Source organism: Natrix helvetica (assembly GCF_964273705.1).
Source record: "Natrix helvetica genome assembly, chromosome: 2".
NCBI lineage: Eukaryota > Metazoa > Chordata > Lepidosauria > Squamata > Natricidae > Natrix > Natrix helvetica.
Window position 1 is genome coordinate 215,825,817 of NC_138552.1, and position 144,179 is coordinate 215,969,995.

The 144,179-nt window shown below is 43.0% G+C and overlaps 2 protein-coding genes across 5 annotated transcripts in view; one reads left to right on the plus strand and one right to left on the minus strand.

Moving 5' to 3' along the window:
* Nucleotides 1-41,412: 41,412 nt before the first annotated feature.
* On the minus strand, nucleotides 41,413-106,466 carry FRMD1 (FERM domain containing 1). 4 transcript variants are annotated; one of them, XM_081945251.1, is made up of 14 exons: nucleotides 106,188-106,466; nucleotides 86,218-86,417; nucleotides 77,951-78,041; nucleotides 74,404-74,483; nucleotides 71,775-71,851; nucleotides 65,293-65,479; nucleotides 60,961-61,116; nucleotides 57,997-58,062; nucleotides 54,668-54,736; nucleotides 49,046-49,220; nucleotides 47,329-47,664; nucleotides 47,079-47,195; nucleotides 44,693-44,772; nucleotides 41,413-42,173 (listed from the first exon to the last, which is right to left on the minus strand). In XM_081945251.1, the coding sequence occupies exons 2-14, from the start codon at nucleotides 86,311-86,313 to the stop codon at nucleotides 41,886-41,888; spliced, it is 1,818 nt and encodes a 605-aa protein (XP_081801377.1). In that variant the 5' UTR covers nucleotides 86,314-86,417; nucleotides 106,188-106,466; the 3' UTR covers nucleotides 41,413-41,885. The 4 variants fall into 4 exon arrangements, with proteins under 4 accessions (XP_081801377.1, XP_081801378.1, XP_081801379.1 ...); XM_081945252.1 differs by lacking the exon at nucleotides 106,188-106,466 and adding an exon at nucleotides 105,817-106,120; XM_081945253.1 differs by lacking the exon at nucleotides 106,188-106,466 and adding an exon at nucleotides 103,140-103,268.
* A 7,199-nt stretch (nucleotides 106,467-113,665) lies between these two features.
* Nucleotides 113,666-144,179, plus strand: part of LOC309386004 (sulfotransferase 6B1-like) — a 294,923-nt gene continuing 264,409 nt past the window's right edge. The window contains exon 1 of the mRNA XM_081940902.1: nucleotides 113,666-113,669. The gene's annotated coding sequence lies outside the window, so the exon portion shown is untranslated. The remainder of the gene's footprint in view (nucleotides 113,670-144,179) is intronic.

Here is a 144,179-nt window from a genome sequence, read left to right on the forward strand (position 1 = left end):
ATAAAATGATCACAATTTTAAAAAACCCATTCAAATATAAAAGAAATGAATTCCATAGCTAACATATCAGACAATATACAGCTGGGGTCCATCAAAGTTACACTTCAACTGTCAGAAGATGAGCTTCTCTATCTTGCTGGCCCAATGCCTGGAGGGAAAACCATTTTTAAGCTTCCAGAATGCTAGATATTTGCATACTGCCCTTCCAGTAACTGTCTTCCCCACCACCACACACATGGCTCAGAAAATCAAGACTCAGACATAACAATATGAAGGAAGAAAACTGATAATTAAAAACTAGTAATAATAGTTTAGAACTTTTAAGTTGCAACATTCAAATAATGTGCTAAGAATAACAAGATTTTTGCTTGATGACAAAAAAAATGCATTAAGTACTGGACAAGCAGTTTGAGTAGCCTAAGAACTGGACAGAACATGGAGGCACAAGCATGCCTTTGAGAACAAAATAATTAGAAACACAGGTAGCTAAATATGTAATTTTATTTATTTGACTCATACCTTCTTTTGAAAACACGAGTAAAATAAGAAAATTTGTCAGATAATCAGAAGCCATGGGGTATTTTTTTCTTTTTGGCTCAAAGAAACAATATTTTCCATGAGAAAAACTAGGATAACTCAAGTTTAGAATGAGAAGGAAGAATCATTCTTCACAAATTTCTGATCATCAGAGTTTAACTTTATTTTTCTTTACCTTCCTAAAATTACCTTATTCTTTGTTTCAATCAATTTACATAATATAGTTTAAGCATTTTATAATACCTTGGGTTTAAGGAAATTAAATGCAAGTTGCCTCTAGGGACAAATTAGGACAAGTTAAATACATAGTCACTGACCAGCTAATGAGAAGGAAAGACTCACCGGAGAAGAGCCTAATGCTGGGAAAGATTGAGAGCAAAAGAAGAAGGTGATGACAGAATGAGCTGACTGGATGGAGTCACTGAAGCAGTAGCAATGAGCTTAAATGGACTCCAGAGGATGGTAGAGGAGAGGAAGGCCTGGAGGAACGTTGTCCATGGGATCGTGATGGGTTGGACACAACTTCGCAACAAACAACAACAATAACAAAATACATAGTGACTTGCCATGGAATATGATACTGTTCAATATATGTGATCATTGGTTTGTAGGTTGAATTGGTCAATATGATACTCAGGAAACATAGGAACAATTACCAAATTACTCTATAGGTTTGCTTCCCCCCCTCAAAGCAAATATTTATTCATCTGAATAGGACTGGTGATAACTCTTAAACTAGCAAGAAATTTCTTGCTATGCTTTGCAATGGGGAAATTTAGAAAAATAATGATGGGATGCTCAAATCCCGTCATGCTGTTGTTAATATCTACAGTAAATAATATCTCAGCAATACATGATTTCATTGCAGAGTGCCCATGATTGATAAAGACGGAACACATGAACTTGGCTTCCCAATTTGTTCCATTTCTACAACTCCTTTTAAGCAAATTAAACTTCAGACCCTCATTTTAGAGCTTTGCCATTCTGTAAAAAGGAACTGAAAACAAAACTTGCTGCAATTGATATGAAAAAAAATAATATACACTTTCTTAAAGAATTTCTTCCATCTTTCAAAATTGTGGCAGGTGGGCAGAGTGATGGCAGGAAAGAGGATTCAACAATCTCTTAAAGATCAAGAACGATCCAGTGGCATATGATTAAGCTTTAAAAAAATCTCCTTCGTTTGAAGTATTACTCTAATATCTTACATTGGCCCATGATTCACTCTAATTGTCTCTTCTGAACACAACTGTCTCCAGACTTGAAAATGGAGGTCACTGGCAGGTCGCAGTGAGGAGACTTCAGTGGCAGCTTGCCCATTAAAAAGATCAGAACTCCTAATACCCCAAGCTTTTTAACCTTCCTGAGCATAAATATTTACTCAGAAATGTTATAGCATGTTTCGATTGGAATTTCACCCTTGAACATGTACCAGCTGCTGCATTATGCAGGGAGCAGTATGTGGTTTGGCTTTTGACCTTCTGGAATGTTTGAATTGCAGTGACTCAACTTGCAAGCCACAATCATTTAGAAATGACTGCATATATCCCTTTTTTATTTTTCCTAAGGCCACAAACACTCCCCCCATCCTACCTGAAATACTGGAAAACACAAATTTCCATCCATTTGTCATCTAAAGGTATGGAGGAGTATTGAATTGTGTGCGAAAATAATGGCTCTTCATGTAGAATAGATTTGTGATTGAAGTCAACTGCTCTGTCAATTTTCTGAGCAGGTATTTATTTTATTTATTTATTTGGTTTGTCAAACATGCACAAGATAGCAGGTATAAGTATGAACATGGACATGAACGAAGGAAATGAATACAAATAAATGGGGAAAGTAGGACAGGAATGGTAGGCACGCTGGTGCACTAATGCACACCTCCTTTAAGGACCTCTTAGGAATGGCGTGAAGTCCACAGTAGACAGTTTAAGATTGAAGCTCTGAGGGTTTGGGAAAGTAACAACAGAGTCAGGTAGAACATTCCAGGCGTTGACCATTCTGTTGCTGAAGTCGCATTTTCTGCAATCAAGTTTAGAGTGGTTTACCTTGAGTTTGTATCAATCGGTTGCCCGTGTATTATTGAGGTTGAAGCTGAAGAAGTCGTTGACAGGTAAGACATTGTAACAGACAATTTGTGTACCATGCTTAGATCAGACCGCAGGCAGCGCAGTTCCAGATTATCCAAGGCCAAAATCCAAGCCACTTATCGTAATTGAGACCAGCAACTCTGTCATTAATCAGTATGGTCATACAGTGAAATGTCACATGACTGTGCTGACTAACAATGACTTCTGGCTGTCATGTGATCACAACTTGCAACTTCCTGTGAGCTTCCCCATTGACTCTGTTTGTGGGAAGCCGTCTGTGAAGGTAACTAATAGCTATCTCATGAGCAAGGCACACTGCAACCTTTGTAAATACGCACCAATTGCCAAGCCCCAAATTGTGATTATGTGATCACGGGGATGCTGTAACAGCAGCAACTTTGAGGATCAGACATATGTCTCAATTTTTAGTGTTGCCATAGCTTTGAATGATCACTGAATGAGTGGTTGGTAAGTCAGGACTACTTGCATTGTTGGGAGTTCATCTGTATTTACAATAATAGAATCATAGATTAGGAACAGATGGACCATTTAAGGTACCAGTTCATTCCTGTTAGGTGCAGTAATCCAATTATGTATAGCATCCCAAACAGGCAGCTATCTAGTCCCTGTCTGAACACTTGCACAAACGGTTTACTCATTAGGAGAAATTTCATTCTCTTATGTTAGAAGTATTTCATACTTAATATTTAATCAGAATCAATCTCTCTCTCTCTCTCTCTCTCTCTCTCTCTCTCTCTCTCTCTCTCTCTCTCTCTCTCTCTCTCTCTCTCTCTCTCTCTCTCTCTCTCTCTCTTTCTCTCTCTGCAATTTAAATCTATATTTCCTGCATTCTGGAATGAGCAAGAACAGGCTTTGATCTTCTATGTGACATTATTTCCTATTTTTCAAAAATGTTATATTTCCTCTCAGTCTTCATAGGACTTAATTTCTAGTCTCCTAATTGTCTTTCTCTGAAATAGTTAATTTTTTTTTCTGAAATCATCTTACAGTGTGGTCCTAGAATTGGATACAATATACAAAGCAAAATAAAATGTAATATACACTTCCCATGATTTTAAAAAGATATGTTGATCCAGTCTAAAACTGTCTCATTTTTGCAGATGCATCACCTCTAATACAGTAAATCAACTATTATTCCAAAATCATTTCCAACTTTGTGTCATTTGCAAATCAGATAAGTGTTCTCTCACTTTTTCATCCAAGTCACTAGTGAAAATACAGTAAAACCTTGATTTCTGGCAGTCTTGGTTGAGTGGGTGGTTATATAAATAGACTAAACAAACAGTGGCCTGAAGTCTATCTATAAAATCTGAAAGAGGAAAATTAGGAGAAATATAAGATGAGAGAAGGAGAAGAAAAGAAACAAAATAGTTATTATTTTCTTTCTTTTTTGAGGCATGCTTCAAAGGGGAAAGGCCTCACACTGATTGGAGAACATAATTGATGGAGCTACACACTGGATAAGAATTGTCTGAAGAATGGGGTAGGAAAGGAAGCAGACAAAGGCAATGGAGAAAGCAATGGAAGTGTCATTTGTGGGTCTGAGTAGTGATAGGGAAGTAATGAGAATCACCTTTGGAAAGTGTCATAGAGAAGATGAACAATAATACACCTCGAAAAGATAGACTGCCTTCCAGAAGAGGAAGTGTGAGCAATGATAAAGAGATTGGATTATTTTTCTCCCTTTCTCCCTTCTTCCTTCTTCTAGTGAGCAAATATGCCAGGTGTGCTAATGAACACACAAAAGGGGGAAAATGGTAGTGCTTGTGGAGAAGTAGTTATCAGTGCAAACTTCATCAACAATAGATTTCCTAAAACAGACTTTAGGGTGATGTCCAAATGCATTTTTTTCTATAGTAACCAAAAACCTTTACATGGGTTCCATTAAATTGAAGTTTCACTCTTTTGAAGAATAGTACTGATCTTTATGGCACAACACTTGTTACCTCTCTCCAACTTGATGAGGAACCATTGATAAATGGTCTCTGTGTATGATTTTTGAGCCAACAATATGTTTATTTAATTGTTATGGACTGTCATAATCCATTCTCTCTTAACAAGCTTCCTAATCAGCATGTCACTAGGTAAAAAGTCTGTCTAATGCTTAGCAAAAGTCAGTTAAAGAATTTATCTGAGTCAGGCAAGAGTTGTTGTCAAATCCAGATTGACTCATGGCAATTAGAAAATAGTAATATTTAATGGAGGTGATTTGCACTTTAAAAAGAGGATTTCCTGTTATGGTCTAAGCTGAATGCATTCCTAGAATCCTCACCAATGTATTGACGCAGTTGTTTTCCCCCCCCTCTGTTTTCCAAAACAATTTTTCCCCTCAGGAAAAATAAGGTATGTTGCCTGCTTGTATCCTGGATGTTAGCTCGGGTAAAGGAAAGGCACACTCAGGCTTAGGCAGCAACAGCTCTTTATTAACTCTGAAACAACTATGTACAATCCAGCGAAGGTTCAGTCTGACAGCAACCCTTTTACAGGGAGCTGTCAGACCCTTTGACCAATCAGGTTGAATCTCTGTTCCCGCCAGAACAGAGGACCTTGGTGTAAACCATTGTAACTGATTCTGGTATCTTAACACTGGAGGTTTTGCTACAATCACTATCAGGATTCCCAATTCACTTGCTGGACTGTGAAGTGTTTGCAATGTTACAAAATGTCTTTGTGTGCTACAGAGCTGTCTTGATAAGCATTTGATGCTGTGGTGTGAACATTAGAGCTGGGTGTGAATGGGTGAATGCTTTCTCAATTGCACCAACCTGCCCTTTTAGCAATGCTGATGGAATGCCTATTTTAGTCCCAGGATAAATAGCTTAATCTTTCTTCCACTAGACTAGATCATCACCTCCAGCATCTGTTCTGCCTTTACTGGCTTCTTAGTATAAAGAGTCTTTGATAGTATTATCATCTACAAGCACACTACCATGTGTTGTAACTGAGGTTTTCTGTGGAGTGACAGAAAATGCTCACATTTTCTTCTGCCCTTACCTAGTCATTTGATTTCATTGGAACTACTGATTGCATGATTACAAAGGGGAAACCCGGCTGTTATAGAGATTAGAAATCAAAGGAAAAGTAATCACTTTCAAGGTGGGATGCAGTAGTTCAGTGGCTAAGACGCTGAGCTTGTCGATCAGAAGGTTGGCACTTGGCAGTTCAAAACCCTAGCACCACATAAATGGAGTGAGCTACCGTTAGTTGTCCCAGCTTCTGCCAATCTAGCAGTTTGAAAGCATGTAAAAAATGCAAGTAGAAAAATAGGGACCATTTTGGTGGGCTCCGTGTGTCTTTGGCAAAGAGTCATGCTGGCTACATGACCACAGAGACATCTTCAGACAGTGCTGGCTTTTCAGCTTAGAAACGGAGATGAGCACCATCTTGTAGAGTCGGGAACGACTAGCACGCATATGCAGAGGAACCTTTACCTAATCACTTTCAGAGTATGAAGTGTCAGTCCTGTGGATCATTTAGAACAAAAGAAAACTAAGACCTAAACGAAAAGAGAGCAAAATCTTGGTTCTTTTTAAGGATGGTCAAACCCAGATTTCTTGATGTCCTGTGGAAATGCTAGGGACAAAGCACCATAATAATCAGGGACATTGGAAACTGGTACTGCTGTACAGGATTTAGAAACCCAAATACATGCAATTATACATATAATATATGCTGTCTTGCTTGGCTATAAATACAAATTTGGACCTGAGCATGTAAAGCAGAGAACCTCAAACAAAGAAAGTTACATATTCATCCCTCAAAATGAGTCCCTTCTCTATTTTGGCTCAATAATACATTAAATAATTTCATTCTGAGGATAGCATAGAAACAGTTTTGGTTGTGGTGATGGATAATGAATGGGGAGAGAATGGGAGTACTTTAAACCTAGCTTAGTAATATTAATACAACTCTTAAAGCAGCTGCATTTTTTTCAGGATAAAGGTAAAGGTTCCCCCCACAGACATATGTGCTAGTTGTTCCCGACTCTAGGGGGCAGTGCTCATCCCTATTTCAAAGCCGAAGAGCCAGCGCTGTCCGAAGATGTCTCCGTGGTCATGTGGCTGGCATGACTAAATGCCAAAGGTGCACAGAACACTGTTATCTTCCCACCAGAGGTGGTTCCTATTTTTCTACTTTCATTTTTACATGCTTTCAAACTGCTAGGTTGGCCGAAGCTGGGACAAGTAATGGGAGCTCACTCTGTTACGCGGCACTAGGGATTCGAACCCCTAAACTGCTGACCTTTCTGATCGACAAGCTGAGCATCTTAGCCACTGAGCCACTGCATCCCTTTTTTCAGGACAAACAAAACCTTTAAAAAGTAGGCTGCTTTAATGAGTAACAGAGGTGTTATATTTGCAGGAGGCTTGAAGTACTTCTCAACCAAGTTTGAAGTGTGCATTGCCATCCATACATTAATGTCTTTTTCTTCAGCTCAAGGAATGGAAACTAGAATGTGCAATAGACAGATATACTAATGCAATAAAGACAGGAGTATCAGGCATACCTTCTGCTTAAACCAAGAAGGTGACTCCAGGAGGGACTTCGAAGATCAACTAAGGCACTAATCTTATGACCTTAGAAATGAACCTCAATTAATCTCACAAAGAGTTATTTCTGATTAGACATGTATAGTACTGTGCTGCGTATATGGTGATCAGTAAAAGAAACTATACTAGGAACAAAGGGAATTATGACTCAGCAGTTAATTTGGCCCATGGTGGATTTAGGGTGGCTCGGCAAAGAACATTTTGCCACAACTATACAATCTGTTATGGAATTCACTATCGTAAAACTTTGGGATAACCATAAGCATAGATCACTTAAAATGAAAGTCAGCCAAATTTCAAGTTTCTTTTTCTCAAAGCCTAACCTCTTTGATGTTTCTTAAAGTTCAACTTACCCACAGCATTTTTCTTATACAGCTATTCTCTTATTTAGCTATTTTTTTTCCATTTCATTTCTTTTTTTTAATAACAACTTTCAGAGCAAGGCAAAATTTCCAAAAGCAGCGAGGCTGATCACATCATTATGTTCCTCTCTCCCCATGTCTGTCCTTTCTTGCCCTTTCCTATTGAATGGTTCTCTTGGATACAAAAGATAGCTGGCACGTTCATATTCTAGGAATGAATGGTAACCACCTTATGTATCAAAATAAAGATCACGGCATCTTAAGAACAACAGTGTAATGAGTCACATTTTCAGAAAAGAAGGATATGGCATGGCAAAAATATGCAATCCAATGTGAAAATAGCAGTGTTATCTATATACTATTAAAACTCTCATTGTTATGACTTTTAACTGAATGAAATGGTGCATCATTAGGTAACAATTTTTGAACCAAGGTACCTCAAATGGGCTAACTTACAGAATGTGTCTAAAATCTGAGACCCAGGACTCAGGGAATGAAATTTGGGGAAGCCGTGACTGCTTCAGTGCTACTGGCTGCTCCTGCAGTTATGTGACCTTCCTTTTTAACATTCTGTGACCATTTGTATCCTCCACCAGCCATCACTAACCACTTTCCTGCTTGCTAGAAAGGGGAGGGCAGAGAAAGGAAAGAAGGCTTCCAATGCTTCCTGCCAGATTCCTTAAGGAAACTTAATGGGGAAGCCAGAAGGAAGTTGGAAGTCACTCCTGCTATCACTGCTTTTTTTTTGCCTGCCCTTGGTTATTTTGTTTCTCCATTCAGGTAAGGAAATAACTCTGAAATGATGATCCAACAAGGCATGGTAGTAACATTGTCAAGTCTCCTTTAACTTGAGTACTACTCCTGATGATCTGATGCCCACATCTATGTATGGTGTTTTGGGGTTTTTGGCTCACACTGACGTGGGAGATGCTATGCTATTCCCTTATTCAAAGGGTGGGGTTTGTTTTTTTTCGTATGTCTAGCCTGTAGCTCTGCCATTCTTGGAGGCTTCCCATCACAGACCTAACCAGGCATGACCCTGCTTAGCATTTCAACTCAGAGAAGATCAGCTAGCTGGTAGCAGCTGTTAAGGATGTTAAAAATAACCACCATTCAATGAAACTGTAGATACCACCAATCAAATTTTCAGTGAATGACTTGAAGAATTATGCTTTATAACACCATGTAGCTTATGTCCAGTTGTGCCAACTGTTCAGTTATATCCAAATTGCATAACACCATCATAATAGTCTAATACAGCGATGGCAAACCTTTTTTGACTCGTGTGCCACAAGTGGGGGGAGCGCAGGGGGGGGTCGTGTGCAGGCGTGCCGCACTCATAATGCAACGCGCGACCCCCCCACAGTGCGCATGCGCGCACAACACGCGACCCCTCCCATTTTTACATGCTTTTGTTGCCCTCCCCAGGCTCCAGAGGCTTTATAGGAGCCTGGGGAGGGCGAAAAGAGCCTCTCCCACCCACCCCGGAGGCCCTCCGGAGGCTTCAGGGACCGTCCGGAGGCTTCCCTGAAGCCTTCGGAACGCTTAAAACCACCCTCCGAGCAAACCGGAAGTGACTTCCGGGTTGCTCGGAGCGTCGTTTTAAGCGTTCCGAAGGCTTCAGGGACTGTCCGGAGGCTTCCCTGATGCCTTCGGAGCGCTTAAAACCACCCTCCGAGCAAACCGGAAGTGACTTCCGGGTTGCTCGGAGGGTCATTTTAAGCGCTCCGAAGTCATCAGGGAAGCCTCCGGACGGTCCCTGAAGCCTCCGGGGGGGGGGCAGGGGGCTCTTTTCACCCTCCCCAGGCTCCTATAAAGCCTCTGGACTCGCGTGCCCTGACAAATGGCTCCGCGTGCCACTTGTGGCACGCGTGCCATAGGTTCGTCATCACTGGTCTAATACATACATAAAGACAAAACACTGAACTTGTTCTAGGACTGTTTGCAGTTGTAGGTGCCTCTGTGCATTAAGACATAAGCTTTGACCAACCTCATTGCTTGGGATACAATAGCTGGCCTAGAAATTTGTGCATAGAACTACATTTGTGATTTTTATTTTTATTTTGAGAAAAAGCTGCCCTTCAGAAATTTTTTGGGGGGAAATACTCTCTGCATCATCATTTTTTTCCAATCTCAGCAATTTTAAGATAAATGGGCTTTAATTCCCAGAATTCTCCAACCAGCATGACAGGCTGAGGAATTCTGGGAATTGAAGTCCATATACCTTAAAGTTGCTGGGATTGAGAAATGATGGTTTACATCAGGTGACATGATGATGTGTCAAACGCACGTCATCATGGCAGTGTCAAGTGACACATGGGAGAATTTTTCCCCTTTGCTAAACTGGGTGTGGGCATGGCCAGCAAGTGACACATCCGACCTGTGGCCTGGGAGTTTGATAGTCCTGGTTTATATGAAGAGGGTTAGTATCAGAGGTGGTCTTCAGCAGGTTCTGACCAGTTCTGGAGAACTGGTAGAGAACATTTTGAGTAGTTTGGAGAACCGGTAAATACCACCTCTGACTGGCCCGGCCCCCCATCTATTCTCTGCCTCCCAAATCCCAGTTGATCGGGAGGGAATGGGGATTTTGCAGTATCCTTCCCCTGGAGTGTGGAGGGAGTGGAGATTTTACAGTATCCTTCCCTTGCCTCACCCACCAAGCCACGCCACACCCACAGAACCAGTAGTAAAAAAAAATTGAATCCCACCACTGGTTAGTACGTAGATACATATGAAGGCTCTGATTCAATGCATCCTTTGTCAAAGCATCCATTATTCAAATATTTTTGACATGTATACAGAATGCAATTAATTGGGATGCTAATTAGAGGAATCGCCAATTATCAACATATTAGTATTGGTGTTTTTTTTTTTTTAAAAAACCTGATCTCATTTCTATGCCTTCCAGAGGAACTGTACTGATATTTTATTCTGGAGCCTCAAGGGGAGGGAGTGGGTTACAATTCTAGCTGTCGCCTGTTAAGTTCAAACAGCAGCCTTGTTTGGCCACCTCGATTGAAAGGATCACAGTCCCATTAGGAGGGCTTCAATTAAGATCAAGACCCGGAAAACAGAGTGATTAGTGTCTAATAAACATGCAGCTCTTTTCTTCATGGGCCAATAATAATACTTTATTTTTCAGCACTAATTTAGCTTGGGCTGTGGAAATGGTTTGCTTTGAAGTAAATTAGAAAGAGCTGTTTTATGTACTGGGATTATTTGTAGTACAAATACTCTAGGATGGTACAATTAGATCCAGCTGCTGAAGCCACAGTAGATTCTGCTGTTAATCATTGATGGAGACAGATCTGACTCAACCTGAGGCCATTGCTGCAAACAGACTCATATACAGATTTCCAGAAGCTTTAAATGCTATTATTTCAGGGGAAGAAAAAACAGATAATAAGTTTAACACCCAAAAGTTCCAGAGAGTTACCTATTTCTTCCACCTGCAGAGGTAGGACTGGTAAACTTTTCCTTCAACAACTTCCTCCATATCAGGGAAGATTTCATCTGCATATTTTTGCATAGGAAGATACTTCTAATGGCACAAGAGTCAATAATCAGCAATCATCAGAACCACAGTTGGTTTGATTTGATTTAATATGCTGGGGGAGCCAGCCCTTCTGGTTTGTAAGTTGTATTTTCTGGTTATGCTATGTGATTCAGCCAAACTTGATTTATTCAAAAATCATGACTCATCAGGATGAACAAACTAGTTAAACTTCCATTCACATTTTTGTTTCATAGAATTATCCTTAGAGTTATGTCTGGTAACTGTATTATTGTTGTATGTAATTGTACAAATCAGTTTAATTGTATGAATCAAGATATTAATTGATTTGGGGGGAAATGAAAAAGTTTGCCTTTTAACTACATTAAAATAATTCTGAACTTCAACAAGAAAAACAGAATTCTGAACTTCAACAAGACAAAAAAGAAGCATCTACTGATGCAATAATTAAACTCTGCAATGTTGTAATGTTAACCTGGATTCCTCTCCCTTTTCTTCTTATATAATACAATAATACAATACAATACAATACAATACAATACAATACAATACAATACAATACAATACAATACAATACAATAATACAATAGCAGAGTTGGAAGGGACCTTGGAGGTCTTCTAGTCCAACCCCCTGCCTAGGCAGGAAACCCTATACCGTTTCAGACAAATGGCTATCCAACATCTTCTTAAAGACTTCCAGTGTTGGGGCATTCACAACTTCTGGAGGCAAGCTGTTCCACTGATTAATTGTTCTAACTGTCAGGAAATTTCTCCTCAGTTCTAAGTTGCTTCTCTCCTTGATTAGTTTCCACCCATTGCTTCTTGTTCTACCCTCAGGTGCCTTGGAGAATAGTTTGACTCCCTCTTCTTTGTGGCAACCCCTGAGATATTGGAACACTTCTATCATGTCTCCCCTAGTCCTTCTTTCTAGTCCTTCTCGGGACCGCCCCAAGTCCTTTTCGGGAGAGGGGGCGGTCTAGAAATTCGAAGAATAAATAAATTCGAAGAAATAAACTAGACATACCCAGTTCCTGCAACCGTTCTTCATATGTTTTAGTCTCCAGTCTCCTAATCATCTTTGTTGCTCTTCTCTGCACACTTTCTAGAGTCTCCACATCTTTTTTACATCGTGGTGACCAATACTGAATGGAGAACTTCAGCAAATACAGCTTCTCCATCAGACTCTAAAACAAAAATTGACACACTGAGGTTCTTTTAAGCATTTCCTTTTATTGTTCTTCATCAATTGACAGAAATCTTGCCAAACTAAAGGAAGCTACTTGTACCATTAAAGATAGATTCCAATGGAGGAGCTATTTCAGTAATGGCTAAACTTTTTGTCCTCGAATGCTGAAAGCACACATGCCTACATCCATAATGAATGTGTGCGTGACACTCCCTGTGTTCCCTGCCCCCTGCGCATGTGTGTGTGACTTCCTACACGCTTCCCTGTCCCCCTCCAAATGCACACGTGACACCACCACCCCGGTGACCTGTTTTTGGCCTAACAGGCCACCCTGAAGCCTCCTGGGACCAAACATGGGGTGCGACCATACCCCCCTGCGCTCCCCCTACACATGCGTGCGCATCTCCCACATGTTCCCATGCATGTGCAGCAGAGACCCGAAAATCAGCTGGCCAGCAGGATATTGCATGCATGTGTGGTAGAGCTGAGCTGGGCTGATGGCTTGCATGCCTGCAGAGAGGGCTTCGCATGCCACAGGTTTGTTATCACAGAGCTATCCTAACTATCTGAACTTTACTGTCTTTTGCTCATCTGCAATGAACTTACTCCCTCCTGGGAATCTGGACTACATTCCACCACCTACTCGTAATAAAACTCCATAGATTGCTTTAATTTTGAAGGGGAAAAAAGGTTCTTTATGACCATTATTGAAAAATCATCACAGGATTTGGTACAGTTACACTCCAATTTCAAAAGAAGCAATGCCTTCTTAGGTGTTGATATATAGCTTTCTAGATTCCATGTCATTTCCATCAGACTTACTCTATCCCTGTTTATAATTACCTTTTATGACCCAGGTTTGGGAAAGTTGTGACTAGCTTAAATCAGAAAAATATTTAGAACACTATAAAAGAGAAGTTTTCAAGTACAAAGAGAGGAAAACAGATGTGAATTCTAACTGCAAAGTCAGGAAAAGTATTACAACTCTGCATTTTCTCACATTATAAATCAAAGCTGCTTGAAAAAATCAGCCAGCTTTTTTGTGAACTTGCTCAATTGTTGCAGGTAGACAGACTTTCAGATTGCATTTCCAAAAATGGCTCATATGTAATGAATGTGCATGTATGCTTGTCCATTTGTCCTGATATACGTAAGAAAGAAGGAATCAGTAACTGATCTGCACCCATTCATCTAATTTCTTGACAATCAAAAACAACAAACCCGTTGAAGAGCTGCCTGCTAAAATTGTCTGTGGTGTGTTGTCCCAGTCATGGACACATGTAGACTGTAATTTTACAATTACAGTTTAAATTGGAATCATCTTCACTCGAAGAACTAGATTCCAGCCATTATCCACATCTGCATGAAGCTGCTGGGGAAGGTCATTTGTTGGCATAGGACAAAGTACCATCCATATGCTGATATTGCTCAGTTGATTATCTCTTAGCTGACCAAGAGTATTGCAAAAATATATTTTTCCAATGTCAGGAGGCTATAAGTCCGTGATGACGAACCTACAGCATGCTTGTCACAGGTGGCACGCGGAGCCATTTCTGAGGGCACACAAGGCGTTCTGAGGGCACTGGCAAACTGATTTTTGGGCTTGATTTTCAGCCATTTTTCAGAGGGAGAAAAACAGCCCAACGGGCAACTCGGAAGTCCATTCCCGAATTTCTGATTTGTGTGTTGGGGCATTTTTCACCCTCCCCAGGCTTTAGGGGGCTTTCCTGAAGCCTGTGGAGGGCAAAAAAACAGCCCAATGTGCCTCCGGGAAGTCCAGAGGCTTCAGTGAGGCCTACGTTCATGCACGGGGGGTTGTGCACAAATGCACGGGGGAGGGCATTGCATTATGGGTGTGCACAACCACCCCCCCCGCTCCTCCTGCTTTTGGCACGCCTTGACAAAAAGATTAGCCATCACTGCCAGGGGCAGATTTAGATGAAAAGAGGCCCTAGGCCAGGGGTGTCCAAACTTGGCAACTTTAAGACTTGTGGACTTCAACTCCCAGAATTCCCCAGCTGGCTGGCTGGGGAATTCTGGGAGTTGAAGTCCACAAGTCTTAAAGTTGCCAAGTTTGGACACCCCTGCCCTAGGCTATTCCACTTATGGGGCCCTTTCACCTCCCATTTTTAAGTTTGCAAATTACATGAGAGATAATAAAATACATCATTACTGTGATATATATCAATATATCAAATGAAACATGTTGTAATTGGTACTAACCTTTATAAAAAATGTGGCACGGATAATAAATAAAAATAAAAGGCCCCTCTTGATCTTGAGGCGCTAGGCTGAAGCCTAGTTAGCCTATAGGAAAATCCGGCCCTGATCACTGCTATAAGTGCTTAGATGGGGTTGAACTGACTTAACCTAGGCAAGGCCACTGTCCATGAGTCTTGGATCCAGATCAAGGGATTTCCCATCTTTGCTGTAAGTGGGCTTGCAAATTTGGAGGCCCTCCTGGACTCACAACTCCTCCTTGAGAAAGTGACAGTTGGCATCCTAAAACCCTTTGCATAAAACTCTTTGTGTTGAGTACCAATTGCATCCATTTTTATTAAGCAGACCCGGCTTAATAATATTATTATTAAATTTATATACAGCCCGGTGTTGGCTTTATACTTGTTAAAACATTTGCAAAACAAAGGAGAATGCTAAAAACGATACTAGACAAAGGGACAACGATAGCAGAAGGAAACGGAAAGAAAAAAGAAGTGTCAGTTTTTCTCTCAGGGTGAAGGTCGGGGTGAAGGTTCTGGAGAACCGGTAGCAGAAATTTTGGGTAGTTTAGAGAACCAGCAAATGCCACCTCTGGCTGACCCCAGAGTGTGGTGGGAATGGAGATTTTGCAGTATCCTTCCCCTGCCAGGCCACCAAGCCCTACCCACAGAACCAGTAGTAAAAAAAAATGAATTTCACCACTGCTTTAAGGCCCTTTGAAATCCCAGGAAGATGAGAGTTATTTGAATTGTGGGGACAACCTCATTCCAGAGGGGGTGTGTGCTAATATAAAGAATGTGCACTTCCAGGCTCCTGAACCATGGCATTGTTTAATTGATGGAAACTAGAGTAGGCCAACCCTACCTGATCAAACAAATCAGGCATCATATATATGGGAGATGGGTGGTTCCTTGAGTAGCCAAGTCCTATGCTATGCCTTAATTACTTTTGGGTTAGACCTCTGAAGCGGGATGGGTTGCTGCCTGTGTTTCTGCCAGTTCGCTGGTGAGCATGCCTGACACATGCTCTGCATGCTTGCGCAATTGCCTGTAAATAGGTCTGCGCATGCACAGAACATTAAAAAATGATAAAAAAACCATGCCATGGTGGCAATCAGGGAACCGGTTCGGAGGTGTGGCAAGCCTGGGTCGCTGCTGGTAGCAACTGACCTCTGCTCTGCAGCACACTGAATATGGGGCTGGCTGCCCTTAAAGATGAGCCAGAAACTACAATTGGCTTAGAATGCAGCAGTATGGTTAGTAATGAGTATGTTTGCTCTGTGAATTGCAGTGACTTTTGATTGGGCTTTCAACTGGAATTCAAGGTGCTGTTAACCAGCTATAAAGCCCTGCATGGCACAGAGCCAGTTTATTTATAGGATCATCTGTTTCTGGTTATTTCATTCTGTTCCACTAAGTCACACAGAATGGACAAGTTTGAGGTCTCTTTCTTGAGGCAGTGGTATCTTATGGGACCTAAAAATGTGCCTCCTCTATTGCTGTGCTTGCTTGCAGATTTGGAACAACAAAATCAAACAAACAAAAAATGTATTTTTGAATGCCAGATCACAGGTCTGGATTCGGTGAATAAATAATGTCCTGCGTGCGTTTCCTTCCCCAGAGATCCTCTGTTTCTTACAACCTTATATAAAAAAAGAAATAATGTAGAAGACAGGAGAGAAGGAAAAATAAAGCCAGAGGAAGGGAAGTCGCCAACACTAAAAAATCACAATGAGTCACATTCTCTTGGAAAATAGTCTTTTTTTGTTCAAAATATGGAGAGATAATAGAATACTTTGGCTCTGGAAACAAAAAGGAATTCAGAAACTTGCCTTAGTAAACTAATTTATTCAACATGCATCTTCTTTTCACAAATTCCACTCAGTTCACTTAATCATTACAAGAGATGAAGAAAACTCACAGAAATGGTGTGTACATACTGATTGCTGATCTCTCCAATGCAATCATTTCTAAAAAGTAAGCCACAAGTAAGTTAGGGCTGAAGTACAAAGTGCTGAAATATTGCTTTTAAGTTAATTGAGTTTTGTGAATGAAAGTGAATGTACATGTCCCAGGATAATGTTGCAGGGTCCAATCTGGGTCGGTCATTGGGACCAGAGGTTTTGTCTTGTAAGCTTTTGGACTCATACTGGAGCCCATCCTCAGGGGACTTCTCTGTATGTTCTGGGTTGTTCTGTTTGTGGTATTTATATTGTGGCTGGTTCTATGTGTGTTATTTTATATGGTGGTCCCAATTTACATCTAAAAATCTATGCAGAATAGCCACCATATAAATATCACACACAGAACAGCCCAGAACACACAAAGAAGTTCCCTGAGGATGGGCTCCAGGACGAGTCCGAAAGCTCAGAAGACAAAACCTCTGGTCCCGGTGACCTACCTAGGTTGGATCCAGAGTCATGTTTCTTTAGTTTCTGTTTCAGGTATGCTGGTAATTTGCTTTAAGTCCAAACACAGTTTATTAACAAAGGTGTAAAGCAGGGTTGAAATGCTACCGTTTCAGGACCGTTCACTTGAATCAGTAGTAAAAAATAATGCTACCAATTTGGGCAAACCTGTAGTTCCGACAATCAGCTGTGCAACAATCAGCTGTGCCATGCGATTTACATTCGCTAGAAAGCAGGAAATCCTGCTTTCTAGAGAATCTAAGTCAGTGGTCGGCAAGCCGCGGCTCGCGAGCCACATGTGGCTCTTTACACACTTTAATCCAGCTCTTCTGTGTGCTGGGCGCCCGCTCCCCTCCCTCCTCTCGGGCACTTCAAAACAAGCGCCTCTTTCCCTTTTTTCTTTTCAACCCACAATGATTAGGGAGGATCCTGAAGTCGGGCGGGGACGAGAAGCGAGGAGGCAGAAAAAGAAACGGAGGCTAAGGTTCCCTCCCGCCTCCTCTCAGCAAAAATCTAACCGGGGAGCCGGGCGGGCAGTAGCAAATTAGCCGATCACGCCGTGTGATCAGCTAATTTGCTACTGCCCGCCGGCTCCCTGATAAGATTTTTGCGGTGGGGGGGGGAGAAGGTCCTTAGCCTCCGTCTCTTTTTCTCCCTCCTCGCTTCCTGGGGCTCCACCAATGGGGGAGCAAGGCCCGCCCAGCGCCAGGCTTTGGGCTAACACAGAGGTCTGCAAAGTTGGCTGTTTTAAGACTGGTGGACTTCAATTCTCAGAATTCTGGGAGTTGAAGTCCACCAGTCTTAAGAGCCAATTTTGCAGATCCCTGCCTGGGCTAATATGATTGATGCCCTTGGTGGACTTCAACTCTCAGAATTCTGGGAGTTGAAGTCCACCAGTCTTAAGAGCCAATTTTGCAGATCCCTGGGCTAATATGATTGATGCCCTTGGTGGACTTCAATTCTCAGAATTCTGGGAGTTGAAGTCCACGAGTCTTCAAGCTGTCAGGTTTGAAGACCCTGGGTTTTTTTTCCTAAAGGGTTAGGGGTGCAAGGGTCTTGCAACTTGACAGCTTTAAGACTTGCATGCTTCAATGCCAGAGTTCCTGAGCCAACATGACTGGAGGAGGAATTCTGGGAGTTGAAGTCCACAAGTCTTCAAGCTGTCAGGTTTGAAGACCCTGGGTTTTTTTTCTAAAGGGTTGGGGGTGCGAGGGTCTTGCAACTTGACAGCTTTAAGACTTGCGTGCTTCAAATGCCAGAGTTTATTGAAACTAAAAACAGTGTACCATCCTATGTATTTTCGGTTTTAAAAATGTGGCTCTCAAAATAAATTTCAATCGTGGTTTTGGCGAGATTTGGCTCAGTTGAAAAAAAAGGTTGCCCACCACTGATCTAAGTCACATGGCATAGCTGTTTCCCCTCCCCCCCGGCTGTTCTACTTATCTTTGCAGACTCAGAAAAGGCTTCTTAATCCTCCTTTTTCTCTGCTGCACGGTAGCACCTGAGGTGCGCATGTGCTTGAAGCAAACCAGTAGCGAACCAGTAGCAGTCTTCAGAGCATTTCACCCCTGGTGTAAGGTTTATCTGAGCTAGAGTTGTCATATTTTCAGAAGTCACTGCTCTTTGAATTACTCTATAAAGACTTACAAACTCTGAGTCTAAGGCACAACTTCAACTTTTCTTCTCGTCTACTCCATTTCTATCTTACATTTCCCACAAGCAGTAAATAAGATGGAGATTGCAAAGCTCCACTCACACACAGGGCAAGGATTCTGACCACTGTCTCAGGTGGACTTAAGAAGTATGAAAGGCAGGTAACCTCTGACACCATATAGTGCAGAATTGTCAACTTAAACGTCAAATGGCTTCATTCGCAATTTTGGATGTCTTACAAACTGTAATCTATGGCAAGTGAAGGGATTTCTATTTACCAAAAAACATACTTCTCCACCTTAACTTCTGGTACCACTGAGAAATATTTCATTTTTAATGTCATAGATTTGGAGTCAGTGTGCAAATAGTGAGCTAGATGAATCAATAGTTTAATTCAGTATTACCTAGCACTCCCTCTACCAGAGTTCCTAAAAGAAAAATAAATGTATATCAAACACCCCCCGCCCCGCTTTTAATGCATTTTAATCCTAAACCCTTTCAGTCTTGTTGGGGTACAGGTTACACTTCATAGACTCAGAGATGAATCCCACTGAAATGAGTTTAAATTATTCACAAGCAAACACAAATGTAAAGCCATTAATTTCTATTTGTTTCACTGGGGCTACTTATAATCGGCTTCCAACATGCTGGACAAAGTCTTGATGTTGGGGGACAGCTCTAGGCAGAGCTTTCCAGAGCTTCTGTGACAATGTTGTGAAATTTCACAAGGCAAAGGAGAAAACCCCCTTCCTCAGTGGGATCAGGTGGAAGGTAATATGTTTATGCTACTTCCCAGGGTCAGCAATTAAAAGGTTAGGCCACCACAGCTACCAATAAAGCACAGTCGTTTTCAGAAGCTTTTAGAGGTAAGCAATCGGGTGCTAAAATCCTTAGAAGTTACAAGAGAAAGTTATTGGCAAGGGAAGCAAACAGCATTAAACAGTTTAAAGACATTCTTGGTTCTCTGTGTTCCCTAATGAGGATTGATAACGAATGCCAGAAAGCCAGCTGTCTCTTCATCTCAAGAGAGGGCAAATACTGAAATAAAGCCCAAGTCACAACCTTAAAATTATAAGGAGGCTGGAGTTACCATCCAGAACATATCTGAAGATAAAGATGAAAAGAGAGGGGAGTCTCCTTAATGTTAGACAAATTACATTTCCATACTGTCATATAATTTTGTTTTAAATATATATATATTCTTCCCCCCTCCCCATTATATTCTCCAGCAGTTCTGTTTTTCTTTTCTCTTCCTACTAAACTTTCACATTAAGTATGGACAGCAATGGGATCTGAACAGTCTTGTATCCTTTTTTTCTATCTAAATACATTTTCACAATGTCCTTGCTTTTGGTGGACCATAAATCCAACCGATAAATCATAGGTTGAATCCCTTAATGAGCTGTAGTGAATACCTAGAGCAGTGATGGCGAACCTTTTTTGGCTCACGTGCCACAAGTGGGGGGAGCGCAGGGGGGTCGAGTGCGGGTGTGCCACACCCATAATGCAACGAGCGACCCCCCCCAGTGCGCATGCGTGCACAATGCGCCCCCCCCATTTTTACATTTTTTTGCCCTCCCCAGGCTCCAGGGGCTTTATAGGAACCTGGGGAGGATGAAAAGAGCCTCCCCCGACCCCCCGGAGGCCTTCCGGAGGCTTCAGGGACTGTCCAGAGGCTTCCCTGAAGCCTTTGGAGCGCTTAAAACCACCCTCCGAGCAAACCGGAAGTGACTTCCGGGTTGCTCGGAGGGTTGTTTTAAGCGCTCCGAAGGCATCAGGGAAACCTCGGACGGTCCCTGAAGCCTTCGGAACGCTTAAAACGACCCTCTGAGCAACCCGGAAGTCACTCCAGGGGGCGGGGGAGGCTCTTTTCGCCCTCCCCAGGCTCCTATAAAGCCTTTGGAGCCTGGGGAAGGCGAAAAATAGCTTTTAAAAAGGTGAACTCAGCTGGCCAGCGCGCGCATGTGCGCTGGCCAGCTGACAGGGTAGCGCCTTGCGTGCCCTGACAAATGGCTCCGCGTGCCACTTGTGGCACGCGTGCCATAGGTTCGCCATCACGGACCTAGAGGCTGAACTTTCCCTTCAGGGTTCCCACCAGTGATGGTATTCAGCCAGTTCTCTCCAGTTCGGACGAACTGGTAGCAGGGGTTGCAGGAGGCTCCACCCCCCCTCCCCGATGTATTGCATGAGCACTGCACATGCGCAGATGGTGGTGTGCATGCGCGCACACCAGAAGTAGATTGCAGGCGGTACGCCCCAGTACAGACGTACCGGAGGCTGACCGGAGCACCGGGTACCGTTCTAGTACGATGCTCTGGAGGGCCCACCTGCCCATCTGAGCTCCTTCCCTGTCCTTTAAAGCCTTTGGTGCTTCTGCGCACGTGCATGGCACATACAAGCAGCTGGAGCATCGCGGAGGCTTGCGGAAGTGTCACTGGCAGGTATGATGCATGAGGGTGCCACGCACGTGTGTGTGCACTGCGCACGTCCATATGGATGACGCAGGGCCTGTTCCAAACGTACCGGTTGGAATGGGATCTGGAACCCACCACTGGCACATGCTCACATTTGCGAACCGGTAGGGAAAGTAAGTGAATCCCACTGTTCTAGGATGGGCACATTAAAGATAAAAAACAAAATATGCCTTTCTTCCAATTCAGTTCCTTAAGATTACGGCAACTCATCTGCTGTAAGTCCACATTTTTACAGTTTGGTAACTGAAGTAATTTTATCAGAAAGCATACTGATAAGGTTCAAGTTGCATATTTTGGAAAAAGGTATGCCTTGGGACATGATGCCTGTTGTATGTTAGAAAACCGTCACATATTTAAGTGAAATCATGCAGCTGCTCTTATTTTTTTCCGCCTTGCTGTTTTGGGTGACTTTATTCCATTCCTAAGAGTATGGTCTCGATCCCATGCAAAAGAGAGTTAAGGGCTTACATCTGACTTTCTCGGATGGCCCCTAACTTATTGGTGTCATTACATGATATTAATGATCAGCCAGGTATCCAGAAGTGAATTATGTGTCCCATTTCAATGCAACTCCCGAATAATTTATGATGAGAAGCAATGACCGAAGAAGAACGGTACATAAATAAAATACCAACATTAACAATATTGGGGGAAAGGACTTGACCTGCTTCATGGGGGTCTTTGTTTTGGCCTGGGGTTAAATGACTGCTGGGTCAAGTTGGAGTCGACTTAACATTTGGCAGCAGTTGAAAGCCTGGATAGAGGGAAACGAAAGCTGCACAAGCTTTGCATATCAACATTGGGGTGTGTTGGAGCCACAAAACAGACAAGTCCAAAGTAAGCTATCAAAGAGCACTCATGAGTGTTTGCTACAGCTTAGTCTGCTCTGTGATCTTGGAACCTTTCCAAAGTTGGTGGTTTGCTGGCTTGTCTGTCTCTGGGTGGCTGTCACTAAGCTCTTATTCTTGCCTGTAGAGACATCAAAGGCCATTTGACAAGCCTGGCTGTTCTTGACATGAATCATTTTTCTCTACATTCAACTAATCAGAAAACCCAGGAAAGAACTTTTGCCTTTATTTCAATGGCAGAGAGACTGATTTACATGTTTGGCTCACATTTCACCTCAGCCACATCAGATTCTATACCTTTCTGCCCAGTATACAGTGTACATGAAGACAGTATGCACCACTTCCCCACATGCATGGTAGACTCCCCCCCCCCCACATCCTAGCATGGACAGAACATCTGAATCCTACCTATAAACATTTTGTTTCATGTGCAAAACTAGAATAAGGAAAAGAGGTACCCAAAGGGATGACATATTATCTCACCTTCATTTTTCAGTGAACTGAAGCAAGTTTATTCTTTACAAAGGATTTTTCACTACTGGAATGCTCAGCTCAGTAATTGTACACTAGGAAGTATTTACGGTGAGGAAATTGCAAAGACAAAAAAAATATTTTTATACATTAGATTTAGAGACAACCCATCTCACTTGCAGAGTGACTCTGAATATCAGACAAGCTTGTGTCTAGAAGTATGTCAGAATATTCATGAACTGGAATAGGACATAGCAACAAGTCAGCCATTGGGGACTGGCTGGAGTAGGACATGGAAATAAGGTCAGGCAATGTATAAGCATGGCAACCGGATCAGCCAATGGGAACTATTTGGTGACTGAGAGCCATGTCAGATGGCTCAGAGCCTGGGCATGGCTTACCTATGTAGCTCTTGAGTCTGTGCAAGTGAACTAATCTAGTCTGCTATCTAAATTGAAACTGGAAACCAATCTTTCCTCTGCCTGTGTTTTGCCAGTAACTACTACCATGTTGGAGAATACACTATTGGTATTGTACATTTGCTGATGTGTTATTATGTCTATAAAGAGGTTAATGAATCCTGCTGAATCAGTTATCTGTGTGTGCTTTCTGGATGTGATTGCAGCAACAAACTCTGACAAAGTACATATATTATGTGTTAAGCAAAAAAAAAAAGGATATGAAATTTTAAAATATGAATGTGATCGTTAGAAATGTAAATTACAGATCTGTTCAGAAACTTTAATTTAATTTAATTTAATTTAATTTAATTAGCACTTCTAGACCGCCCCCTCTCCCAAAAGGGACTCGGGGCGGTGTACAGTCCATATCAAAAACATCATACATAATAACAATTAAAAATTATTAAATGGATAAATACATAAATAAGAGGAGGATAAAATAGACAGAACTGTAATTGCTAAATAAATAATTTAAAATATACAAAGTTTAAAACCCCAGTGTCTTATAAAATTAAGTCCCCTAAAAAACCAGTAGGAAATATATATGCCAGGAGGTAGACGTTAAGAATTATGCCAGACCAGCCAGTCGGAACAGGTGAGTCTTCAGTTTCTGCCGGAAGGAGCGGAAGTCAGTGGTGGTTCTAATGTCGGGGGGGAGGTCATTCCAGAGGGTTGGGCCCATCACAGAGAAGGCCCTACTCCTTGGTGTCGCCCGTTGGCATTGCCTAGTGGACGGCACCAGGAGAAGCCCCTCCCTGTGAGAGCGAATTGGCCGCAGGGATGTATGTGGGAGGATGCGATCCTGCAGGTAACTAGGCCCTATGCCATGGAGCGCTTTAAAGATGGTGGTCAAAACCTTGAAACGCACCCGAAAGACCACAGGTAGCCAGTGCAGCTCGCGCAGGAGCGGTGTTATGTGGGAGTACCTAGTACTCCCCATGACTGCCCGCGCGGCTGCGTTCTGGACTAGCTGCAGTCTTCGTGCGCGTCCCAAGGGAAGCCCCATGTAGAGAGCATTACAGTAGTCCAGGCGAGACATCACCAGTGCATGAGTGACCGTGCGTAGGGCATCCCGGTCCAGAAGGGGGCGCAATTGGCGCACCAGGCGAACCTGGTGGAACGCCCCCCTAGCCACGGCTGCCACATGGTCGTCTATTGACAGCCGGGCATCAAGGAGGATGCCCAAATTGCGCGCCTGTTCCACAGGGGGCAGTTGTTCGCCCCCTATGGCCAGCGTTGGAGTCAGCTGACTGAACCGAGGTGCCGGTAGCCACAGCCACTCAGTCTTGGAGGGGTTGAGTTTGAGTCTGTTGTCCCCCATCCAGACCCCGACGGCTTCCAAACACCGGGACATCACTTCGACAGCCTCGCTGGGGTGATTTGGGGTTGAAACGTACAGCTGAGTATCATCAGCGTACAGATGGTATTCAACCCCAAAACCACGGATGATCTCTCCCAGCGGCTTCACATATGTGTTGAACAGGAGGGGCGAGAGGACCGACCCCTGTGGCACCCCACAAGTGAGTGACCTCAGGGTCGACCTCTGCCCCCCCGTCAACACACATTGCGACTGGTCGGAGAGGTAGGAGCCGAACCACTGTAAAACGGTGCCTCCGACTCCCATCCCCTCCAGCCGGCGCAATAGGATACCATGGTCGATGGTATCAAAAGCCGCTGAGAGGTCTAATAGGACCAGGATAGAGGAACAACCTCTATCTCTGGCCCTCCAGAGATCATCAACCAGCGCGACCAAGGCTGTCTCTGTGCTGTGCCCGGGTCGGAAGCCGGACTGGCGTGGGTCTAGATATTCGAATTCGTGAAGGTGTCGTGGAAATTGCTGTGCCACCACATTCTCAACAACCTTCGCTAAAAAGGGAAGGTTGGAGACTGGACGATAATTAGCCAGCTCCATTGGGTCCAGTGAAGGCCTCTTGAGCAAGGGCCTCACCACCGCCTCTTTCAAGGCAGTTGGTAGGAAGCCCTCACCCAATGAGGCGTTCACCAGGCCCAGAAGCCAGCCTCGTGTCACCTCCCAGGATGCCAGTACCAGCCAGGAGGGACACGGGTCCATTGAACATGTGGTGGGTCGCAGCCGTCCACGCAACCTGTCCAAATCCTCGGGGGCAACAGAGTCAAACTCCTCCCAGAATGGTCTCACAAGACTCACTGTTGACGGCTCGTCCGGCCCACTGGAGGGGGCCCATCCGCTCCGGATCTGAGCGACTTTGTCCTGCAGATATTCCCCAAACTCCTCTGCTCTACCCTGCAAGGGTGCCCCCCGCGTCCCCTGTGACAGGAGAGAGCGGGTCACCCTAAACAGGGCAGCAGGGCGGTTATCCGCGGACGCAATAAGAGCAGCACAATGTCTACGTTTGGCCGCTCTCAATGCCACAAGGTAGGTCCGTAAATAGGCTCTTACCTGTGTTCAATCAGACTCGGAGCGTGAGGATCTCCACCTGCTCTCTAGACGTCTCCTATGGCGCTTCATCACCCTTAGCTCCTCAGTATACCAAGGAGCTCGGGTGGATCGCTGCCGCAGGAGAGGTCGCAAAGGCGCAACCCGGTCCAAGGCCCCAGCCACCGCCGTATTCCAGGCGGCCACTAGGTCCTCCGACCGAGCGCGTGTCAGGGCTACAGGTAGTGGCCCAAGTTCCATCTGGAACCTATCCGGTTCCATCAGGTGCTTGGGGCGGTACCAGCTTGGAGAGGCTGGCTCCGCCTCCTCGCGGTGGGGGGTAGCGGAAGGGAAGTCGAGCCGGAGACATGAGTGATCTGACCATGACAGGGGAGTAATGACTAAGTCCCCTATTCCCAGATCACTCGTCCACTGTTCAGATACAAAAATAAGGTCCAGTGTGTGACCGCCCTCGTGTGTGGGGCCCTGAATTAATTGGGTCAGGCCCATGGCTGTGATGGAAGCCATGAACTCCCGAGCCACCTCAGATGCTGCTCCCGTCGACGGCAGGTTGATGTCCCCCATGACCAAAAGCCTGGGGATCTCAACCGCCGTCTCTGAGATCAGCTCGAGGAGCTCGGGCAGGGCCGCTGATGTATAGCGAGGAGCCAAGTATACAATCAGCAGGCCCAACTGCCTCCCTGGGCCCCATTTCACACCTAGGGATTCACAACCGGGTATCTGAGGAACAGTGAACTCTCTCGGTTCCAGACCATCCCGTATAACTACCGCCACCCCACCACCCTTACCCAGGGCCCGAGGCTGATGGAATGCACGGAAACCCGGTGGGCACATTTCCACGAGGGGTAAACCACCCTCGTGGCCCAACCAGGTCTCCGTTATCCCTGCAAGGTCCAGCTCCCCCTCCGAGATCAACTCGCTAATGAGGGGGGCCTTGTTGGTTACGGACCTTGCATTGCAAAGCATCAGCCGCAGGCCCTGGCTCTGTAGTTCCTGACCACCTAGGCTGCGGGGTTTGGTACAAACGACCGGGCGTAGCCAACAGCCACGGTCTCCCAACCGACCTTGTGATCTTCTCTTGTCCTCGCATCCCCCCCTCCCCGCGACCGATGTAATAAAACAACCCTCTACCGGAATAATTTGTTCCCTCTCCCCCCCCACCCCGCTCACTTCCCTCCTGGACTCACCTGTTCGACTGGCGCTGGCTTCCCTCCCGGCCTGGTTAACCCACCCCCCCTCCCTGGAACCCCCTAAAAACAATGTAAAACATTTGACTAAAAATCCCCTCAGCTTCCGTTTCTTCCACCTCTCGGGGTTCACAAACCCATCATCAAGGCAGCCCCTTGTAAGAGCCAAGGGCCATACCTGCGAGAGAGGGGCCTCCCGCAGGTGGAGCAGGTCTAACCTTGAATAAATTGATAGAATATTAAAGCCCAATTGGGTAAGGGTGCAGGTAGTAAAAGTCAATAGCCGGAGGGCTAAGGTCTTAATGGGATACTAAAGCTGGAGGCTTTAGTATCCAGATAGTACTTGGAAAGAGGGCGGGGGGGAAATGTTCAAATATTCCCAAAGTGGAGCAAGGCAGAGATGTCATAAAAATGGGAAACAGTCTAAGGTGGTTGAGGATAGATATAATTACAGATGTGGGATCCTTAGTGGGTGGGGGGGGGCATTCTGAGCCCAGCTGTTTTTAATCTAGGCAATCAGTCAGGCCCATCCATAGCCCTGAAACGGGCCTCCAGTGGCCTCTGAAGTTCTAGGCCATCCCCAGCCGTTATTTTAGTTCCTCTCCTCACTTCTGAAACTGAAAGAAATAAACTGATGTTACCTAATTCAAGAGTCCCCAGGATGAATGAGTGGTAGGCGAGCATGGTTGTAGCTCCACTTGCATGAGTAGTGGGCACTTGTACTCATGCACAAAGTTCCATTTGTGTGATTGGTATGCATGTTTGTGTCACACAAGCAAATGGAGCTGAATACAGACGTGCTACCGCTCACACAGAACTATCCCCTCTCCCGCCACCCCCCTCCCCTTGGCCAGGCTGCCAAGCTGGAAGGGTTGGGTACCGCTGACATAATTCACTCATGTCTTCTTGTCAATATTCCACCCTTGTAGCAAGATGTTTTGCACTGAATTGGGTCTGTGAAATGCTTTGAAGTGAATGGGAGCACCAAGTTAGCAACGCTCCGCAGCACTTTAAAATAACCTCATCGATTCCCTGGATCACATGGAAGCTGCACAGAACAGCTATGCAGTCCTGGACAAAGATGTGGTTGCTTTGAGCTGAGTCTGTGTCTCATTCACTTCAAAGCAACTTTTTTGGATGTGAACCTAAAGCATTGCAGAGCTGTTTTGAATATGGCATAATGGGAAAGTCTGTAAGTTGCTAGTTAAGGTTATTACAATCAGAAATCTTTGGATACAGGTTAGAAGAATGCTCAGTACCAATATATGTCATGGTCTTGATTTTCTTTTCTTTACTTGTTGCATCCACAGAAATGATAGCTTGGATATTCTTGGTGCCTTGTTTGAAATATTACTTTAAAAAAAACTGGACTACATGAAATTAGTCGATGTCCATGTGTACACAATGTATGTTTTTATTACAAATGGAGTGAATCCATGTGTCACCGATCCACTTTCATAGTTACCTTTTAGTCTTGGTACAGGTATCTGAATTGCTTGTGCCATGGTCTCTTGATTTAGACCCTATCTTACTCTATATAACTTATCAATCCACACTCTGTCTGGAATGATAGCCATGAAAAGGAAAGGAAAAGGGAAGAAGAGGAGAAGAGAGGAGAGGAGAGAGAAAAAGAAAAAGAAAGAAAGAAAGAGCCAGAGACTCTTGGAGAATTTATTTTCGCTAGTTTAAACTAGCAAACTGACTGAACTAAACACAGATAAGTAGATACACAACATACACACTGTGCCAGATTTAATATTGTTGCAAACTGATGAATGTGCTCTAATATTCTAGTCATGCCCTCTTGTGTTACAAAAGGATAATACAAGCACATTTAAGCAGTGGAAGGCAAATTAATTTGGAAATTAAAAAAAAAAAACACTTTTTGTAAGCCAATAAGCCATCTCAGGCACGGAGTCAATGTTTGAAAGCTGTAATTGTTTTCTGAATCAAAGGACATAGGAGAAAATGCTTCACCACTATCTCTTTTTTTGTGCAAATCACTCAAAGAATCACTCAAACCAGATTCCTAAATAGATAGAAACTACAGGTTTAGTAATCAAAGCTATAATGACTCAATCTAGCTATTCTAGAGGATTTCTCTTAAGAGTAATTCTAACAAATAATATATGTAAACAAAAACATTCCAACTAGTCCTTGAACATTATTGCAATGAATTATACTCACAACTACAGAAGTGTGAGGATATTCACTTCAAAGATTTGGATGCTAAAATATGCTATTATATACCGTACCACACACAAACATACACACATTATTTAACATCTCTCTCTCTCTCTCTCTCTCTCTCTCTCTGTGTATGTGTGTGTGTGTGTGTGTGTGTGTGTGTGTGTGTGTGGTATATAATGCTAGAGTATAATCCAGTGATGGCGAACCTATGGCACGCGTGCCACAAGTGGCACGCATAGCCATTTGTCAGGGCACGCGAGGCGCTGCCCTGTCAGCTGGACAGCGCGCATGCGTGCGCTGGCCAGCTGACTTCACCTTTTTAAAAGCTATTTTTCGCCTTCCCCAGGCTCCAGAGGCTTTATAGGAGCCTGGGGAGGGCGAAAAGAGTCTCCCCGCCCCCCCCGGAGGCTCCAGGGACCGTCCGGAGGCTTCCCTGAAGCCTTCGGAACGCTTAAAACAACCCTCCGAGCAAACTGGAAGTGACTTCCGGGTTTCTCAGAGGGCCGTTTTAAGCGTTCCGAAGGCTTCAGGGACCGTCCGGAGGCTTCCCTGACACCTTCGGAGCACTTAAAATGACCCTCCGAGCAAACTGGAAGTGACTTCTGGGTTGCTCGGAGGGTCGTTTTAAGTTATCCGTAGGCTTCAGGGACCGTCCGGAGGCTTCCCTGACGCCTTCCGAGCACTTAAAACGACCCTCCGAGCAAACCGGAAGTGACTTCTGGGTTGCTCGGAGGGTCATTTTAAGCATTCTGAAGGCTTCAGGAACCGTCCAGAGGCTTCCATGACGCCTTCGGAGCGCTTAAAACGACCCTCCGAGCAACCCGGAAGTCACTTCCGATTTGCTCGGAGGGTGGTTTTAAGCGTTCCGAAGGCTTCAGGGAAGCCTCCGGAACGTCCTTGAAGCCTCCAGGGGGGGCGGGGGAGGCTCTTTCCACCCTCCCCAGGCTCCTATAAAGCCTCTGGACCCTGGGGAGGGCGAAAAAAGCATGTAAAAATGGGGGGGGTCGCGCATTGTGTGCACATGCACACTGGGGGGTCATGCGTTGCATTATGGGTGCGGCACGCCCGCACACGACCCCCCTGCGCTCCCACTTGTGGCACGCGAGCCAAAAAAGGTTCGCCATCGCTGGTATAATCTCTTTCAACTCAGCTTTTGATTCCTGTCAACTGCTTGGACTAGTCCCTATAGTTTTCTTGGCAAAGGATTTAGGAAGTTTGCCATTGTCTCCTTCTTAGGGCTGAGAGCAAGTGATTGGCCCAAGTTCATCAAGCTGGCTTTATGCCTAAGGTGGAATTGGAAATCACAGCCTCTCAGTTTCTAGCTTGACAGTTTAACCACTACACCAAACTGGCTTATTATAATATGCTACTTGCTAAAATTATTTATGACAATGCAAATTCTTTGAGCAGTAAGAACAAATACAGTTTCTTTGATAAATGGATGTGTCAGGCTCATGCACATTCATATTTAATTACGCATACACCTAGGTGACCTGATCTTAATAAGCTAAATAGGGTGGGGTCTGGTTAATACTTAAATGTGAGACCACCAGGCCTATAGGCTTAGATTGTATGTAAAGATGCATGCATGTCTCTCTTTCTTTGTGCTCTCAGGGCTATAGGTAGGTGTCTATAATTAATCATGCCAGCTATTTAGCAGTCATTCATCCAATTAAAGATATAAAGAGAAGGAAAATAAACAAAGCATTTCCCAGACTTTATAGTCCAATATCTTGGGTCATTTTAAAAAATCTGCTCTTCTCTAAATATACTAAAGCTACAACACTTTCTTGGCTGGAAGCACACTTCTGAATTATATTTTGGGGGGCCATAATGATTATGATTATATTATAGATAGTTATATTACAAGTGGTTATATTACAGGTGAGCTACAGGTTGCCTAATGGGCAATCTGTAGGTCAACTGTAGCTTCCAAAGCTCCCCAGAATGTGTGAGATTGAAGTTCATGGATGCTTGGTGGCTTGCACAATTTCAAGCCATTCGCTGTACCCCTCAAACTCAGCCTGAATTTTCCAAGTTTTGTAAAGTGATAAAAGGCCTCACCGATTATCCCTCCCTATACCCAGACTCAAAAAAAGAAAATATAATCTTAAAATGTTGGTCCTGCCCATTCTAGTGGCAATGCAAACCCCTTTAGGCAGAACCAAAGACATTTCAATTTCAATTTCAATTTATCTGTGCTTCTAGACCGCCCCCTCTCCCAGAAGGGACTCGGGGCGGTGTACAGTCCATAGAGAATATCACAAAAATACAATAAAAAATTAAATATGTACAGTTTGGAGGAGGTTAAAATGCAATTAAAAGAACTGTACAAAGCTAAATAAATATAATTTTTTTTAAAATCCCTAAAACAGACACACAAGATTAAAAAACCCTAAAATAACCAGATAATAATACATTTGCCAGGAGGGACAGTTGTAATTATGCCAAGCCTGCTAATCGGAACAGGTGAGTCTTCAATTTTTGCTGGAAGGAGCGGAGGTCAGAAGTGGTTCTAATGTCGGGGGGGAGGTCATTCCAGAGGGTTGGGCCCATCACAGAGAAGGCCCTACTCCTTGGTGTCGCCCGTTGGCATTGCCTAGTGGACGGCACCAGGAGAAGTCCCTCCCTGTGTGAGCGAATTGGCCGCAGGGATGTATGTGGGAGGATGCGATCCCGCAAGTAACTAGGTCCCGTGACATGGAGCGCTTTAAAGATGGTAATCAGCACCTTGAAACGCACCCGAAAAACCACAGGTAGCCAGTGCAGCTCGCGCAGGAGAGGTGTTACGTGGGAGTACCTCGTACTCCCCATCACAGCCCGCGCGGCTGCGTTCTGAACCAACTGCAGTCTCCGGGCGCGTCCCAAGGGCAGCCCCATGTAGAGAGCGTTGCAGTAATCCAGGCGGGACGTCACCAGCGCATGAGTGACCGTGCGTAGGGCATCCCGGTCCAGTAGGGGGCGCAATTGGCGCACCAGGCGAACCTGGTGGAACGCCCCCCTAGCCACGGCTGCCACATGGTCATCCATTGACAGCCGGGCATCAAGGAGGACGCCCAAATTGCGCGCCCGTTCCACAGGGGGCAATTGTTTGCCCCCTATGGCCAGCGATGGAATCAGCTGGCTGAACCGAGGTGCCGGTAGCCACAGCCACTCGGTCTTGGAGGGGTTGAGTTTAAGTCTGTTGTCCCCCATCCAGACCTCGACGGCTTCCAAGCACCGGGACATCACTTCAACAGCCTCGTTGGGGTGGTTTGGGGTTGAAATATACAGCTGAGTATCATCAGCGTAGAGGTGATACTCAACCCCAAAACCACGGATGATCTCACCCAGCGGCTTCACATATGTGTTGAACAGGAGAGGCGAGAGGACCGACCCCTGTGGCACTCCACAAGTGAGTGGCCTCGGGGTCGACCTCTGTCCCCCTGTCAACACACATTGCCTCCGGTCGGAGAGGTAGGAGCCGAACCACCGCAAAACGGTACCTCCGACTCCTATCCCCTCCAACCGGCGCAATAGGATACCATGGTCGATGGTATCAAAAGCCGCCGAGAGGTCTAATAGGACCAGGATAGAGGAACAACCTCTATCTCTGGCCCTCCAGAGATCATCGACCAACGCGACCAAGGCTGTCTCTGTGCTGTGCCCGGGTCGGAAGCCAGACTGGCGTGAGTCTAGATACTCGGATTCGTCAAGGTGTTGTGGGAACTGCTGCGCCACCACATTCTCGACAACCTTCGCTAAAAACGGAAGGTTGGAGACTGGACGATAGTTAGCTAGCTCCATTGGGTCGAGTGCAGGCCTCTTAAGTAAGGGTCTCACCACCGCCTCCTTCAAGGCGGCTGGTAAGGATCCCTCACCCAATGAGGCATTCACCAGGCCCAGAAGCCAGCCTCGGGTCACCTCCCAAGATGCCAGTACCAACCAGGAGGGACACGGGTCCATTAAACATGTGGTGGGTCGCAGCCGTCCACGCAACCTATCCAAATCCTCGGGGGCAACAGAATCAAACTCCTCCCAGGATGGTCTCACAAGACTCGCTGTTGGCGGCCCGTCCGGTCCACTGAGGGGGGCCCATCCGCTCCGGATCTGAGCGACTTTATCCTGCAGATATTCCCCAAACTCCTCTGCTCTGCCCTGCAAGGGTGCCCCTTGCGTCCTCTGTGACAAGAGGGAGCGGGTCACCCTAAACAGGGCGGCAGGGCGGTTATCCACGGACGCAATAAGAGCAGCGCAATATCTACGTTTGGCCGCCCTTAATGCCACAAGGTAGGTCCGTAAATAGGCTCTTACCTGTGTTCGATCAGATTCGGAGCGTGAGGACCTCCACCTGCTCTCTAGACGTCTCCTATGGCGCTTCATCACCCTCAGCTCCTCGGTATACCAAGGAGCCCGGGTGGGTCGCTGCCGCAGGAGAGGTCGCAAAGGCGCAACCCGGTCCAAGGCCCCAGCCGCCGCCCTATTCCAGGCGGCCGCTAGGTCCTCCGACCGAGCGCGGGTCAGGGCTACAGGTAACGGCCCAAGCTCCATCTGGAACCTATCCGGCTCCATCAGGTGCTTGGGGAGGTACCAGCTTGGACCATCTGGTCCCGCCTCCTCGCGGTGGGGGGTAGCGCCAGGGAAGTCCAGCCGGAGACATGAGTGATCCGACCATGACAGGGGTGTAACAACAAAGTCCCCTATACCCAGATCACTCGTCCACTGCTCAGATACAAAAACAAGGTCCAATGTGTGGCCACCTTCGTGTGTGGGGCCCTGAATTAACTGGGTGAGGCCCATGGCTGTCATGGAAGCCATGAACTCCCGAGCCACCTCAGACGCTGCTCCCGTCGACGGCAGGTTGAAATCCCCCATAACCACAAGCCTGGGGATCTCAACCGCCGTCTCCGAGATCAGCTCGAGGAGCTCGGGCAGGGCCGCTGATGTATAGCGAGGAGCCAAGTATACAATCAGCAAACCCAACTGCCTCCCTGGGCCCCATTTCACACCAAGGGACTCACACCCGGATATCTGAGGAACAGTGAACTCCCTCGGCTCTAGACCTTCCCGTATAACTACCGCCACCCCACCACCCTTACCCAGGGCCCGAGGCTGATGGAATGCGCGGAAACCTGGTGGGCACATTTCCACGAGGGGTAAACCACCCTCGTGGCCCAACCAGGTCTCTGTTATCCCTGCAAGGTCCAGCTCCCCCTCAGAGATCAGCTCATTAATGAGGGGGGCCTTGTTGGTTACGGACCTTGCATTGCAAAGCATCAGCCGTAGGCCCGGGCTCTGTAGTTCCTGGCCACCTAGGTTGCGGGGGTTGGTACAAACGACCGGGCGTAGCCAACAGCCACGGTCTCCCAACCGACCTTGTAATCTTCTTTTGTCCTCGCATCCCCCCCTCCCCGCGACCGTTGTAATCAAACAACCCTCTATTGGAATAACTTGTTCCCTCTCCCCCCCCACTCCGCTCACTTCCCTCCTGGACTCACCTGTTCGTCTGGCACTGGCTTCCCTCCTGGCCTGGTTATCCCCCCCTCCCTTCCCAGAACCCCCTAAAAACAATATAAAACATTTAGCTAAAAAGCCCCTCAGCTTCCTCTTCTTCCACCTCTCGGGGTTCACAAACCCGTCATCAAGGCTGGCCCCTGAGAGAGCCAAGGGCCATACCTGCGAAAGAGGGGCCTCCCGCAGGCGGAGCAGATCAGACCTCGAATAAATTAAAACGTTGTAATAGTCCCAGTAGGGTAGGGGTGCAGATGATGCAAAGTTAGTAATTAATAGAGTCTCGGTGGAATGGAGGGTAGAAAGTTAATAAATAGAAGAGTCTCAATGGAGGGTAGGGGATATTCCAGTGTCCAGGTGGTACTTGGTACTTGGAGGCAGGGGGGGGGGGGAGGGCAAGAAATGATTAAATATCCCAGGTGGTAGGGGGAAGGCAAAGGTAGCAAAAATAGTGGAGGGTAAATGAAAGTTCAGCTTAGCTGTTTCCAGGTGGATACAGCCCCCCCCAATGGATGGGGGGGCCTGGAGGGGTATGGGAGCAGCCAGGAATGATAAAATAACCCAGGAGTCCCTGGCTGCGACTCCCTCCCTTCGTCTGCCGCCGCAGGCATCTCCCTTTGATCCTCCAACTGCCTCTGCCTCTGGCTGCTTCCCAGCCCTTCTCACCTATCAGCTGATTATTCCAATGTCCTGTTGCATCCCGTTGCTCCCCCTTAAGCCCTTTGATGTCTCTGGGTCTCTGGGGGCCTCCGGAGCCTCTCACCCCCTCTTCCTTACTCCTCTTCTGGCATTTCTGGCTTTTCGGCTTCTCCTTTCGGCGTTTTCGGCGCCAGCGCCGTCTGCGCAATCGCACCACGCCATCGCCATTGCTCTCTCCTTGCTGTTTACAGCCCTCCGAGCCTCTTTCCTCTCCGCTCTTCACCGACCACCCTGTCGGGCTAATATCAGCCTGAAACATGCCTGGGTGGTCGGGCTGTCCAACTCCCAGTTTATGTTGTTCACTAATATGGCTCCCAGTTTATGTTGTTCACTATTATGGCCCTGTTGGACATGTTAACAGAAGAGGAAGATAGGGAGAAAATGGAGCCAGGGGCGTCTAAGAAAAATGTCCTTTCACCAGTATCTTAAGGTGGCCACCATCAATCTAGTCAACAGACGTGGCCTGAGCCAAGACCAGGAATTCCAGGACTTGAGCAACAACTCCAAGAGGAGATACAGGACACAAGCTAAAATGGAAGCCAGAATTCTAAGCAAAGCTCAACAAGGTAAACATGACAGAGCTGAGACTTGAAAGGTGATCTCAACACTTTCTTTCCAGAACTAAGGCCAATAAGCCAACCATGATGAGCCTCACTAATAGGTCCAGCTGAATCTCATGGGAGTCTATTCTGACGGCTTGTTTTTAGACAAGCAGTCTGACCCGGAGCCCACTGCTGTTGGATCTTCAAAATATGCCACTCTTAGGGTGGGTAGCTGAACTTCAGAATCTGAGACACTGTCAGGGGGTGCAGGCAAGGACTCCTGCAGGCTTGCTGGATCTGCCTCAAGTCAAAGTGAAATCATTGGCTCCAACATTACTGGATTCACCCACCCCAGGACTATTTTCCTTCCCAAAGATTGTTCTGCCTCAACTCTTGTATCATTGGACATCCAAATTTCTATCTTGTTGTCTGGCAGCCATGAAGTAGGAGAAGGGGTATCAGACATAGAGTTGATTGATTGATGCTATGTAGCTCTTGTTCTTGTTAAAATATAACTTGTAACAATACATAACTTCTTCAATTTTTTCCCTACATCTTACAAAATTGATCATACGTTTCATATTGTGTGTATCACTATGTGTTCTTTGTATACATTTTTATTGCTGCTATCCATGTATTTCATGCCATAGGCTAAATAAATAAAACACTTGTTCTTACTTATGCCATGAGTCTAAACTAGTGTTTCTCCATCTCAGCGATTTTAAGATGTGTGGACTTATGTTGGGTGAGGAATGTTGAAGTCCACACAACTTGAAGTTGAGCTTGAGAAAAGTTGCTGATTGAGAAACACTGCTCTAGCTGAAAGGGTGAAAGCTTCAAATTCTCTTCATTTGGAAGAGAACTTCAAGCTATACTCAGAACATGGAAAAGCTAAAGAGCCCAAGTTAATGGCTACATAGATATTTCTAGCAAGATCAATCAATTGTATAGATCCATGTCAGACAATCATACAATACTGTACTATTAATCCACCTTTTGTAACTCCTAATAAAATTATAGCTACAGAAACAGAAATTTACCAGTGTAGTTAGAAGAGGTGTGGGAAATTATGCCAACTTTATGACCTGGGGACTACAACTTCCAGAATTCTGGGAGTTGGAAGTCCACAGGTTGTAAAGTTGCCATAGTTGTCCATCCCTGAGTTAGGCAATAATTGAGTTCTTTGGGGAAAATAGCAAAATGCAATAAAAGACTACTATAAGGGAACAAAGTAGTTTCACTCTGTGATATTAGGGAAAACAAAGCTGAAGGGGAAAATACCTTGGAGGATAATTGAAAGGAAGGCCGGTTATTATTAAAGAAAGATTTGAAACACGGACTATACTTGCCTGGGGATTAAAGATAATTCTTTGCACAGCCAATCTATAAAGAAAGATCATGCATCTATACAATCTGTTGGTTGCTCAAAAGTTTCAGGAAATGAAGATGCCAAAGAATAGCATGGAGAAGAAGAGCTCCAAGGAGGGGGTCTGAGCAGCTATTATAAAAAGTTTGTGGTGTGCTTTCTGATAAATGAATTATTTATAACAGCTTTCACCATCCACTTCATCAGAAAAAAGCTTTTGCGTGTTTTAGAGCAGGGGTGCCCAACCCCTGGTCTGTGGAGCACCACTGGTCCACAGCATGCCGGAACCAGGCAAACAAGCGAAGCCCCATCCGTGGGATGCAGGCAGCACATGAAACCACCACGTCAAAAAGAGAACCTAACCAGTGGATCAGAACTGCAGATGTGCTTAGAAGATCCCAGATTTGTGTATTTTGTAGGTTGAACAAAGACATACTTTTGCATTTGCAGAAATTCACGTCTGAGTATTTTTATTTGAACTATCCCTGAAATACACTGCTCAGCAACTAATACATTCAGCAGATACTCACAGATGTCTGCTTTGTTTCATTTTATAATTCTGACATCTCCCTATTTTCATTATTTTTAAGCATGTATCTTGTTTCTTCTCGTTTCCCAGACAGTATCTGCTTTCTCCCACAAAACTGAGTTTCCAGAACTTATATCACCTTTTCTCCCCCTCTAGCATTGCATTTCAAATTTGGAGCCATTCGATTTCTGATGAGGTGAGCAAAGCACAGGTATGTTTGACCACAAGTCAGCATTAGGCAGATGTTTGCTTGTGGAAAGAATGTGGACTTCCCCCAAACTGCTTGGATTTGGGGTTTCTATGATTAAATGCTAGGTTTCATAGGGACACTACCTGACCCAGCAATAAGTGTTACATCGCAAGAATGATGATCAAAGAGATTAGCAGGCAAATATTCCCTTGGGGTGCAGTGACTTTATTTTTTTCATTGTTGTTTCACAGTAGCACACATTTGTGTAGTTTTGGCTACCTTTTATTATGTAAAAAGATGATTGGTGTGGGTTTTTTAAAATAGAAAATATTTCCTTTCATAAAAAGGAAAACGTTGGACATAAAAGATGAAGATGTCATAAATTTTATTCAGTTTAGACAGCTGGATTTTCTATCTTCTATAGACTATAAGGCATTTTAAAACATAAATCCCATATATCAGTTAAGCTGTACATGAAGTAGAATCTCAGGACTGAAATTAGAAATACAGGTTGTAACTCTTGGATCAAAAGAAACTTGCGTGATAGAGAGTTTTCATTTAAGACTTTGAATCAGTTGAATCCAATTCTCATTTCCTTTCCAAAGCTTTAAAGATTCTGGGGACACAGTCTAGCCAGAAATAAAACAATGTTATGAGTTTGATAAAAAAAGAATTAAATATTAAACAACGGCACCTGGAAATACTATTAAACTTACTACTGAATCTTATGGTTCTCCACAAGAACTCATCCTCATATTACCTGTGGTTTGGATATTCCTCCTTTGTCCTGTTCATATCCTCATATCACTTGTGGGAAATCAAGCCAAAATCTGGACAGGTTGCACATTTTCCATTTTTACTTATTACAAAAAACAATAGCACTACTTATACTACAGATATATAACAGCCTTTTTGTAACGCGGCAGCATGTAAAGAAAGAGATTGGGGGTGATTTTTTTCATGCACAAATGTGAACGTTGGCATCATTTATAACCACACAGATACAATAAAAGAATTGTTGCAAAAATTAATTCGAGCAATTGGTGCAGCTAAGATACTGCTTTAACTGGGCATCACAGAATCTTTCTCTGTGCAAGAGAATTTTGTAGCAGAAAAGGCTCAGAGTTTGATGCTATTCATCTGTGTACTAAAATTCCTGTCATGCCTTTTAACTGGGAAAAATGGTGCATCCAAGAGCAACAATTTTTGAAACAAGGTGCTTCAAATGGGCTAATGTACAGAATGTGTCCATAATCTGAAACTCGTGATTTCTGAGGGGATGAAATTTGGACAAGTTATGGCTGCTTCGGTGTTACTGACTGCTGCTGGTGCTGCTGTCATGTGACCATTTTCAAAATTGTGATAGTTTCCCAGGCAGTCTGGCAACCACTCACTCCCCCACCCAGCAGCAGCTACTTACCTGACTGCTGGAAAGGAAGGAAAGGGAAGTGGGGGAGACTCACAAGGAAATTCAAGGGGAAAACTGGCAGAAAGTCAGAGGCCGCTCCTACTGCCAATGCTTTTTTATCCATTTTGTTTTTCTGTTTAGCTAAGGAAAGGTCTCTAAAAAAATGGCCAAACAGGGAACAAGTTGTCTAGTATTCTTTTAAATGTGGAATCATGAAAATAAAACAATGTTAACAGCAGCTTTTGAATGAATGAATGAATGAATGAATGAATGGATTTCTTCCTCTGATTGAATGCAGGTAGTCCTTGCCTTATGATCACAATTGAGCCCAAAATTACACAGGGCAGTTAGTTTTGCCACATTTTACAATCTTTCTTGCCACAGTTGTTAAGTGAATTATTTCAGTTTTTAAGTTAGTAACATGATTGTAAAAGTGAATCTAGCTTCCCCATTGACTTTCCTTGTCAGAAAGTCGCAAAAATTGATCACGCGGCCCTGGGACTTTGCAACCGTCATAAATAATGCCAAGCAGCCAAATTTTGATCACCTGGCCATGAGGATGCAGCAACGCTCGTAAGAGTGAAAAATGGTTATAAGTCCCTTTTTTTGAGTGCCATTATAACTTTGAACAGTCACTAAATGAAAGGTTGTAAGTTGAGGACCAGCTGTAATATAGGGCCTACATTGCCAAACTGAACCATCTCAGATTGTCTTTCAAAACACACATTACTTTGAGAGAAGATCATTTCCATTGAAAGAAAGTAGTAAAAGGATAATTATAACACATGCAACGGATACCATGTATACTTCTTCCAGCCTTATGATTCTATGGCTCTTAGTCATCAATTTGTCCATTATTCAGAATAAAAATTCAATTTTTTTGGAATGGCATTCATATAAAAGGCATCACTTGTTTGTTTTTTAAAAATCATGTGGGAAGTGTGGTTTAGACCATGGCTAATGATGCATTTGTATAAATTGTGATGGTATGGTAGCCTTTTGATGACCAATGTGGTAGTCTTCTAAACGGGGTGTGTGTGTGCGCAGGGGGAGACTTCTCTATCTGAGGGATGGGCTTCTCTTATCTAATGTGGTCCATAGAGATTCACCATCAAATATATGTTCCCTCAAAAGTAGTAAAGGAGAATAAAAATTGGGGCAATAGTGATGAAATCTATGATAATTGGCTCAAATCTACAGGCTGAAATGTTCCCTTCAATTCTCTGCTTTATAAAATGGTGAACTTAGAGAAAGTCAACTTATTGCTCTGGGGAGAGAAATTCCACCAATTAGGGAGGAGATTGGAAACATATGGGAATATAGGAAAAATGAGGACAAGAGCATATTTTTCTTTTTCCAGAATAGGTTTACTGCCAAGATACAAGTGGCCCCTTTGCCCTTCCAACCCCATCCTTGGGATGACAATGTTTTATGACACAGCATTAATATAAGAGGCCACTGAGAGAGGAAAGAGCAGCCACCAGCCCTACTTCCCAATTTAGTTTTGAAAAAAAAAAGAGATTCAGAACAGACCTGCTGGCATGATGCTATCAGCTCATCGTAGATAGATGGTACAGTTAATGAGCACTGAACTGTCTCTTAGAAGAAACATATGTTCATGTGTAATAACTCACGAAAGTTATGGCAATGTCATCTTTGTGAAATAAATCAAGCATAAGCAAGCCAACGTTTCGTAAGAATGAGTACTTAAGAGATTCACTAAACATAGTGCCTTTCCTTCCATCTAGAATAATCATCATAGAAAAAGTACACCTAGTCCCAAATCATGGCATCTGGCCCTCGCAATTCCTGGCAAATAGATGGGGAAGAAATGGAGGTAGTGACAGATTTTATTTTCCTGGGTGCCAAGATCACCACAAATGGGGACTGCAGCCAAGAAATGAAAAGACACTTGCTCCTGGGAAGGAAAGCTATGGCAAATCTAGACAGCATACTAAAAAGCAGAGACATCACCCTGCCAACAAAAGTGCATATAGTCAAGGCGATGGTTTTCCCAGTTGCAATGTATGGCTGTGAAAGTTGGACCATAAGAAAGGCTGAGCGCCAAAGAATTGAGGTCTTTGATTGATGGTGCTGGAGAACTCACTCCTGAGAGTCCCTTGGACTGCAAGGTGATCAAATCAGTCAGTTCTAGAGGAGATCAATACTGACTGCTCTTTAGAAGGCCAGATCCTGAAGATGAATGGACTCCAGAGGATGGTAGAGGAGAGGAAGGCCTGGAGGAATGTTGTCCATGGGGTCGCGATGGGTCAGACATGTCTTCGCAACTAACAACAACAAAGTCCCAAATCAATGAGATCTCAATACTGAATTGTATTATGCTTCAAAACAGAAGGATACTTTTAATACAGTTCTGAGTACCCTTTATATCAATAGCTTAGAACTTTCTAGTCAGTGACCTGATGATCATTTCTAAAAAGGGGGCAACATTAGTTTGTATAATTGTTTGTGTTTCTTACATCTTACACAGATCAGGCCCCTACTTATATTACTGCATGTTAGCTGCTTCTAACAAACTTGGACACACCTCCCTACATAGAAGTAAATAAAACAAGGAGAAGCAAAGCCTGAAAACAGTTTTCCCCACATATATTGATTTATTCACATTGAAAATAGGCAAAAAGGTTGTTTATAATTAAAAAAAAAGTTGGAAGGAGAATCATGAATTTAACAACAACAAGAAAAAAGAACAGTTTATAAAAACAATGGATTCTATCTTGATGTAGCCAAGGACGATGGAAGTCACAAGCTTTGGCATAAGATAATTGCTGGCAGTAGACTGCCTTCACAAAAATAGAAATGTTCCCCTAAATTATACATAGTACAACCAGGTGAAGAAAAAGTGTCTGATGCACCATTCTCAGGGGAAAGACTTTTAGATTGGACATTCACTATTTGAGGTCCTTTGCCAGCTATATTCTTAGTGACAAAATGTTCCAATTGTATATAAAATATTAAAGGTATTTATGCATGTACTGTTTTCCAACAGTAGTAATTCAATTGTTTTGCAGAGGTTCTGAAAAGATGGTCAGGAGTCTTCCGACATGTGACTACACCACAAATTCTTCTGGGAACTGATCTTCTCCCAAGAGATCTAAAGACAAGCAGTTCATGGACCTCTTTCCATAGAGGGCTGACTTAGTTTTACAATCGGCTGTTGAATACACGCATCCATAGCTGGCTAGCTTATCCTCTAAGGCACAACCAAATGTATAACTGTGAGAGGTATCCGAAGACAGCGTGGTACTCAGTGGTGGATGTAGACATTTGCGGAGACGGACGTCATCTAGACTTTGGCTATACTGCTCTGGGGACTTTGCTGCTTTCGGTAGGGAAATCTGCCAATTAAAGAAGAGCACATCTTTTTAAACATTCCGCATTTAGTAAACACAACATCATAAATACGTTTGTTTATGCAAATTGCCCTGATTATCCCTCTCATCCAATACTACCAGCATGTCTTTTGTGAAACTTGTCTCATTGAAAAAGCTATGAACTAATTATAAGCAATTATGAAACTGCTCAGTGCTCAGCAGCTACATTCTGTGTTAAATAATCTGAATTGAAAGAATTGAGAAACACATTTAGCAATTCACATGCATGCAACTTGCTATGAGCACTTTGTTTTATCACTGATTTAATATTTTTATTAATATATTGTTAATATTATAATTTTGTGTGTATTACGTGATCTAACTCAGTACTCAGCAAGTACTGAGATTTTGATGTTCTGCTGGAGACTCAGATAGTAAAGTCTGGTAAGGTGGACTGTTTACAGAAGGGGTCAAATAAATATCAACTGCATAAAAAAGATATGGGAGACAGAATTCCAAAATATATGAATTTTCATTTCTGCAGGTTATTTATGAAACTGTAGCAAATAGAACTTCTGTGCACAGGAGAGACCAACACGATTAACGAAGAAGCTATTCTAATGTTTGCTTTTCTCTTCATTCCTTTTGGATTGTATCCACTAGACCAGGAGTGTCAAACTTGATTTCATTGAGGGCCACATCAGGGTTGTATTTGACCTCAGAGGGCTGGGGTGGGCATGGCCAACTTGACGTCACTCATGTTGGGGATGCCTCTGATGGCCTGAGTGCTCTGCCAGTGAAAATGGGCTCTCAAGTTCCGTTTTTGCCTGTGATGGCCTCCTACAATCCTCTACCCGCGAAAACAACGCTCGGGAGGACCACCCGCAGCCGTTTTCGCTGGCAGAGGCACCGCGGGCCAGTCCTTTGCTGTTTCCAGGGTGGCCCCACAGACCAGATCTAAGCACCCCGTGGGCCGAATCCGGCCCCAGGGCCTTGAGTTTGACACTCCTGCACTACGCTGTAAATAGACTTTATTTAATGTGTATACAAGGTTTTCACAATGTAATAAATATAATGTTGACAACAACAAAAATAAAAAAAGAAATGGGTCAGATGAAATATCATTTTGTATTCTGTTCTGACCACCCAGAGCTAGCATATGAAGTTAGTAGATATCTTGAACAATGAGCTATAGCCGAGAAAACCTCAGTTCAAATCCTTTGTAATCCATGAACTTCATAGGATTTTTTTGTCAGTGTAGCTTATCTTTACTGAATTGTTGTAGGACTAAATAGGGTGCCCTTCCTTCCCATATACCTGCAAGGCAATGACTGAAGACATTAACACTGAGAAGCCTTCAATCAAAAGGACTCCAAGCCCTTAATGGTAACTAAGTTATACTTTATAAATATCTGGACATGCTCCACCAAATCTGAGCACTGTTATAATTCAACTGAAGAGGTATGCAACATTTTATTATATTTACAGAAATGTGCCACGAGACCACAATCTTAACTCCATGTTTAGCTCTCATTCTATAGTAAAAAGGGATACGTAAGATCTCCCCAGGTTAGGCTGTGTCTATGCAGCTAAACAAATTCGGTGTTACACCATCATCATTTGATATGTATCAACTGTTTGAAGAATTTCACAATTTAAAGAGAGTGAACTAAACTACCTAGTATTATTGATTCCAGGGAAATTAATCATATTTGCCTTTGCTAAGCTGAACTTGACTTCACTTTCATATCTTCGTTGCTCATGTATGCTAGGAAATGAAACTTGGGAAACATTGCTCACTGAGCACTTTGAGCTCCCCCAATAAACTGAGAATAAATAGCAAATCCCACAAATATATTCAGTTTTTTTCAGCCACACTTGTAACATACAGTAGCGACATTAACATTAAAGTGAAAAAAATATAAGTATATTTCTATCTCTAGGCCAGGTTATTATTGCTTAAGCATTTCACAGGATTCTACTTTGGAAACTAAATCCAAAAACTAAGAGTTTCTATGAATTCTTCGTTTGGGATCATATCCAATTTCTAGAATACGTTACACTAAGTTTTTAGGTGTAGAAATAGATGTGTCACAAATCCAGATTTCCTCCCAAATAAAACGAGTGGATTTCTTTTGTCAGATGGTGGCATTTTAAACTTCTACATTTTATGAGCAACTCTTCTGTAGCTAGGGAATTTTAAAAGTATGATTTCTGGGGGCCAGTCAGGAACAACAGGATGAAATGATGATGCATAAAATGGGCAATGTGTGAATTTGGGCAAAAATATTGGAGGTGAGATTCCCCCCCCCCCCCCCCAAGTAGTTGATGTGAAACATGCTGTTTTAATTTAGATGTGCACTGAAAAACAAAAAAAAGGTAAAAAAGGATTTCATTTCTCAGCACTCTGCCATCAACCATCGTGGCACAATATTGTGATGGTGGCATTCTGGTGGACTCACAGAGGAATCAAAGTGCCAGGGTAGAGCAGAAGAGAAATGAAATGGGATTTAATTTCACTCTTTAATGGACCATGATCTTACCTGATTAAGCGAGTCCGCACTCTGGCCTTTGACCTTTATTACGGTGACATGTACCACAGAGGGAGGGTTCTTATTAATACCTGTGAGGGGCAGAGAAGAAACCAGCAGTCAGTGACAGTCAAAAATGAAGACAGGTTCTGCAGCTTCCAGAGACAGAGTTGGAGCCAGCTCTCAACATACAAATCAATACAATTGTAATCAAAAGAAAAGACTCAATTCAATGTATGATAAACTCTGGGTTGCTAAGATGAGATCCTAAAATAGTTCAAGCAAGTCAGCCAGAATAGCAAGACTTATTTCTTGCAGAGGAACACCATAGGAGTAGAGATTGTAGATGTCCCATTAAGTGTAAACCTAATTCAAAGCTTGAGAACATCTATATATGGGCCAACTATGCTATGTACTCAAGCTTTAGTTGGATCTGGATGCATTGATTTCCTAGGTATGCCTACATACAGATTAGAATTTGTATTTATTTAAAAAAACTTCAGTCCAAAGGACAAGATTTCCAGTAATATGAATCCCCTTGTTTTAGATTACTTCCTGAAGGTAAGGGATGATAAAATAACAATTTTTTACCAATTCCTACCTCCCCGCCCAATATAATTTATACCTACTGGCCAGTCATAATGGTATGCTGCTCAACAGTTCACACATCCAGTCTTATAGCTATCTAATACACTATGGTACACTAATACTCACGGGTAAATGCATCTAAGTACTTAACAACAATTTGTAAAGCAAGTTATAGAGAAAGCAAAACATATTATATATTCAAATTGGTTTTAAGTTTGTAAGATTCATAAAAAGTGCTGAATGTGTGAATGCTTCATTTAGCAATTTAGGAACCCCACTGTTTAGAGAAACTGATGAACTTACAACTATTCCTTATGAAATCCAGACCACACAAAAGTTGGCCTTGCAGCTTTCTTAATCAACAGTGTACAAATAAACCTGCCCATATATATCTTCCTTCACCCTTTACATACAAACCCTTCCAGTTCAGTGAAATGAAGTGTCTTACATAAAATTGATCTCATCTGAATAACAGGTAATCCATCTTGTTTTAGTTAGAGTTAAGGAATATCAACATTTTACTACCGTGTTTCCCCGAAAATACGCCAGGGGCTTATATTTTTTTGACCCACGAAATATGGCCTTGGGCTTATTAAAGGGGAGGGCTTATTATTTTTGGGTTGCCGGGCGGCTGCTCCCTTGTGACTGGGTTCCCGAAGAGCCGGGCACAGCCTCAGGGTCGAATGGCTGTGTTGCGCTGTCGCAGCAGCAACGCAGCAGCCACGAGGTGACCAAGCTTATGAGCAGCCTCCCGGCAACCCCCCTTTCCAGCCGGGTACAGCGCCGCTGACCGACCTAGCAGTACCCGGAAGGCACCAAGCAACGCGAGCGCCTGTTCGCCGCCCTCCGCGTCCCGTGGCTCGGTGCCTTCGGAATGCCCCTAGGTGAGTGAATGGGGCTCTGCATGGCTGGAGGGGAGTTCGCAGCGGCTTTTCCTCTCCCCGCTCGCGCAAAGGGCATCTGCGCTGCTGGCGCCGTCCGCCACTTGGTTTTTTTTTTCAAAGCACGGAGGATGGATGCCGCTCTGGAAGTACGCTCTATGGTTGTACAATCTGCAGCCCACAACCATAGAGCGTACTTCCAGAGCGGCATCCATCCTCCATGCTTTGAAAAAAAAACCAAGCGGCGGACGGCGCCAGCAGCGCAGATGCCCTTCGCGCGAGCGGGGAGAGGAAAAGCCGCTGCGAACTCCCCTCCAGCCATGCAGAGCTCCATTCACTCACCTAGGGGCATTCCGAAGGCACCGAGCCACGGGACGCGGAGGGCGGCGAACAGGCGCTTGCGTTGCTTGGTGCCTTCCGGGTACTGCTAGGTCGGTCAGCGGCGCTGTACCCGGCTGGAAAGGGGGGTTGCCGGGCGGCTGCTCATAAGCTTGGTCACCTCATGGCTGCTGCGTTGCTGCTGCGACAGCGCAACACAGCCATTCGACCCTGAGGCTGTGCCCGGCTCTTCAGGAGCCCGCTCGCAAGAGAGCAGCTGCCCAGCAACCCCCCCTTCTTCAGCTGGGCATAGCGCCGCTGACTGACCTAGCGGTACCCCGAAAGCACCAAGCAATGCAAGCGCCTTTGCCCCCACCTCATTCCCGTGGCTTGGTGCCTTCGGGATACCGCTAGGTCGGCGAGCGGTGCTCTGCCTGGTCGGAGGGGGGGGGATTGTCCAGAGGGTTTATTTTCGAGGGTGGGCTTATATTTTTGCGCACGCGAAAAATGTCGCAAGGGTTTAGTTTCAGGACATGGTGTATTTTCGGGGAAACACGGTAACAGGAGACAACACCGACACATGAAGAAGAATCATGCAAATGCCATCTTACCTTGGCACCAAATATCATCTTTTGCCCGACAATCAATAGATTCCTCATGGATGATTTCTTCAAAATGAGATTCATCTGCAGGTAAAGTGTCTGCCTCATCCACAGCCAATTCCACTTCTGGACATGATTTAAGCACAGTTAGCAAGAAGGCTGCCTTTTTCTAAACCCACCTGCCAACCATTTTTCTGCTGTTTCCATCTTGTCTTGGAGACAAAATGGCTACTAGTGATTCTGTCCTTTCACAACTTACCATCATCGTGCAAATCATTTTCGGCTTTCTCTTTGCTGCTGCTATCAATTCCAGAGCTACTATAACTGATGTTGGAACTGTAGGACTGCTCCTTCTGATGGATTGGATCCATCCCAAAAGGTTCGTCCACAGACATCTCCATGGAGATGTGTTGTCTCGAGTCAGCCTCAATGCCAGAGGTGTGTGAACTCCCATGGCTGTCAGTAGACTGTCGAGATAGGCGGTTGTTACTCTCACTTCCTCTGCTGCTCCCACTGTCATGCGAATGCTTATCTGATGGATCAAAATCTATCTCCAAAGTATCACTGATGTAGGATTCTCGATACCTCTTTTTCTCTGGAAGATAAAGAAAAGTGTGAAAAAGAAATAAATAAACTGAATTTTACATAACAATTAAAGTTAGATAAATACCAAAAGAAATTACAGCCACACAATACCAAAAATGATACAGGAAAAGGAGAAATAAAACCTAGCAACCAAGAACTAGTTCATTTTTGAAAAGGCAATACCCCATATAATATCTAACATTTGTTGCAGTGGTTAGAGTGCAGTACTGCAGGCTACTTCTGCTGCCTGCCGGCTGCCTGTAATTTGGCGGTTCAAATCTCACCAGGCTCAAGGTTGACTCAGCCTTCCATCCTTCCGAGGTGGGTAAAATGAGGATCACTTTATTGGGGGGCAATATGCTGACTCTGTAAACCTCTTAGAGAGGGATGCAAAGCACTGTAAAGCAGTATATAAGTCTAAGTGTTATTGCTATTGTTCCACATAGCAGTTTTCCTTGCTCTTCATTCAACTATGCTTCTTTTGCATAGGAATTATTCCATGTATTGAAATTAATAAAAAATGATATTCTTATAGAGGAAAAATAAATTGGAAACAGTATGAACGCATCCCTACCAACATGCAACATTTATTCTGAATGTAAGATGTGATTTTTGATGCTAATTTTATGCTTGTTTTGCAGCTGCTTAATGTCTACTGAATCAATCCATGATTAATCAGTGATTAATCAATTAATCAGTGATTAATTTGGCACAAGAAACCATTGGTTGCCCCCTAACACCACTTGATGACATAGCCAGGTCTCGTTTCAGCAGAGTAAGGAAGATACTTAGGGACGATTGACATCCTGGTCAGTGTCTTTTCTCACTTTTACCATTGGGCAGAAGACACAGTAGTATAGCCAGCTGCACAAACAGGTTTAAAAACAGCTTTTATCCATGGGCTGTCAGACTCCTAAATACAACTACAATCATTCCATGCATACATGGAAACATGACTGGTTTCTTTCTAATTACTTGTATAAGGACCATTTTCTATATTATTCATGTTGTTTTGTATATTTTGCTATGGATTGCACCCATAGAGGCTAAATCAATTTCATTGTATATATGTACAATGACAATAAAGGTTATTATTAAATTATTAAATATTGCTCCTGCTTGACTCAACTGGATCAAAAAGTGTATTTGGCTTACCAAATAAATATTTAAATATTTATTTGGTATTTGGCTTACCAAATAAATATTTAGCCAAAGTGTATTTGGCTTACCAAATAAATATTTACCAAATAAATATTTACCAAATAAATATTTAATATTTATTTGGCTTACCAAATAAATATTAACCCCACCAACTCACCCACTAACCAACTTAATCGACTTAATTTCATTTTTTAAAAACATTTTTTATTGGCAGTATCATTTTCACATACCTTCTGCATCTTCCATTATCTGGATCTGCTTGAGTATAGGCTGGATATTAAGAAACAACCGGTGACTGTTGCTAAGCAGATGTAGCAAATGCCGAGATCGGAAGGGGCAGCCTGTGTAGTAAACCAACTTACGGGCAGAAGGCAAGCCATCTGGCTGGATCACAAATTTTTTCCCCTAAATTAAAGAAGAAAAAAAAGAAAAAGAGAAGAGAGAAGAGGGAAGGAAAAACGTAAGTCTTTGAAGGACACTAGAAAGAGTCATAGAAGCTGTGCACAAAAAAAAGGCCTTTACTATAATGAATAATAAAATTAGACTAGAATAGAATTCTTTATTGGCCAAGTGTGATTGGACACACAAGGAATTTGTCTTTGGTGCATATGCTCTCAGTGTACATAAAGAAGTATAAAATACATTCATCAAGAATCATAAGATACGATCGCTTCCGGCTTCCGAAGGTGATGGATGTTGGTCTGCTGTACGCTTCTCCGGTGGGCTCCTCTTAGGAGCACAGGCGGTCTTGGAGGGACCACCTGCCATAGGGTGGCTTGCTGGAACCCCTTGGATAGGCGGCAGCCATGGGAAGTTTTTTTCCAGTTTCGCCTCAGGAGCCAGGGAACATAGGGGGTGCATAGCAGCACCTTCGCTGAATGGATTCCGGAAGGAAATAACTAATTGCATGCAGCAGCTGAAGTGCTGGAGGTGAGAAGTTCGCTCCAATCTCCTTAATCACTTTTAATTGATGAGCAGCAGCTTTTTGTAAGTTGTGGATTCAATCTGTTTGAAGTTGAAAGATTGGAGGGGGTTTTCTTTTTTTTTCTACTCCTCTCAGGCAAAGCGGCATTTGGACTAGCTCTCAATCTCGGAATGGAGAGAGAGAGCAAAAAGTTGAATTAGTCACTTGAACTAACTATGTGAAAAGATTTATATCCCAATTGCAAGAGGTGATTGCTGAGTTTTTTTGAAAACTTTATGGAAATTTTTGATGTTCTGCTCCTGGTTCCCTGTGAAAGGGGGAGCTAAGATGGCCTGCTTCCATCTTCTTCGCACTTATAAATGAAGTCTGCCTTTTGAAACTACCTTTGAAGAAAGTCTGGCTTTATATTACTCCCCCTGAAGGACTCCTGGAGCTTCTCCTGTTATGTGGTCTTTCTGGATTTGGATTATTTGATATTTTTTCTTGTGTGACTTCTTGGCTTGGAACTGTGACTGAGGATTAACTTTCACTTTTGGATTTTCCTGTCATCTTGGACTCACTCGGCTGCGCACTTCACAGACGCCATTTCTTTTGCAAAAGATTTATACTCATCTCTGAACTCAGACAATGGGACCCAGAAAACCACCTTCAGGCAAAGCAGCCTCAGCACCTACTTCTTCTACATCCAGCCCAACGACTCAACAGACAAAAATTTCATCATTTTCACAACAAGAAAGGACTAGAGAGAGTTCAAAAGATTTATCTGTTACTCAAATGTTCCAGTCTCTTACGCAGGGACAAAATGAGTTGAAAAAGGAGGTGGCAGATTTTAGAGAAGAGCTCAAAAGTGTACAGCAACAAATAACATAAAATAAACAGAGAATTGGTGTGCTGGAGGAGGGTGAGGTCAGGCCGGGGAAGGAGGTTAAGGCAGTCCAGAAGGGGAATATAGAATTGGAAAATTTTATGGCAAAGATAGAACTTGAAAGAATGTCCTTCTTTCTCAGATTCCAGAACCTACCAGAGGCAGAAGATGAAGATCTTAAGGATATGATGAGTACAATTTTAGCAGAATATATTAAAAGAGATAAAGAACAGTTGTGGTAGGATATGGATCTGGTTTACAGGATTAATTCAGCATATGCCAGAACACATAATGTTCCAAGGGAAGTACATGTTAAATTTCTTAGGAAGACCACGAGGGATGAGATTCTAGGGGCTCAAAGGGGGGGAACCACTAAAATATAAAGATAAAGAAATTGCCATTCTTAAGCAAATTCTGAAAAGAATAAGAGATAAGAGGAGGAAGTATTCCTCCTTATCAAAGAAATTATATAATAAAGGAATTTGGTTTAGATGGTTATTACCAGAAGGAATGTTGATCTTCTGGGAGAGAAACAGAATTAGAATTAACACAGTTGTGGAGGCAGAGGCCTACATTAAAAAACATAATGCCCTCCTAGAAGACAAAAATATAAGAGGTAGTGAAAAAGGCGACAATACACAAGACATGAAGGAGGGAGGGGCTGCAGCTCTGCCTGGGGACGGGGGGGGGAGGGAACAATATTGGAAAGACTCAGGTCACAAAAATAAATATATCTGGAATATCATTGTAATTTTTGATATATTAGAAAGTGGCAAAAGAGATGATTGAACACATGGTTGATACAATGTATAATAAGATGCTGTTTCTGCTTATCTTTTATCTATTGTTTTTTCCTTTCTGTAAAAGTTGTGAGAATTGGAGAGATTTCTACCTCTAGCACGATGGAGTTGCCAAAAAATTTTTTTGTACATCCACCTACCCTTTTCCCATAAATTTTAAAAATCAATAAAATTCTTTAAAACAATAATCATAAGATACAACATTTAGTGATAGTCATAGGTTACTAATGAGCAATCAAATCATACTAGGAAACAAGTAAAACAATATAAATTGTAAAGATACAATCAACATGGTTATAATCATAAGTGGGAAGTGATAGGTACTAGGAAGGAAGAGAAGAATAATAGTAGTACAGTCTTAGTAGATCATTTGACAGTGTTGTGGGAATTAGTTGTTTAGCAGAGTGATGACATTCGGGGGGAAAACTGTCCTTGTGTCTACTTGTTCTGGTGTGCAGTGCCCTACAGTGTCATTTTTATGTCCAAGATGTGAGGGGTCTGTAGATATTTTCACAGCCCTATTTTTGACTCGTGCAGTATACAGGTCATCAATGGAAGGCAGTTTGGTAGTAATTGTTTTTTCTGCAGTTCTAATTATCCTCTGGAGTCTGTATCTGCCTTGTTGGGTTGCACAGCCAAAGCATACAGTTGTAGAGGTGCAGATGACGGATTCAATAATTCCTCTGTAGAACTGAATCAGCAGCTCTTTGGGCAGTTTGAGATTCCTGAGTTGGGGCAGAAAGAACATTCTCTGATGTGCTATTTTGATGGCGTTTTTGATGTTAGGAGTCCACTTTAAGTCTTGAGATATAATAGAACCTAGAAACTTGAAGGTCTCTACTGATGATACTGTGTTGTCTAATATTGTAAGAGGTATTCGGTATTATTGTAAGAGGTTCTAGTATTGAATAAAGTTATCTAGGGATGTTCAAGTACAACTTTTCTTGTTGAAAGCAGTCTTGTGACTGCTTCCTATCAGTAAGCTTATCATCCTGGTCCCAATATCTTTAAAACTTGGCTTCTTCAGATGTCAAGATCTTTTAAGATCCAAACTACCCTCAGCTATAAAAGCAGCAGATTGGCACACAAGCAGGTAAAGAAACTTCGATGGGTTGAGGCTGTATCTTTGCACTATTTTCTGGGAATTTTTTTTTTTTTTTTTTTGCTAAATCCAAGCCTTTTCTGGGGTAAAGAATGTACCTCCACTTTACATAAAAGCATGGATTCCTTTATACCAGGGGTAAGCAATGCATGGCTCTGGAGCCACATGTGGCTCTTCCATCTCTCTGCTGCAGCTCCCTGTTGCTCAAAATATGCATCACAACAGCCAGTGTGTGATACTTGCCGGCACGTGATTTATTTTTTCAACCCCTGGTAGGCCAACCATGGATAAATCCAAGAAAAGAAAAGTTTCAGAAGAAAACAGAATGTTTAATTCAACTACATATGCTAGTTCTGTGGACACTCAGGAAATAGTCATGCATGGGAAGGGTTTTTTGGTGTTTTCTTTTCTGTGGGAAACGGGCCCAAATGGCTCTTTGGGTGTTTTAAGGTTGCTGATCCCTGCTTTATACAGTTTCTCTCCAAGATTCCATACAAGCGATTACCTGTCAATTCAGAAGCAGACAATTGGGTTTCTTGCACCTAGTGATCTGGGAAGGATCTGGCAGGTTCATATGCCAATGTAGAAGCTAGAGGGCTCATCAGAAGGTGACCATCCTCTTGTGATAAGCATAAAGGAGATTCTATTCTAAGAAAATCACGACTGATTCTTTTTGACTTTGCTCTGGACATGGACCATCATTGCCAGAGCCAGAGCAGGCGTATCACATTTCTAGCACTCAGAATTTTCGTCCTCTTCACAGAAACATAGTACAGGGGACTTGAAGCACATTACAATTTTGTTACTACTTCTTTCCCAAAGCGCTTCAGGCCTGGACAGATTCATTTCTTGGAAACTCTCTATAAGGGGACCGCGAGTTCATTCCGAGAACATTTGTGGAACAGGGAAGGCGCAGTGGATACTAATGTCCTAGATTTTTTAATATATGAGATGAAAGAAGTAGCAGGTTAGCCATCAGGTTGACCAGTGAAGGATATGTACTCTAGGTCAGTGGTCACCAACTGGTGGTCCGCGAGAACATTTTGATGGGCCGCAGAAAAATTATTTGCATTTTTTATAGTGCACTAAATCAGGGGTCCTCAAACTACAGCCCCTGAAGCGGATACGCGCAATGAATGCTTGTGTTGCTGCAGAGAGTCTCCTCCTTTGGGGTCTTTTTGTACAGGTTGGAGGGGGTAGAAATTCTGACTTGGGGTCTGCTTTAGCCTCCTGGTGCAGGGCTTTGGGCAAAGGCCAGAGGGAAGTGACACTAGTGGCACTTCCTTGTTCCAGTGGGACTTCATCATGGTCTGGAACTGGCTGACAATCTCAGACCATTGAGCCTCCAGGCCTCCCGCAGGTCTTCCCTCTGCTTGGAAAGCCTATGCTCGTAGTCCTCAGTGAGGTGCTTCTGCTGACCCTCCTTCTCTGTCATATCCAGTTTGAACTGAGCCAGCTGTTTTGCAAACTCTTTCTCATGGTGGCTGCTTAGCTCCAACAACTGCTTCCTCTTGGGACCCTAAGGAGTCCAGGTGAGCAGGTGAGGAGTGGCTGGGAGGGGAGGAGTGAGTAAAAGCCAGCAAGGCACCCCTTGACGTGAGTGACATCAAGTTGGCCACACCCATCTAGTCACATGACCACCTAGCCATGCCCACCCACCCAGTCATTAGGCAGATCATATTAGTGGTCCGTGGGATTTAAAATTATGAATTTTGGGAATTTTGGTCCCTGAGGTCCAAAAGGTTGGGGACCCCTGCTCTAGGTTATGTAAAAAGTCTGTTAGCTCTAACCAAAAATTGGGACCATTTTCACTTCAACTTACATGTGTGTGCAGTTTTCTTTTCTCCTCCTATGTATTCACTGCCCTCTTTTGGCATTGCTACTGCAATTTATTTTATTTGAATACACTATCATTGCAATTCTATATAGAAGCTCACTTAATTCACTTGAATTAATTCCTGGGCACATGAATAAAGGACTGCAGGATTTTATCTTTTATTTATTTCTGTTCTAGAATACACACACGTGCATACAGATTCATGTCTGTTCATACAAACACATTTTGTATTTAATGTATATGTATCTGTTCTTATCCAAGCTTTTAACAAATAACATGATTTAAACTAAAGGTAGGTTTAAGAAGTCATATTTAACACTCACCAAAAATGCAACTTTTCCAATATGTGACCAAGGAAAATCATAAAGTAGTTGACGAACATGGTTTATTTCCTGTAATAATATTAAACACATGAAAATCCATTTCCCCCAAAAAACATGATTCTAAAATTTGATCCATGCAATATTAAAGGCTATTTCTGCATCTTAAAAAAAAGTGCCACAGTGACATTTTTATGTTGAATTTCTAAAATTATCTACTAATAGTTTAATATTATGGTAGGTTTGCTTTACTTTTGTAAAGCTGGATAGTGCAGGATGAACTACGGAAATAACTATATTTTTGAAATCTCCATGCTAAAGGTATTGTCAACATTTTAACAAGAACATTGAGTATCAGTTCTTTACCTGATCTTAATATGAAATTCAGAATGTAAGCCTCAGTAAAATGAGGAAAGAAATATTCTGGTGACATTAACTTTATTATATACTATCAACAATACTGAAGCTAAAATTTCCATTAAAATGTCTATTAAAAATCTATCTGGATCAGGGACTTTCCTTGTTTTTATAGATTTAATTTATAACTATTCAAAAGCTCCTTAATATTCTTTTCAAAGATACTTGATTGAAATTCCGTTGACCTTTTCTTTCAAGATGCATATGTAATAATTCAATGCTTAACGTATGTTTTGAAAGTATTCAACATACAGTAATTATCACATTTGCAGAGTGTCTATTAATGTGAAAAGCTCATCTCACATTCCTTTTTGAACTAATCAAGGAAATGTAAATCTTTTAATGGTGATGCATTAATGGGTATTCTTAACCTCAAGTCATATTAGCAGAATGTGGTTGGATGTAACAGACTGTGCAATTCAGTGACGTGCGGTGAGGTTTATGGCTGGTGAGGCTGGTGACGTCATCAGCGCGAGCCGTGGTCCCCTTCATGTTGACTCAGGAAGGAGGGGAATGGGACCATGTGTGCAGGAGGCTAGCACTGAGGAGCTTCCTGCACAGGTGGTCCCATTCCCCTCCTTCCTGAGTGATTGATGATTTTTTTTTAAAAAGGCCATCCTAAATCCTGTAAAGGATTAGTCATATAACCTGAATGCCAAGCTGACTTAAGCACTCTATAATAAACACCCCAATGACCTCATACTGGAGATAGACCAGGCAACCCTGGGTTCCAACATTAATTTAACCATCTGAATATATGGAGAAGGCTGGCTCCTGACCTCTCTGAAACTGGATTACCACGGAATAAAAAAACTGCTTTCCTCCCAAAAAACCCTTCTGCGCCAGTCGACATTAAAAACAGCGGAAAGTTTCTCTTTCCCGGATTCGATTGTACAATGAAAGCCCCATGGAGGACTTGAGTATCTCTTCGTCCCTCCTGCGGACATGCCCAGAGCAGGCGTGCAAGCCCGGGGTCTGTTTGCCAAGTCAGAGCTCTCTTTCCGAGCCGTACAAGGCGATTGGAGAAGGAAACTGGGCCAAGAACTTCGCCACCCCAAAGTCCCACAAAATGGAGACCTTCCTCCGCTCCCAAAACTGTGGCACTTCCCTCCCACAAAGCAAGGGGCCTCCACCTGCCTCTTCAGCTTTGCTTTCTCCCTCCTCCGCAAGGCATCACCTGTTTGCATTGGCCGCCATCTCCCCCAGTGCCACTTGCTGCCTTCAGGGGCTCCTCCCCTTCCCCTGACTCAGGAAGGCGGGGAATGGGACCACGTCAGCCTCCCTCCTGCGCACATCCCATTTCCCGCCTTCCTAAGTCAACATGAAGGGGACCACGGAGCGTGAGCTGCGGTCCCGCAGCTCGTGCTCCATGGTCCCCTTCATGTTGACTCAGGAAGGCAGGGAATGGGACCACGTGTGCGGGAGACTGAGGCTGCCTCAGCCTCCTGCACACGTGTTCCCATTCCCCTCCTTCCTGACTCCTGAGTCAACATGAAGGGGACCACGGAGCGCGCTCCGCGGGACCGCGGCTCACACTCCGCGGTCCCCTTCATGTTGACTTAGGAAGGCGGGGAATGGGATGTGCGCAGGAGGGAGGCTGAGGCTAGAGGAGCCTCTTGCACACGTGGTCCCATCCCCCTCCTTCCTGACTCCTGAGTCAACATGAAAGGGGCCACGGAGGGGTCCCATTCCTGACCACGTGTGCAGAAGGCTCCTCAGCACCTTTTCCCTTTTCCCTTTTTTTAAATTTTCATGATGAGAGCGGTGAGGCTCTGCCTCCCCTGCCTCCCCTGACCGCACGTCCCTGGTGCAATTGTTTATGTGATTTACTAAGGATAAAGATATTTTAAAAAATAATCCAGTCAATAACAAATCTTATATGGGGTTAAAACAAAAAGCTTATTTTTACTTTGGTGTATTTAAGGTTTATCATATAACTATCCAATTAAATTCAAACATATAATTTGGAAGTACAGTTCAACTATGTAATCAAAATTATTTAGAATAATACTGTGAGCTAATGTCAGAATAAAAATATAATTCAAATACACAGCTAATGTCATATAGCAGTGATGGTGAAACCTTTTTCGCCTTGGGTGCCAAAAGCATGAATGCACTTGCGTGCCCATCCCCATAATTTAAGGTCATATAGTCTACTTTTTAGTGAAACAGGTGAACAAAACATCTATAGAAAATTTCTGGCTTACCTTTTATTGGCTAATAATAATTAATAAAATTAATTAAACAGTGATGAAATCCCAAATATTCTTAATATACAAATCTTAAAACAAAAATTTAAAAACCTATCATTTTCTCCTACAATCCCACTGATGAAGAAGAAAGTACTTGTGAATAGACCGAAGAATCAACACTAATTTTATTCCTTTATATCCCACCTTTATTATTTTTACTCAAGGCAGAGAACATATACAACATACCTTCCTCCTCCTACTTTCCCCACAACAAAAACCCTGTGAGTTGAGTTGGGCTAAGAGAGAATGACTGGCCCAAAGTCACCCAGCTTGTTTTCCTGGCTAAGGCGGGACTTGAACTGATAGTTTCTTGCTTTCTAGCCTGTTGTCTTAACCACTGGTCCAAACTGGCTCTCGTTATAATACTATATTATGGCTGAAACTCATGTCCAAGAACTGAACTGAAATTAATGTGACTTGTTTCTGAATATAAGCCTGCTCCAACATACATGACTCTTCTATTCCGGAAAGACTTGTGTCTATTGGCATTGGACCGACTTCCTAATTCTGGCTTGGCTACTTTGCATTGCATGCACAATACTCATTTGTATGTACTTGAACACTGAACATGTGACCCATGGAAACATTAAAGTCAAGCTTAATAAAGTGAGATCTTCTATACCCGAAAGGATATCTGCATTCCAATGCTATGGATGTTCCTACCTGATAGATGTGTATCCCTTTCAGTGTCAAACCAAGGATGATTGTGGGACGATCCTCCTTCTTATCCTGAGAAGAGAGAGAGAGATTCAGCATGGCAAGGAGTTCTGCATCTTCACTTCCCTGAGAATTAGTGAAGATGCTACTACCCACCAAAAGACAGCCACGGCCGATCGTGATTCTCAACCTTACACAGTTGCAGGCTAGAACTATGCTCAAGGCTATCTCCCATCAGCAACATTTCTCTCCCGTAAGCAATACCCCCCCTTATTGGAAAATAAGATTTTGTTACATTCATCCATGCTTTAGTAACCTCTTGAAGGAATGACTGAAATATTCTATGTAAAGAGCTGAGCTTGAAGAGTCAGGAGATTTTAGCTGTCTGCCTCCAGAAGATGTGGACATGTGGGAGCATGTTGAACTAAATTGGGAGTAACTGCATCTGCTAGATGGAAGCTACAAGCTCTGCTCAAGCTTCTGCTTTAAATTTTTAAAGTTGTTTCCAAGCTGAAATTCCTATGGCAACAGTTATCTCAATGTGTCTCTACATTATCACTCTTCGCCCTGTTTCCTGTTGAAATCTATCTTGTAGAGCAGGGGTATCAAACTCACGGCTCGCGGGCCAGATGCGTCATGCACTGGCCACACCCACACCTGCTTTAGCAAAGGGAGGGAGGAAAGTTGCAATATGTCACATGACGCCGCTGTGACAATGCGAGTTTGACACCCCTGCTGTAGAGGTTACACCCTGTGGTTGTGTTCATACAATACTTTCAACCAAATCAGGAAAAGACCCAGCAGCTGCTTTTCCACACTTGACACGAATGCTAAGCTGGAGTTAACGTTAGCTGTTTCATGGCTTGCCTTTTCACGCAAATGGGCTAATTTGTGACTTAATACCTTGTGGTATGTACTCTGTGATTGCAACCTATGTGAATACAAGCTAAGTCAAGCACTGTTATTTTCTGTTGTTGGTTCTAAACTAAAGAATGGTTTACTTGATCACTTTAAGGAGACTTTTTGCAATAGCATTTGAGAATGGAACTGGACATTTCATTCATTTTTAAGATTTTGGGGAGGGGGGAATCAACTGGTTAAAAAGTACTAATGTTGCTGAACACTTTATTCTGTTCTGGACGCTGGGTCCTTTCTCTGTAAGGAAAACAAATTATAAAGAAAAACCCTTTCTCTCAGATTTCCTACAAAATACTTCTTTCTAGCACTCAGCAGTTTGAGATGGAAACAGCATAAAAACACACACACACACACACACACACACCAGTGACGTGCGGTGAGGTTTATGGCTGGTGAGGCTGGTGACATCATCAGGAAGGCGGGGAATGGGACCACGTGTGCTGGAGGCTCAGGCTGCCTCAGTTTCCAGCACACGTGATCCCATTCCCCGCCTTCCTGAGCGTGCTCCGCCGGCTCGCGCTCCACAGTCCTCGAAAGCGACTGGGGAACGACGAGAACCTTCCTGCCTCTGCTGGACTTTGCGCGCTCCTCGTGACTGCATATTGCAGAGGCAGGAAGGTTCTCGTCGTTCCCCAGTCACTTTCGTGCCTTCGTCATCCGGGAGCGCCGACAACATTTCTGCCTCTGCAGCTCCCGGGCGCAGCCGGACAGATGTATATAATATTATAATATTTATTTATTTATTTATTTATCAGTACAATTACAACATATATATATATATATATATATATATATATATATATATATATATATATATATATATATATATATATATATATATATATATATATATATATATATATATATATATATATATAAATAATATTATATTATATTATATTATATTATTTCATGACCGCACGTCCCTGACACACACACACAAACACACACCACTATTTTTCTGTCCAAAGGGTAACTTGTATCAAACTTTTCCAGTCATTTCAGGACTGATGAAATGGAAGATGGAGTGAGAAGAGCTTTTTTTCTTTTTCTTTTAGTAAACACAGGTTGTAGCTAATAAGCTAACAAGTCAAGCTCCAAAGGATTAGCCAAGACCATCAGAAGATCTCTGAGAAAAGCCTCAGCAGGATGCATGGAAGCCTTTTGTTCTCCACCTTGATTTCATTGCTAGGCAGCATCCACCCATGATAAACAGGAGCTATGAATTAGGGAATTAACAGTTTAAGGATTAGGTTTTGACTGGAGCAACTCTGAGTAGTAATTCCAGATTTCTCTTTTATCCAATTACGCTGATTATGAAAGAGCTTCTTGTGAGGGTATCAGCAGTTTAACAAATGTTGTTTTGAAACCTTTGGTTGAAATCTATGCCTACTTAATAAACAATTATCCATCGTTCTTCTTTTTCTTCTTCTTCTTCACCACCACCACAGAAAGCAATAGTGAAAGAGAAATAAATAGAGTTTGTCTAACCATCAACAAATGGGAGATGGGGGAGGAGGAGCACATACACACTCACAATCACTCCCTCCCTCCCTCACTAACTCCAGTATTTCAAGTTAAGCAGGAATCCAAGTATTAAAGCAACCAATTTTCAACCTGTTGCATACTTGGGCATGAGGCATGTTAGATCTTGCCAGTTTTTAACACTTTTAGTTTACGTCAGGCAAAATCCATGAATATCTTAAAAGAAAAAGGAAATATGACAATAGATGAAGATAGAAGGTTGACAAAAAACAAGATTTCTTTTACTGACTATTCTAGTGAGGTGCAAAGCCTTGCTATTGAATCATAATGTGACAGCTACAGCTCTTTCAAAATACATCTAGGATAGGAGCTCAAAAAAGATCTACTGGCAGGCAGAATATTATAAGCAGGGGTGTCTAACTTTTAAAACTTGCAGACTTCAACTCCCAGAATGCCTCAGCCAACATGGCTGGTTGGAGAATTCTGGAAGTTGAAGTCCACAAATCTTAAAGCTGTCGTGGTTGGACACCCCCATTCTAAAGCTTGAAAAAAGGCCTCTTATTGCACCTTATGCAATCTGTAGAAATGGACAGGGACATCTTCCAGAAGACATGACTCCTTGACGTACTTCAGAATTGCTTCTCTGGTTGACAGCCCTTTCTGTTCTCGGTGCATCTCTGGTGCATGCTTCAGGATGTAATCACTCCCCCGTTTGGCAATTATCTATCCAAAGGGGAGGAAAAACCCACAATTAGTTTCCCTTCAATAAATTGACAGGAGAAGGTAGCTAAAAATCAACAAATGATGATATTAAGCTAAAAGTAAATTGTTTCAGAAGTTCTTAACAGCCGAACTTTGAACTGCATTCAGTGCAAGGTGTTTGTGAGAATGCACTTTTCCATTTGCCCATCTTTGCCAAATAGAGAGCTTTTTCAGCTGCTATTCCTGACTATGGAACATACTCAAGGAGGCCTGACCAATGCCTTCATTACAATCTCTTTAATTTTGTAAACATATCTTTCCCAAAATATGTTAATCTACAGTTTTCTTGCAGCATTAAGGCTTTTATTGTGTACTTAACCAATTTCTTATTTTTAATGTGAAAAAGAATTAAACCATACAGCACGTTGAACTCCAAACAAAGTGAAGTGCCGTATTCAAATGTACAAAAAATAAGTTAAAATAAATACAAATATTCATGCATCCTTCTTCTCTAAAGGAGTTAGCTATTATTACTTGCCACTTGCCATCTGTCATAAGAACTTTCTAACTTTGTTTCTCTTTAAATGCATGGCAAAACTGCTCAATAAATAATAATAAAAACATTTATGGCAGGTATACTTGTGATTTTCAAAATAATGTAAATTTAAGTAATGTAAATTTTAATCTGGAGTGGAGAGAAGTTCAGCAGATGTTAGTTTTTCTATGTGATTGCAGCTCAATATAAATTGAATCTGTAAAAACTCTGTCTTCAGAACACATTTTTGCTAATAGACTATTCTGTTCAGACTTCACTACATGCGAACCTTCCAGATGTATGTATACTTAACAAATGGCCATACTAAGTGAATTTTGGCGGTGCCCGAGTTGGGGAACTCTAAGTTTATTTTTAAGTTTTTGTTATCTCATCAAAATGGTTATAACTGATAATCGACCTAATGTCAGCAAACATGGCTGTAGGGATGTAGAAAGAGCTCAGAATGCCCCAGGTGTCTTAAGGCATTTCGGTGGGACTATCATCCTAGATTTGAATCAACAGCTTCTTAGCTTTTCAAAGTGTGTGAACCCAGAAGAATTTCTCCTGCCTGCTGGCCTCTATGACAGTTGGGTACTCTGTAAGAGAGTAATCTAAGAAGGTTTAAGAAGTAGGGTTTTGCAGATCTTCAAAGGAGTTCTTCAATTCATCAGAAGCCTGAGCAAACACACCTTCAAAGCAATTCAGTGAAGCAAAGCAATGGCCCCCTCCCAATCGGCAGATCAGGGCCTCCTTGTCATTTTGCTTGCAGAAAAGTGGATCAACCAATCAAAGTGGAAGTAATCTCCACATATTCCCTCCCCCCACATTAAAGGCAGGGATATTCTTAAATAGAGAAAGAAATATTATCTATGCTTCCTTGAACTCCTGGAGTAAAGTTGGGACAGAAATCTGATAAATCAAAAAGCTGGTGGAAACCAATAGACGGCAATGAGGAGAGTACAAGGCTCATTGACCTCACCTGGCAGTTTTACACGTCACCTGGACACTTCTCAATGTATGGAGGTTGTGCCTATCTTTCAACTGGAGATCTTTCTTCCAGTGTGATCAGCTTTGTGTCTCCGTGGGTGACCCAGACTCTATGCAATTCCTAGCAGCTGGCCTATATATGATCATGTTTGTTAGGGAGCTAGTATGGATTTAGGGGGCTTTTACAACTGAGACCTACTATGCTAGCATTCTTCTGCCTAATCACCGTCTGACCTTTAAAAAGCCCTTAAGATCTACCTTGGACAAGAATTCCTCCTGAATAGCCTCTTAATTAGAGGGAGGATCCCTTAGGCGGCTATGGTATGTCTGTTCTTTGTGTGCCTCATCAAATTTCACACAATGTTAATTATCTGGCTGCTTGGGGGCTTGATCTTTCTTAGCTCATCAGCTCAGCCCCAAGGGTTTAGGAACCAGATTTCCAAACAAAATTGCTTGTTTGCTTGCTGCTTTTGGCCTCTTCCCAAACAGCTATGACCAAGATCACAATTCTTGGCTGCATGCTGCAACAATCCTGAAACTTGGAATCAACGGAGAAGTATTATATGAATAATCTCACTGCTATACCCGGGGGAATTGGGAGAGACACGTCCCACTGGATGCCAGGCTCCTTTCTGGTAGCAAATTACCTACCTGTCTGATAGCAGGCAAATAATAAGATAAGAACAATGAGGTTTGGACTCTAGGTGTTTGCTAGTACCAAAACTGGCGCTAAGGACAGATCGACGCTACTCCTTCCCCACATCACTTAGGTTAATTTTATTCTCAATAGAGAATATCCACAGGAGAGGAAACCGTGGTTGGCTGAGACTGAAGTACTGTTTTAGGAAGATATGTGTATGCATGATATTAAAACCATCCTTTCTCGATATAAAATTCCCTCCTGATCCCCCAGGAACGTATTTCTGGTGGTTCAGCCTAGTTTCCACAGTGTTCAGGAGAATAGGCTACGGCCAGTGAAGTGTTTGCTTCAGGAGAATTCCCTGTGTCCCCTTCCACCCTGCACTCTTAATGACCTTATTGGATGGGGAATTTTCAGGGAAGGCTGAAGATTTAAGAAGGCTGCTGGTGTGGAAAAAAAGTTGATTCTATACAACCTTCTTTCTCAGTGCCACCCCCCTTTTTTCATTTCAAACATATTCCAAAGCAGAAGCAGAACGTCCAGATTCAGTCACAGTTTTGTTCCATATAATATTAACCTCACGCTCCCTCTTTCTGACATGTATTCAAGATGGACAGCAGTGGTGGGCTCCTACCAGTTTGGCCCAGTTCGGCTGAACCAATATTAGTTTAGTGGCCTGGGTCGCTGGGTCCGGCAGCAAACCCAGGCCTGCCATGCCCCCAAACCGTTTTTCTGGGGGATGCAATAGGCACTGCCATCTTGTTTTTTGCTTCTGTGCATGCGCAGAACAATTTTTATTGTAGTGTGCATGCGCGTGTAATGTGCGGTGCAGCCATGAGCAAACCGGCAATAGTTACTTCCAGAACCCACCCCTAATGGGCAGTGATCTTTATATATAAGTATTTATATGTATGGGTGTAGGTATATATGTACTGTATGTATGTAGTAGTGATGGCAACATGTTTCAGCACCGAGTGCTGAAAAGGGAGGACATGTGTGGTCGTTGCGCCCACAACCCAGAAGAGGAGCTGCCCAGCGGGCATGCATACTCCCGAAAATTAACTCCTGGTTTTTGGCCTGTGCATGCGCACCAGTCAGCTAGTCTTCTGGTTACTGGCACACATGTGCACACGATGATCTGCTGGCCGGCACACATGCTCACACTGGAAAATGGAAGACCAGCTCTTCCAGTTTCTGGCACTGCTGCATGCACAAAGACCAGCTGATCATCGTACATGCATGCATGTCAGAAGCCCAGAAGAGGAGTGGGCTATGCCATACATGCCAGGCAACATGGCTCCGTGTTCCACTTTGGGCACGTGTGCCATAGATTTGCCATCCCGGGTATATAGCATGTGTGTATGCGTGTTATATATTTGTACACTTTTGAGAGCAGGCAATAATTTCATTTTTAATGTGTGCCAGTGTTCCCACAGTAAAAAAAATGACAATAAAAGTTATCTATCTATCTGCTGAAGATCTGTGAACAGGAGAACTGCTGGCTGGGAGAACTCCACAGCTGCCATGAAAAAAACGCACTTGAGTGGCTCATCCCACAAGGATGTGACCATGGATACTGAATTCAGATTACTGCATTGGTGGGTTGCAGGTGGTACACCCTGGTACGAGTGTCCCGGAGCCTGCCTGGAGCACCGGGTACCATTCCAGTAGGGTGCTCCAGAGGGCCCACCTGCTTGCCCGAACTCCTTACTTGTCCTTTAAGCATTTGGCGCTTCCGTGCATGCACATGGCGCATACGGCACCTGCGCGATGCTCCATCACAGAGGCTTGCGGAGGCATCGCAGGCAGGTATAACGCATGCGAGCACCGCACATGTCCATGTGGGCAACGCCGGGCATGTTCCAACCGTACCGGTTGGAACGGGATCTGAAACCCACCACTGGATTACTTGTATCCTGTCCAGGCGAAGGTGAAACAGGAATGCAAAGGAAGTGCAAAAGGAGAAAAATTCTTAAGCTTCTTTGAACTCACAATGCCCCAAAGCCTAATGGTTTAGCTTCATTTCCAGACTCACCCATTGAGGGAAGTATGTCTGAGGTTCAAAATAGTTCTCTCCATGGACGTTATCTTTGTAGTCACCAAGGTCAACCTGCAGACCATAAGCAGCCAGTAGGAAGTAAATTTCTTCTTTGTTGGTGCATCGTGACTTCAACACTTGTTCCCTCAGATGGCAGTAGTAATAATGCCGGGCCACTCTGTCACTGCAGGGAAGGTAAGAATGAAGTAGGAGAAGAGGACAGACCATTAGTTAAAAGCAAAACGGTAGAAGGGAAAAGAGGACATGTAACCAAATTCCCATCATTACAGGATTTTTATACTGCAATACAATACAATAGTAGAGTTGGAAGGGACCTTGGAGGTCTTCTAGTCCAACCCCCTGCCTAGGCAGGAAACCCTATACCGTTTCAGACAGATGGCTATCCAACATCTTCTTAAAGACTTCCAGTGTTGGGGCATTCACAACTTCTGGAGGCAAGATGTTCCACTGATTAATTGTTCTAACTGTCAGGAAGTTTCTCCTCAGTTCTAAGTTGCTTCTCTCCTTGATTAGTTTCCACCCATTGCTTCTTGTTCTACCCTCAGGTGCCTTGGAGAATAGTTTGACTCCCTCTTCTTTGTGGCAGCCCCTGAGATATCGGAAGACTGCTATCATGTCTCCCTTAGTCCTTCTTTTCATTAAACTAGACATACCCAGTTCCTGCAACCGATCTTCATATGTTTTAGTCTCCAGTCCCCTAATCATCTTTGTTGCTCTTCTCTGCACTCTTTCTAGAGTCTCCACATCTTTTCTACATCGTGGCGACCAAAACTGAATGCAGTATTCCAAGTGTGGCCTTACCAAGGCATTATAAAGTGGTATTAACACTTCACGTGATCTTGATTCTATCCCTCTGTTGATGCAGCCTAGAACTGTGTTGGCTTTTTTGGCAGCTGCTGCACACTGCTGGCTCATCTTTAAATAGTTGTCCACTAGTACAGAGGGACATTTTCCATATTTTGTTTCCCTGGTTCTAAGTGAAGACTTTGAGGTTATTTTGACATAAAATATACATAGAGCAACTGTGCTACAAAGTTAATATATTGTTTATCCTAGGAATATGTACTCAGCAAATCTCAATAAAGCACCTGGGTGCCATTTTGTTCTGGAATCCTATTTCTTGACAGACAAAAGAAGGCTATGAACAGAGAAAACCCCAGTCTAGAAAATGTTTGGGATTTTTGCTTTGTACAACATATGCCATTCTTTGTACAACATATGCCATTCTGAGGATCTGGCTTCTCCTGGAATGAACAGCAAAGTATTTTCTGATTTCAGAAGAGAATTATGTCTGCTTCAGTCATTCCCCACCTAAAACAGACAGAAATGGTTCCTGCCTAGAACACCCTGAGGCATGTCTGCAGAGGCCATGAATCTTCTTCTTGTGATTGGAGGCCCAGATCATACATGGAGATAACTGAAGCAACCTATGTAAATTCAGAAGTCAATCCTTTTGTTAAAAAAAAAGGGGGGGGTGAGCCCTGCTGGGTTTCTGGTAACAGAAGTCAAATTGATTCATCACAAAATAACCACAACCAAATGATTCTAGCGGTTAAGGCATCAGGCTAAAAACTAGGAGGTCAGGAGTTCTAGTTCCATTTTAGCATGGTGCTAGTTAAGTGACCTTGGGCTTGTCAATTTCAGCTGTAGGAAGGAGACAATGGCAAACTACTTCTAAAAACGTTGCCAAGAAAACTCCAGGGACTTGCCCAGGCAGTTGCCATGACTCAAAGGAACCAAAAAGAGAGAGAGAAGACTCTAGGGCCGTGATGGCAAACCTATGGCATGTGTGCCAGAGGTGGCATGCAGAGCCCTCTCTGTGGGCATGCGCGCCGTTGCCAGCTGCTCCTCTGGTTTCCGATGTGTGCCAGCCAGTTGGTTTTCATGCGTGCAGGAGTACCGGAAACCCGAAGATCAGCTGGCCGGTGCACATGCATGCGCCGGCCAACTGGTCATCGGGTTTCCAGCTCTCCGGCGCACACAAAGACCAGCTGGCCAGTGCAAAACCCAAAGACCAGCTGGTCTTTGGGTTTCCGGTGCTCCAGCACACGCACATATGTTCTGATTTGAGCACTCGGTGTCAAAAAAGTTTGCCTTTGGGAATTGAACTGAATTAAATTGAACTTTTCTTGTTACCGAGACAGATGATAAAGAAAGTTCTTTTACCTCTCTCATCCCCACATTATAACGATGGGCCATAAAGAAGACAAACCAGTCAATTGTGTACAAAAATGACCTCTGAATGGCATCCTAAAGGGAGGGTTTCTTATAACAAGAGAATCAAAGAAACCATTTCAACGTGAAGCTAACCTTTCTAGGATTGTGGCTAAGGATATATACTTTAAGGAGCGCTCATAATTATAGAGTTTTGCTTTGACCAAGGGGATTTGGAAAGCAGTAAGGGAAACTGCGAGAAACATTCTTATAAAGGCGGGGGAGAGATGCCCTTCGTTCAGCCCAAAGGGAAAGAAGCAACACTGCCTTGTTCAGATCCAAACTTGAAACGATTATGCCAAATGAAAATGCTAAGCTTCCATTTAGGCACTTTGAAAGTTTCTTGTCCTAACCTAAGGACACAAATTCAGCTTGCTGTAAGGGACTATCACACAAATATATTAATATACAAATATATAGGCTGCATTCATTCCATAAGAATCAAATCTATCTATTTTCTTTTTCCTCTACTCCTACTTTTTTTTCTTCACTAATAAAACTAAACCTCTCCCACCCAAAAAAAAAAAATGTAATTAAAGATGAGTAGAAGATAAATTGTTTGTAGCATTGTCAGATATTATTAGATATTGGTATGAAAATGAGGTAGCTGATAAAGAACATCTGAAAGTGTTCTATGCTTTAAACACCTACTGTGCTTCCTTGGTAGCATGCCTGCAATGTATTTGGTGCACCAGTAGTCCCCATTCCTAGATCAGGGACACTTCAAATGGCCACTCATGTTCTGATCATGTCATGGCTTGACTACTGCAATGTTCTGTACGTGGGGCTATCCTTGAAGACTACCCAGAAACGTCAATGGGTGCAAAATGTGGACGTGGACAGTAATGGCAAGATAGAGTGACTATGGATATTTGGATCTTCAGAAACAAGGTTTGTCCATCTTTAGTTCTGGATGAACCACTCCAGACGGACCCAGTGTGGAATCTGGGGGTCCTCCTAGATTTGTAATGCCTGGTTGAAGAACAGGTGGCAGCCATGACTAGGAAGGATCTAGTCATGACTAGTGCACACCTTGGCATGGTGCACTAGTTGTGCCCATTCTTGGACCAGGAGGCTCTACGCACTGTAACTCATGCCCTTTCAACATCTCATTTAGACTACTGCAACATGCTCTACATGGGCCACCCCTGAAGAGCATTCAGAAAATTCAGCTGGTGCAGAACATGGTTGTACAGATATGGTTCCAAATATACAACATGCATAGTACCACGTCTGCAGGAACTGCATTGGTTGCCAGTATGTTTCCAGCTACAATTCAAGATGCTGGTTGTCACCTTTAAAGCTCTATATGACTCCAGACCAGGTTACTTGAGGGATCACATTTTCCCAAGAATCTCTACCAGTGCAACTTGATCTAGCAGAATTGGGCATGCTGCAGATCTCATCAGCCAAAGAGTATTGGCTGGCAGGGTTTTTTCCACAGTGGCTCTTCTCTATGGATCATCCTCCCTTTGGAGATTAGAATGGTCCCAATCCTGTTAGCCTTTCTTAAGGACCTAAAAACCTGGATATATTTCCAAGCCTGAGTCAAGGGCCGCTTCCCTGGCTTTATTACAAACTGGCCAGGTTTTTCACCTGCTATGCATATTTATTTTGGATGTTTTAACTCTGATGTATTTTTTGAATTGTAAGCCACTCAGAATAATTGCCTGAGTTAGGCAGCTATAGAAATGTACTGAATGAAAGCATGGATGGGCATGCCTTGGCACTATAATACCGCTGCTTCATCAGCTGATTTGGTTACTGATTTGTCTCTGAAAGTGATTCAAGGCTCTGGTTGTTATCTATAAAGCCCTTCATGACATAGGGACCTGGTTACTTAAGAAACCATGCATCCCTCATAATACCTGCCTAGCTGGATTAATATGCTCCAAATTTCTTTGATTAAACAATGTCATTTTTCAGGATCCCATAATCATACTTTTACCGTGTTTCCCCGAAAATAAGACAGGTCTTATTTTCTTTTTACCCACAAAATATGGCTTGGGACTTAATATGAGGGGAGGGTTCATTGTTTTGGGGTTGCCGGGCGGCTGCTTTCTTGCAAACGGGCTCCCAAAGGGCCGGGCACAGCCTCATGGGCGAATGGCTGTGTTGCGTTGTTACAGCAGCACAACACAACAGCTATGAAGCAACTATGCTCACGACCAGCCACCCAGTAAACCCCCTTTCCAGCTGGGCACAGCACCATTCACTTACCTAGGGGTATTGCCAAGCCACGTGAGCGGCTGTTTGCTGCCGCCCGGCTCACGTGGTTTGACGCCTTCGAAATGCCAGTGAATGGCGCTCTGCACAGCTAGAGAGGGGGGTTGCGTGAGTGGCTGTTCCGCTCTCACTCACGTGCCTCCCAGCCTCATGATGCCCTGGCCCAGCTCTCCCTGCAGAGCCAGGGCACCTCCGCTGTCGCCGCCACCGCCACTGCCATCCCAGCATGACTTTTTCGGTGGCTTCCAAAACGAGTCTTCCAGCAATGACCACTCTGGGTGTACGCTCTATGGTTGTATGCTCTGCCGGCAGCTGGCCCACAACCATAGAGTTTACCCCAGAGTCGCCACTGCCGGAAGACTAGGTTTGGAAGCCGCCGAAAAAGCATGCTGGGATGGCGGCGGCAGCGGAGGTGCTCTGGCTCTGCGGGGAGAGCTGGCCCAGGGCATTGTGAGGCTGGGAGGCACGCGAGCGAGAGCAGAACAGCCGCTCATGCAAACCCCCTCTCCAGCTGTGCAGAGCATCTTTCACTGGAATTTTGAAGGCGCCAAGCCATGGGAGCTGGGCAGCGACGAATAGGAACTCATGCGGCTTGGCGATACCCCTAGGTTAGTGAATGGCGCTGTGCCCGGCTGGAAAGGGGGTTTGCCGGGTGGCTGCTTGTGAGCATGGTCGATTCATGGCCGTTGTGTTGCACTGCTGTGACAGTGCAACCCAGCCATTTGCCCATGGGGCTATGCCCGGCTCTTTGGGAACCCGCTCACAAGAGAGCAGCCTCCCAGCAACCCCCTTCTTCAGCTGGGCACAGTGATCACCAACCTAACGGTATCCCAAAGGCGCCAAGTAACGCAATCACTTTTGCCTCCCCCCCCGGTTCCCGCGACTTGGCACCTTCAGGATACCTCTAGGTTGGTGAGCAGCACTCTGCCTGGATATAGGTGGGGGGTTGTCCAGGGGGCTTATTTGTGGGGGAGGGCTTATATTTTTGCCCACCAGAAAAATGTGGCATGACCTTACTATCAGGACATGTCGTATTTTCGGGGAAACACAGTAATAGCATCTGCCCTCTGGAACAATGCTCTCTCCATCTGATTGGATCCCACTCTGCTGTTATTTAGAAGAGTCATGAAGCCCTGACTCTTCACACAGCCTTTGGCAAGGGAAGGTGACATACACGTACACCATTTTGCTTGCCATATTTTTTTATTTTTATGTTTTAGTGACTTTATTGTAATTTCTTTGATTGTTATGAACACTCCATAGGCATACCGAGTTGTGCAGCATACAAGATTAATAAATCATTATCATTTTTAAATACGCAAAAGAGTGTTGTGCGGGGGGGGGGGAAGGTGAGTTGGACTGCCCACAGGTATATGTGTTATATCTGCCTACATCACCTTAAATATGATTCATTTTTCCTGAAATCAGATAGCAATAACCGTGAATCCGGAAAAGACAAAGTTTCTTTGGATTTCATTTAAAGTGATGCCCACGTGTCTGATGTGCATTCTCACACATGGTACATATCACCTTTTCCTTTTCAAATCCAGATCACTGCACAACCCTGGTAGAGAATGCGGCTTCATTAAAGGTGTGTGCACAGGTGTTTCCATGCACCTGCCATTCATACTTTCATGTTTGCTATGCAAAAAAGCTCTGCAAGTTTGACAACAGGCCATTATAGGTAATGCAGTAAATGAAAGAATTAATCTAACTTCTATTGTGGAAAAGAAGCACCTTCAGAACTCTCTGACAGTTTGAAGAGAGGCAACATTTTTTTCTTCAGGTTGTTAAACTAGCCAAAGTCATCTTATGACTTATATGTATGACTACCTTAGTGCCAAAGTATTATTTTGTGTTTGATGGTGTGGCTGAGCTACTTGAATCCAACACATTCACAATCCATCGCCTCCTAAGCAAACTGTCTACAGAAAGTAAATACGGCATTATATTAAATAGAAGAACAAAAGGGTGACATTGATGTAGATGATTTTTAAAAAAGTAATAATCAACAGTACCTTATAACGCGTCCATTTTCTACATAATACTGTACTCTGAAGAATGCAACCAAAGGAGGGATGAACTTTTCTGTTCCCTTTGAAATAAAAACAGCAAAAGTCAGACAGCTTCCAGAATCTATCTATCTATCATCTATCTATCTATCTATCTATCTATCTATCTATCTATCTATCTATCTATCTATCTATCTATCTATCTATCTATCTATCATCTATCTATCATCTATCTATCTATCTATCTATCTATCTATCTATCTATCTATCTATCTATCATCTATCTATCATCTATCTATCTATCTATCTATCTATCTATCTATCTATCTATCTATCTATCATCTATCTATCTATCTAGTATCTATCATCTATCTATCATCTATCTATCTATCTATCTATCTATCTATCTATCTATCTATCTATCTATCTATCATCTATCTATCTAACATCTATCTATCTATCTATCTATCTATCTATCTATCTATCTATCTATCATCTATCTATCTATCTATCTATCTATCTATCTATCATCTATCTATCATCTATCTATCTATCTATCTATCTATCTATCTATCTATCTATCTATCTATCTATCTATCATCTATCTATCTATCTAGTATCTATCATCTATCTATCATCTATCTATCTATCTATCTATCTATCTATCTATCTATCTATCTATCTATCATCTATCTATCTAACATCTATCTATCTATCTATCTATCTATCTATCTATCTATCTATCTATCTATCATCTATCTATCTATCTATCTATCTATCTATCTATCTATCTATCATCTATCATCTATCTATCTATCTACCTACCTACCTACCTACCTACCTACCTACCTACCTACCTACCTACCTACCTACCCACCCACCTACCCATCCATCCATCCATCCATCCATCCATCCATCTATCCATCTATCCATCCATCTATCCATCCATCTCATTTCTAGGTCTTCCTGCTCTCTCAAAACTATCTCCTGATTCTAATTGTTTGACAGTTTTATTTTCAGTCCATTTTGAAGCTATGCAACCATCAAAGGGCTCAATTCAATCACAATAGTCTACTGACATGAATGATCCAAAACAGAGGATCCTAAAGAGCAATCTGCAGATTATATTTATTAAACTACTTTAAACTATCTCTGAACCTCACTCTGCACTAGTTTGATTTTCTGTAACAACAGAGATTAAAATTGTTTTAACTGGAGTCCGATTGTACTGGATATCTGCCCTTCCATTTTTAAGTAAAATTCAAGGAAAACCAAAAGAAATAGTTTTCTTTCAACTTATCTGCCTGGGCTTTCCAGCAAATGACAAATAGGTATAGCTGTGTTGATGCTTACTTGTATTTTATTTACAACTTTATTTTAAAATATTAAATTTCTTATACTTTAGTCTCTGTCTTTTTAATGCTAATTTCTGAGAGACCCTACCTAATCAAACCCACATATTTAACCAGGTATGCTCCAGACAACATGAAAGCATGGCTGCCAAAGTAGATAGATAAACTGATAAAGATACATTATACTTAAGTCCCATAATGGCTCATCCTGATGTTTATGGCAGTGGCACCACAAACAGTGAAGCCTAAATTTCATTAACATAAATAAATAATAACTGAAAAACCTGGCTGTGCTTGCAAAAAAACATTGCAAACATGAGCAAATACAGAACATTAAATACTGGGACAAAAACAAGCCATGATATTTTTGGGTCAGTTTCCCATTGAATGACATATTTCCTCAACAATCACCAACGTACATTTATATACCATGGGGCTTAATTCTGAGTAGAGAGGCAGTGTTGCATAGCAATTACAGTGTTGGATTGGCACTGGGAAGATCCACATACAAGTCTACTTGTAGCTAGATCTAGATACAAGGTACCGTACCTCAAGCGATTATTCTTGTAGGAAAAAAGGAGAAGGAAAAAATGCTACATACACACATGCATGCAGAGAGAGCCATTTTGGTCTAGTGTTTAGAACGCAAGAGACCATGAGTTCAAGTCTCGCCTTAGCCATGAAAACCACCTGGGTGACTTTGGGGCAGTTGTTCTCTCTCTGCCCAACACAGGGTTGTTGTTGTTGTAATGAGGAGGAAAGTGTGTTGGATATGTTTGCTGCCTTGAGTTATTTGCAAAAAATAAATAATAAAGGCATAATATAAATACATACATACTATTGCCCAGGCTCAAATACTTTGACCACCTAATGAGAAGGAAGGTCTAATGCTGGGAGTGATTGAGGGCAAAAGAAGAAGGTGACAACAGAGAATGAGGTGGCTGGATGGAGTCACTGAAGCAGTAGACGTGAGCTTAAATGGACTCCAGAGGATGGTAGAGGACAGGAAGGCCTGGAGAAACATTGTCCATTGGGTCGCGATGGGTCGGACATGACTTCTCAACCAACAACAATATTGCCCAAATAACTAAAGCAGATGATCGCATTGTTAGAATTTTAAAATGCTCCAAGAGAAGAAAAATCATTGGAGCAGGCAAATGTATATGGACTATAAAACTGACATTGGACCCAAGTTATAATTAGTTTTAGTTCAATCAGATGCAGCCTCAGCAATACATCACAGAAAAGAGTTGAATGTTTCAAATACACACTGAACGACTTACTCTGCTTCCTTCTTTCTTCCACTCCTTTACAAAATATTTACAAAGTTTCTGCTCCAGATCAATAAATACATATTCATTATCTAAAAAGGAGAGAGAATAAACGTTAGGAGGAACACCTGAAATTATTTAAATGCTCATGATTTTAAATATAGGGAATTTTATGAAATACAGTTTTTGCAAGCCAACCAGATTAATAACATTATTTGACATAAATTGTAAGTTTACCATACACGTATACTGTATATGTTAAAATTCATTTTACATAGCCATCCACCTTCCTGCCAGCTTTTCCCTAGTATAAATATCACTATAAGGTGAAACTCTGTATTGTATGAAGATGGCATATTCCAAATTATAATTTTCCAGCTACATACAAAGATAGAAGAAGCCACAGCAGTTACAAGCTCAAGATTACACAACTAGTTTCATCAGGTGGCTGATGATTTATCAGGACCACAATCATTTGGAGGGTTTCAGTGGGTTAGGATGTGGCTATAATAATCTTACTTTAATCTCTCTCCATTTCACTGCTAAGAAAAGTTGATATTTCCTAGGGACAAATCTCCCTTTGGTATTAATCAGGAACTTTGCCTACAATTAATTCATGAAAACAACGTTTTCAGAACTGAAAAAAGGAAGAACTACTCCCCTTAAACTCTTTCTGCAAGGAGCTCATTAATTATCAGCCTGCTTCCCAGCTAAAGTTGTGTAGATCTAGGGGAAACTCCGTTACACTTTATGTGGGTAATATGTCATGGTAAACACTCCCTCCCTCCCTCCCTTCCTTCCTTCCTGTGGTGGGATTCAATTTTTTTTACTACCGGTTCTGTGGGCGTGGCTTGGTGGGCATGGCTTGGTGGGCATGGCAGGGGAAGGATACTGTAAAATCCCCATTTCCTCCCAATCAGCTGAGACTTGGGACACAGAGAATAGATGGGGATGGGGCCACTCAGAGGTGGTATTTACCGGTTCTGTGAACTACTCAAAATTTCCGCTACCGGTTCTCCAGAACTGGTCAGAACCTGCTGAATACCACCTCCCCTTCCTTCCTTCCCTTCCCTTCCCTTCCCTTCCCCTCCCTCCCTGAATGAGCCTTGTGGGTTCCACCTGGGAGATTAGCTCCCGTTTTGTTAAGAATTGGCCTTTGAGACTATTTTGTACCTAAAGAGGAATTGCTTGGGTGGGAGAAGGATTGGGAAGACCAAACATAAGACCCAAGCAGGATTTCTTTGCACCAAAAGTGAAACTTCGTGCCTCCCTAAGCCATTTTGAAATTTCTGTAAATACCAAGTGACCTGCCTGCCCTCCTCTGCCACATGACCCCCCCTCCTTTTACTCCTCCATCCCCAACCTGTCTCCAGTCTCACCCTGCAGTTGCCGCCTTCGTGCAGGAATGCAACCTTACATTCCAACTCTAATGAGGTTAATGTTGTCAAAATGCCAACTTGCAGGGTAATCCTCCAGCTACAAAACCCCCACAGCTCAGCTATCCCCCCCCCACCTTTCACAAGAAAAGCAGCATGCAAGAATGTGTATTTCCAAGATTAAAGGTAAAGTTTAGAGATCCTTGTCATGTGCTTAGGTTTTCTTCTCTTTGGTGGGGAGGAGGGGAGATATCTTCTCCTGAAAAAAATGACACCTGAACGTTCATTTAATTAAGGTGGCCTGTTTGGGAGATGGAGGGGGGGAAGCAAGAAGACAGGCCTGCAAATAACTGCAAGTGTAATCCTACTGAAAACATCCCTCTTGAACAAAATTGCAGGTGGGGGGGAAGGTTTGATTCCTGTTCATGGCGTGGCCACAACCACAAATGACAGCTCCATCCATTCTCTTTCCAACCAAGTCTGATGCAACTGAAAACATGGGCAGTTATAATCTCCCATCATTCTTCTGACCAAAAAAAAAAAAAAAAAGGAGGGCCAGGGCAGGAATCAGACTAGGGTAAAAGTAAATCCTTGAAATAATAATGAGCAAGAAAACAGGAAAGCCTCTTTGGAGGTCATGTCTAAACCCCATTGACTCAGCGTGACTGGACAATGCAGATTTGGGAGAAAAGCTGATTTTAAAAATGTGTGTGACCTCTTGGGAGTCACAAATGTAATTCTGAAGTGTGTAATTCTCATTTTAAATGACAGGTGAATAACAAGTTTCATCCAGAGAAACTCTCATTTTAGTCTAGGATTGTGCCTAGTGGGCAAGGTTCAAACTGTCACGTATATAGATACTTTTGCATTATATTCATGGGTGCAAAAATGTCTTATTTTTGAACCCAGAGAATTTATATTGAAATGCAAACCAGGGAGGAAATAATGTATTTTGAGGGCCAAATCCTGATCCTCCTGCTTAACTACTAATTTCTACAGTGAATAAAATACGTCAAAGGATTATTGTGTTCTTACTGATGCTAAATGAATTGGGATAAAGAAAAAAGTTAAACAATTGATAATCATTATCTTGGGTCAAAAGAGATAAATTTAATAGGGATTATTAGCACATAAAGATTAGGTGACCACTCTCGAAAGTCTAGTCTCAAATATTTTTGGACAAAGCAATTGGACCAGCCCATTCATGGTGGGCTTTCATCCCAGGTATGGAAATGTTTGAGTTTCCATACATAGCCCCCTGCTACTGGGCCACTGATTTCAATGGATAAAAAAACGCCAATGGATTTTCCCCTCCTCCCAGGGACATCAATTACACAGAGAAGAAATCAGAGGCAATACTCAAACAAAATTTCTGATCCCGTGTTTTCAGACTTCAGTCCCCATACTCCTTTGCCATTGGCGATGCTGACTGAAGTTGATTGAAGCCATAACTTTGAAGCGTACCAAACTGTCTACAGCTGACATGCAAAACCTGAGAGTGCTCATTTTTACCTCAGGAATACTTCACCATTATATTTTGAGGGAGACCTTTTTTTCCCAAAAAAAAATCACAGTAATGACATCTAAGAGAGGAAATACTGATATAATGAATGAATATTTGTGAAGAGAAAGCAAATTCCACACAACAGTCCACCCGGTGTGTCTACAAAATACTGGCTGAACAGACATCCAAACACCAAGGGTCAGTTTTCTCTTCTAGAATCTCTTTTTGAATTATATCACATGCAAATATTCCCAGGGTATCAAGGTGACGAGGATTAGCTACAAAAATGCTGTTTAATATGATGGAATGATTTGTAAGCCTTTCCCATGGCATAATTTAATAAAGTTCAAAGTCCTTCAGATTTTTGTAGAAACAACATTCTTTGTAAGTTATGAAAGAAACTGACTTTGTGATGACTTTGCAAATAGCCAGCCTTGTTACACAAACAATACTTTAAATTCTACCTAGAGGTGAAAAGAAAAGTTGGCAGAAAGAATAGCTGAAGGTAGGAAAGGAGAAGGAGAAAGAAAGAGAAATAAGTGCAAATAAAGTGACTCCTCCTTTATCATACATGTATATATTCACAGGTCAGGGATGGAAGGGCACTGAGATGTCTTTCATGCCCACTTAAATCTCTCTTGGTTCAGGCTACGGATATCTGTCAAATGATTGATCTTACTTTTTACAACGCTGATGCCAAAGAAGTGAGGGTCTTTAATTTTCAGTACATCACAAACTTGGTCAAAGAGTTCCTGTCCTGTGGCTTTTACCTGCAACACAAAAATAGTATTCAAGCAGTTTAGAGTAGGGTATTTGCAAATCCATCACCACTATGCACTCCTTTGCATTATGGCATTACGGATATGATTGGAACACACTGCTACAGAGTGAAGTTACGGATTATTGTGGTAGGATTCCAGTGTAATTATTATTATGAATTATGTTTCACTCTAATCAAATGACTTAAATTAGATTAATACAGTATTAATTTCTAAACATTTTAGCAATGAGTCATGGTATTACTACCTAGTAAAACAATGATGTACAGTATTGTGTGATATCTTGCTATGTTGTTGTACACCTGAAGGATAGGACGAACAGTGGACATTGTATATATGAGAACACTATGAGCAGTGGTGGGTTTCAAAATTTTTAGAACCTCTTCTGTAGGTGTGGCCTGCTTTGTGGGAGAGGCTTGCCGGCCATGTGGTAGGGTGGGAGTGGCTTGCTGGCCATATGATCGGGTGGGAGTGGCTTGCCGGCCATGTGACTGGGTGGGAGTGGCTTGGCGGTCATGTGAATGGGTGGGCATGGCCAATTTGTAAAATGTGGTGAAACTCACTTAACAACGCTCTTGCTTAGCAACCAAAATGTTGGCTCAGAAACTCTGGCATTTGAAGCACGCAAGTCTTAAAGCTGTCAAGTTACAAGACCTTTGCACCCCTAACCCTTTAGAAAAAAAACCCAGGGGTGTTCAAATTTGACACCTTTAGACTTGTGGACTTCAACTCCCAGAATTCCTCCTCCAGTCATGTTGGCTCAGGAACTCTGGCACTGAAGTGTGCAAGTCTTAAAGCTGTCAAGTTACAAGACCCTTACACCCCTAACCCTTTAGAAAAAAACCCCAGGGGTGTTCAAACTTGACAGCTTTAAGACTTGTGGACTTCAACTCCCAGAATTCCTCCTCTTGCTCTTCATCTTGATGATGTGCGGACGGGTGGGGGTGGGGAACTGGAACCGGTTCTAAACAGCACTGTAGATTTGTGGAACCTCTTCTACAGATGATGTTAGAACTGGCAGGAACCCATCCCTGACTATGAGCTACTGCTTTGGTTCACACAATACACTAAGCCAAAATGTGATTTGCTTACTTTGGATTAATTTGTTCTATGAGTCTAATCATCTATGAGTTCAGTATTAAGTAATCAATTAACATTATAATGATTTAACATCTCAAAACTTTTATGTTCCTCACTAAGAGTTATAAGTGATTTAGGTATGAAATGAAACATAGACTATGTTCACTTGGAACTGAACTATCTGATTCTATGTTGGGGTAAAAATGCCCTGCATCAAGGGTGCTTGATCAAAGATATCCCAATCAAATTAAGATTGCCCATGTTTGATGAACTTCCAGATACAGTGAGATGACTGAGAGACTATCATATCTTCCTGCATTGCTTCTCAGGTTAAACATAGAGAAGTTATTTTATTGCAAACAATGAAGAAGTCTTATGGAATACTGCAGGAAATCTGACTACTCCACATCCTATTCCAGATCTGCCTACACCAGATATCATGCCCTACATATGTACACCAGCCCAAGATTGAAATCCTAAGCCTTTTCACTCTGCCCTTTCAAATTAACAGACTTTGAACATTGTTTTCTAAGGCTCCTCTTTCATTTTTATACAATGGTTCAACATGGCCTGAGCATTGCTGATTATTGCCTCAGTACATCCATACCCTACAAATCCAGGGGTAAGTATTTAAAAGGGTTTTAATTACTTAATTGGCCAAGATGGCATGGGCTTTAGGTCTAGAAATTATCTGCTGGTGACAGGTTAACAATAGCACTTATATTTATATACCACTTCAGAGTATTCTCTAAGTAGTTTACAGACCCCAACAATTTGGATCTTCATTTACCTAGGTAACCTATTCTTGCTTTCCAATGATTTCTGTTTTATATTTAATGTATGGTCTTGATTTGAAACCAACAAATCAGGGTTTGAAATTTAAGCTTGTCCTAATTGTACGTTACTGTTATGTATTAGCACACTTTCCCTTTTGACTAGACCTCAGCTCCATCTCAGAGAACTTTTGTATCTGCTCCACCACAAGAATACAAAATCGTACAGATGGAAGTGAAGCTATGAAGCTTTGCTTCTATAGATGGAAAACAAAACAACCAAACAATGGAAAACTATGCCTGTTAAACACACCATATTTTCAAAGCTATGGAAAAGAGAACCCAGCCATATCTTAATTCTCATCCTATACTCAATGATGCTGGGAGGAAAAATGGGGAAGGAATGATAATTCCTAATTGTGAACAATTACAGAAATGGCTGAACATCAGTATTTACCCCAAAGGGAGATAATCCATTGTTCCAAAAGGGAAAAAACTGGTCTGCTTCCATTATCATACTCTCAACAATTCTAAAATGACACTCCCATTTTAAGGAGAAATTATACTGGGGGGGGGAGCCTTTTAGGTAAATAAAGCAAGACATTCCAGAAATCAAAAGGAAATACTACATTCAGTACTATGCATCAGCATATCTATTGTTTTTCTTCTCAATTTATACAGAGACTACTATATCTACAAATAAGATTATCTACCAGAAATGCAATGCTATGTAAAAGCCATTCCATTTCTTTTTAAAAATAGATATAGTCCACCCCAATACTGCTTATTGTTTCTCTTAAAAGCTATTTAAGTACCGTATTTTTCAGAGTATAAGACGCACCCTTTTCCCTCAAAAAAGAGGGTGAAAATCTGGGTAGATCTTATACATTGAATACAGCATTTTTTGCCACCCGAAACCCTGCCCCATTCACCAAAATTGTCGTGTGTAGCCTTTAGGAAGTTTCCAGAGTGCTCCTGGGGGCTGGGGAGGGCAAAAATAAGCGCAAAACAGGCTGTTTTTTGGCCCCCACCCCCCAGGAACACTCTACAAGCCTCCTAAAGGTTATTCATGCTCTTTGACAAAAAAACGGGCCTGTTTTCATGAAAAATGAGCTGTTTTTGGGAGGTCTGCAGAGTGCAAAAACTTTTTTTAAAATTTGCGTCTTCAATTCTTGGTGCATCTTATAGTCCGAAAAATATGGTAGTTGTTAAATGGATGTGCTGTTCTTCCACCCTGTTTCTCCAGGGTCGTTTATCATTTTCATGGCTCTAGCCAAGATGATACTGAAAAGCATCCAGAAAAAAGCACATTTGATGCAGACAAATGTGAAGAGAAGGATCTTGGACAATTTCTGAAAAATCATTTTGAAACCATCATATAATTCAGGGGTGTCAAATTGGATTTCTTCAAGGACCAAATCAGTATTGTTGTTTCCTTCATGGGCTGGCAGGTGGAGCACAACGTTTTCAACCTGGATGTCCTCCTGCAACACTCTGCCAGCCACAACGGAGCACAGGGGTCCCCCTGCACCCCATTTTCAGCCTGCATAGCTTCCTACAGCACTCTGCCGGCCAAAATGGGGCATGGGAAACCTCACGTTTTGGCTGCCAGAGGTACCGCAAGCTGGTCCTTTGCTATTTCCAGGCCGGCCCCGAAGGCCAGATTTAAGCACCCCATAGACTGGATCTGCCCTGACCCTGATATAATCTAACCTCAGGGAAAGATAGAAACTTGAATATCACTACATTAAAACAAAACAGTAGAATTTCATGCATCAGCAGGGAAGTAAAAGTAAATAGGACCTTTTGCAAAATCAGGAAAAGGAAGAGGAATTTTAGGAATAAGGGTCCTCTGGCATCCTGAACCCTCGTCATTTATCCTCCTTGGCAGGAATATCACAAGCATTAATTAATATTTGCTCAGAGGAGAAAAAGACAGGTTATTCCATTTTCATTTCTAACAACCTTAGGAGATCTCCAACAAGAATGTCAAATTCTTGTGAACTGAGCTGACTATTTATTTTTCAGATTTCTAGGTTGCCCTAATCTGCTACAAACCTGGGTGGCTTGCAAAAGGCAACAATAAAAAACAAAGTAAAAATTAAGAATGAGATCATGAAAAAAGAAAGTCTACTATAGCAACATAGATTGTAATATATACTTTGTTAAAAATGTATTATAGCAAAAGATATCAATTGACCAGTGGAATGCCTTGCCTGCAGAAGTTGTGGGTGCCGCATCGCTGGAGGCTTTTAAGAACAAACTGCACAATCATCTGTCTGAAATGGTTTAGGGCAGTGATGGCGAACTTTTTGTGGCTCACGTGCCAAAAGCTGGGGGAGCGCAGGGGGGGGTCTGGTGTGGGCATGCCACACCCATAATGCTATGCGCCCGATCCCAGGGCACTTGCGTGCATGACCAGCGCTCCCCCCCATTTTGGGCATGCTTTTTTTGCCCTCCCCAGGCTCCAGAGGCTTTATAGGAGCCTGGGGAGGGCTAAAACAGCCTCCCCCGCCCGCCCCAGAGGCCCTTCGGAGGCTTCAGCAGCTTCCCTGAAGCCTCTGGAGCATGAAAAACTGATCTTATTTATGGGCAAACCAGAAGTTCGGGAACGGACTTCCGATTTGCTCGTAAGGCTGGTTTTAGCCCTCTGGAGCCTTGAGGGGCCTTTAGGAGGCTTCCCTGAAGGCTCCGGATGGCAAAAAAACGACCTTACGAACAAACCAGAAGCCACTTCCGATTTGCCTGTAGGGATGTTTTTTTGCATTCTGGAGGCTTCAAGGAAGTCTCCAGAGGGTGAAAAATGGCTCAAAAGAAGGCCAAAGTCAGCTGGCCAGCGCAAGCGTGCCATAGGTTCGCCATCACAGGTTTAGGATCTCCTGCCTGAGCAGGGGGTTGGATTAGAAGATCTCCAAGGTCCCTTCCAACTCTTATTCTGTGTTCTAAAACACACATACACACAGAGAGAGAGAGACTGAGCAAAGATCAAAATAGCACTGGTCTGTAACTCTTCAAAGCAACTGCATCTTTTACCAGGATCTCATGACTGCTTTTCACAGCTGTTACATGATTCCATAAAAAAACACGGATACTTTAAATTGGTTCAGACGTATACTAAAAATAAGCCCCTAAATATTCCAAAATAGATACAGTAGAATCTCTGGTCATGACCATAATTCGTTCCATAACTTTGGTTGCAAACCAATTTAGTCGTGATCCGAATCTAATTTTGGAAATTTGGTGCTTACAAAAAAAATGGTGTGAAAGGGGAAATCAGCTGTGAAAAAAAAATTGTGAAATGTTTTGGTCAGAACCCAATTTGGTCGTGCTCAGAAGCATTCTTGACCAGAGGTTCTACTGTATTTAGAATAATCATCCAGTCAATTAGGAAGAACTAAATTTCAGATTTCCTGGGTATAGTTGGACGATTTAAACTGGTGGTCCACAAGGAATTACTCCAAAGTGAAAGCCAGAACAAGACTGGTGATTAAAGTCTGCTTATACTTTCAGTTTTAAGTTTAAAATGACTTCTAGTTACTACTAGTAATACTGGTGATTACAAATAATTGAAGGCAATGTAAGCCATGTGGCCTCTTAAAGTTCTTAACTCTGATCTCTATATAAAGGTCCATTCTGAAGTCTTATGAAAGACATCGTCCTTGACATATGACCCCAATTGATCCCAAAATGCACGTTGTTAAGCGAAACATTTGTTAGGTGAGTTTTGCCCCATTTTATGATCTCTCTTGCCACAGTTGTTAAGTGAATCATTGCAATCGATAAGTTAGTAACCCGGTTGTTAAGTGAATCTGGATTCCCCATTGAGTTTGCTTGTCAAAAGGTTGCAAAAGGGAATCACAGGACCTTGGGACACAGCAGTGGTCATAAGTATGAACCAGTTGTCAAGCATCTGCATTTTGATCATGTGACTATGGGGATGACGTAAGGTCGTAACTGTGAAAAACAGTCATAAGTCACTTTTTTTCACTGCCGTTTTAACTTTGAATAATCACTAAATGAAATTTTGTAAGACGAGAACTACCTGTACTATGGAAATCATAGGGAATTTGAATATTTTAAGCATGATTCCATTAAATAGATTTCTCATTTTTAGGGAACAATTTTATAAGAACATTTTGCTTATAATATATTGTAACTACTGAAAGAGATAATTTGAAAGCAGAAAAGTTTAACATGAAGCAAGCTATAAAAGACAAAGTGGCCATAATTTTTTTAAAAAATCTTATTTTAAACTGGAGGGAACCATAATTTGACTTTCTAACATTCTATATGATAAGTCATGATATAGACCTATATCCCATATGAAGAAACGAAATCCTCCTATCTCAACAGAATGAACATGTATAGGAATATGAAGGCAACACCTGTATGCAACTCATTAAAGCAACCATGTCTTTTTTCAGAATCAAAAAGGTGCCGTGGAGAGGCTGCTTTTGCAACCATGCAATCCTGAAATAAAACATTCCTGAAATTCATCTATGGGAAGAACATCAGTAAGGGACATCATATGAGAAGCAGAAATCCACTCAAGGTTAGTGGTGGGTTGCTGTCGGTTCTGCGCATGTGCAGAAGCGTTGCGCGTGTGAGTGAGTGCGCCCAAACCGGTAGTAAAGAAATTGGCAACCCACCTCTGCTCTAGGTAATTTCCTATGGGTGATCTGACTGCCCCCACTCCTCAAAAAACAGCATAATGTGGAATCTAGACTTTAAACAGGCTTAATATTTGTTGTGGTATTCAGTCACAAAGCTAAGTTGAAGAACACTGTTTATAAAGTACAAGTTGAATCTAGTAAGGGTTAATATTATTAATAATAGGGGTTATTAGTATTATTACAAATTCAGAAAGATTATGAACTCATTGGCATCTATGGCAGTTTACTGAATAATTATGATGAAGAAAAGCTCCATTCAAGAAATGTATATACAAAGTTAGACCACCCTCCCAGAGATAATGGCTTTGCACCCTTCATTTCTACTACACAGCCATTATTCAAAGTGGGTCCACTTTGATGAACTTTAATTCAGTTTCTGAAGTGCAGCAATTTGAGGAAGGATGAGAACAAATAGTAGAATAACAAAGTATGGGAAATTGATAATGATGGTATAAGAGAGGCAAGAAAAATAAGCCAGCTAGAGTTTGGTTTAAGATAAGGGGCTCTATATATGGTATAAGTAAGTAAGTAAGTGCTAGATCAGTTCACCTCAGGATGTGCATTATAACACATAAACATCAAAAGAGAAAAAACTACTTTGAATATCCAGCATTAAAAGGGGTGATAAAAATTATGGTATTTAGAAGTAAGCAGACACAATGTATGAAACCACACAAATAGATGAGCTGCAAAGACATTAAGAAATTCAACATTTTTTTGCTATTTGTGTTGTTTTTTTTAAATGCTTTTTGAAGGGCCATGTTATTCAAAACCAAAGTGGGAGAATGAATTATAGTCCTTTGACAATTTACTCTAAACACACAACTCCATGGTTTATCTTCCCAGATGATTTTAAAGTGCTCGGTAAGCTTCCCATTCTTTTCTTTCTTTGATACTTTTCTCTTCAGTGACGGAACAGATTAAAAAAGAAAGAAATAGACAGGTCTGTGCATGACTAGAAATAGAAAATACACATTTTGAAACAGGCAGCTAAGGGGAATCTACCTAAGCAGGTGTATCTTGCACTTAAAAAAAAACTACATGCAAATCCTGACAGAAGTTTAACTTCACTGATAACAATTTTTATTAAAATACAGATCTTTAAACACATGAAAAACCCGAGCATTCAAACCTGCAACACTATAGAGATACATAATTCTATTGATATCTCCAATAGGGATCATAGATTCCAAATTCATTCATTTTCTACCTTACTACCTGCACTACTTTTCAACTTTTATTTTCCTACAAGGGAAAATTCTCAGAATATAGTGCTACATAATTTTGTTGGAAGATACACAGAATAATAAAACTTGCAAAGTATGATTCCCAGGTCCACCAGGTTGAAAAATTAACACAATGAAATCAACAGTCTCAAAGGAAAAACTTTTTTAGAGTTCTAACGCTACAAAAACATCAAACAAATATGAAAAGAAGTTTCAGGGGGAAAAAAGATCCAACTTATGCTAATATGGATCTATTTTTAAAAGAGACTTATTTTTCAGCTTACAAGCTTTATTTTTTTTTTTTCAAATTGCAAATCCGTGGAACCTCTAGTTTATTCCTTACACTTTCTAAATAACACAGGTACCTATCTGTGTTATTCATAAGGATTTCTGAAACAAGCTTAGATACACTTACCCCGACAGTCAAACTGAGCTGGTCTCGATCTGGCAGAAGGACACAGACATTCCTAAAATCCAAAGGCATCTTCTTTAGTAATAGCTGTTTGCTCATTGGAGAACTGGTTGTAAACTTCTCATACCGCTCCGTCAAGTAACAACAACGCAATCGGAGCCTTGGGAATCAAGCCAACTTTGCTCGGTTTTTTTTCCCCCAACCTGAGGAATAAAAATCCTTAGAATGAAAAGGTTGGATGATTTTGTAGCAAGAAGCCTATACATCAAACAAGGATTCTTCGTAGCTTCATTCTAAGAAGCAGCTCTAACCACCAAACATCCCTGAGCTCTGGCATAGTTATAACTAATCTTCTCATTAGTCAGCTCTTTTACTGATTAGCAGCTGGTTACGTTACACAGTAGGTGGGGCCACTAACCAGCCAGGAAATTTATCTCAGGGAGGCCCAGGAAAGTGCCATCCACATGCTTGCATTCCCTTCTTTTGAATCAGCTACTTTATCCTGTGTGCCAAGAATCTTAATCCAGAATTACTGGTGGTTGATTTTTTTTCCGCTCACACTTCCCTATGTGATACTCAGCTTTTAGAAAGCAAAGTCCTGAGTCATTGGAAAGAGAGAGAGAAAGCAGCGTAAGGGGCAATAAGAATAATGGGGGGGAAATTGTTTAGACCATTGGACCCTAGATTACAAAGTCATTAGTAAATACCATTAAAGGTGACTCAGAAGTGGGAGCAATCATGTGGGTTTTAAAGTATTAGTGGAAGTATGTGGGTAAGTTTTTCTTTGTAATCTACCGTAGCATCTGATTTCATTGGAACAGGAGGGAAATGAGACATGCAGTAGAAATGTAAGTAATATGGCACCATTTATTAGTATATCTCTCTAAGTAGGCAGTGCCTCTACAGATGGCAGTATTTAAGCAGAGATAAGTTAATCCTTCAATATGAGAGCACCTAATCAGTGTTTCTCAACCTTTTAAGATGAGTGGACTTCAATTCCCAGAATTCTCCAGCCAGTATGGCTGGCTGGAGATTTATGGTAGTTGGAAGTCCATTTATCTTAAAGTTGCCGAGGTTGAGAAACAGTGATGCTGTTGGATAGATGAGCAAAAGAGTGCATTGTAACCAATGAAAGGGACTGGGGGGACAAATCCATATTTTCTGTTTGTAAATAGTTAAGACTCTTTCATTGTTAAAAGCGCCCTGTAACTTCTGCAATGATAATTGTTGCTCCATTCTATCTAGTCACTAATTCTTGATTTGCAACACACTAATAGAAATATATTGGATCCACTTTCTATACTACGTGTCAACTTCATATCCGAAATGGAAATTAATGGGTTTTTTTCTTCCATTTTTCCACTTTATAAAGACACTAGATAACAATGTCTATTTTCTCCTTTGATCTTTAAAATTTGTCTGGAACGCCAGTGTGTTCTATTACACAAGATTAAATTATTCATATTTTATATTTTAATTCTGCAGAATATAAATTACATAGTGATGATATTTTATAGTTGATTTCTGTGTTCCATGCTTCAGTTCTAGTTTCGATGAATTTAATAATATGATTGGGAAAACAGCAGGATATTGAATTAACTGAGCCAATTCAGAATTTATGCCAATAGGTAAAAATCCCTTTCATGAATTTATTAAGCAATTATCGTTTTAAGATGTGCAGTGAATATGTTAACTGTCTTGGAGTTCTTATGTCACATGATTGTGGCAGATAATCACTTTAAATATAAATTAAAAATAAAATCTCTGTGAATCGAAGTACATGACAATCTTCAAATCTTATCCTTTGGAGCAAGATTGATTCTCATACAATGAATGGTTTAGAATATTATATATTTTACATAGTTTTGAATGAATCTTGGTTGAACTGAAAAAGTGTGGTTACCCCAAATTTAACCAGTGAACTCCCATGTCCACCCCAATTGAAAGTGGGTGCCAAAAAACTCAGTACAGGAACTTGAGAGTGCATTTAATTAGTACCTCCTGTCATCCAGTTCAGGATCCAACCACAGCATGCATGACTGATATCATCCAACATCTGTTAAAATACCTTAAGCAGAAGTACACCTTTAGTTGGCTTCTAAATCTAATTTAAAGTGACAGACTTGAAGGATTAGTATTGTGGAAGACTGACATAGTTCAAGAAATTATCTTTGTTGATTCCAAGGTTTCAAGTTAGTTCTCTTTAAAAATGTGCTGATGACCAGCAAATGACCCTTAAGCACATCTCCTCTGTTAACCATCTGATGTACTTTCCCTGCAAAGCTGAGGTCAGCTCAGTCCAGAAAAAAGAGATAACCTTGATGAGTATCATTTAAGTTTCCAGATAAACTTGCAGCTAAGATCATCAGTCCAAACCTGCCTGTAGTATATCAATGGTTCCTAAATGATGGATTAGGTTTCCAAACAAGATAGTTTCTGGAATGCATGAATGATAACTAGCATGCAAAGTTAAACCAAGAGGCATCTGTGAATTTACTCTGAAGTCTCAAAATACCTCTCTGTCCACTCACCCCAAAATGCCAAACTCCAAAACAGACAAACAACCAAAAGAACTTGGCATCTCTTGCTCTAAAAATATTGAAAAATGGGTAATTTCAGAGGGAAAACAGCTTTAAGAGTTCCCCCGTTTTTCTTCTTTTGGATGCCGTTGAAAGCATCATTCTGGTTCTGATATTTAAAAGGAAAGACGCTGGACTGAAGAGATGGGTTTTTTTTAAAAATGCATTTCAGGTAGATGCGTTAACAGTTCTCAAATGTTCAGTTTCAGTCATCCTCTAACGGTTCAGCACTAGAAGCTGAACAAAGTTGTATGGGCAAACAATCCGTCATTACAAGAACCATAGTTGCACAACAGGCATGAATAATCAGTAGTGATGATAGTATGATGTATATATAGTATGCAGTAGTGGTAATATGACAACAAGCTGGAAGGACAGATTAATAATCAATAACTCTGACTGCTGAGCCAGTTTGCGGCATTATTAGGTCACTGGGCTAGTCCTGCCTTTGGCACAAAGCCAAGTGGGTGACCTTGGACCAGTCATATCTTCACGGCTCTAGGAAAGAGGCGATGGCAAACCACTTCTGAAATCTTGCCAAGAAAGCTGCCAACATTGCAAGTCTTGTCCAGGCAGTTACTAGGAGTCAACATGCACTCAGACAGTCCCTGCCATCCCCCCCAAAAAATTAATCTTAGAGGATATAGAAATATTTCACCATATGGCCATCCAGCCAGATTATCAGCAACATCTCCATTTATTAACTGAGCAACTGCAGACTTTTTTTATTTATTTATTTACTTACTTACTTATTTTATGTTGCCACCTATTCGCCATGGCGACTCAAAGCGTCTTACATAATTTAAAACCACATTAAAAAACAACAAAACTAATAAAAGAATCAGATAAATTAATATAATAAAATCACCCCCTCCATCTCCACTCCCCAGTGGCAGCAGTATATTATAGGAGTATGATCATTGTCTTACCTGAAGGGTCGTTTTCAGGGCGCTGTGAAGGAGAGCCCAAGCAAGGGTTAAATACAGCCAATCTGTCCAGAACTGAATTGAAACTTTAAACCACGCCTCTGGTGCTGATTATCTTCAGATTTTTTCAATGAAGATGTGGAACTGTTGCGCACTGAGAAGTCCAACAAAGGAAACAAATCCAACAAAACAAACAATTCAACTGGAATTCAACTCTGAACTGAGATCAGTGGAACTAGACCCCAGGGTGGGGTGGACTCTCCTTCGCAGGGCCCTGAAAACGACCCTTCAGGTAAGACAATGGTCATTTTCCAGGGTGCTGCTCTGGAGAGTCCAAGCAAGGGACATACCCAAGCTAATTGTCACTAGGGTGGGAAGCAGCTGCATTCAGGGTCTCTCCGCTGGTGTGAATGCCCTGAAGAACTCGCCTTCCGAAGGCCCCTTCCATTGATGCAAACTTGTCCAACTTATAATTCCGGACAAACGGAGACAACGAAGTCCAGGTGGCCGCCCTTCAAATCTCCTCAATCGGTGCCCGAGTCACCCAGGCTGCCGTGGTGGTGGCACTCCTAGTCGAATGTGCCGTTATGTGGCTAGGCACCTGTTTGGACTGTAGGACATGGGCGAGGGTGATGCAGGCCCTAAGCCACCTACCGATCGTCGATGAGGACACCTTCCTGCCCTGGGAAGCCGGCTGGAAGGAAATGAAGAGCGATTCAGAGCGTCGAAAACCAGCTGTGCACTTGACATACTTGCGGAGCGTCCTGCGAACATCTAGCAAGTGCCAGCGTTTCTCTCTCGGATGTCTAGGGTGTGGACAGAAGTCCGGGAGAATTATCTGTTGGGTGCGGTGGAACCAGGAGTTAATCTTGGGCATGAACGACGGGTCCAATCTGAGGACTACCTTGTCCTGTTGAATCAAACATAAGTCCTCTCTGACGGACAGGGCAGCCAGTTCCGAAATTCCCCATGCCGAGGTAATGGCAATCAAAAAGACAGTCTTAAATGTCAAATGTTTAATGCTGGCTGTCCGGAGTGGTTCAAACGGGGGACCGATGAGGGCACACAGAACCACGTTGAGGTCCTAAGATGGATATCTGTGAACCACTGGGGTCTCAGGTTAGTTGCACCTCTGAGAAAACTGTGGATGGTAGGATGCTGACCGAGCGAGGAGTGCTCGTCTGGAGCCAGGATGGTGGAAATTGCGGCCACCTGACGCCATAGGGCCGTGATGGCGAACCTATGGCACGCGTGCCACAGGCGGCACGCGGAGCCATTTCTGAGGGCACGCAAGGCATTGCCCTGTCAGCTCTAGTGCGCATGCGCCCGCTGGCCAGCTGATTTTCAATAGTGCTTTTTAAAAAAATCTCGGGAGGATTCCCTGAAGCCTCCAAAGGACGAAAAACAGCCCAATGCAAACCAGAAATGAGGAGAGAGCTGCCGGAAAGGGGGGGGGGAAACAAGCGGCAAGAAAAGAGGCTTCTTTCACTCGTGCTGGCTGCTCTGTTCCCCCCTCCCTCCCCTGCTACTAAAAAGGATCCTGCCCTGGAATCCACAGGGAAATGAGGAGAGTTGTCAGCAGGGAGGAGGGGGAGAAGACAAGCGGCAAGAGGCTTCTTTCACTCGTGCTGGCTGCTCTGGAAAAATGCTACGGAGGGAAAATTAAATAGGCAAAGAAATGCTTGGGAGAAGCGAGGACCTGGGCGATGGGGGGTGAGGCAGGCTCCATGGAGTGGTGCTGAAATGGAGAAAAGGGCAACCGAGCAGCCACCTTGAGAGGAAAAAAGCTGCTTTTCCTTATTTCCTTGCTGCTTGTCTTTCCCTCATGCAGATTGCTCTCTTCCTCATTTCCCTTTGGATTGCAGGGACCAGGCAGGATCCTCTGTACTAGCACGAGGGAGGGGGGGAACCAGAGCAGCCACCTTGAGGGAAAAAAGCTGCTTTTTCTTCTTTTCTTGCCACTTTTCTTTCCCCTGTGCCAACAGCTCCCTTCCTCATTTGTCTATTGACTGTAGTGCCCAGGATCCTCTTTAATAGAAGGGGAGAATTTAGCAACTGGACTCACACCTGCCATTGTAAAAAGGGCCCAATCTTTACACAGGAGAATGATAAGGGAAGGTTTTTTGACACAGGAGCACACTTGAGCATCCGCCCACCCCCACCCCAATCTCTGCCCGCTAGTGGCAGAGCAACTTCTCCCCTCACTGGGTGTTATCCAAGGGGAAGCAGCCAGAGCAGGGAGTGCCGAGGAAGCCTTGTGCAAAAATGCATGGTCCACACAGGTGAGGGGGGACATTAAGTTATGTGGGTGGGCACTCGAGTTCGTGTGATAGCGCGCACGTATGTGCTTTTGGCACCCGAGGTGAAAAAGGTTCGCCATCACTGCCATAGGGTGTTGGGTGCCAGGCCCTTGTCAAGGCCGTCCTGTAGGAAGTCCAGGATAACAGGGATCGAGGCTGAGGAAGCGGAAATCCCACAGGCAGTGCACCAGATGGCGAAGGCTCTCCACGTAGCGTCATAGATCTGAGTCGTGGACAGATGTCTGGACACTTGGATGGTACCGATCATCTTGGCTGAGAGGCTGTCTCTGCTCAGCAGATCCCTCTCAAGTGCCAGACAGCTAGTTGTAGCCACTGGGGCTCTGGGTGTTGAAGGGCCCCCTGGCTGAGAGAGATCTCCTGCGGTGGAATCCGCCAAGGAGGTTTGACAGAGAGACTCACCAGGTCTGCAAACCAGGTTCTCCTGGGCCAGGACGGTGCTACCAGTAGTACCTCCGCTGCCTCCGACAGGATCTTCCGGATGACTCTGGGAAGGAGAGGTAATGGCGGGAAGGCCGTCAGCAGTCCCCGCGGCCAAGGGCAGTGCAAGGCATTGACTCCCTCGGCAAGTGGGTTGTGAAACCTCGTGAAGAACCTGGGGAGGTGCATGTTGGATGCGGTGGCAAACAGGTCTACCTGTGGGCAGCCGAACCTCTGGGATATGTGCTGGAACAGGTGTGGATGCAGGCGCCACTCCGAGTGGTCGACCCTGGCCCTGCTTAGCCAGTCTGCCTGAGTGTTGGTCGTGCCTGAGATGTGTTCCGCCTGTAGGTACAGGAGGTGTTTCTCCACCCACTGACCTAGGACGTTGGCCTCTGACATCAGGAATCTGGAACTAGTCCCCCCTGGGTGGTTGATGTGTGCCTTCATCACGACATTGTCCATCAGTACCCTCACGTAACGCCCTTGTATGCCTGGCTGGAAATGAAGGAGGGCCAACCGGACTGCCCGCAGCTCCAGCCAGTTGATGCTGTGAGTGGCCTCGGAAGGGGACCACCTGCCCTGTGCAAGTTGACTGTGGAAATAGCCCCCCCCCATCCATACAGGCTGGCGTCCATCGTGATGGTGAGATGGATCGGTTCTTTGAAGGGGGAGCCCTTCGTTAGGGCAGGCGACATCCACCACCTGAGGGAACGACGTACTTTCGGAGAGACCGGGATTAGCCTCGTCGAACTGTTTTCATTGGCCCTTTGGTAAGGGAGCAGGAGCCACTGGAGGGGGCAAGAATGGAGTCTTGCCCACGGGATGATGGACAGGCACGAGATCATTTTGCCTAGTAGCTGAGATGGCTGAACGACCTTGGCCAGGGGAGACCGCTGAACCTGTGCGACCCTCTCCTTGATGCTCGTTACCCGCTCAGGAGATAGAAAGACATGGCAGGAGATGGTATTGATGATGGCTCCCAGATGTTGCAGCCTGGTTGTTGGGAGAAGATGACTTTTCTCCAAGTTTATGGAGAACCCGTGGTCTTGAAGTACCTGCATGGTGTACTCCAGGTCCCGGGTCACCTGTTGGTGAGATGTCAACTGGATGAGGACATCGTCTAGGTAGCAGTGTAGTCTTATTGGATGGGATCTGAAGGCCGCCACCACTGCGAGGATCTTTGTAAATGTCCTGGGGGCTGATGACAGGCTGAACGGCAAGGCTCAATATTGGTAATGACGGCCTGCGTAAGTGAATCTCAGGTACCAGCGGTGGGCTTTGCGGATGGGTACATGGAGGTAGGCCTCTTTGAGATCTATGGATGTCAAGATATCTCCTGGCCTGATGCATCCCAGGATAGACCATAGGGACTGCATCTTGAACCTCCGATAGGTTATGTGATAGTTTAACCTTTTTAAATCTAAGGTTCCCCTCCACCCCCTGGAGTTTTTGGGAACTAGGAATAGGATTAAGTAATATCCTGTCCCCGCCTGACCCGCAGGAACAGACTCTATGGTCCTGATATCCCTGAGATGCCTGTTCTCATGTTCCATGAGAGCTGGTTTGACTGGGCATGAAGGGACAGGGCATCTGATGAAGTGGCAGGGGGGAGGGAGAGGAACTCCAAGGTGAGGCCCATGCGGATTGTTTGTAGGACCCACTGGTCCGACGTGATCTGCTCCCACTTGGCATGAAATAACTGGAGATGCCCTCCTATGGGAGCTGATCTTTGATAGTCACTTGTATCGCGGGAGCCAGAACCCCCCCAAAAGAGGTGTTTGGAATAGTGTTGCTGGCGACCTCTGTCGCAAAAGGACTGATGGTCCTGGGACCGATCAGCTTGCTGGGAATACGCCCAATGGAATGGAGCGGAGCTAGAGGATGGCTCAGTGTTCTGAAAGGGTTGCCTCCTGTAGGAGTTGGAACCCTTCTGATCAGACTTCTTCGTGACCGATGGCATCACCTTCTTTTTGTCCTTATTTTCTACTAGGACTGGATCCAGGACCTCCCCGAAAAGTTTGTCCCCTTTAAAGGGGGCTGTGACTAGCTTCCACTTGGAACTCATGGCCACGTTCCAGTGTCTGAGCCACAAATGTCGTCTGGTGGTGACATTAGATGCTAGGGCTCGAGAGGCAAATTTGGCCGCGCTCACAGTGGCATCAGCGGTATACCCTGTGGCTGCTATGATCTTATTGATATCTTGCCTCAACTTGGTGTCCCTGGCTGGAATTTTTGTCAGTAACTGCCTCAACCAAAGTAGGGTGGCCCTGGAAAGGAAAGAAGCCAAGGCGGACGTTTTAATCGCCCATGCCGCCACCTGGTGAACTTTGTGACAAGCATTCTCAGTTTTCTTGTCCTCTGCTTTGAGTCCCTCTAGTAAGTCAGGGGGGAGAACAGACATAGAGGTAAGAGCTGCCACGTGTGTGTGTGTGTCAATTGGAAGTAGTTTAAGCAAATCCTCCAGACTGGCATCTACCGTATACAGTTTCTTATCATTACTGCTGGGGGTAGCCATGGTGGCTGGTTGTGCCCATTGCTTTTTAACCATATTGAGAAAGAGTTTGGGGACTGGTACTATCTCCTGGGCCAACATAGGCTCCTCGAAGAGGTCCCCAGATAGGTCATCTGAGTCATGGGTCACCTGAACTGATGGGGTTGCTATCTTAGCCTTATCCAGGATGGTTTTGAAGTTGGTCAGTTTAAATAGGCCCGAGAAGGTAAATTTTTCAGAAGAACCACTTTCATCCCCAGAGAACTCGGCTTCCTGCCTAGGTAATATGTCTTCCTCCTCCCAGTCCGAATCCTCAGAGGCCAAGGAGGAATGGGGGCTGGGTGAAAGATGCTGCTCTGGGAGCAGCTTGGGGCTCTAAATGGCGTTTCTTGCGAGTGCATTTGCCCCTCTGTTGCATGACTGCTTCAATGCCCTGGGATATAGCCTTGTCGATAACCTCCTGCATTTCTGCTGAGAGGTTGGGCCCTTGGTCCTCGACGGGGCGAAGTTTGGGGCAGGGCCTCGGAGGTGGTAGTTGCGGTGCCAAGGGCCCCACAGGGGCTGGCCCCTCCTCCAGGTCCGAGGGGCAGGCGAAGAGGTCGACCTGATCTGCCATCAAGAGGCCTGGGGAAACTGCCATGGCCAGGGAGGCCGTGGGAGATAATTCCTGTCCTTCCCCTCACCCTATCCGAGATAGGGTGAGCCTGGGCTAGAGGTACCTCCATGGAGGACTCCTCAGGTTTCGCCAATTGGGAGGCTTGGGCCTGTTGCTGGGATTTGGAGAATTGTTTTTCTAGGGCCTTCTGGCGGCGTATAGCATCCTTATCCTGCCCCGATCCTTGCTTAGGCCTGGGTTTGGAATAAGGTTTGTTGCTTCTGATGGCCTCCCTGGCAGCCTTGCCAGCCTGCCTAGAGAAGGCTCTGGAGGAGACCCCCATTGGTTCAGTGTTTTCTGGGACCTGATCTGCAATGGTGTTAATACTGAGCCCAACTGAGACAGGTAGGGACCACCTCCACTCACCACCTCACAGTAGCCCTCTGCAGACCAAAGCGCTCGGAGAAGAGACACAGAAGGTCGCAGGATTAGAGTCAGCCAAGGCAGAAGTGTAGTGCGAGTGAGAGTAAGCAGGAGAGTAAGGGCTGCGATCCAGGAGACCACAAGTCCTTGCCGCCTCAATCCGAAAAGCTAGGGGCCAGATCAGCAGTCTACCTGGTCAATGAGGCCTCCATGCGGCTCCTGCTATGAGTCAGGCTTTAGACAGCTGCAGCATGCGGCCAGAATTGAAACTGAAACTGGCAGGTCTCCAAAAATGGCAGCCGGAACGCCCTGCCACCTCCTGCGCCCTTTAAATTTGCCGCTAGCAATAGGGAGAGCCCTGAGAAGCCGTGCCGAATGCCGGCTTGTAAAAAGCATGGACGGTGGCAACAGAGCTCTCAGCGGGGTTGCTGCAGTGGCAGTGGCGGCAGCACTCCGACCCACGCACCTCCCCAACAGCTGTCTGTGACCCAGCAGTGCCTGAGTGAGCCCCGGGCACTGGGAGGATTGAGGGGTGAGAGAATGGCCAAATTAGAATCAAAACGAAACTTTCCCCACCAAGCCTGCTCCAAATTAATTTTTAGAATATTTTTCCTATCCTTAAATACAATTGAGAGTCCAAGCAATCTATCCAGAATTGAAGAGAAACTCAAGCGTGTCCACTGGGCTAGCTGAATTGAAAAAAACTGAAGATAATCAGCACCAGAGGCGTGGTTTAAAGGTTCAATTCAGTTCTGGGCAGATTGGCTGTATTTAACCCTTGCTTGGACTCTCCAGAGCAGCGCCCTGGAAAATTTGCCTATTCTCTATATTGATAAAAAGGAAAGAAAACCACACTTTTTGTCAGCTGTAAAGAAGTGGGAAGAGGAACACTTAGATGTTAATCTAGCGAGCAACTATCCATGAAAATACCGTTAACATGGAAAGATGCTCAATAGGTTGGAAACAGAAGGGCCACGAGGCATACAATAAAACCACAGTGCGAAATAATCATGCACAAAGTACCAGCCATTCCTCTTCTAGGCTATTCCTTTCCACCCCCTTCCCATTTTACCTCCTTCTCATATCATGAGGCTGCATGAAATCTTTGGTACACTCTAAATCAGTGATGGCGAACCTATGGCAGGTCAGCTGTCTGCTGGCCAGCATGTATGTGTGCACTGGCCAGCTGAGTTCACCCTTTTTAAAAGCCATTTTTCGCCATCCCCAGGCTCCAGAGGCTTTATAGGAGCCTGGGGAGGGCGAAAAGAGCCCCCCCCGCCCCCCGGAGGCTTCATGAGCTTCCGTGAAGCCTCCGGAGCGAAGAAAACCAGCCCTATGGGAAAACCGGAAGTTCGGGAACTGGCTTCCGGTTTGCTCGGAGGGTCGTTTTGACTGCTCCGAAGGCTTCAGGGACCATCCGGAGGCTTCCCTGAAGCCTTTGGAATGCTTAAAATGACCCTCCGAGCAAACCAGATATGACTTCAGATGTGTGTGTGTGTGTATGTGTATGTGTGTGTGTGTGTGTGTGTGTGTGTGTGTGTGTGTGTATAATGGGTTTTGGGCTTAAACTTTAAGCCCAAAACCTAGCCTGAAGATGGCGAGTGAGACCTCACTGAAACATTGCCAAGACAATCTCAATCTTACACGGGAAAAGACCCGAATACAACCAGCATACCTACACCCATGAAAATCTACGAAAACATACACACACACACCTTCTGCTTTCCCTAATTTCTATATCTACATAAATATTGTTGCCTATGAAACAAATGATTGAGTGCATCACCTCCTCTAATGAATTATCAATTAAAATTCCTTCTGATGCACAGCAAACCAGATCTCTCTCAAAGCAATTGATTCTCATTAGAATTCGGTGCTTTATTTCAGTGAAGCTCCTGGGTTCAATTTCTGGGTTCAATTTCTTTCAGTTAAATCCGATTATGAAGGCAAGTTTGATTTATTAGATCACTGGCCCATCTAGCTGAATACTTGCACTTGTTCCAGGATTTCAGAGAGGGCCTTTTCCCAGCCCTACCTGGAAGGCCAACAACAACAAAGGATTAAACCTGAGAAACGTGCATGTACTGTATCATTGCCACGGAACAAGCTGCACCCAAACATCCATCATTTGAGTCTTTGATAACAAGAGCCATGAACATGGTTACTGCTATGCTCCTGAAATACAATAGAGCATCAAAGGCTTAGGTTTATTGACCCATTACTGTATACCAGAAGCCAAGTTTTTATTTTATTTTATCTATAGCACTTTCAGTACAAGAGTCCAGTAGCAACAGTTCTGACTTTTACTGTGAAAGGAGGGAAATTAAGCAGGTGATTTACTCTTGATTTCAGTCTTCCCCTCACTTTCATTGTTCTGAATAATAATAACATCCTTCTTGTAAGCAGCTAAGTGAAAATTGCTTGGCCAAAAGCCCAAAAGTCAATCATTGGATCTGAATGTGTCACTCATTACTCATGAATACCTGAAATTAACACAAGTAAACAAACAGCACAAAAGACCCACATTGTCAGACAAAAATCCAAATTCACTAGTTATAGTTTTATTGACTTTAGGAACTCCCTTTTCAAGAATGGAACACAGAAGGTAGCACGATTCCTGTGGTAGTCACACATACTAGGAAATTCCTTGGTTCCAAATCTAAATACAGTTAAATAGACTTTGTTCTATCAGCAAAGGTTAAGTAAGTATTGCTGTTGAAAAATTGAGCAGTCAATCAAGACAAAAATGGGCAATATCTTTGTTATGACAACACATCTTTGTTTCAATACTGCAGATTTCAACATTCATGATGTACTAAAGAGAAGCACGACATGCAAACAAAATAGAATGGGAAGATATATAGTAAATTAAATCCTTATGGCCTGCCTTCATCCATTAAAAAAAAATTGAGGTGTAGCTCTGATATACATGAATTCACATGCAACATTTAGTATCTAGTATGTTCTAGTATGCAATACAACCAGGGATGAAATAATGTTAGAACCTTCATAGGTGGTAACTGGGGAATCTCTTGAAGAAAATGCAATTGCAGTAAATGAATGTCTACAATTACTACAGGAAGTTCTTGGCTTATAATTGACTTATAATTGATATAAGTTCTTGATATAATAGCGACTGAAGTTACGGTGAGCCGGAAATAAGCTCCTTATAACCAGTATTCAAATTTCTGATATCTGGTCACGATTGTATTTTTGGGGCTCAGCAGTTGGCCCACATTTATGGCCATTTGCAGTGTCCTGGGATCACATGATCACAATGTATTGGATTTTTTGGCAGAAACCAGCATTTCTTTCAAGTTTCCATTAAAAAAAATGTCCTAAACGAACAATGGGTTCGCTTAATGGCATTCACTTAATAACTGCTGCAAAAAAAATTTTTTAAATCAATTATGGTCACATGGTGAGCTGCCTTATAACTGTCACAACATACAACCAGAATTGTAGGCTCCGTTACGGTCATCAGTCAAGTACAACCTGTGTCGATCCATACACAGTCAGCTCACTGGAGACAGAATGGATGATGAGAAAGTTTCTTTCTGAGGTCCCCACAATCATCCACGTTGGTCACCAATGAAAATATCTCTGAGAAGTAAATGTCCCAGCCTCATTGCAACATGTGTGTATGAGACAGTTGACCTACTCAGGGTATTTATTATACCTGGAATGTTGGAAAGTGACCCAGAAGACTATGAACTTTTTCCTCCCGTTTCCCATGTTCAACAACAGCAAATTTCCAGAAAAGATTGAGTAAAAACAGAGGAAGGGAACGCAATGCTATTGACCCAGGTTGAAAGATGTTGACTAGTCATAATATGTAGGATAGTTCCTAAGAGCCTTGTTGGCGCAGTGGTTAGAGTGCAGTACTGCAGGCTATTTTTACTGCCTGCCGGCTGGCTGAAATTTAACAGTTCAAATCCTACAAGGCTCAAGGTTGATTCATCCTTCCAAGGTTGGTAAAATGAGGACCCAAATTGTTGGGGGCAATATGCTGACTCTGCAAACTGCTTAGAGAGGGCTATAAGGGCTGTATATACTGTAAGTCTAAGTGCTCGTGCCAGTGCTAACACATTTTAAAGAACTGTTGTTGTTTTTTAAAAAAGAAATGAAATGAATTGGATTTTTATAAGCTTCGATTCGTTCTCTTTTCTTTTTTTAAAAGAGCACAAAGACATAGGTAAAAGTAAAAAAGATCAAGTTAAGTAAAACCACCATCTTTTCTCCTATATATTAGCACAAACAATAAGGTGAACTGCATTCAAATTCATAACATTCATTCCTAGCAGCTTCTCTGCTCTGTTGTATAATAATACAGTAGCAGTGCTTTTCCTAACTATTATTGTGGAATGGCAGGAGGTGTCATGAAAGAAGAAGAAATCCTGAATATATGGGGGCTGGGGAAGGGGGAGAACCCAACTATAATGAGAGGGAGGAAGCATGGAAGTCTTCAAACAGATATCAGTTCTTAATCATTTTGCATATCCTTAGCTCAAGGTGAGAGTAGAGCTTTTACTCTGTATGATTTTGGCTTTTGAAGAGCTGTGGGGGAAAAAATGCTTGAGCAGATTGCTAAGTAGTGCACTCCTTTTGACAAAATTATTATATACATCAACCCACTTAAGATGTCCTTAACATTTTGCAAGATGCTTTTAATGCTCCCTGCCTAGCAAGGATGTGGAGCTTCTTATAAATTCTATCTTGTATCTCTTGCATTTTGTATCTCCTCTAAGCAGAGGAAAAACTCACCATTTTCTGCACTGAATAACCGATGCTGTAGCCAATATCTATGCATTCCAGCATATGCAGTACCTCCCAAGAACATTCAGTTGTAAGTAAAAGTTGGTCCTGGTTATATAAAAGCTCTGTATACTGTCTGGAAACGTGCATTCTTCCACCCGAAAATCAGCCAATTAATAAACATTTCACATTCTTTCTTTCATCAAAAATAGTGAACAATCCTGTTGGTTTTTTTTTTATTACAACAACCACTAAAAGAGGGCAAGGCTTGAAAAATTATTGGCCTATGCAACATAGCAGATACCATATCTATTGAGAGAATGCCTTTGGGATGGTTAGAACAATGTTATTTCAGTACATTTATAATTTAACAAGATTTATTTTATTATCCTCTGTCAATCCTCCAGGCAGGGATTTATAACTAAACTTTTCAAGTTAGAAAATAATCCTGTTTGGGGGGGGGGGGTAGGTTGGAAAGCAAAAAAAACTTAGAGGTCAAAAGAACTTAAGACAGCTTTCCCCAACCTGGAATCTTTTAGCCCTCCTATAGAACTCAGATCACGCTGAGCTAGTACTATGGCTTGTGGTGCTGGGGAGCACATGGGAGCTACAGACTAATGCTGGGAAGAACATCATGTGGACAATTCTTGCATAGATGTCCACACAACAGACAATGGAGGGAAAAAAAGGATGGAAATGTATTTCTTAACAGTGATTCTTTCTTAGCTAATGTTAAGGATGACCATGAGTTGATAGTCAGATGAATGTGTCACAGGAAGGATTCTATTTTATATACATAGCACAAATTCTTCTCAAGGATTCCACTGTCCCCTTCAGGTTAACTCTGATAAATTAAAGTTTCTTCAAATTTGTCACCTTCAAAATATATACATTATGGCCATGCCTGCTGAGGAATTCTGGGAAGTAAAGTCCACACACTACAGGATTCTGATTAGGGAAAATTTAATTAATCAATACTAGGGATAACCTTGAGATTTTCCAATTCTTGTGATTTTCCAGTCCTTTACTCAGTATCCATGTGCTGAGTGCAAACATCTGAGTCACTGAAATCTATGCATATAAAATCTGTATCTATCATCTATCTATCTATCTATCATCTATCTATCTATCTATCATCTATCATCATCTATCATCATCTATCATCTATCTAATCTAACCATATCTCTCTATCTCTCAATCTAATCCATCTAATCCATCCATCCATCCTCTATCTATCATCTCTGTAGGAGCTTGAATCCTTATGCAGAATCTGGCTTACATAAACGTTTGTACATAACTTTTTGAGACAACCATACCTCAACACAAGATTTCAGAACAAGGCTAGGAAATCACAAATTGGGCCAACATCAGGGTCAGAGTTTGCCATAATTTGAATTCCATGAAGACCATGCACGCACCATATTGTGTGCCCTCTTTACTGTCTATTATTCAAATTGAACATTAATTCCTGGAGGTAGAAAAATACCTTTTACTTCTAGTTTTTTTTAGCAGAGTCCTAGAGTTAGTCTATTGAAACAAACAAATCAGTCCTAGAAGTCTAATACTTCCATAGTAAGTAGGAGCATTCTTCATTGTAAGAACATCCTGGATTTAAAACTCAGCTCAACCATGAACCCTTGGGGACCCTTTTGCAATAAATAAATAAATAATGAGGTGAACCTCAAACAGGCGCCAAGGAAGGAAGGAAAGTAAGTTCGAATTGCCCAAAGCATCAGAGTTTTACTGAGCCAGCAATTGCATCTTTTGCTCTGGTGCAATTATTTTCTTACCATAGGAGAACCTGCCCCAATAAAGATTACATCTAAATATCTTGGCAACTCTGTAGGTTTTTTTCTTGGCACTGATCCATTTATTTTCTTCACTTGTGAATCATTTTGTTGCCATTTTTAAAGGTAATGAAGTTGCTGCTTCTTAGCTCTAGTTTATTACCCATTAAGTATATGGAGCAAATAATACAGGTAGCCCTCAACGTAGGACCCAAAAAAAATGACCCCCAAATTTATGTTGCTAAGTGAGGTATTTGCTAAGTGAGTTTTGCCCCATTTTATGACTTTTTTTACCACAATTGTTAAGTGAATCACTGCAGTTGTTAAATTAGTAACAAGGTTGTTAAGTGAATCTGGCTTCCCCGTTGACTTTACTTTTCAGAAGGTCGCAAAAGGGGATACTAGGACACTGTGACCGTCATAAATCTTAGTCAGTTGTCAAGCATCTGAATGTAAATCATGCAGCCATGGGAATGCTGCAGTGGTCGTAAGTGTGAAAAATGGTGATAACTCACTTTTTTCAATGTTGTTGTAACTTTAAACAGTCACTAAGCAAACTGTTGTAAGTTGAGGACTACCTGTACTGTTTTTTAACCTGTTAAATATATGAAAAAAAATACTGGCTTACCTTGCATACATAAGCTCGGTTTGCAGTAGGAAAACAGCTTCACTCTGACCTAGACCTCATCATGTTAATTCTGGATCTCAGTGAGAAAATAACTCATACCCTCCATTCTTTCCTCTTCTCAGGAAGCATCACTAATTCCAACATGCTCCCATTTACCAAACTCACCTTCTCTACCAGTTACACATATACATCTCAACTGTACTGATAATGAAAGTTAAATCCAACCAAGAAACCTGGAACACTGGATATAATTTGTCCAAATGCCAAAACGTATAGATCAAAATTGAGGAAGTATATGGGAACTAGTGCCAAACAATAAAACGCTCAAGGTGATTTTATAGATGGTTAAACAGAACATCGCTGAAAATAACTTACAAAAGCAGAGACTGATCATTGGACAGATTATTCAAGACATGAGACTTAATATTCGGTGTCTGTTTTTGTATCTGCTTTTGGAATCAGTTCCCCAGGAAAAAAATTTCAATCCTTTACAGGAGACAAGGCTGTGCTTTAATCAGATAAGATGAAGAAGGTATTTTTATATAGCTACAGATCAGGAAATCAGACTGTGAAAAAAAGGAACTCGCAATTGTTGGGAAACAGACAGGAAATACAGATAATTTCTGACATATTTTGATTCTCACTACTTTTACTATGAGATGTACATGTTGTTGTGATGGTTGAAATCTGGATCATCTCAGTTAGGACTGAAGATGGAGCTATTCCCATTTTATATTCTCCTCTGTATAGAAAAACAAATATTAAAATTGTCCATCAAGAAATTGGTTTTACAGAGTTTGTTTTATATGTCACAATATTATCTATACTTTTTAAAATATTTACCGGTAAAATTTTTATTTGGCTACCGGTGGTCCCAAATTCTGTGACTTCTGGCTTTTCTTCATAAGCTACAATTCCACATGTTAGCAACATGTGGCACAGGCCACCCTTTTGTTTTTCATTCCCCAAATCCATCCTTCTCCCATAGGTCCACCTTACTAAAATGTCCAGTTTTCTGCCTCTTCTTCCCCAACATGCAAATAGCTTCTATGCAAAATGAATACAATGCAACTTTTATGACAAAATATCATTAAAACACCCTTCATATCTTTTAGGAACTAGTATGGCCAATGGCACAGGGACACACTCCAATTGCTCAACTCTGTGGCCTTTCAGAATGACAAGAGAGAGCTCTAAAATTGGGAGGGGGGAGGCGGGCAGCATGCCATACTCCCCTAGACATGGAGCTGCCACAATGAAGATTTGCCTCCAGGTCCAGCCCCTCTTACGCTATCTTTCATGTGCTGCAAAGCAAGTCTACAAGAAGAATCAGTCCTAGTTTAGTTAAGCTATCTAGGTGAGTCCCAACTGTGCAAGATACCTAACTCAATAAATTTCCAATAAATGCACAGATTCCATCCATTGAAGATGAGACATCTACGATGTAGCTTGAATGTCTATTCCTGCTTTCTTCTTCACACGTTCTCGCAATACACAGAAAAATAACACAGGAAAGCCTTCACCCACATCTGACTGCTGATTCCTATGTATACAAGCATGCAAGAGAGGATAACCTTAAAATCTCTACTGTACAGTACAACTACAGAAAATCTTTTAAAAGGGGGCAGATCTCAAAACAATCCGCCATGAGATTTAATGAGATATCATTAAGTGATATGTGAATCAGGGATTCTATATATCTTAAAGAAGCCACGTGAAAGCAAGATGAATAATTTATCCAAGTAGGTATTTATTTTATGAAACCAATTTAGGTGACGCCCAACTCACACACAGGTGACCATCATGTTCACAAGAAGCTAAATAGTTGGGTTAAATCTCTATTACCTTTCATTCTTAAAGGAGGTAATGTTGCTTATTTGGTATGTGGGCAGTTGGAGGAAAATGACTAACTTCAGAAAATATGCACACATGATATTTCCAGATGGCAATGTTCCTAATTTACGCCTCGCAGGTAAAAAAAAAAAAAAACCACACACACACACACCAGTGTCTGAAGCAGCCCTAAGCACATAATTTTAATTGAAGGAGTACAGAAATTTTACCTTCTCCACTGAAAACAACTTATCTTTAAATTTAAATGAACTCCCCTGAACAACACATTTTCATAGCAATTCCTAAATTCAGTTGTCTGATAAATTTGTGAGATGCATATTCTATACATATAGAATATATTTGGAATTTTAAAATAAGTTTCAAACTAAAATACTGTGCTGCATCTCAATACTGCAGTATTGAGATGCAGCACAGTATTTTAGTATTTTAGACTAAAAGACACACCTTATCTCTGTAATGCAGTTGTCTAATACTACTGATACTCAAGAACAGCATACAAAACTCAGGGGGAAACCCCAGCGGGGTGGAGTAGGGCAGGAGGATTAAACGTGGAGAAATTCTGAAGTTTGCCAGGGATTCAGCTGAGCGTTTGCATCATTATTCTAAACCTGTTTATCTGTTCAAGGTTACAGTCATGGAATTTATAATTATAGTCATTGTTTCTTCAATGGTAACTTTTTTATTATTTCCGACGCTTACTCTTAGAAACTACCGCAGATCAAAACCTAGAAGTAAAATTAAACCATCATTAGCGGGGGGGGGGGGGGTGTTAATTCAGAGCTAGGCTACCTTACACATTTAAAAAACACGTTCACACACTCACACAAAGCATTCTTCAGGAAAGCTTTATCCCCAAGAGCCTAAGAAATGAACACTCAAGAGTTTCTCCGAAGCCGATGCCTGCTTAAACCTGTTGCTTGGCACGCGACTCTTGAACGCTAAGCACCGCCGAGCGAACGTTTAACAACGACAACACAACACAACAAGTCTAGGAGGCAAGCAGCGAGAAAGATTTTAAGCTGGGTGCTTAACCGGGAAGTTTCACAAAAGCATGCTGGAAAGGGGAACGACGCCCTTCAGTCTACCCGGCCGATCGTGTGAAACGTGGATTACACGCCGCGCGCGTGCATGTGTCTGCACACGTATAAAAATACGCGTGTGAGGGACGAGAGAGACGGAATAGCTAGTACTTACGGCTAATCCTGCGTGCGGAGCGGCGAGTAGCCGACGAAGGGAGGGAGGTGGGGAGGGAGTGTAATTAATTTGACTCTTGACAAGCGCGGTCGCTTCTGTTTCTCGGGCGCAACTACTAATCTCCTCCTCCTCCTCCTTTCCCCCCTCCAAAGGAACTCAAGAGGAGTCAACCTGGATCCTCTTCAATGGCGAGGTACCGTCGACCCTTCAACAAAGCGGGGGACCCGATGGGACTTGGCGGAGGGCGGAAATTCAGCCTCGGCAGGCGCCCTTCCAGCTGGCCCTTTGGGATTAAGGGTGAGCTGGGGGCGGTCGAGCTCTCGGCCTGGCGAATTGGCTGCCAATCGCGGCGCTGCTCCTGCCATGCCCCCCTCCTCCCCCTCCCGCCCTCGCTCGGTGGTGCTGGTAAACAGCCGAGAGGGCGGCTTTGTCGCTTTCTCAGAGGAAAGACGGAGTCACCCCGAGAAAGCCCAGCGTCCCCACTTCCTTGAACAGCGGCGGGCACCCCCCTTTGGGATGAATGGGGTGGGTGGGTTCGTCAACCCAAGAGATCGCGCAGCCACTATAGTTACAGTTCAGGTCGATGCTCCTGATGCTTGGGAAGCTCACCCAGGAACCAGCCTCGTGGAACTGAGCAGCCGGAGCCCAGAAACAGCCCCTTCCCACTTTTCAAGTGGCTTCGTAGGGGGGGGGGCTGTCCCCTCTTCAGATATCCCTCTTCCTGCAGGAGCCAGAAGGGAGGTTAGAGGAGAATCGCTGAAGGAGGTGTGGAGTTGAGCTGGAGATGTTTGCTGAGGACTAGCGCCTTGCAGTAGGTTTTTAGTCCTTAGTCTGGTGATTCAGACTTCATGATTGGAGTGGGTTGATTCATGAGTCAACTGATACATGGATTCATTTGTGTCTAGGAGTGTCAAGCCGACCAAGAAAGAAACCACTTAACTCCATTTTGCAGAATTAAGAGTATTTTTACTGGTTATGAAAAGATAGCAGCTAAGCAAAGCAAGATCGGAGGCAAAAGCACACGAAATCATACATATCAATATGTGACCAAACCCCCTCCCCCTGGTAACCCTCATCCCAGTGTCCATCCTGCAAATCCCTTAGGTGTCATGTGAGTTCCATCTTCAAGGAGCATCATCAGGTTGGTATGCAGGACGGTTGGCCTCGACCAACACCAAGCATTAATCTCCAGCATGCGCAGTAGACGGTGAGACCAAAACTCCCTTTTTACAATCTCTCCTGTACTTAAATTTCCCCTCCCAAATACCAGCCCCCCCTCCCCGTTTCAATGGCAGCAGAAAGCAAATAGCGAAACAGAGGCTGACAACAAGTCAATGGTCACCTGCCAATGGGGCAGGAAGGCAAAAAGGGAAAATGTATTTTCTTTTAAGACAATGAACAATGGGGTAGCGGGGAAAGCAGTGGTTGGCTTGGGGATCACTGGGTTACAGATTTCATGAGAGTAATATATGAGAGTAATATGAGAGCATTTGCACCAAAGACAAATTCCTTGTGTGTCCAATCACACTTGGCCAATAAAGAATTCTATTCTATTCTAATTGTTACTTGCTGGGTGGAGACTTGTTTGTTTATTTAAAAGCCACCCAACGTGGTGCTAAAAACAATTTTAAAATAACAATGACATAATAAGATAACAAAAGCCAAAGTAATGCCATGTCGCCAACGATTGACTCAGACTCCACCAAAACATGGTCAGCATCAGTGGTGGGATTCAAATAATTTAACAACCTGTCCTAATGACCAGCTGGGTAGGTGTGGCTCGGTGGTCATGTGACCATGTGGGCGTGGCCAACTCAACATCACTCAGGTCGATGAGCGCTTCTTAGTTGTTACAATGTAATAAGGGTTAACCCGAGAGGCAGTTTCTGTAAGCAGGGCAATAAAGATTAGGCTAGAAACAACACCAGAATGTTTCCTTCCTGCCTTCTTTACAGGATTAGCCCTGTAAAGTGGGGAAAAACAAAAGGAGATCTCTTCCAACAACCGGTTCTCCGAACTGCTCAGAAAGTTAACAACCGGCTCTCCTGAATAGGTGCGAACTGGCTGAATCCCATCACTGGTCAGCATGCTGATCAAACTCACTGAAAATCCTGGCCTAATATACAGGTAGTCCTCAACTTACGACAGTCCATTTAGTGACCGTTCATAGTTACAACCAGCTAACCAGTCAGGTGCCAGTGGCATTTCTGCCTAGCATTCCATTCCCCTTGGTCTAACTACAGGTAGTCCTCAACTTACGACCACAATTGAGCCCAAAATTTCTTTTGCTAAATGAGACATTTGTTAAGTGAGTTTTTCCCCATTTTACAACCTTTCTTGCCACCGTTATTAAGTAAATCACTGCAGTTCTTAAGTTAGCAACAAGTCTGTTAAGTGAATCTGGGTTCTCCATTGACTTTGCATTTCAGAAGGTCGCAAAAGGGGCTCCCATGACCCTGGAACCGTCATAAATATGAGTCAGTTGCCAAGGATCTGAATTTTGACCACGGCGATGTTGCAATGGTTAAGAGGGTTACAGAGTTGGGTAACCAAACAAAACTCTTCAGTGCTAGGCTGCACCAGAGGTGGGTTGCTACCAGTTCACACTGCTTCGGGCGAACCGGTAGTGGAAAAAGTGACTGGGTCGCCGAACCACTAGGGATGGCATGCTTGCCACGCCCCCGAATTTGTTCCACGGTTGCACCATGTCATTTTTGACATTTTTAATGTGCTGTGCATGCACAGACCTATTGACAGGCAACTGCACATGCATGCAGAGCAAATGGCACGTGCACCAAACTGGCAGTAAAGCTGGCAGAAACCCACCCTGGACTAAACCTTTCTCACACATGACACATGATCCCATGACAGACAGCAATAACCCCTCAACATTAACCCAAACCAGTCCAAGCCAACAGTTCCAAGCCCAGAGTTTCTCCTCACCAGTTTTCTGGGAGATGGTGATACATCACTCCAGAGCCACATAGTGGTGGAATACGTAGGACAGATACCAGTCCTTACAAACCCCTCAGCTTCGTGAATCAGGTGAAACAGGCAACATAAATGGGTCACCAACCAACAGAGCCAAGTTGACCTGCTCTAATATGTACATTCTACTCGCCTATTCAAATTTGATAGCGCTTGGGTATTCACTTGTCCCATCTATGGGTCCCATCAATCAAAGTGTGTAATTGATATACAATGGGATTGTGACAAATCGCAAGCTTTCCTTTTACCAAATCAAAAATTACATGTTTTAGTTTTTACCAAACTTTGGGAAAGAAAAGTGGTCCATGTTGTATATCTAAGACAGTGATGGCAAAAACTTCGCACTCATCTGGGCCATGACCAGGAAGAGGAACGAAGAACCCAGGGGAGTTGCATGCACTGGAAAATGAACTTCCGGTTTCCGGCACATGCATGCGTTCCAGCAAGCAAATCTTCTGGTTACTGTCATGCATGCGCACATGCCAATCAACCGGCCGGTGAGCATGTTCACACTGGAAAACAGAAGACCAGTTCTTTTGGTTTCCGGCACTGCCATATACACAAGGGCCAGCTGATTGTCACATGCACCAGAAACCCAGAAGAGGAACGGACGACACCATGTGTGCCAGGAGACATGGCTCTGTGTGCCACTTCGGGCATGCGTGCCATAGGTTCGCCATCACAGATCTAGGATTGCAGTGCATTAGGCTTTACAATGGTGTCCATTTTTTCCCTTCAGCTCCAAAGTTTCTTCAGCTGTGTGCCAGTGATGTCAACAACTGTTGGAAGGTGTCATTACCAGAAGTGTTCTTTAAGTAGAGGCCATTATGAAAATGCCCATATTTCCTCTCAGAAGTCAGCTTAATCAGAACAAATTGGAATTAATTTAATTCTGCTGCTGGATGAATATCATTCTGCTGAAATATAATTTAGACAATGACACCAATTTTCCTTGAGTGTAGGCACACGTTACATAGGAATCACACTTGACAATTGGTCCTCTACATTCTTTGCTTGTTACACACTGCAATAAAGATCAACAGTAAGGTATTAACTATATGAACTTGAAAAAGATTGCTTGGTTTGGAGTCCTTGGTGCTCTCTGAGCTTGGTTGTTTGCCTGCTTGTGTTTCATTACCCAACTGGGTAATATTATCAGTGCGACTGAGTGTGGGGTTTTCCCTCTGTTTCTATACAGTAGCTTTCCCTTGACCCTTCTGTTGAGAAAATGGATGGGATGTTGTAAGATGGGAAAATGAGTAATGAGGGGAAGGATTGATAGAAATGTTTATTTATATTTATTTATTGAATTTATATTGCCGCCTATTCGCCCATGGTGACTCAAGAGGGTTGACAGAGTATAAAACCACATTTAAAACAATAAAACTAATCAAATACATTAATAAAATACCCCCCCCCACACACACACACCATCCTGGTAACAGCAGATCACAGTAGCCATTTAATGGGTTCCATCCCGCTCTGGGTCCTCCAGGCCTGCTGGCAGAACCAGGTTTTTAGCACCATCTGGAAGAGTATTAGAGTGGGGTCCATTCTAGTCTCTGGGGGAATGATGTCCCAGAGAGAGAGGGAGCCACCATGGAGAAGGCCCTACTTCTGGGACCCACCAAATGTATCTCCCTTGGGGATGGGACCTGCAACATTCCCGTGATATGTAAAAACATTGATGCTCTAGAGCAGGGCTGTCAAACTCACGGCCCACGGGCTGGATGTGTCAGGTGCTGGCCACGCCCATGGCCAGGTTAGCAAAGGAGAAAAAAAATCACAATACATGACGCAATATGCAATAATACGTTTATTGTAAGACTTTTAATTATTTATTTCTCTGGAAGCGAATTGAAGAAAAATCTTGACGCGTTGTTGTCATCAGCCATTCAGTCATGTCCAACCTTCAGCCACTCTATGGATCAACATTCTCCATGTCCCTCTGTCTTGCCCCACTTCCTTCTGATTCATCATGGCCATCCCAGTATCATCCTTTATAGCCATGATGGTGAACGCGTGGAGACATATCTGAGGGCATGTGAGGCGTTGCCCTATGTCAGCTCCAGCGCACATGTGTCACCTGATTTTTGGCCTTCTGGAGGGCGGGGCAAGGCCCTTTTCATCTTCCCCAGGCTTCAGGAAAGCCTCCGGAGCCTGTGGATGGTGAAAAACAGGCCCAACAGGCCTATAGGAAGTCAGGAGGCTTCAGTGAGGCATGCATGCATACACGGCAGGAGCGTGGGTGTTTGTGTGCACATGCACCAGGGGAAGGCATTGCATTATGGGTGTGGGTACGCGTGCACACTATTGCATGCCCATGCACCCTTTTGGCACCCGAGCAGAAAAACATTCGCCATCACTGCTTTATAGTGTCCAGCCATTGGATACGAGGGCAGCCCCTTCTCCTTTTCCCACCAATCACTCCCACCATGTCTGACTTTTCAAGTGAGTCCATTCACATGACATGGCCAAACCACGATAGTCTTTATTTGATTCTCTTGGCTTTGAGGGGTATTTTTGTTTTCTTGATATTAAGGTGCGGACCAAATTTGTCACTTTCATCTTTGACTCTCAGGATTAGCCACTCCAAATCTTTGTTGCTTTCTGCAAGCGAAATCCTATATCAGAGGTTTATGCTATTCCAACTTCATCCCAATGGTAGATTCCTCCAAATGTGCATTACTCTTAACTATTTCTGTGTACGTCAGGAGTGTCAAACTCGTTGCCCACAGGCCTGATGCATCACGTGTGGTCCACGCCCGATTTAACAAAGGGAGAAAAAGCCACCATGTCACATGACGCCACCATGATGATGCAAGTTTGACACCCATGGTGTACAAGTTGAAAATATAAGTGATAGGATGCTACCTTGCAGAGCACCTTTTCCAATTCTGAACCATTTTGTGTCTCCATATTCCTGTCTTATAGTGGTTGCTTGAATGAGCTGGATGTGTGGTGTGGTGATATTCCCAGTTCTTTGAGGCAGTTCCAGAGCTTGTCATGGTCAATGCAGTCAAATGCATTTGTGTACAAAAAAAAAATCACATATTTTGGGTATTCCTTTGCTTTTTCCATCGTCCAACATAGATTGACAATATGATCACATGTGTTCTTCCTTTACGAAATCCCGCTCTCTATTATATTGGATTGGATTCAAAGGTTGCTGGATTACTTTCAGGAGAATTTTACTCATGTGTAGTTTCAAAGCTATGGTTCAGTGGTTGGAACAGTCTTTTCTATCTTTCTTTGATATTGGGATAAATATTGGAATATTGGGATAAATATTGACCTATTTTTTTGGCCACTGATTGGACTTCCATTCATTTTGGCATAGCACTGTCATTTTGTTGGCAGTGGTCTCCACAACTCTGCTGGAATTCGAACAACTCCAGGCGCTTCGCGTTTAGGCAATGGTTGAGTGCCTACACCAGTGATGGCGAACCTTTTAGACACTGAGTGTCCAAATTGCATGCACGTGCATGCTGAAACTGAAATGTATGTGTGCAAATGAACTCGTTCATGCGTGGACGTCTGTGTGCATGCGCATGGACATGCACGGACATGCGCAGCAGAGACCCGAAGATCAGCTGGCTGGCAGGAGGTGGGGCATCCCAACATCAGCAGCCGGCAATAGGTAAGATCTTTTTCTTTCGTGAGCTTCTGCTTCGCTGTTTGCAGAGAAAAACAGAAGCTCACGAAAGAAATGCCACAGAGATCTGACCTGGGGCGATGGTGCGCATGCTAGCAGAGAGGCTCTGCATGCCACCTCTGCCCCGTGTGCCATAAGGTTTGTCATCATGGGTTTCCACTATTTCCTTCTCCATGATATCTGAATCCATTTCTGACAGGTTTGCCTTTCTTCTTGTAACTCGGCCATGTTTTTCCATTTATGTAAAGTTGTTCTGCATATTCCTGCCACTTTTCTCTGATAGTCGTGCAATTCCTGCCCCTCACATTCTCTGACCTTTCTTGCTGTAAAGGGGTTTCTGGCCTTCTTCACAATCTTGACTATTGGTCTTGCCCCTTAATCACAGATATTAACATCAAGGCTAAATAATTGTTTAAGGTTACAATTGTTTTTTAGGGAGCGAGCCCAGAGATGGGTTCCTACCAGTTCAGACCAATTTGGCCAAGTAGGTAATAACTCGGCCTGCCATGCCTCTGAACGGGTTCTATTGCAGGTGCCATAGGCGCCACCATTTTGTTTTTAGCTTCTGCGCATGCGCAGAAGCAATTTTTTATTACTGTGCCCCCCTGAGCAAGCCCTATTAAAGCGTTAGGGATAACAACTCCCCTTTGCCCTGAGAATATACTAGTCTTTTTAACTATAATCCCTGATCAACTGCTAGAGCTAATACTTAATCAGTAAAAACAATGGAAGTCCTCATGACTTTTAAATGTTCTGTTTCAGCCACAAGTGACTCAGAAGTTAGAAATCTGGGGTATTTAGCCTCCATACATTTAACAAATGCATATCAGTGGAAGAATATGTAGAAGGCATCCATAAGTATAAAATAATTCAGAGCGGAACAATTCTTCTATTATTGTTTTCTATGAGTATAGTGCAGGGAATGGAATTACACTTAATTAGCTTCTGATATATTATGCTGAACACCATTTCCTCTCTGAAGTGTAATTTTCTATTCTTTAAATCTTACACAGCTTGTTGGTATCTAGAATTAGAAAATAATTTTCAGGTGCTTCAGGGGTAGTTATTTTTATAGGGTTCCACTGAAAACACAAGCGAACTCAAGGAGAATTTAATTGTGAATCCTATTTTTAGTTATGTTCACATTTGGATGAGAGTTTTTTCTATACTGACAAGGAATCCCCAAAATTAACAGCTTCCATTTAATAAGATATACTACAGTATGCCAATTCTTCAACATCCTAATGGATCTAATCTAATGGATTAGAATCAGATTTAATTGCAACTCACTGGGGTTCCCCAACACACTAAATTAGGCTAAAATGATACATGGTTTGATAACATACCTATTATAGTATGCTGTGTGAATCAAGTCATTACATCAAGAGACATTATACTTTATTTAGACTTATACAGTTGCCAAGTTCCCAAATTTTGATCCAGTGTCCATGGGGATATTTCAATGGTTATGTGAGGGCTTGTCATAAGTCACTTTTTTCAGTCCTACTATCACTCATGAAGTCATAAACAAATGATTGTTAAGAACTACCAGTATTGTATGACTATCTCAGTGGTAATTTGTCACCTGATTTAGAGTTTAGTATGTTGGGTGAATTCAGTAATAGACCTGAATAAATTGCTTGTGATCCAGCTTCCCAACATAGATTTTCAACCGAGATCCATCATGTTGTTAATTAGCCAATCCACAAATACTCAGAGGATTAGTTTTGATCGATACATTGAAAATAATATGATTCTATTTTTGAGGGGAGTGGGGGTTGTATCTAGCTTCAGATTCAGAATCAACAATTACTTACCATTTTAAAAATTCAAGTACTTTTTAACTTTCCATATAGTTTGACTCTGGATATCTGAAGACATATTAAGTAATCTGCAGTTCTGCATCTTAGAGTTACAGCATTCTGTACTAGTGTGAAACTAAAAGAATGAAGCTTACTTGGAAAATATTTTTTTAAACGATACAGTTGAATAAGCCTGCAAAGGTATGCCAGGCACCATATTAACTAAAATGTTCATAGCTTGTAAAGATCAAACCTAAAGATATGAGCAAAAAGCCACAAAAGTATACATTAATGTTATCATTATAGCTATATTTATATTTTTTATAATCAGGAACCACTTGCTTCATACTTTTTCTGGCTACTGTTAGTTTTGACAATAGTATGGCTTGAATTACAAGAATGGCTATATCATTTCTAAAGCATTTATTCCATCTCAACCCATCTATGTTTAATCATATTTTAGTTGTTCCATTGTTAAATTAGCAGTTACCTCCTTCTTCTAGTCCCATCCAATGACAGTCTCAAGGTGTGTAAAACTGTGTAAGATTTATCATATGTTACCCCCCATAGCCATATGACCATGACTGAGAATACAGAGAAGATAGGAATTGGTATGGGGACAGCAATTCTGTTCAAATAATTTTTTGTTGACTCAAGGATGAGTGAATCGTACAGTATCTCAGCAATTGGGGAAAGGCTCTAAATTTGCACCCTATAATATCACCCACAGCTATAGCAGCATAGCAGAAGAAACCATTTCAAAGTACATGCTTGTGTGCCCTGTAACAAAGGAATTCCACAGTTTTAGGCATAGCCCTGCTAAGATGCTAAGATTCTGCTACCTGGATTTATGAGGAAGGTTGTATAGACATATATTGTCACACTGGAAATATAGGTGCCATCAGGATGGGACTTTTTAGCAAAATTAGGAAAGGGCTTCCAAATTCATCAGGGTTGGCTAGGTGCACTTTTGACATAAATTATGTGATCTGTGATAACATCTAGATCAATGGTTCTCAACCTTCCCAATGCCGCGACCCTTTAATACAGCTCCTCATGTTGTGATGACCCCCAACCATAAGATTATTTTATGTTTTCCATATTTTTTCAAAACTATGTGTTTTCCAATGGTCTTAGGCGACCCCTGTGAAAGGGTCATTTGACCCCCCAAAGGGGTCCCGACCCAGAGGTTGAGAACCACTGATCTAGATAGAACTAATGCACAGTAGAACATTGGGCTAGCAGTAATATTCACAGTTTCAGACAATAACACCTAAATAGCATTTTTGTTCAGCTACTGAACTTCATCTAAGCAATAGCAGTCAGTTGGGGCAAAAGCTAGCCATGATTGCTTCACTAGAATTTTTTTTAAAAAAACAGAGTTAGTCCATCATTTCTTTTTTATTGCCAGCAGTTTTGGATTGTTTCTAGAAGAAAAAATGGGATAGAATATTTGGAAAGTAATTAATGAATTAAAAATGGATTGTATGTTCCCAAGCTATCATCTATTAATAGAAATTATCTGTTAATTTAAATATTTGTTAAGGTAGATGAGATGGAGAGCAAATCAATCAATCAAACAAATAAATAAATAAGATCATTAATACAAAAAGGAATAAATTAACCACATTGAGATAAAACAACTTTTTAACCTGCTATCTTCCAGATGTGATGTCCTACAATTCTCGTCATTCCATTTCTGGGTTGGTTGGAGATGATTCTATTTGTATTCCAACCCATCAGGTGGGCACAATGAAAAATGAAAGAGTATCTAAAAACATATTTTTTTCAGAGTGGAGATTGTGTCAAAAGTACTTTTTTTTCTGATTCTGTGAGCCACGTGGATTCTAAGAACCCTGCAGAAACCAGTTAGAAGTATTTGCATGCAAGCCTTCTGTGTCAGGAACTCCTAAGGCATGGAAGTATGCTAAGATTGTATTAAAAACCATTCCAAAAAAATATGGCTTATAGAGAATTCCTCCTGGGTCTGCTGGCATAAATCATGCCATCACTTACAGCAACAGCTTTAGCCTAACCACCACAATTCAACCAATTAGCTGGGTCACTAGCACACATGATCTTTAGTTATGAATAAATATAATGCCAAATTGCACTCTTTGCTTGTGGTGTTTGAGTCAGAAAGTTTATATTGTTTAGTTTAGATTGCCTGCATTAAAGTAACTTTATGTAAATATAAATTATTTGGTACAAAACAAAATTGTTTATGATCACCTAATTATCCAAGTTTAAGCAAACTATTCAATACTTTGCTTATGAACAGTTGTGTGGCTGAGAAATGAAGCAATCTGTGCCAAATTCATTTCTCCCTCCCTCTCTCTCTCATAAGCTCCATTTTATGATAGAACCATCCCAAGCATGATAAAACTGCTAGAAAAAAATATCAAAAATAATATTGAAACCATTAAAGAACTGCCAGATGAAACTGATCAGCATAATAAAAAATACAATGGCTTATAATTATCTCCTTTTTAGAATATTTGTTTAGTTCATTGTGATTTACCCAACAATTTTCAATAGAGACAATGATTCCATCAATGGTCATCTAAAACTGCAGTCTCCATAGAAATGGTTAAAATAAAATTGCTTTTACTACAGCTTTATGTGAGTTCTGGAACAAGAACTATAAAATGATGTTAAAAATTATTTAAGGCAAACCATCAGCTGTGTTGGGCTTCATTTCATTTCCAGAATAACGGTAGGTTGTATTCTGATATTTCTGGACAGTTTCAAGTTAGAGATGATTGTTCTTGATTCATAAAGTACACCCTTCATAGTTTATTCTATTTAAATTTTCTCTTGTGCAGCTCTTCTTTTCTCAGTCCCTATTTCTTTCATTATAGTTAGTTTCATTCAAGCCTCCATGAAAATTTCTTTTCTAAACTTTGACTGGACCCAGCCCTACTTGCCTTCATTAAGATTGTAGTTTTGGGTTTTCAGACCTAAACCTTTGCACCTTCTTTGTGGCCTCCCATGTTTTTTTAATTGAAAACACGTGTGCAAATATACTGTATTTAAGTGGCATAGTCACACAAGTTTGCTGCTGAAGGTAATGATAGGTTTCTAATGCAACAGGAAACTACTTGGAATTCGGAATCTTGAGCAATGTTTACATTTTGGAAATGAGACTAAGTTCCAGTTTCACCTGGTTTTAATGCCAACACATTGGTCTCTCTCTCTCTCTCTCTCTCTGTGTGTGTGTGTGTGTGTCTGTCTCTCTTTCTCTCTTTCTCTCTCTGTGTGTGTATGTGTGTGTATGTGAACCACTGTATTCTTTCTTAAGCACTCAGGGTTCCACATGGCTAAAATTCCAGAGGTTAAATGATACATGCATTTTATTACAGGGGGATTAGCAGTGGTTCATTCTTGATGCTTTTTCCTGAAAGCATGTTCATTTTTAGTCCTTGATCCCACACCCCTTCTTTTTCCTGAAAGCATGTTCATTTTTAGTCCTTGATCCCCCACCCCTTCTTGAAGTGCTTATTTTGATTTACATCTCAGTATCTCCCAGATCCACCCAGAATGGAGGATCTGGCAGGTACAGTCTGCAAACTATAATCCTGCCTCCTCCCTTCCTCCCTCCTTTATAATGAAAGAACTTGGAGAATGAATAAGGGACTGAGAAGAGGCAGACGTGACTCAAAGCAGCTCTGCAGGGCCGAAGCCCTGAAACAAAAACAATTGGAAGCAATTGTCCTCACTGAAACTGCCCTTTGTAAACTCCTCTTAATTTCTCTGCAAGCCAAAGTGAGATGCCACCTCTTCTTTGGTCCCAGACTTTTTAAGATGTTGCCCTGGAGGCAAACAGCATTCCTGAAAAGCAGCAGGGGCCAGCAGAGGCTGCACAAGCAAAGGAAGTCTTAAGCCAAGAAAGGTAGTAGAAAAAACACACAATGTGCAGAGATTCTTCCAGCAATTATTGCCTGAAGGGTTTATTTTAATGATACATTTTTCTCCCTGCATAAAACTCATCTACAAAAAGTTATTCTTGGGAGTTATCAAATTTCCTTAACATTCAGTATGTCATAATCTCTCAGGATGATTTGTTGTGGGCCAAAATGAATTTGAGTAATTACCAAACAATGGCAGAAAAATGCATCTCCCATTTCCCCTGAAATAAATAAACAGGACAATCAAAAAGGGATTTTGTGACTGGCCATGTCCTTTGTGACAAATTATCTGAGATTACTTGATGTGTTCTCAAGATTCTCCTTGGTTTATACTGCTAAGTTCTTGGACTTTAGTATACTTGAGTCTTTTTCTTTGAATAGGAGTAGCAGAAGTTTCTTGGAGTCTTGCCAATGATAGACTCAGGACATGGGGGTTTTCGTAATTTTCATTAATATTTTTTTTCTGTCTAATGTAATGCAAAAGGTCCAAGTTCCAGAACACTTTGGGAGTATGCAAATAATAGGCTGTCTCTGATCAATTGAGATTAATCTTTAAGTATCCAAGATCATGGAGAAGTGCTCTGTGGCTTCCCGGATCATTGCCGTTGATGATATTTCTATTATTTGAACATAGAAGGCTCTTCTTAATATTTACATGTTATGTAAAAATTCTAATGCCCATCAAAACACAAAATCCAGAGAAATAAATGGAAATGGAGTCCTTCAGAAGACCTAATTCTATCTGAATTTTCCCCTACTGTCTACAACTGCTGTTAAAACACAAAACACCCTACTTTCCTTTCCCAGCCTACAGTTGACAGATTGAAAGTGTTGACACGTCACTCTTGGCCCTTTTCTCTTTAAACAGTTTCAAAGGTTTATCTCAGTTGTTAAGCTACATATTTTTATGTATGCTGGCTTACAAAGTTGGGAAAAATGATGGCCCGCCATTTTAAAATGTAAATGGACTGGGTCACTAAATGCCTTGTAAATTAGGAACATGGCTTTAAAACCTAATGTGATGTCTCCAGGGGATCAACTTGTAGCCTCTCATCTCCAAAACTGGATAAAGAATATCATAGTGTCATGCTTCCCCTCAAGAACGTGTGGCTAGCCCCATGCAATGAAATCTAGCCGTGCTTTTAAACAGGCTTTGGTGGCTGCGTGTTTTAATCTTTCTTCACTACAACATAAATAATGCCATCCACTTTGAAAGGAATGTAAGGTTAATCCTTTTAATTCTGTAATACACCAAACAAATATTTGAGTCATAGCATAGTTAAGCATCAAAGTTATATCAGCTCCCTGCATCTTTTTAAAGATCCCTTTAAACTGCTAAAGATTCCCTCCCCTAAGGTAAAGGTTCCCCCGCACATGCGTGCTAATTGTTCCTGACTCTAGGAGGTGCTCATCTCTGTTTCAAAGCCAAAGAACCAGCGCTGTCCGAAGACGTCTCCGTGATCATGTGGCCGGCATGACTAAACACCAAAGACGCATGGAACACTGTTACCTTCCCACCAAAGGTGGTCCCTATTTTTCTACTTGCATTTGTTTATGTGCTTTTGAAAACTGCTAGGTTGCTGGGACAAGTAACGGGAGCTCACTCCATTATGCGGCACTAGGGATTCGAACTGCTGAACCGCTGACCTACTGATCGACAAGCTCAGCATTTTAGCCACTGAGCCGTCACATCCCTCTTCCCCCTCTACTGCTGGTTTTTTGTTTCATTCTATGTAACACCACACACATTTTCTAAGTTTGTTTTCTTAAAGTATCCTAAATACCAAGACAATGTATGAAAAAATTTCAGTGAAGACAAAGTTTGCAAAGGAGCTAAATTTATTCAGTATTGGTGCCACCAGAGGTGATATTCTACTGGTTCAGACCGATCGGCTCTATTTTTTTCCCAAAAGCACCTGCACGGAAGGCTGTGCCGATGTGTGGAGGTGGCACATGCGCTCACATTTGAGAACCGGTGGGGAGGCAAATGAATACCACCCCTGGGTGCCACTCAGTTCCAGAATGACTCTGGAAGAGGTGTGGGGAGGAATAAAAAGCCATTTTAAAAAAATTATTCCCTGTTTAAAAAAAAAGTCAAGATTGAGCTCAAGATTAATACAATCGTGAGGTAAGAATGGGGATGACCATGTAATGTAGTGGTAATTGTAGATTTTTCTTCCCTTTTCCTAGTAAGAAAAAAAATACACACTTATTCCAAAAACAAGACTAATATTGCAGGTGCACACATAGTCTTAAGGAAAAATGCATATAAAAGAAACATCCGTATTCAGTACTTCTACCTAAAACACCATTTGTGAAGGCAATGATAGAATTGGAATTTATCTAAATTTGAGGTCAGCAGATAGGATGAGATGGAAACAAACTTCTCAACAATCCCAACACAAACACCTTCCTATTTCATTGTAGCTTCAGAACCCTGATAAAAAGGCCTTCTAAATGCTACTTTTCTTTGATCAATAAAGCACTCCATTTGTCGCAATAGCAGATAGGCGGGGAGAGTGATCAATAGCAGCCAATAACTGGGTGATTGGATTGAAGCCTTGCCCCATTTTATATGCATGCAATACACGTTACAAGGGGGCAGGGCTTCAATCAACCAGTCGCACCCACTATTTCAGTGCTTTTGACCTTCTTGTGGACATTCCTGAGCTCATTCGCTGTAGCAGGGGTAAAAGCTGAGACTTCGTTTAGAAATAACAGGGTGATGGAATCCTTTCTAATCTCTACCACACCAAAATACAGTGGATAGTCACATGGTGGTAAGATGCTTCCAGTGTCTGAAAAACTAATTCATTTTAGCCTGCCTTGCTTTCTGAAGTAATAGCTTTCCAGAGGTAGGTTCTGCATACTTTATGACATTTAAAGATGCATGCTCCTATTTTCCTTCTCCATAGCTCAATTGCAGACATGCGAGCAAATAGCTTTCATTTATTTTAGCACTGTTCCAGAGGTCGGTTCCTACCAGTCCGGACTGGTTTCGACTAAGTAGGTACTAACCTGGCCGCCCGTGGCCCTGAACCGTTCTATTGGAGTCACCTATGGTGCCACCATCTTGTTTTTTGCTTCTGCACATGGGCAGAATCATTTTTTTCACTACTGCCCATGTGCGCATCAAGCGCATGTGCACCCGAAGCATGTCCCTGAGCAAACCAGCAGTAAAAGAATCCAGAACCCACCCCTGTTGACTGTTCACCTGAATCTCGAGATGCAAATGTCCCACAAAGCCTTGGTTTTTATTGCTACTATGTTTTATATTCATATTATTCATATATTATTATTCATATTCATATCACTACTATGTTTTGTAATATATATATATATTTGTTTTCGTAGATTTTCATGGGTGTAGGTATGCTGGTTTTGTTGTATTCGGGTCTTTTCCCGTGTAAGGTTGAGATTGTCTTTGCAACGTTTCGGCAGGATCTTACTAAGCCCACGCTTGAAGATGGCAGGTGCGATCCTGCCGAAACGTTGCAAAGACAATCTCAACTTTACACGGGAAAAGACCCGAATACAACAAAACCAGCATATATATATATATATATATATATATATATATATATATATATATATATATATATATATATATATATATATATATATGTATGTCTTTGGTTGTTCGGGTTTTCTCCCGCGTAGAATTGGAAGTATCTTCACGACGTTTCGATGAAGTCTCATTCATCATCTTCAGGCTGGTGCTTCCGGCTTGGTGCTTCCAGGAGCAATGTGAGATCTCAGCCGGTTCCTCCTTTTAACTGCCAGTGGGGGTTTGTGCTGATTGGGTGGGAGCTTGGCTGCATTCTGATTGGGTGGAGGTGTATTCTGATTGGTAGGGGGCTTGGCTGTGTTCTGATTGGATGGGAGTTTGGCTGTGCTCTGATTGGATGGGGGCGTGTTCTGTTTGGGTGGGGGCCTGGTTGTGCTTGTGTTAGTCTGAGTTGCAGAGGGATTTGAGCTGGTGAGCTGCTTTACTGTTGTTTGGCTTCGCGTTTGTGGTCGTGCCACATCTCCGTGGTGGGCATCAGTTTGCTTAATGTATGGATCTGAGGGGTTTAAAGTGGCTAATAATGCAGCTGTGGTCTGGCTTCTGGTTTGTGGTCCGGCTTCTGGTTTGTGGTCTTTATCGGTGTGGGTTTGGGCTTGCTTTTTGCGTGGATGTGTGATAGTGACATCCTGTGTGGTTTTCGCGAGTGTGGGTCTGGTATCATTCTTTGTGTTAGGGACTCGTTTGTCAGTGAGGGCGGGTTTCCAAATGGCTGGTAGGCGGGAGGTATCATCTCGTTTATTCATGCTGTGTGGTCGTTTTTCTATCTCAATAGCTTCTCTGATTATTCTGTTGTTAAAGTGTTCAATTTTGGCAATAGTTCTGGTCTTTTTAAAGTCTATATCATGTCCTGTGGCTTTGAGGTGTTGGACCAGGGAAGAAGTTGGTTCCTCCTTTCTGACTGAGTTTTTGTGTTCTTCAATGCGTGCCTTTATTCTTCTGTTGGTTTGTCCGATGTATGTGGTGGTGCAGGTGGTGCATGGGATTTCATATACTCCTTGATTTTCTAACTCTATTTTGTCTTTGGGGTTTCTTAGGATGGTGGATATTTTTCGGTTTGTGTAGAATGCTGTCTTGATGTTGTGTTTGTGGAGGATCTTGCTGATTCTGTCTGTGGTGCCTTTTATGTATGGGAGGAGGGCTTTGCCGTTTTCTTGTTCACTGTCTTGGATTTTAGTGGGGTTTTCTTTTTGGATTAGGTTAGTGATATTGTTTCTTTGGAATCCGTTGGCTGTTAGTACGTTGGTGAGAGTGTGTAGTTCGGTTTTGAGGTGTTGTTCGTCTGCTAAGCGTTTTGTTCTGGAGATGAGTGTCTTGGCTACAGAGTTGATCTGTGCTGGGTGGTGGTGTGAGAGTGCGTGCAAATAGCGGTTTGTGTGTGTTTTCTTCTGGTAGATGGTGTGTCCTAGGGATCCATTGGATTTCTTATAGACTAAGACATCCAGGAAGGGGAGTTGGTTATTGGCTTCTGTTTCCATGGTGAACTGTATTTTGGGGTGTAGGCTGTTGAGGTGTGTGAGGAAGTTGTCCAGTTTATCTTTCCCGTGTGGCCAGATTATGAAGGTGTCGTCTACATATCTGAGCCAGAGTTTGGGTTTGTGATCTGATTTTTCTAGAGCTTGGGTTTCAAAGTGTTCCATGAAGAGGTTAGCAATGACAGGTGAGAGGGGTGATCCCATGGGTGCTCCTTCTATTTGTTTGTATTTTTGTCCATTATAGATGAAGTATGTGTTGGATAGGCAGTGGTTGGTCAGATCTAGGATATGTTTGGGGGGGTTGTATTTATTTTGGATAGCTGTCAGGGCTTCTTTGATTGGTACTTGGGTGAAGAGGGATACAACATCGAAACTCACGAGTAGGTCGCTGGGCTGTAAGTTTTGTTTCTTTATGATCTCTATGAACTGGAATGAGTTTTTTACGTGTGAGGTGATGGATTCTGCATAGGGCTGTAGTTGTTTGGCGAGAAATTTGGCTAGGTTTTGTAGAGGTGAGCCTATGGAGCTGACTATGGGTCTGAGTGGGGTTCCTTCTTTGTGTATCTTGGGGAGACCATAGAGCTTAGGGCATCTGGATGATTTTTCTCTGGGAATGATTCTTTGCTGAATCTCTTCGCTGATGGGGGAGGCTTTTATTTTGGATCTGGTGGTTTTTTCTAAGTAGGTGGTGGGATCCGTGCTTAGGGGTTTGTAAGTGGAGTCTTGGAGTAGGTTGGTTAATTTGGTTTGGTAGTCAGATGTGTTCATGACCACCGTGGAGTTCCCCTTGTCTGCTGGAAGGATTATTATGCTAGTGTCTTCTTTTAGGTTAAGTAGTGCTGTCTGTTCCTCTTTGGGTAAGTTGCTTTTGGGGGGCTTGCTGGTGCAGAGGATGTTGGTAATTTCGAGTCTGATTCTGTTAGCGTCATCGGGGTTGATTTTGGTCAGGCTGGTTTCAACTCCGCATATAATGGTTTCAGTGGGGATGTGTTTGGGAGCGACTGCAAAGTTGAATCCTCTGGCAAGGACATTGGTTTCAGCTTTGGTGAGGATCTTATCTGAGATGTTATGCACTGTTTGTTTCATGTGTGGCTGTGAGGGGGGAGGGGTTTGTTTCTGGCGTTCTTTTAGTCTTCGGAGTTTATTGGTATGTGTGTCTGTCTTGAGGGTGGTCTGTGTTTCGGCTCTCCAGGTGGCGAGTTGTTTGGATTTGTCCTAAAGTGTGGGATGGATCTTGTTGCTGAGTTTGAGGTGAAGTGTAAGGAGATTTTTGTTGATTCGGTCTAGGTGGAATCTTTTTGTGTGAAGTTCATTTCTGATTAGGGCCATTTCTGTTCTTTTCAGGATGCGTTTGGTGGCTGTAGAGTTGGAGTGGAATTTTAATTGGAAGCATGTGGGGGTTAAATTTTGATCTCGGCAGTTGCGTAGGAATGTGAGGTCACATAAAATGGAAGCTCTTTGGACTTCGAGTTTTTCGTAGGTCCTGGTCAGATGGTGGATTTCCTCCCCGTAGAGGTACGATATTTGTTTTCTGAGGTTTTCGCGGGTGTTTGTATGTATGTCTTTGGTTGTTCGGGTTTTCTCCCGCGTAGAATTGGAAGTATCTTCACGACGTTTCGATGAAGTCTCATTCATCATCTTCAGGCTGGTGCTTCCGGCTTGGTGCTTCCAGGAGCAATGTGAGATCTCAGCCGGTTCCTCCTTTTAACTGCCAGTGGGGGTTTGTGCTGATTGGGTGGGAGCTTGGCTGCATTCTGATTGGGTGGAGGTGTATTCTGATTGGTAGGGGGCTTGGCTGTGTTCTGATTGGATGGGAGTTTGGCTGTGCTCTGATTGGATGGGGGCGTGTTCTGTTTGGGTGGGGGCCTGGTTGTGCTTGTGTTAGTCTGAGTTGCAGAGGGATTTGAGCTGGTGAGCTGCTTTACTGTTGTTTGGCTTCGCGTTTGTGGTCGTGCCACATCTCCGTGGTGGGCATCAGTTTGCTTAATGTATGGATCTGAGGGGTTTAAAGTGGCTAATAATGCAGCTGTGGTCTGGCTTCTGGTTTGTGGTCCGGCTTCTGGTTTGTGGTCTTTATCGGTGTGGGTTTGGGCTTGCTTTTTGCGTGGATGTGTGATAGTGACATCCTGTGTGGTTTTCGCGAGTGTGGGTCTGGTATCATTCTTTGTGTTAGGGACTCGTTTGTCAGTGAGGGCGGGTTTCCAAATGGCTGGTAGGCGGGAGGTATCATCTCGTTTATTCATGCTGTGTGGTCGTTTTTCTATCTCAATAGCTTCTCTGATTATTCTGTTGTTAAAGTGTTCAATTTTGGCAATAGTTCTGGTCTTTTTAAAGTCTATATCATGTCCTGTGGCTTTGAGGTGTTGGACCAGGGAAGAAGTTGGTTCCTCCTTTCTGACTGAGTTTTTGTGTTCTTCAATGCGTGCCTTTATTCTTCTGTTGGTTTGTCCGATGTATGTGGTGGTGCAGGTGGTGCATGGGATTTCATATACTCCTTGATTTTCTAACTCTATTTTGTCTTTGGGGTTTCTTAGGATGGTGGATATTTTTCGGTTTGTGTAGAATGCTGTCTTGATGTTGTGTTTGTGGAGGATCTTGCTGATTCTGTCTGTGGTGCCTTTTATGTATGGGAGGAGGGCTTTGCCGTTTTCTTGTTCACTGTCTTGGATTTTAGTGGGGTTTTCTTTTTGGATTAGGTTAGTGATATTGTTTCTTTGGAATCCGTTGGCTGTTAGTACGTTGGTGAGAGTGTGTAGTTCGGTTTTGAGGTGTTGTTCGTCTGCTAAGCGTTTTGTTCTGGAGATGAGTGTCTTGGCTACAGAGTTGATCTGTGCTGGGTGGTGGTGTGAGAGTGCGTGCAAATAGCGGTTTGTGTGTGTTTTCTTCTGGTAGATGGTGTGTCCTAGGGATCCATTGGATTTCTTATAGACTAAGACATCCAGGAAGGGGAGTTGGTTATTGGCTTCTGTTTCCATGGTGAACTGTATTTTGGGGTGTAGGCTGTTGAGGTGTGTGAGGAAGTTGTCCAGTTTATCTTTCCCGTGTGGCCAGATTATGAAGGTGTCGTCTACATATCTGAGCCAGAGTTTGGGTTTGTGATCTGATTTTTCTAGAGCTTGGGTTTCAAAGTGTTCCATGAAGAGGTTAGCAATGACAGGTGAGAGGGGTGATCCCATGGGTGCTCCTTCTATTTGTTTGTATTTTTGTCCATTATAGATGAAGTATGTGTTGGATAGGCAGTGGTTGGTCAGATCTAGGATATGTTTGGGGGGGTTGTATTTATTTTGGATAGCTGTCAGGGCTTCTTTGATTGGTACTTGGGTGAAGAGGGATACAACATCGAAACTCACGAGTAGGTCGCTGGGCTGTAAGTTTTGTTTCTTTATGATCTCTATGAACTGGAATGAGTTTTTTACGTGTGAGGTGATGGATTCTGCATAGGGCTGTAGTTGTTTGGCGAGAAATTTGGCTAGGTTTTGTAGAGGTGAGCCTATGGAGCTGACTATGGGTCTGAGTGGGGTTCCTTCTTTGTGTATCTTGGGGAGACCATAGAGCTTAGGGCATCTGGATGATTTTTCTCTGGGAATGATTCTTTGCTGAATCTCTTCGCTGATGGGGGAGGCTTTTATTTTGGATCTGGTGGTTTTTTCTAAGTAGGTGGTGGGATCCGTGCTTAGGGGTTTGTAAGTGGAGTCTTGGAGTAGGTTGGTTAATTTGGTTTGGTAGTCAGATGTGTTCATGACCACCGTGGAGTTCCCCTTGTCTGCTGGAAGGATTATTATGCTAGTGTCTTCTTTTAGGTTAAGTAGTGCTGTCTGTTCCTCTTTGGGTAAGTTGCTTTTGGGGGGCTTGCTGGTGCAGAGGATGTTGGTAATTTCGAGTCTGATTCTGTTAGCGTCATCGGGGTTGATTTTGGTCAGGCTGGTTTCAACTCCGCATATAATGGTTTCAGTGGGGATGTGTTTGGGAGCGACTGCAAAGTTGAATCCTCTGGCAAGGACATTGGTTTCAGCTTTGGTGAGGATCTTATCTGAGATGTTATGCACTGTTTGTTTCATGTGTGGCTGTGAGGGGGGAGGGGTTTGTTTCTGGCGTTCTTTTAGTCTTCGGAGTTTATTGGTATGTGTGTCTGTCTTGAGGGTGGTCTGTGTTTCGGCTCTCCAGGTGGCGAGTTGTTTGGATTTGTCCCAAAGTGTGGGATGGATCTTGTTGCTGAGTTTGAGGTGAAGTGTAAGGAGATTTTTGTTGATTCGGTCTAGGTGGAATCTTTTTGTGTGAAGTTCATTTCTGATTAGGGCCATTTCTGTTCTTTTCAGGATGCGTTTGGTGGCTGTAGAGTTGGAGTGGAATTTTAATTGGAAGCATGTGGGGGTTAAATTTTGATCTCGGCAGTTGCGTAGGAATGTGAGGTCACATAAAATGGAAGCTCTTTGGACTTCGAGTTTTTCGTAGGTCCTGGTCAGATGGTGGATTTCCTCCCCGTAGAGGTACGATATTTGTTTTCTGAGGTTTTCGCGGGTGTTTGTATGTATGTCTTTGGTTGTTCGGGTTTTCTCCCGCGTAGAATTGGAAGTATCTTCACGACGTTTCGATGAAGTCTCATTCATCATCTTCAGGCTGGTGCTTCCGGCTTGGTGCTTCCAGGAGCAATGTGAGATCTCAGCCGGTTCCTCCTTTTAACTGCCAGTGGGGGTTTGTGCTGATTGGGTGGGAGCTTGGCTGCATTCTGATTGGGTGGAGGTGTATTCTGATTGGTAGGGGGCTTGGCTGTGTTCTGATTGGATGGGAGTTTGGCTGTGCTCTGATTGGATGGGGGCGTGTTCTGTTTGGGTGGGGGCCTGGTTGTGCTTGTGTTAGTCTGAGTTGCAGAGGGATTTGAGCTGGTGAGCTGCTTTACTGTTGTTTGGCTTCGCGTTTGTGGTCGTGCCACATCTCCGTGGTGGGCATCAGTTTGCTTAATGTATGGATCTGAGGGGTTTAAAGTGGCTAATAATGCAGCTGTGGTCTGGCTTCTGGTTTGTGGTCCGGCTTCTGGTTTGTGGTCTTTATCGGTGTGGGTTTGGGCTTGCTTTTTGCGTGGATGTGTGATAGTGACATCCTGTGTGGTTTTCGCGAGTGTGGGTCTGGTATCATTCTTTGTGTTAGGGACTCGTTTGTCAGTGAGGGCGGGTTTCCAAATGGCTGGTAGGCGGGAGGTATCATCTCGTTTATTCATGCTGTGTGGTCGTTTTTCTATCTCAATAGCTTCTCTGATTATTCTGTTGTTAAAGTGTTCAATTTTGGCAATAGTTCTGGTCTTTTTAAAGTCTATATCATGTCCTGTGGCTTTGAGGTGTTGGACCAGGGAAGAAGTTGGTTCCTCCTTTCTGACTGAGTTTTTGTGTTCTTCAATGCGTGCCTTTATTCTTCTGTTGGTTTGTCCGATGTATGTGGTGGTGCAGGTGGTGCATGGGATTTCATATACTCCTTGATTTTCTAACTCTATTTTGTCTTTGGGGTTTCTTAGGATGGTGGATATTTTTCGGTTTGTGTAGAATGCTGTCTTGATGTTGTGTTTGTGGAGGATCTTGCTGATTCTGTCTGTGGTGCCTTTTATGTATGGGAGGAGGGCTTTGCCGTTTTCTTGTTCACTGTCTTGGATTTTAGTGGGGTTTTCTTTTTGGATTAGGTTAGTGATATTGTTTCTTTGGAATCCGTTGGCTGTTAGTACGTTGGTGAGAGTGTGTAGTTCGGTTTTGAGGTGTTGTTCGTCTGCTAAGCGTTTTGTTCTGGAGATGAGTGTCTTGGCTACAGAGTTGATCTGTGCTGGGTGGTGGTGTGAGAGTGCGTGCAAATAGCGGTTTGTGTGTGTTTTCTTCTGGTAGATGGTGTGTCCTAGGGATCCATTGGATTTCTTATAGACTAAGACATCCAGGAAGGGGAGTTGGTTATTGGCTTCTGTTTCCATGGTGAACTGTATTTTGGGGTGTAGGCTGTTGAGGTGTGTGAGGAAGTTGTCCAGTTTATCTTTCCCGTGTGGCCAGATTATGAAGGTGTCGTCTACATATCTGAGCCAGAGTTTGGGTTTGTGATCTGATTTTTCTAGAGCTTGGGTTTCAAAGTGTTCCATGAAGAGGTTAGCAATGACAGGTGAGAGGGGTGATCCCATGGGTGCTCCTTCTATTTGTTTGTATTTTTGTCCATTATAGATGAAGTATGTGTTGGATAGGCAGTGGTTGGTCAGATCTAGGATATGTTTGGGGGGGTTGTATTTATTTTGGATAGCTGTCAGGGCTTCTTTGATTGGTACTTGGGTGAAGAGGGATACAACATCGAAACTCACGAGTAGGTCGCTGGGCTGTAAGTTTTGTTTCTTTATGATCTCTATGAACTGGAATGAGTTTTTTTACGTGTGAGGTGATGGATTCTGCATAGGGCTGTAGTTGTTTGGCGAGAAATTTGGCTAGGTTTTGTAGAGGTGAGCCTATGGAGCTGACTATGGGTCTGAGTGGGGTTCCTTCTTTGTGTATCTTGGGGAGACCATAGAGCTTAGGGCATCTGGATGATTTTTCTCTGGGAATGATTCTTTGCTGAATCTCTTCGCTGATGGGGGAGGCTTTTATTTTGGATCTGGTGGTTTTTTCTAAGTAGGTGGTGGGATCCGTGCTTAGGGGTTTGTAAGTGGAGTCTTGGAGTAGGTTGGTTAATTTGGTTTGGTAGTCAGATGTGTTCATGACCACCGTGGAGTTCCCCTTGTCTGCTGGAAGGATTATTATGCTAGTGTCTTCTTTTAGGTTAAGTAGTGCTGTCTGTTCCTCTTTGGGTAAGTTGCTTTTGGGGGGCTTGCTGGTGCAGAGGATGTTGGTAATTTCGAGTCTGATTCTGTTAGCGTCATCGGGGTTGATTTTGGTCAGGCTGGTTTCAACTCCGCATATAATGGTTTCAGTGGGGATGTGTTTGGGAGCGACTGCAAAGTTGAATCCTCTGGCAAGGACATTGGTTTCAGCTTTGGTGAGGATCTTATCTGAGATGTTATGCACTGTTTGTTTCATGTGTGGCTGTGAGGGGGGAGGGGTTTGTTTCTGGCGTTCTTTTAGTCTTCGGAGTTTATTGGTATGTGTGTCTGTCTTGAGGGTGGTCTGTGTTTCGGCTCTCCAGGTGGCGAGTTGTTTGGATTTGTCCCAAAGTGTGGGATGGATCTTGTTGCTGAGTTTGAGGTGAAGTGTAAGGAGATTTTTGTTGATTCGGTCTAGGTGGAATCTTTTTGTGTGAAGTTCATTTCTGATTAGGGCCATTTCTGTTCTTTTCAGGATGCGTTTGGTGGCTGTAGAGTTGGAGTGGAATTTTAATTGGAAGCATGTGGGGGTTAAATTTTGATCTCGGCAGTTGCGTAGGAATGTGAGGTCACATAAAATGGAAGCTCTTTGGACTTCGAGTTTTTCGTAGGTCCTGGTCAGATGGTGGATTTCCTCCCCGTAGAGGTACGATATTTGTTTTCTGAGGTTTTCGCGGGTGTTTGTATGTATGTCTTTGGTTGTTCGGGTTTTCTCCCGCGTAGAATTGGAAGTATCTTCACGACGTTTCGATGAAGTCTCATTCATCATCTTCAGGCTGGTGCTTCCGGCTTGGTGCTTCCAGGAGCCAAGCCCCCTACCAATCAGAATACACCTCCACCCAATCAGAATGCAGCCAAGCTCCCACCCAATCAGCACAAACCCCCACTGGCAGTTAAAAGGAGGAACCGGCTGAGATCTCACATTGCTCCTGGAAGCACCAAGCCGGAAGCACCAGCCTGAAGATGATGAATGAGACTTCATCGAAACGTCGTGAAGATACTTCCAATTCTACGCGGGAGAAAACCCGAACAACCAAAGACATACATACAAACACCCGCGAAAACCTCAGAAAACAAATATCGTACCTCTACGGGGAGGAAATCCACCATCTGACCAGGACCTACGAAAAACTCGAAGTCCAAAGAGCTTCCATTTTATGTGACCTCACATTCCTACGCAACTGCCGAGATCAAAATTTAACCCCCACATGCTTCCAATTAAAATTCCACTCCAACTCTACAGCCACCAAACGCATCCTGAAAAGAACAGAAATGGCCCTAATCAGAAATGAACTTCACACAAAAAGATTCCACCTAGACCGAATCAACAAAAATCTCCTTACACTTCACCTCAAACTCAGCAACAAGATCCATCCCACACTTTGGGACAAATCCAAACAACTCGCCACCTGGAGAGCCGAAACACAGACCACCCTCAAGACAGACACACATACCAATAAACTCCGAAGACTAAAAGAACGCCAGAAACAAACCCCTCCCCCCTCACAGCCACACATGAAACAAACAGTGCATAACATCTCAGATAAGATCCTCACCAAAGCTGAAACCAATGTCCTTGCCAGAGGATTCAACTTTGCAGTCGCTCCCAAACACATCCCCACTGAAACCATTATATGCGGAGTTGAAACCAGCCTGACCAAAATCAACCCCGATGACGCTAACAGAATCAGACTCGAAATTACCAACATCCTCTGCACCAGCAAGCCCCCCAAAAGCAACTTACCCAAAGAGGAACAGACAGCACTACTTAACCTAAAAGAAGACACTAGCATAATAATCCTTCCAGCAGACAAGGGGAACTCCACGGTGGTCATGAACACATCTGACTACCAAACCAAATTAACCAACCTACTCCAAGACTCCACTTACAAACCCCTAAGCACGGATCCCACCACCTACTTAGAAAAAACCACCAGATCCAAAATAAAAGCCTCCCCCATCAGCGAAGAGATTCAGCAAAGAATCATTCCCAGAGAAAAATCATCCAGATGCCCTAAGCTCTATGGTCTCCCCAAGATACACAAAGAAGGAACCCCACTCAGACCCATAGTCAGCTCCATAGGCTCACCTCTACAAAACCTAGCCAAATTTCTCGCCAAACAACTACAGCCCTATGCAGAATCCATCACCTCACACGTAAAAAACTCATTCCAGTTCATAGAGATCATAAAGAAACAAAACTTACAGCCCAGCGACCTACTCGTGAGTTTCGATGTTGTATCCCTCTTCACCCAAGTACCAATCAAAGAAGCCCTGACAGCTATCCAAAATAAATACAACCCCCCCAAACATATCCTAGATCTGACCAACCACTGCCTATCCAACACATACTTCATCTATAATGGACAAAAATACAAACAAATAGAAGGAGCACCCATGGGATCACCCCTCTCACCTGTCATTGCTAACCTCTTCATGGAACACTTTGAAACCCAAGCTCTAGAAAAATCAGATCACAAACCCAAACTCTGGCTCAGATATGTAGACGACACCTTCATAATCTGGCCACACGGGAAAGATAAACTGGACAACTTCCTCACACACCTCAACAGCCTACACCCCAAAATACAGTTCACCATGGAAACAGAAGCCAATAACCAACTCCCCTTCCTGGATGTCTTAGTCTATAAGAAATCCAATGGATCCCTAGGACACACCATCTACCAGAAGAAAACACACACAAACCGCTATTTGCACGCACTCTCACACCACCACCCAGCACAGATCAACTCTGTAGCCAAGACACTCATCTCCAGAACAAAACGCTTAGCAGACGAACAACACCTCAAAACCGAACTACACACTCTCACCAACGTACTAACAGCCAACGGATTCCAAAGAAACAATATCACTAACCTAATCCAAAAAGAAAACCCCACTAAAATCCAAGACAGTGAACAAGAAAACGGCAAAGCCCTCCTCCCATACATAAAAGGCACCACAGACAGAATCAGCAAGATCCTCCACAAACACAACATCAAGACAGCATTCTACACAAACCGAAAAATATCCACCATCCTAAGAAACCCCAAAGACAAAATAGAGTTAGAAAATCAAGGAGTATATGAAATCCCATGCACCACCTGCACCACCACATACATCGGACAAACCAACAGAAGAATAAAGGCACGCATTGAAGAACACAAAAACTCAGTCAGAAAGGAGGAACCAACTTCTTCCCTGGTCCAACACCTCAAAGCCACAGGACATGATATAGACTTTAAAAAGACCAGAACTATTGCCAAAATTGAACACTTTAACAACAGAATAATCAGAGAAGCTATTGAGATAGAAAAACGACCACACAGCATGAATAAACGAGATGATACCTCCCGCCTACCAGCCATTTGGAAACCCGCCCTCACTGACAAACGAGTCCCTAACACAAAGAATGATACCAGACCCACACTCGCGAAAACCACACAGGATGTCACTATCACACATCCACGCAAAAAGCAAGCCCAAACCCACACCGATAAAGACCACAAACCAGAAGCCGGACCACAAACCAGAAGCCAGACCACAGCTGCATTATTAGCCACTTTAAACCCCTCAGATCCATACATTAAGCAAACTGATGCCCACCACGGAGATGTGGCACGACCACAAACGCGAAGCCAAACAACAGTAAAGCAGCTCACCAGCTCAAATCCCTCTGCAACTCAGACTAACACAAGCACAACCAGGCCCCCACCCAAACAGAACACGCCCCCATCCAATCAGAGCACAGCCAAACTCCCATCCAATCAGAACACAGCCAAGCCCCCTACCAATCAGAATACACCTCCACCCAATCAGAATGCAGCCAAGCTCCCACCCAATCAGCACAAACCCCCACTGGCAGTTAAAAGGAGGAACCGGCTGAGATCTCACATTGCTCCTGGAAGCACCAAGCCGGAAGCACCAGCCTGAAGATGATGAATGAGACTTCATCGAAACGTCGTGAAGATACTTCCAATTCTACGCGGGAGAAAACCCGAACAACCAAAGACATACATACAAACACCCGCGAAAACCTCAGAAAACAAATATCGTACCTCTACGGGGAGGAAATCCACCATCTGACCAGGACCTACGAAAAACTCGAAGTCCAAAGAGCTTCCATTTTATGTGACCTCACATTCCTACGCAACTGCCGAGATCAAAATTTAACCCCCACATGCTTCCAATTAAAATTCCACTCCAACTCTACAGCCACCAAACGCATCCTGAAAAGAACAGAAATGGCCCTAATCAGAAATGAACTTCACACAAAAAGATTCCACCTAGACCGAATCAACAAAAATCTCCTTACACTTCACCTCAAACTCAGCAACAAGATCCATCCCACACTTTGGGACAAATCCAAACAACTCGCCACCTGGAGAGCCGAAACACAGACCACCCTCAAGACAGACACACATACCAATAAACTCCGAAGACTAAAAGAACGCCAGAAACAAACCCCTCCCCCCTCACAGCCACACATGAAACAAACAGTGCATAACATCTCAGATAAGATCCTCACCAAAGCTGAAACCAATGTCCTTGCCAGAGGATTCAACTTTGCAGTCGCTCCCAAACACATCCCCACTGAAACCATTATATGCGGAGTTGAAACCAGCCTGACCAAAATCAACCCCGATGACGCTAACAGAATCAGACTCGAAATTACCAACATCCTCTGCACCAGCAAGCCCCCCAAAAGCAACTTACCCAAAGAGGAACAGACAGCACTACTTAACCTAAAAGAAGACACTAGCATAATAATCCTTCCAGCAGACAAGGGGAACTCCACGGTGGTCATGAACACATCTGACTACCAAACCAAATTAACCAACCTACTCCAAGACTCCACTTACAAACCCCTAAGCACGGATCCCACCACCTACTTAGAAAAAACCACCAGATCCAAAATAAAAGCCTCCCCCATCAGCGAAGAGATTCAGCAAAGAATCATTCCCAGAGAAAAATCATCCAGATGCCCTAAGCTCTATGGTCTCCCCAAGATACACAAAGAAGGAACCCCACTCAGACCCATAGTCAGCTCCATAGGCTCACCTCTACAAAACCTAGCCAAATTTCTCGCCAAACAACTACAGCCCTATGCAGAATCCATCACCTCACACGTAAAAAACTCATTCCAGTTCATAGAGATCATAAAGAAACAAAACTTACAGCCCAGCGACCTACTCGTGAGTTTCGATGTTGTATCCCTCTTCACCCAAGTACCAATCAAAGAAGCCCTGACAGCTATCCAAAATAAATACAACCCCCCCAAACATATCCTAGATCTGACCAACCACTGCCTATCCAACACATACTTCATCTATAATGGACAAAAATACAAACAAATAGAAGGAGCACCCATGGGATCACCCCTCTCACCTGTCATTGCTAACCTCTTCATGGAACACTTTGAAACCCAAGCTCTAGAAAAATCAGATCACAAACCCAAACTCTGGCTCAGATATGTAGACGACACCTTCATAATCTGGCCACACGGGAAAGATAAACTGGACAACTTCCTCACACACCTCAACAGCCTACACCCCAAAATACAGTTCACCATGGAAACAGAAGCCAATAACCAACTCCCCTTCCTGGATGTCTTAGTCTATAAGAAATCCAATGGATCCCTAGGACACACCATCTACCAGAAGAAAACACACACAAACCGCTATTTGCACGCACTCTCACACCACCACCCAGCACAGATCAACTCTGTAGCCAAGACACTCATCTCCAGAACAAAACGCTTAGCAGACGAACAACACCTCAAAACCGAACTACACACTCTCACCAACGTACTAACAGCCAACGGATTCCAAAGAAACAATATCACTAACCTAATCCAAAAAGAAAACCCCACTAAAATCCAAGACAGTGAACAAGAAAACGGCAAAGCCCTCCTCCCATACATAAAAGGCACCACAGACAGAATCAGCAAGATCCTCCACAAACACAACATCAAGACAGCATTCTACACAAACCGAAAAATATCCACCATCCTAAGAAACCCCAAAGACAAAATAGAGTTAGAAAATCAAGGAGTATATGAAATCCCATGCACCACCTGCACCACCACATACATCGGACAAACCAACAGAAGAATAAAGGCACGCATTGAAGAACACAAAAACTCAGTCAGAAAGGAGGAACCAACTTCTTCCCTGGTCCAACACCTCAAAGCCACAGGACATGATATAGACTTTAAAAAGACCAGAACTATTGCCAAAATTGAACACTTTAACAACAGAATAATCAGAGAAGCTATTGAGATAGAAAAACGACCACACAGCATGAATAAACGAGATGATACCTCCCGCCTACCAGCCATTTGGAAACCCGCCCTCACTGACAAATGAGTCCCTAACACAAAGAATGATACCAGACCCACACTCGCGAAAACCACACAGGATGTCACTATCACACATCCACGCAAAAAGCAAGCCCAAACCCACACCGATAAAGACCACAAACCAGAAGCCGGACCACAAACCAGAAGCCAGACCACAGCTGCATTATTAGCCACTTTAAACCCCTCAGATCCATACATTAAGCAAACTGATGCCCACCACGGAGATGTGGCACGACCACAAACGCGAAGCCAAACAACAGTAAAGCAGCTCACCAGCTCAAATCCCTCTGCAACTCAGACTAACACAAGCACAACCAGGCCCCCACCCAAACAGAACACGCCCCCATCCAATCAGAGCACAGCCAAACTCCCATCCAATCAGAACACAGCCAAGCCCCCTACCAATCAGAATACACCTCCACCCAATCAGAATGCAGCCAAGCTCCCACCCAATCAGCACAAACCCCCACTGGCAGTTAAAAGGAGGAACCGGCTGAGATCTCACATTGCTCCTGGAAGCACCAAGCCGGAAGCACCAGCCTGAAGATGATGAATGAGACTTCATCGAAACGTCGTGAAGATACTTCCAATTCTACGCGGGAGAAAACCCGAACAACCAAAGACATACATACAAACACCCGCGAAAACCTCAGAAAACAAATATATATATATATATATATATATATATATATATATATATATGTTGTAATATATGGGTCATGCCAGGGGTTGTAACACACACACACACACACACACACACACACACACACACACACACACACACACACACATATATATATATATATATATATATATATATATATATATAATACAGCCCAGGTTCGAATCCCAGTAAGGGTATGGCTAGCTGATGAGAGCTAATTAGCTCGAAATAGATCTATACTAGTCTCCCTTTATTTATTTATCAGTACAAATACAACACAAATATAAAAAGGCAACATTAAAAATAAAAATATGGTTTTCTGCCTGCATGGTCTTCTGTGATAAGCCGAAGGACAGAAAGAGGGAGTAGTGACCTTCCTCCCATATTTAGGCATACCAGGGGTTGTAACACAAATACATACCTATTTCCCTGGCTCAACTGATAAGGAGGCGATCCTGTGGCTTAGTGGCTAAGACTCCTGCCTAAGATATAATACAGCCCAGGTTCGAATCCCAGTAAGGGTATGGCTAGCTGATGAGAGCTAATTAGCTCGAAATAGATCTATACTAGTCTCCCTTTATTTATTTATCAGTACAAATACAACATATATACACATATATACACATATATACACAATACAACACAACACAACACAACACAATACAATAGCAGAGTTGGAAGGGACCTTGGAGGTCTTCTAGTCCAACCCCCTGCCTAGGCAGGAAACCCTATACCATTTCAGACAAATAGCTATCAAACATCTTCTTAAAGACTTCCAGTGTTGGGGCATTCACAACTTCTGGAGGTAAGTTGTTCCACTGATTAATTGTTCTAACTGTCAGGAAATTTCTCCTCAGTTCTAAGTTGCTTCTCTCCTTGATTAGTTTCCACCCATTGCTTCTTGTTCTACCCTCAGGTGCCTTGGAGAATCGTTTGACTCCCTCTTCTTTGTGGCAACCCCTGAGATATTGGAACACTGCTATCATGTCTCCCCTAGTCCTTCTTTCTCTTAAGCTAAATATACCCAGTTCCTGCAACCGTTCTTCATATGTTTTAGTCTCCAGTCCCCTAATCATCTTTGTTGCTCTTCTCTGCACTCTTTCTAGAGTCTCCACATCTTTTTTACATCGTGGCAACCAGAACTGAATGCAGTATTCCAAGTTCCCCATTTATTCCCTCATCCAAATCATTGATGAAGATGTTGAAGAGTACTGGGCCTAAAACAGAGCCTTGGGGTACTCCACTGCATACTTCCCTCAATGTAGATGCAATTCCATTGAGGACTACACGTTGCGTGCGGTTGGTCAGCCAGTTACCAATCCATCTGGTGGTGATGCTGTCTAACCCACATTCTTCTACTTTATCTAGTAGTAGGTTATGGTCTACCTTATCAAAAGCCTTACTGAAGTCCAAGTAAACTATATCAATGGCATTCTTCTGGTCCACTAATTTTGTTACATTATCAAAGAATGCAATAAGATTAGTCTGGCATGATCTGTTTTTGACAAATCCATGTTGGCTTTTGGCTATTACTTTGTTTGCTTCTAGGTGTTCGCAAATTCGTTGCTTGATTATTTTTCCAGAATACGCCTCTTGAAAGTTCTTCGTTTTGGACCACGATCCCCTGCTTATTTGAGTTATCATTATCACAACTACCTTGACCTATCTCTTTAGTGTCCCCATTAAGGTCAGCAAGGGCCATAACTATATCTGTTTTGCTGGGTCACAGCAAAAGCTTTGCATTTATGGTTCACAGCTCTCAACCTGCCAGATCCCACGGTTGTCCAGACTGCTCTTCTCCTGCAAGATCTTTGTGGCAGAGGGGGCTGATAGCATGGCATCGCCATAGAGTGGAATGGCTGAAGTAGACACCTAGTTTCTGCTTGGAGAGCACAGATTACAGATTCTAGATATATATGATAGATAGATAGATAGATAGATAGATAGATAGATAGATAGATAGATAGATAGATAGATAGATAGATAGATGATAGATAGATAGATAGATATATGATAGATAGATGATAGATGATAGATAAATAGATAGATGATAGATGATAGATAGATAGATAGATAGATGATAGATATAGATATGTAGATGCAGATGTATAGATATAGAGATAGAGATAGAGATAGAGATAGAGATAGAGATATATAGATATAGATATAGATATAGATATAGATATAGATATAGATATAGAGATAGATAGATGATAGATAGATAGATAGATAGATAGATAGATAGATAGATATGTGTTTGTATGTATGTATATATGTATGTGTACACACACACACACACACACACACACACACACACACACGCACACACATCTCCTTTATATTTATACTAGCCTTTCCTAGACTGGAATTTTAAAAACCCAAGGCTTGAAAGTTTTAAAGAAAAGATTGGTCAAGGATCGTATAAGGACTCCTTCCTTGGGAAGTAGGTTGGACTAGAGGACCTCCAAAATCCCTTCCAGCCCTATGATTCTAAGATGAATAAAATTTAGTATTAGCCCTGGTTCCACCCTTTCTTTTATCCTGGCTTAATCTCGGTGTGAGAGCCAGCCCCTGGCTTGTTTTTAGCCCTCTGCTTTACACAGCTCTCCTGATGCATTCATCCCTTGGCACTTTGGTTTTCTTTTATGAGACTGCAAAGTTTCTTTTGAAGTGCAGCGTAAGCAAAGAAAGCCAGACATTATGAGAGTCTGTGTTTATGTTTTGCAGGGACAGATCTGAAAGTGAAGGAGCCGCAATTGCTGTGAGGGCTAAAGAGGAATGCTGGCAACTTCAACTCTCTTTGAAAAACATCAGCTGCCTTGGGTGTGCTGGAGGCATCTCTAGTCACTGGGCACAGGCCTCTTTGAATCTGGCCAGAGTTTAGACCACTTGGCACAGGCATTCTGCTTATCTGGGATAAGTATCATTTTTTCCTCTGTTAAAGCTTGGGCCCCTATCCTTATTTTTGTTCTTAGCCTGCCTTAGGAATACCTGTTGCCTATAGCACCACCTGTTGGAATTTGTGGGCAGTTTAATGATTAACAGATGATTAAACAGATAATTCAGACGAAACAGGATGCTGAGCCACAACAAAGCATAATTTATTGCCATGCTAAAAGCTAGCAGGTAGAGCAGCACAAACCCAAACACCATAAAGCTCAGAACTGTTAATAATTTACAGTTTCTCCAATGTTCTAAATCTTCTTCACCCAGAACCTGCAACGAGGAGAGACTTTTTAAGAACATTGGGCATGTATGACCCACAAACTTTTTCCTGCTTCGGTAGGATTGCCTTGTCCCTGGAGGTAGCTCTTTGGGGTCCTTTTTTTTTTTTTGAAGTCACTGAACAATTACCAAATGCGGTTTGAGCTTCTCTTTTGGTTAGCATACATGGCATTACATCATCTCACAAAGCATCCTTCATTCAAAACTCCACACAATGGAAAGCAGTTGGTCCTTCTCCATTGGGGGTTAACAGTTGTCAAGGGAATGCCACATTCCAGCATCAGCTGCGAATGCCCAGAGTGCGCTGTAAGGAGCTGGCCATGGGAAAACTTTGTATATATTTTATGGGACCAAACCCCACACCCGCCCTACCTTCTCCAAAATAATATACAGAGTATAATAAGAACTCTTCAGATATGCTGGAACTTTAAGGCTGGGATGGAGAGTAGAGAAGCCAGGGGAATTATATTCATGGCAGTTGCTAGTCTATTTCAGATATCTAAAGGAAACATGGGCATGGACAGAAGGGATTTGATGCCAAAGAAAGGGAGGTGGGGTTTTTTTGGGGGGGAAAACTCATTTGTGTAATAATTAACTTCTGAGAAGAGCAAAGTTCCAAATTGCTTGACAGACAGAATTATGACATCTTTTGCCCCCACCTGAAAAACTTCAGCTTATTATTGCAGTTGGAAACAACCGTTTCTTGTCTCTTCAAGGCTGTTAATTCAATCTAAGCAACACTGTTTACTAATGGCTGGTGTTTCTGAAGCAATACAGGCTTTTGAGGGTTTTTTTTTTTAGTGATATCAAATAGCCAGATGCTCAGTATTTAGGGATGTGTGTATGTTTCTGTAACTTTTCTAAGCTGTGCTGACAGAAAAAATGATGGAAAATAAATAATATATAAAGAGTATTGTTCAAAGTGTGTATGTATGATCACAGCTCTGGAAAGCTTATTAAAGGCAGCTTTAACTGAAGAAAAGTTAGCTTTCAGTTAAAGAGAGAAAATGTCCTTATGTAACTAATTCGCAAAGCAACAATCTGACCTTCATATACGCTGTAACAATGTGATTTTTTTTTAGGGGTTTCCATTCAAGTTTTGTCACGTCTTGATTCCAGGGTGTGATTCTTTGGACAATGGCACCCTTTGTGTACACACACGCACACACAAAGGCAATATCAGCAGGCTTTAAAAAATGGTAAAATCTAGACGAGTGTGTTTCAGCCTTGGCAACTTTTAAGATGCGTGGACTTCAACTCCATGCTGGCTGAGGAATTCTGGGAGTTGAAGTCCACGCATCTTAAAAGTTGCCAAGGTTGAAAAACAATGCCCTAGGCCAGGGGTGTCAAACTCCCAGTCTGTGGGCCCGATGCGTCACATGCTGACCACGCCCACACCCAGTTTAGCAAAAGGGGAAAAAGTCACGATATGTCAGGTGACGCTGTAAGTTTGACACCTGTCCATGGCAATTTTTTTAACAAAACCATGCAAATTCTTAAGAATTCTCCTTCCACCTAATAAATAAATAGTCCAATGAGGAAAATCTAGGCCACACAATTAGGGAGTGAAAATATTGGAGCTCTGAACACGGAGCTGTTTTACATCTCAACAATTCACTGTTGTTCCTAACTGCCTATTCTTTATATTTTAAACAACATTTGGAAAAATCCTCCAACTTCAATTATTGCTGTTGTCTTCATGCTCTCTTTATGGGCTTCCCAGAAAGCTCTGTTTCTGGGCATAGAGTGCTGAGCTACAGAATGCTTTGGTCTGATCTAGCACAGCTTTTCTTGTATCCTTGGACTGTTGTGCTCTTAATTGGGGGATGATACATTGGTTACATAGAAAGACTGCAGTTTTGACTGACCAAAGCTTTCCTTAAGCTCCATCAACCTTGGGTTGATATGGGGAATGCTGTAGCTTCTCCTGGATAGGGAAAAAACAACCTTGTAATAAATTAATGCTGTAATCTACATGTCCTTTCACATCGAAAAGAAAGGGAAGAATATAGGAAATCAATAGCCAGGAAAGTAGAAATAAAATTAAGTTGCGGTCCCAAATTTCAAAACAAAAGCCATGTATAAACCTCTGTGGTGTGAAATCTGGAGACACATTATTCATGGATGAGGCAAGGTGTTCAAATAATTAACAGTAAGAGTCAGATAAAAATCTGTTAAACAAAAATAATTTGTTTAAAAATAAATTATATGGCTCAAGTCAAATGTTAAATACTGATGTCAGTATGAAATGAAAGGCTACTCCCTTCAGTACCTTCATGCTGGCTAAACTTTTCTTTCCAAACGATTACATGTAGAAAAGGAAACTATAATTTACTGAACAGTTTTATATATGCAGAACAGGAGAGCTGCTTTTTGTTTTGGGTGGGGAACCAGAAGGCAATGTCCTAGAAGCAGAAGACAATTGCATTGTTACAATAGATCTCAATGGATTCAGTAGAGATAGCAGCATTTTGAATTGTAACCTGCCCAGAGTCACTGACTGAGTTGGATGGCTATAGAAATTGAATGAATGAAATGAAATGACTGCTGAGATTTAGTTGTTGTAACTTGTAGTCTTATGAATACAGAGTTCGTGCAACTGGGTTTCTAGTTCTTTGAAAGGCAGTGGCAGCCGTTTCATCTGTTAACATCAGAGGTGGGTTTCTGCCGATTCTAACCGGTTCGGTAGAAGAGGTTCGTCAAATCTACCGTGCCAGTTAGAAGAGGTTCCACCGGTGAACCTGGAAGTAAGTTCCGGAACGCCTGTCCTGGCCCTGTCGCTTGCTCGCCCCACCTGTTCCATCACAGCTTGCTCGCTCCCCCACCTGTCTGCACTAAACTAGCCCAGCCTGCTGCTCACTGATTGGCTAGAGTCCAGCCAATCAGTGAGCGGGCTGGAGTTGACCCACCCGCCTCTAACACCCGTTTTAAAGCATGGCGCCAAAGGCGAACATTCCTCCCGAGCAGCTGTCGCATCGCACTTGCTGATCAGGTCCTCCCTTCACTTCGCTTCGCCTTCCAGCAGCTTGCTGCTTCCCTCAGGTAAGCAACTAAGCATGAGGGGGGGGGCAGTGGTGAGAAGCTGGCATATGCCAGCTCGCTGCTTTTGTACGCCGCGTGGCCGAAAGGGGGTGGGCAGCAGCGGTGGGAGGCTAGCGAAAGCTGCGCACTGGCATACGCCATGTGGCGGGAAGGGGCATGGCAGCGGTGGGGGGAAGCTAGTGTATGAAAGCCCGCAGCCGAAAGGGGGTGGGCGGCAGCAGCGATGGGAGCTAGCATACGCCAGCTCATACTGCGAAAACAGAGAGCTGCGTATGCCACGTGGCTGAAAGGGGGTGGGCGGCGCTGGCAGCGGGAGGCTAGCATACACCAGCTCGCGGCTTTCACAAGGGAAGTCTTACCTCACAAAAGCAATGAGCTGGCGTATGCCGTGTGGCCGAAAGGGGGGTTCCTGCTACCCCCCCAAGTCCCCAGCTTCGCCTGGCTGGTTAAGCCTGCCAGGCGGCGGGCCTGGCTGACCTGGTTGTCCCTTGTC

Coding starts and splice junctions, on each gene's coding strand:
- FRMD1 (XM_081945251.1), bottom strand. CDS start 86,313: ATGAGCAAACAGCTATTACTAAAGAAGATGCCTTTGGATTTTAGGAAT. Junction 65,480..71,774: donor GAAAATGGACGCGTTATAAG/GTACTGTTGATT, acceptor CCTTCCCTGCAG/TGACAGAGTGGCCCGGCATT. Junction 47,196..47,328: donor AAATGATTTGCACGATGATG/GTAAGTTGTGAA, acceptor AATCATGTCCAG/AAGTGGAATTGGCTGTGGAT.